Source organism: Mytilus californianus, unplaced genomic scaffold (genome assembly GCF_021869535.1).
Source record: "Mytilus californianus isolate M0D057914Y unplaced genomic scaffold, xbMytCali1.0.p SCAF_5, whole genome shotgun sequence".
NCBI lineage: Eukaryota > Metazoa > Mollusca > Bivalvia > Mytilida > Mytilidae > Mytilus > Mytilus californianus.
In genome coordinates this window covers 1,009,982-1,154,160 of record NW_026262701.1, presented here as the reverse complement: position 1 = coordinate 1,154,160, position 144,179 = coordinate 1,009,982, and the positions used below count along the sequence as shown (strand labels likewise).

The 144,179-nt window shown below is 31.8% G+C and overlaps 2 protein-coding genes and 1 long non-coding RNA gene across 20 annotated transcripts; 1 reads left to right on the top strand and 2 right to left on the bottom strand.

Moving 5' to 3' along the window:
* Positions 1-39,156: 39,156 nt before the first annotated feature.
* On the bottom strand, positions 39,157-44,427 carry LOC127702035 (uncharacterized). Of its 2 annotated transcripts, none has more exons than XM_052206030.1 (2): positions 44,363-44,427; positions 39,157-42,036 (listed from the first exon to the last, which is right to left on the bottom strand). In XM_052206030.1, the coding sequence occupies exon 2, from the start codon at positions 42,024-42,026 to the stop codon at positions 40,329-40,331; it is 1,698 nt and encodes a 565-aa protein (XP_052061990.1). In that variant the 5' UTR covers positions 42,027-42,036; positions 44,363-44,427; the 3' UTR covers positions 39,157-40,328. The 2 variants fall into 2 exon arrangements, with proteins under 2 accessions (XP_052061990.1, XP_052061989.1); XM_052206029.1 differs by lacking the exon at positions 44,363-44,427 and adding an exon at positions 44,112-44,248.
* Positions 44,428-48,172: 3,745 nt separating this feature from the next.
* Positions 48,173-137,279, bottom strand: LOC127702032 (kinesin-like protein KIF28P). Of its 17 annotated transcripts, XM_052206008.1 has the most exons (33): positions 137,115-137,279; positions 131,315-131,353; positions 130,744-130,820; positions 129,565-129,581; positions 128,781-128,803; positions 115,845-115,969; positions 87,365-87,443; positions 79,843-79,909; positions 78,787-78,973; positions 77,779-77,934; positions 77,068-77,165; positions 76,371-76,471; positions 75,932-76,082; positions 75,469-75,544; positions 74,994-75,094; positions 73,996-74,192; positions 73,140-73,285; positions 72,286-72,432; positions 71,829-71,988; positions 71,418-71,438; positions 69,533-69,620; positions 68,036-68,329; positions 67,182-67,457; positions 66,620-66,667; positions 66,102-66,116; positions 64,004-64,171; positions 63,467-63,595; positions 62,797-62,847; positions 59,161-59,241; positions 57,374-57,415; positions 55,468-55,644; positions 54,870-55,004; positions 48,173-50,519 (listed from the first exon to the last, which is right to left on the bottom strand). In XM_052206008.1, exons 1-33 carry the CDS (start codon positions 137,126-137,128, stop codon positions 50,427-50,429), a joined length of 3,579 nt encoding a protein of 1,192 aa, XP_052061968.1. In that variant the 5' UTR covers positions 137,129-137,279; the 3' UTR covers positions 48,173-50,426. The 17 variants fall into 17 exon arrangements, with proteins under 17 accessions (XP_052061968.1, XP_052061978.1, XP_052061974.1 ...); XM_052206018.1 differs by lacking the exon at positions 54,870-55,004; XM_052206014.1 differs by lacking the exon at positions 59,161-59,241.
* LOC127702040 (uncharacterized) lies at positions 95,670-96,720 on the top strand. Its single transcript, XR_007982269.1, has 2 exons — positions 95,670-95,862; positions 96,582-96,720. It is a non-coding gene; the product is annotated as an uncharacterized LOC127702040 (long non-coding RNA).
* Positions 137,280-144,179: the final 6,900 nt, after the last annotated feature.

Sequence of the window (144,179 nt, the reverse complement as noted above, 5' to 3'; positions counted from 1 at the left end):
ATCAGCTCTTACTAACAATATCGACAATTTTATGTTAAAAGAGTCTATAATTCAGGTTGACAGCTTCAGACATATCGATTATTTACCTTTTTTCAACTGGACCAAATCACTACTTTTCTTTTAAATTCATGCCCCAAATATTTTAACACGTAATTTCATCCCCCTACTATTTTATACAAAAAATTTATAGAAATAAATTTGGAAGGTGTATGGAAAAAATTTGTCAGTTATACACTGTCCACACAAAGGACTATATTTAAAGACAGCGAAAATCAAAGGTTATAACTGTGGTCCCTAACCATGGATAGAAGGAGACGCTTACCCTAGCAATATACCGGTCTCGCTCCTTGTTGAGTTCATGAGATTCCCTCTATTTCTGTTTATTACCTTAATTTGTCTCTACTTGATCAATTTACGAGATTTTAACATCTAAAAAACTTAACTACGGTAGCCTTAATTTATGAATGAATATAGTGTGCGCTATTGTTTTGAGTGGAAAAAAGAAAATCTTGACATGTTCTTCTTTTACCATCTGAAATTGAAGACGGCAATATCAATTTTGATGTAGAATGAAAAATTTAATAGACAGCTTCTGTTCAATGTACTCTTCATTATACAGTATTGATATTACTACGCAGTTTATGAGTCTGATTATTTAAATTAACTGTTATGATATTAAATTGTTAAACAAACGCTTGTCCACTTGTGTTGTGAAGAAAAATAGCAGATTACATATCTTGTGATGTTCGTTTACTATTTAGACCTGTTTGATTCAATAAGAATGTACTGTCTTTCCGCCATAGTCGTCTTACACTAAAAACGTTCTGATCACCGGAAAAGGAAAAAACTGTGTCATTGACACAAAGCTCGATCATTATCATGTAATAAATCCCCTATTTGTTATACCACAACATCAAGGAAAACGAGATGTATTAGAAAATGACGTCCTGATCAGTAAAGGGCATATTTCTAGTCTACGGAAGGATATTCTTCCAGCATCTATAAAACATTATACAGAAACACATATCCATTTACTTGGTTACACACTAACAATAGTTTCTTTTTTTGGTTGTAGTGCAGAGGGACTGGATTGTTCAGACCGTCTGAGTCAGTAAGTAAGGTCTTACTGACTTTTCCATCATGTCGTATCATCATTAGATTGTTAGAATCTCTCCCTACAACAAACACGTTTTGACCACGATCAACTGATATTCCTCTTGTGTAGACAAGAGATTCATCAGTGTATGTCCAAATATATTCACTTTGCATACTGCAGCAGTATACTATGCCTTTGTCAGACGATGCACAATAAATTCTGTCTCTAACAGTTGTTATATAAAGAACATAAGGTTCCTTATGTTTTATCAAAAAGCAAACGTTTGCATTTCATTGATATATCAAATTCCTGAATTCCTTTAGTTAAGACTACGATATAAATTTTCTTATTATGATATGAAATTCCCCAACAATTCCATTGGAATGTTTCTTTGGTTGAAACTTCGTTGTTTTTAGATTCAATATTTCCATACAGTTTCCATATAAAACTGCTATACTATCATTGTCTATAACTGTCAGATCGTACGGTCTGCTAGATACTGGCATGTCACGGATTTGTATTCCACCTTCACTATACTTCATAATAACCTTTTCTCCATTGTAATCGGCAATCAATAAATGACTGTTTGGTAAAATTGCACTTCCACAGACATTCATTTTATCAGTTTTCGCTTTGATTTGGAATTTTTGTCGGAACTGCAGCCTGGTACGTTCAAAAAATTGATCGTCTGACGAATGAACCATTTGAGCTTGATCGGCTTTTGCATGTTTAAATAGTAAACTGGTTGTGTTTTCTTCAACTTTAATCTTTACAAAGTTATCTAACATCTTTCAATAATGCAAACATATCTTGATGCATCTTAATCCGGCATTGTACTCATCACCAATTCTACTGTGTGTACCTCTTCGTGGATCAACTTGTTGCTTTCACGAGTTCTAAGAAACACTTGTAAATCGGTTCCAAACCGCTTTAATTGTGATGTTTGTTTTTTTAATGTTATGATATCTTTTTTTGTTTTATTTCAAATGTTTCCTGATCTCTCTGTATTGTAATCTACAATCTATATATCGTTTTAACAACTCATCTAACTATTCTACCCCAAGTTCATCCAAACGATTGTTTATGTTTGCTCGCATTGCTCTGATTGAATCCTTAACACTTTGTTTCTGATTTTTGATATTTACCTTAGGAATATCGCAAGTTTTCATAAAATGTTTAATATTCCCTTAAGTGCCTTTTATTGAACTCATCAAGTCATTAAGGGCTGTTGCATTCTCTGCATGTGTTGCTGCTTCTTCAAGTGAAATAATGACTCCATAACAACGTTTGTGCTGTGACGGAATGCAATCCATGCAAATAGCTTCATCATGTGTTTTACAGTACTGATCAAACTTCTTGCTATGCTTATCACATTTCAAGTTTATCGGTATATTTTCAATTTTACCACAATTTTCTGTTGATCACTAGTTCCAATCATTGATCTGTGAATCTGTTTGCAATCAACACAAAACCCTTCACCGCACTTTTACACACCAATTCTGTGCATTTATATGTGTGTTAATACGCTTACAGGGTCCACAGAGTATAGATGACATATTTTGCTTGATCTAAAACAAATGTAATGAGTACCAAATTTACTCCTTGTTACAATGCACACTTTTGAAAAGGATTGTAAAATTTTAAACACAGATTAAATCAACGAAATTGGAGCCTATTTCATTGAATCCATCATGGATTTTCCCAAAATGCACCAAGTTCTTCAAATAACAAAAACTTTCAAATATAACAAGTACAATGAAGGAAAAAATAGATAACAGAATATAAAGGCATGACCATTATTCGTGTTTTGATTAATAGGAAAATAGTTTTCAATTCGTGAAATAAATCAACTTCAATTCATTTATCTATAAGTCTTATATTTCTTGAATTCAATTGTATTGGTCTTTGAATTAATACAGCGCATTTTAATATTTCGTAGTTTATCCGATCCCACTGTTTTGTATACATGTATTTGTTTACCGACGATCTATAGATTCATGATAGTGTTAGTTATTGGTTGGTTTGTATTCATTTTAATGTCATTTACTATAGATAATCTATACGCATAGTTTAAATGTTTTTTATTGTCTAAGATGCATGGCTTGAGCATGGATTATACAACTCATTATTGCCTTCTCTTAAAGCTACGAGATGTAGAAAAAAATAAAATATGATTTTTTTTTTGTTCATTCATTAATGAAAGTGAAATAGTGACATAATAATTCGCCTTAAGAAGCCAGTTTGGTTCAGTTTGGTCAAAATAAGCAAAGGAACATCGCTAATCTCATTAAATCCGTATTCATGTGAATTCAATTGAACCCCATAGCTAGAGATGGGTTACGCATGAACTAGGCGTGTTCTGCTATTAAAAAGAAAAGAATGTCAACATTGGAAGTGAAACAAGGGAAAACCATTTGTTTGACTGATTCGATCTACAAAAACCCATTCTCAGGTAAAAATGATTATTAACATATGTTTTAAACCTATAATTTGAAATCAAACAGACCTAGATACATATTATCGAGTCCGTGCATCGTAAATTGTTTATTTTAGACTATTTATAAGATGGATATACGTTTAAGTATGTTATAAATCAAATATGAGAATTTGAGTCAAATCGGTGAACATGAATTTGACAGCAAATGCCCCTTTAAATAGTTTAGACATAATAATGTTTATAAACAAATCACAATGAATTGTGTTAATGCCATTTAAACTTAACAGATATTATAGACATAATAGTAGTAAACTTTTATGTCATTTGGTCTCTGGTAGAAAGTTGTCTCATTGGCAATTATACCACATCTTCTTATTTTTATATAAGTATCAATGCTGATAATACTTTTAAACATATAAGAAGCAATGTACAGTAAACACATTCCTTCTTACATGTTAGCATTCAAATGCATGTATGAATACTTAAAATAGGGAGTAATATAATACTAATTTACAAAAGCAAACATTCATTCATTACATACTGGTCTCTTTGGAGTATTTTGGGAATATGGAAGGTTCATAAATGAAAAAATTATATTCAACAATATCGGAATATGTTACACAAGTTATCGGTCATATCATTGTCCCAGCTTTCACCTACTGCAAGCGTTCTTTAATACAATCAAATATGGTTATTTTGAGTTTAAGTGCGTTTCATGAATTTTTTTTTGTTTTTGTTAATCAACTAATCAATAATAAAATAAATGAGTATTGAGATCTCAAAAAATAATTTAGCCCGCCACATGCTCATGTACCTGTCCCAAGTCAGATGCCTCGTTTGTATTCAATAGACTTGGGGCGATTAAGAGCTTGACATATTGTGTAGTCAATGTCTATTGTTGAAACCTATATGTTGTCCTATACATTTCTTTTAGTTATTTTTGTCTTAAGTTGCTGTTTTAATAACGGATACACCACATCTAATTTAATTGATATGCTTTAAGTAAATATGCTGAATTGAACCTTTTTTAAAGAAAGCAAAGAAAGAAATTACCAAACTTTTCATTAGAAAAAATTAAAACTATATTTGCTATGCTTTTATTTATGAAATATTATACCTTGCTAATCACTTCTGGTATATGTTTAATGTAAGAAGATTTCCTGTTAACCCTTATCCATTGGAAATAGGTATTATTAGGAAGATTGCTCTGATGAGTAGTTTAAAACGCTATTAATGTTCAGCCGATGATATTATATGAATTCGAAGATGTTGTATGATTGGCAATGAGACCGATATGCACCAGAGACCAAATGGTGTGGAAGTTAGCAAATAGAGGTCACCGTACATTATTCAACAATGAGCAAGACTTATACCGCTAAGCAAGCTATACAAATCATCAACATAACAAATGAAAGACAATTCAAACGAAAAACTAACGACCTTTGTATGTGCAAAATAATAAGCGAATAAGTGAATTTCAATTTTCAACGAAGTACATATTTTATTTAGGCTTGTAAACAGACTTTTCTAAAACCACAAAATCAAATATCCATGAAAATAGATATAGGAAGGTGTGGTATGAGTGCCAATGAGACAACTCTCCTTCCAAGTTACAATTTATAAAAGTAAACCATTATAGGTCAAGGTACGGCCTTCAACACGGAGCATTGGCTCACACCGAACAGCAAGCTATAAAGGGCCCCAAAACATTACTAGTGTAAAACCATACAAACGGAAAAACCAACGGTCTAATCTATATAAAAACGAGAAACGAGAAACACGTATGAACTACATAAACAGACAACAACTACTGTAATCAGATTCCTGACTCAGGACAGGTGCAAACATTTGTAGCGGGATTAAACGTTTTAATGGTACCAAACCTTCTCCCTTTTCTGAAACAATAGCATACAACATAGAAAAACACACTATAAAATATCAATTAGAAGGCTTAACTCAATCAAAAAACGTAAATTAACACACAATGAACGAATAAATTTGACCTGTGACACCTGAATGCAAATACACAGTTAATAAAAAATTACAAGGGATAAGTAATTAAAGTCAAAAGTAAATAAATAGGTTTAAACAAAGTTAAAGTATGATATTACTGTGAAATTTCAAACAATTTATAGATTATACACAGGTAAATGAAAATAATTTTGTTTTTAAGTATACTTCTTCTTCTGTGTGTATAAAATCGTTCGTTAGGGAATACCAAGAAATTTCTTTAATATCAATAAAACTAATCTAACATGTTTCCTTAATCCACGAAAATAAGTACCAACGAAAAAACATTAATCCTCAGTATTACCGTTTTGATATATTTTTGTCCCTCAGCCTTAAAAGACTCATAAGAAGACACAGAAGATAATAAATGGAACTCAAAATGCATTATTCAAAGAGAAATATACGTAACCGTTGCAAAAATAAAAACGGAAAAAAGACGAAACGCAATAGTCTTCAATGCATTACACAGAAAACTAAAGACTGAGCAAAATGAACCCACAACAAAACTAGGAATGAACTCATGTAATCGAAAGGGTAAGCAGATCTTGTACGTCATTCGGTGGCAAGGGTCGTGATTTAAGTTTTATAGTGAATATCGAAACAGGGATAACATTAATCATAATGCTAATTGGATTATCATAGATGTATAGGAAAATAGATATTTAACCATTGTGCTAATCGACCAAGAGTTAAAACACTGAGCTTACAGACGTATTATTTAAGTACATATTAGGAAGCAGATTGTGTAATATTACTGTGATTATAGCTTAGGGTTTAGCTCGTTCATTTGTAGCATGTACATATTCATTAGAGATAGACACGAGGGTTTTACCCACGAAAGTTAATTTATACTGAAACCTATTTAGTTGTTGAGTATAATCAGGTGTATTATAAACACATATGATTAACATATAAATTATGCTTACAAGACATTTGGTATCTGGTGGAGAGTTGTCTCATTGACAACCATACCACATCTTCTTATTTTTATATTGATTTATATTAAGAAATATATCTCCTTCCTGCTTGGTATTTGTTAGGCTTTGGCTATACGATGTCCTTTGGGATTTATTTTTGGATCTTTAATTGTTTAATAAGTTTTTTTGATTTTTAATTATTTCGACCTTGAGAATCACTGAAGAAATTTTTATTTTGAACCGCGCATCCAGTGCAGAAACATTTGTACCGTTAATTGCTATTAATAGAAATGCTGAGAGGGTAAATAAAAGCAACAGTAGTATACCGCTATTCGAAAACATCTGCATGTAAATTGTAAATTAGACAAGCAAGTAAAAGAGGGACGAAAGATATCAGAGGGACAGTCAAACTCATAGATCGAAAACAAACTGACAACACCAAAACACTCTTACATTTCAGTTTAACATTAGGAAATAAATTTTAAAAAATACATACCACCTGACAACTACATCCATAGATATAAGTACAGTATGATAATTCCTGGCCATACGCCAGTCAGTTTAATATTATGTTTTAAATTAAGATACTTTGTCATGATTAACGACAATAAATTTATTTCTATTTATGTACATACAGAAGACATAAGTAAATATATGACGCAAATAAAGAATTGAACTGATACAAATTGTTACTATAGATATTAAAACGTATAAACATTTATACTTACTTTTCGAATTCCCGTTTATGTAATAGAAAAGAAAGGAAATGTATCATCTTGAAGAAGCTCTAAGTGTTTACTCCGTGTTGAAGGCTTCACTGTAACTCTGAGATGAAGAGCAGCAATAAATTAAGGTAACGGTAGTTACTCGATGTTAAATTCTCATACTTCGATTAAGTACAAAAATAAATCAAGGTAGACCGTACTTTGACCTATAATGGTTTACTTTTATAAATTTTGACTTGGATGGAGAGTTGTCTCATTGGCACTCCTACCACATCTTCTTATATCAATATACAACTACTGAAGGAATCGCTTGAACTACAAAAGAAACGAGACTTGGTGCGTCGACAGGGTTAGTTTATCCCACAATGCGTCCATCACCCATCATGCAAATCTACACTCAGTCAAAATGTCGCAATCGGGAATATGACACAATCGGTAGAATAACAGATGAGATGACTATTCTGGTATCTTAAAACATGTCACTGGTGAGTTAAGACACAGACATATTGTATCGATCAACCAATTCGTAATGGTGACTTATGTTGTGACGATTTTCTCTTCTTGGAGCAGTTCTGTTGTGTATGGAGCACATCCCTGCTAAAATAACAGCAAAAGTCCTTTTTTTTTTGGTTTGTCCATTTTGTGTATGGATGTTGTGTCATGAATTGATTTGTGATTTCCATCTTCCCCATATCTGAATTATTAATAATTTATAGGAATCAAATCAAGTTCCATGCTGATTCACCCAGTCAAAATGTTTTTTTTTTCAAATCAGAATTCACTGGGAATATGATTGTTTGTCAAAATGTAGAACAATTGCTGCGTTGTGCAATCTTAAGATATATAGAGTTGCAAGTTAATTTAAAACATCAATATGTGTAATGCCCTTGGTGAAACTAATACCGAAGTTAATAGATAAGTGTGGCTGGAGTTGGGCTGTATGACAGTCGTCTGCCATTATGGAATCGTGTATAAAACTCACGGGTTACTCACAAAACACAGTAATATATTCTCAGATAATAAGGTTTTAGCAAATATATCTACGGATTCTAGAAAAAAAAATCAATACAAATTTTAGTTTAGTGGGGACAATGGAGATTTCAACCCCAAAAATAAAAAAAAAGTCTTTGAATAAGTCAATTAAAATTGGTCATAAGACACAAAATTGATTAAGAAACAAAAGTTTAAAGTCACTTTCGTTGTTTTAAGGTGAAATTTCAGGTGAAAAGATACACACGACCTCATTTCCACATGGCAACATACTTAGATTTTATGGGGTTAAAAATGTGTTTTTTGAGATGTCACAAGTTAAAGCTTTTTATACTTTGGTGTTTAAGGAAACCATGGTAGGAAACGTACTCTCTAGAATATCGTTTCATCTGAGAGATATGTATTCATGTGCAGGCGCCGCAGGTATGGTGCTACACAGAAATCAAAAGTTCAAATTGGGGAAATCGAAATCATCTCTTTTGTAGTAAAGTTCAGTTCACAACCGACCATCATTACCCATTTCTACAGTAAGTCAGTATATGAAGTAGACTAAACTGTATCTATGGTATCCTTCAAGTTCATAAATTGCTCTTGCGAATTTTCGCTAGTTTTGTCTTGTGTACCAAAAAAACACATTACTAAATGACATCACCGTTTTAATGCAGCAGTTTACTAAGGGTTTCTTTCGAGAACATTATGGTCATAGGTTAGGTTTAATACAAAATGTTCTTGATGTATTATACGGTATCGCAGGTATTTTGATTAAGTGTGGATTAATATGGCGGGTGATGCATGAATAGCAGTTGACGCTTATCCTGTCGACGCATATGAGCTCGCTCCTTTTGTTATTGAATAGTGTCTCCTCTTGAAATCAGACGTGTAGTTTCAGAGAAGTAATGATAACAGTGAAATTCGTACATGCTGACAGCCACAAATTGTAATAGCAATTATATAAAAACAATTGTTTTTTTTTTTATTTGAAGGTCTTTCCTCCTTTCCCAAATAATTGGGGAAAAACCTTACACCGGGCATTGTTTTGCTTTAAAATTTGCTGATTTCTAAAACAAAAAATTAGATTTTATTGATCATTTCGTCTTGTTTAACTTTTCCGAGGAGACGGGGGACAGACAATGCATTTACAACTTTTGAGATCGAATTTAATGCTCTTGTTCTGTGTAACAGAGAAGTAAATGGGGAATAGGAAAGTAAACTAATTTAAAGTGTCATGTTAATACATATCACATTGTACAATTATTGGATATAATTTAATTTTTTAACTAATAACCTTTACGAAATTTCTAAATATAAATAATTTAAGGGTTGACGACGCAATTCAACAATGACGTCTATGTGGCAAGTGACCAAATCATAGCATGAATAGACTAATTTGAGTCAAGTAGAAAACCACAAAAAAAAACAGTTCCTGTGTGAATATCTTTTTAGATAGGCTTGTGCTCTGTATTATGTTAATCATTTTCAAGAATTAGAGCATATTCACCTGTTTTCAATTTACTCTTTAAATGTGACTGTATTACCCATGAACAGCATAATTTTCAATTAAATAATAATGTTCATTTTTTATTACGGCATCTAGTATACATTTTATGTTCAAACCTATTCAGCATATACGTTGTCAAAACAATTAATATACATCAAACTATAATATTTCAAAACGATGAACAACTATGTCTAAAGCACTGAACATGAATACAGAAGAGGAAAATATGATTGATAATAATGAACAAAAAAGAAAAAAAACAGCATAACGGATAATTGAAGTCCCTGTTCTGATATTCTGCCAGTATCTATATAACATTATATAGAAAGGCATCTCTATCAGAATCATTACAAACCAACAGTATTTGTGCATCCTTGTTGTAGCATACAGGCTTTGGATGTTTGAGACCATCGGATTCAGTAAGTAAAATCTTACTGACTTTCCCATCGTGTTGTATCATCATCAGGTTGTTAGAATTTGTTCCTACAACAAACACGTTCTGATCGCCATCAACTGATATTCCCCTGGCATAGCAAAGATTATCATCTCTGAATGTCCAGATATCTTCTCCTGAAATACTACAGCAGCATACTACATGCCCATCGTCGTCACATGTGGTGCAATAGATTCTTTCTTTAGTTGTAGTTATATGGCCAATACTGTCATTAGCATATTTCCCACCTATTGTACGTAATCGTTTCCCCGACATATTCATCTCCACTATTCCCTCATGAAAGATTAATATATAAATTTTTCCATTTTGATATGAAATCCCACAACAAATCCATTTGAAATTTACTTGAGCGTGAACTATGTTGTCGCTAATGTTCAATATTTCCATAAACATATCATATGACACTGCTATGCGATCTCTGTCTATAACTGTCAAATCGAAAGGAACGTCCGAGACTGGTATATTACGGATATGTATTCCATCTGCACTATACTCCATAATTACTTTACCCCCACCAAAATTGACAATCAATAAATGACCATTTGATAAAATTGCACACCTAGTGATACTCATTTCTTTTCGTCAATTATTTCAAACTTCTGTCTTAATTGTAGCCTTGTACGATCAAAGGAATGATATGGTATTTCCTGGTATTTGTTCATAACGAATGTTAGATGACATACCTTTTTACCTAAAAAAAAAACAGTACTTTACTGTATTAATACAAGTTTACGCTTAATATGACAGCTATTTTCAATTTGTTTCACTGGTTAATATAGTAGAGTATTTGATTTCGTCAGATTTTATGGACTTCTCCTTTTTTGAATTTACCTTAGAGTCATTATTAATGATACTTTTTTCAAATTCCCATAAAGACACAACTTCAAATAATGACTAGCTATAACCCTCAACCTAGCCCTTATCCTTTGTATAACCATTACTCTAACTTTTATCCTGGTATCTATGATGAGTGAATTTAATCCTAACCCTACCATAACCCTTGACCTAAAACAAAACCTGATGGCTGATCATCTGTAGTCTTTGTTCACACTATTGTAGACTCGGGTTAATTTCGCGTTTTGCGTATTGCAAATTCACTAGTCACTGTATGTTGACCTGCAGATGTCGATTGTATTTATTGTGATATTTTGTACTGTCAGAAATTTACGTAATTGTCAATAAAGTTACAGTTGCAAATTATATATTATTAATGATTCTAAAAACGATGGCATTTATTGTACGATCGATTTAATTGGTCAATCAAAAATTAAAGTATATGATTCTTGGCACTACCAAGAGTTTTACTTGTTTCCCTTAGACATTGCTGCTTTTAAAAGACTACAAGCTTATTCGATTAAGTACTAAAGTACAGCTCTTTAGAAGAACCAGGCAGAGTGCGATATATGAGGGTGTCAAATTTTTTCTATAAATTGCCTGGTAGAAGCAGTAATTGAATACTGCTCAAAAACTAAATTTTAGTGGGAAAATATGAATGGTTGCCATGATAACGGACACTTACGGATGGTAGTTAAGCGTGGTAAAATCTTTCAAAAATCAGCAAAATCACTACAATTCAGAACCTGACTATGAATAGAGTCAACCTTTTTCAGAAATTTTCAAACATAACATTCATATAACTTGGTTTAAGCTTTACTTTAGTTAAAATTGCAATTCAACCAAATTTGCAGATTTGTTTTGAAAATGTACTAAAAAATGCATATGCAAGGTTTTTTTTTAAATCTTTCAGAGGTCCTTGTAAGGAAAATTGCTGCAACCCAACGTTTGGTCAGGTTTTGTTGAGAGTTTTCAATCTGATAATCAATTCATGAAAAGTTAACAGATGCTGGACTCATGGGGATTGCAATAGCCCATCCTGGCTTTTGGAAAGGTCCATATAATTATTGAAAGTATTGCTTTGGCCATATAATGTCCTTTACCAGTTGTAAGAAATTAAGAAATTTTGGCATAATTCTCAATTTCCTAGGGCAATAACTCTCAAAAATTTAATCCCATCAGCCAGAAACTCAAACTTGATCTATAACTTATAATTATAAGCTTACATACCAAAAATAGAATCATTTGGTCAAAGCATTTCCAAACTGAAACTGAAGTGACATGGACGGACGGATGGACGGACAGACCAAGTGAAAACCTATAAAGTCGGAATAAGATGAAGTCAATTGGGCATGGTAGATATCAGATGCCTAATTGACTATTCATTTTTAACATTTTAGTCAGTCAGATATTACTCGTCAGAAACTTTTTTTCTATGAATCGTCCATTAGAATAAAGATTTTGTTTTGTTTCGTTGTGCTTCTTTTCTCACTATACATATTGCGTTTCGTTTCGCTATGTTTCATTTCTGTTCCGTTTCTCACTTTACAGGGACGCAAAAATCTTTTATAAAGGTTACAGAGGCAGATCCAGGGGCCTAGGAAAGAGGGGTCATAATTCACGAAAAGGTAAAAATACTGTTGCGCGTAGCGATACGACCCTTTTTTGACGATTTAACCTACAAAACAATGACACTTTTTTACGATCAAAAGGGTGGAGGAGGGGTAGGGGCAACACTGGATTATATCGGATTTAAGAATCTTGCTGTGTACATTTTTCTTTCACCACGCAAACAACAGGTAAGTGAAAATTTCAGAGGGATTAAATTTAAGCTTCAGCTAAATCCCCTCCTCCCCTAAACAAAAATCTAATGCTGCAGGAATCATGAAATCATAAGATATATGTAGTACGGTGCATAGTTAAGAATAATGCATACTCAATGCAATTTATTTGTTTGATATAATTTTGCCGGTAACAGCGTAATTATTTTTCCGGAATAAGCGCGATTTCATTTTAGCAGATTTATCTCTTCGTCAATCTCGGAGTTCCGGAATTCCAATCGCGGAATAGTAGTACAACACACGAGTTGTTTATGATATGTTAAGAGATATCAACAGACGTTCATTACTGGACTTCTGATATCAACCATGCCCTAATAACTATTCATTTTTTTTTTAGTCCCCAACGACTTAAAAGGTGGTCACTTGGTCTGTTCGTCCGTGTCACTTCAGTTTCAGTTTTGAAATGCTTTAACCAAATGATTCTATTTTTGGTATGTAAGCTTAAAATTATAAGTTACAGATCAAGTTTGAGTTTCTTGCTGATGGGATTAAATTTGTGTGAGAGTTATTGCCCTAGGAAATTGAGAATTTTGCCAAAATTTCTTAATGTCTTACAACTGGTAAAGGACAATATTTGTTGTAGTTCAGTGTTTCTGTTGTTCCGTTGTTTTCCTCTTATAGTTGGTGTGTTTTCCTCGGGTTTAGTTTGTTTCCTGGATTTGTTTTTGCTTAATCGAATTATGACTATTGAACAGCGGTATACTATTGTTGCCTTTGTTTATTAACCTCTCGTGATTTTTCCCGCGATGAATATAACGTTTTATCAAGGAGGTTCCCCTTTTTTAGCAAATGAGAAAAGAAAATTTTTATAGTCATATGTTAATGATAATTAATGACCGCTACGTATCAATTTAAATGTTATATTCTACAGATTTATTTTTTTCATTGAATATATTTTATTGTATAGGACTAATGGATTGGTCACATTTTACAATTAAGAAGTGCCCTTACTGATAAGTTGGAAATAATATATGCTTAGAACTTAATAACAATAGTTGTTTCAATCAAGATTAGAACTCCACAGAGGTGAGGTGTCAATGATGATGATATTTTTACAAGGTGAATTTCTGTTTAAACTCAATGGAGATTAATTAAAGGTGGCAGGACTCTATTTGTACTTTTAAAAATGTATACAATACAAAATGAAAAAAAGAACAAACCGAGTTGAAACCCGATAAATACTAGTATTACATAAATCGACCAGATTCGTAAAATAATATGTATACATACTTAAAAATAACAGTTGGTTTCAGTATTTATGATGCAGGGAACATTAAGCAAAATTAATGTATTAAGGTTTCTTATAGATTTTTGGTTATGGGAGATTTTTACTGACGCAGTCAGTAATAATTTTGGTTTGTGACCTATTTATAAAGGACGTTTCGCTATGGTAACGGCATGCATGATGTCACAAATCTTTACTTTGATTGGACGAAAAAACGGAATTGAACAAAAACCAACAAAAACATATATATGCTACAATAAAAGTTACTTATTGTGGACATAAAATCAAACTTAGAAATGAAATTATCCAGATACAATAAAATAAATTCATGTAAAATAGGTGTCATTCTCACCGCTGTCAAATTGTTTAGATTTTGTAGGCTTAGATATAAGAAGATGTGGTATGAGTGCCAATGAGACAACTCCCCATCCAAGTCAAAATTTATAAAAGTAAACCAATATAGGTCAAAGTACGGTCTTCAACACGGAGCCTTGGCTCACACCGAACAGCTAGCTATAAAGGGCCCAAAAATTACAAGTGTAAAACCATTCAAACGGGAAAACCAACGATCTAATCTATATAAAAAACGAGAAACACTTATGAACCACATCAACAAACGACAACTACTGAACTTGCCTTTAATACAGGAGTAGGTAAATATCACCGACAGGTTCATTAGATCTACAAGGTCAATCAGGCTATCAATAGCTCGAGTGCTATAAAAATATCTTATCGACTAAAACTTTCAAGGCGTAATAATAATCTCAAGGAGTACAAAATATTATACTTGAAGTAAAGAATGTCAAAATACATACATCGCAAATTTAATTACTGGTCAAAAGCTGTATAGATCATCTCCCTTTGGTGTTTGTCCGTCCCCGATGGTAAAAAAAATCTGATAAAGCTTCATGGTTTGTTTTATACTCTATGCTTACGTCTGAATGCGTCAGATATCTTTTTTAAAGATAGTACTTGTTTAATGTAAGAAAGTATTTTCAACAGTCTCGGAATATGCACCACATATTCAATATTGGCAATTTAAGCAGATTCACTAAACGAGAACAGCTTTAAACAAGCTACAACACGGTCATAGCCTCGAGGGTAAATAAAGGCAACAGTAGTATACCGCTGTTCAAAAGTCATAAATCGATTGAAAGAAAACAAATCCGGGTTCCAAACTAAAACCGAGTAAATCTTCAAATATCTTTTTTCGAAAAAAAATAAGCTGGTGGCTTGTGCTTCTGTGAAGACTTTTTCAAGATATGCATTCCTTGTAGCTATGCCGTAATTTTTACAGAATGTTAGAATAGCGTGGGAAAAGACAAAAATAATGTAGATTAACTCGAGATATTCATTATATTAGAACTGTATAATTTTGGCTACTACGCATACAAGAGCTGGAAGATACAATAGGTGACATAACATCTGTCAAATATATTTTATGCATTGATTATAAGCTATTTCTATAAAATATAATAAGTAAACGTTGTTCTGCAAGAGTTTCCAAACCTGTGTTTGTGTATAAAGAATCTCTTCTTGCAAACACTGATAATTTATTAACAACTCGGGTTGCCTCGAGGTTTGTTTTCTTCTAAACGATCTGACTACATTATTTCCCAATTTCACAAGAATATTCTAAAGGAGTTGGTTTACTTACTCATAATTTTTGCCTAAAAAAAATTAAAAAATGTTAACCAGATTGATGACAAAATATGTTAAAATTTCAAATTATTTTGATAAAAAAAGATTTTCACCAATTGCGTCATTTATAATGCATTTGTGAGGTCATAAATGTAAGTTATTTCGTTCAGACCTGCTTTATTGCATAATTTTGCAAAATGTAAGACAGTTTTTTCTGAAATACTAACAGTGGAGCCTACCCTTGCCCACAAATATTTTTGCTGAAAGAATCTTCATATACCATATTCTTTACTTTTCAACCAAATTTCTAATGGGCGAGGGGTGGCGCCACATATGAAATCATGTAAAAAACGTCAAAAAGGTGACACTTTTCTAGAATAATTGACTCAAATTAAACCTATTCCTATTTCAGGCATATATATTTACATCATGAAGCAGACATACAATTTGTCTTATTATACTTTAAAACTTTAAAAAATAATTCATTTATCTTGACATACAAATTAAATGTACTCATTCTATTGAAGTTTAAAATATACACTCATACAGTGCCGTTTTTTGGTTCCTGGCTCTACTCTTCTTCCAAAAAAAAAACCCTTTCAAGGTCTAGCTTTAATTAAATTGCCGTCAAACAATTGTTTGTTTTGATGCGTGTGCTATTATAAAATTAATATTTGGAGTCTACGTATAGTCAACACCTATGTAAAAGCCAGTTTGAGACAACCTGATCAATTTGATTATTATTGAACATAAATGCATGTCGAAAAAGAGATTTATTGCCTTAAAACTATGGTATCGTTTTAGTAGCTTTAAATTCACCAAACCACATTAGTTCGTTGTTGAACGAGTCAATAGTTGAAAGATTGACATGAGTATCTTCAGCCAATTAACTATTCAAGCCCATCCATTTTTCTGCAAAATCATTAATATAGCTTTTTGTACCTGCGAGCAATCTTTCTTACGGTATAATTTGGTATCTATTCAATTTTTTATCTATTCTACCATTATGTTAGAGGTTAGTATTTTTCCTGTTTTGATTCTGATTTTGTGTTCTTTTTATTTAGTTCACTGATCGGAAAGGGGGAAGGGGGGGGGGGGGGAGTTAGATCTAGAAAAATTGTTAAATTATCTTTTTCTGTACATGAAGTGTTTAAAGAATGTTGAATCATTCGAATCATTCAGGCATATATAGCCTTAGCTGTATTTGGCAGAACTTTTCGAAATTTAAGGTTTTCAATGCTCTTCAACTTCGTATTTGATTTTGATTTCTAATTGTTTCGATTTTAGCGCCAATGATCAGTTTTATGTAGACGAAACGACACGCCTGGAGTACCAAATTATGTGTCTGGTATCGAAGAGTCATTTCTTACCCTCGTTACATTTTCATGTGCCAGTCCTTAATATATTTCGGGTTTTTTTAGCATTAAGTGTAAAGGACAGATCTTTATTGTTTCTGTTAAATATATTCCCAAGTTTTATAAACTGTGACGATTTAGAGCTTTACCTTTTGAAAAGACACTTGTCTACTGATAAGACTGTATACTGCCCTCTTATTGTCTTTTGATTACTTTTGTTGTTAGGTTGCTGACTCATTGACGTATACCAAACATCTCGTTGAATCCCTATAAACATTTCTAATATATTTCTGTTTAACAAAGATTTTTCCTCTATTGCAATCTTTTTAAACGATATGCTCATAAACCAAAAGCTTAAAGCAGGGGTCTTATATACCTATAGTTATGGAGTATTCTAATATGACGTTCGTCTTTGGCTTTTGATACAAAGCCATGTTCTAATTCCAATAAAACATGGGCTGCACCTGATTGACGTCACAATTGAAATTGCAATGTCAGTCGAATTTTGAACAACACCGGAGATCAAAACGGATATTTGTGTTGGTGTTGCTCGCTAGGAAATCAAATAAAATCATTTTAAAAGTAAGTTTCTATCATTAAACAGTTGATTTTCTATAACGTTTTTGGTTCATTAAATCAAAGTGGCTGCCTTTTGGGCGTGTACTATAGGTCCGCTTCGAAGTACAAAAGTTCAAAATTTTCCTATTAGAATCGAAATAATTCTATCATGCCATGCTCTATGCTCATTTTAACATGGGTAGGCATTATATTTGTCAATATTTAACACCTCGCTTACGCTCGGTATTAAGATATTGACAAATATAATGCCTACCCATGTTGAAATGAGCATAGAGCATGGCATGAAAGAATTATTTCTTAAATATATATAATCACAACACAAATACCCTTAAAAGAGGGACGAAAGATACCAGAGGGACAGTCAAACTCATAGATCGAAAACAAACTGACAACGCCATGGCCAAAAATAAAAAGACAAACAGACAAATAATATTACAGATGACACAACATAGAAAACAAAAGACTAAGCAACACGAACCCCACCAAAAACTGGGGGTGATCTCAGGTGCTCCGGAAGGGTAAGCAGATCCTGCTCCACATGTGGCACCCGTCGTGTTGCTTATGTTATTACAAATCCGGTAAATATTCTAATTCGGTAAGTCACATTCGTGAAAAGGGAGGGTATTGTAGTTACGACATAAGGAACATATCCGATATCATCTGTGAAACGGTTATTCCATAACGGTCAACCAACTCGTGATGGCGTCCGTAAAATTTACGAAGGGATGACTTCAACTTCACCATTTGGAACTCTTGGTTTAATAGCTTCCTTGTGAGCAGTAATCCTCTATCAAGGAAATCATGATAGGAAACACAAGCCCGGGAATATCGTATCAATTGGGAGATATATACTCCGTATGCAGGCGCTGCTGGAATGTTGCTACATAGAAATGGAAAGTTCACTATTGGGAAGCTGAAATCATCTCTTTTGTCGTAAAGTTTTGTTTTCAACCGACCCTCATTGTCAATTTCTAGATGTAAGTCAAGATATGAGGCAGACTTAACTGTATCTGTAGTATCCTTTATCTCCAGTTCGATGGGATAGATTCGTTCAACATAGTCACCAAATTTTGTATTATTTAGTGAGAGAACATCATCTATATAGCGGAACGTAGAGTTAAAGGATATTGCTAACTTCTTATCTTTCTTCCTAAGAAGTTCCTGTATGAAGTCAGCCTCATAATAATAAAGAAACAAGTCGGCAAGAAGAGGGGCACAATTGGTTCCCATTGGAATTCCGACAGTTTGTTGAAAAACACGTCCTCCAAACGTTACAAATATGTTGTCAATCAAGAAATCAAGCATCTTGATAATGTCAGTTTCAGAGAATTTTTTGTTTGAATCAGAGTGATTCTTTACAAAGTAGGATTTATCCCTCCCCAAGACAAGATACTTGTATCTACGTTCGCCATTCTTTTTAATGAAACAAAGTAATACCAACTCTTTCAATTTGTCTTTTAGTTTGGAATGGGGAATACTTGTGTAAAGTGTAGAAAAGTCAAATGTTTTAATACTATTGCAAGATGAGAGAGTCTTAGATTGTATGTACTCTAAAAGATCTTTGGAATTTTTTAGTATCCACATCTGATTCAAGCCACCTCTAAAATATGAAGTTTCACAATAACTTTGGAGCCCGGCTTTGATTGCTGATAAAATAGATGTTAATAATTAAGAAAGAGGTTTCGTGGAGCACTTGATAGACCCAGCAATATACCGTTGTTTGTAAGGACACTTATGTAGTTTAGGTATCCAATACAGTGATCGAAGATCCAGTTCTTCATCTTTGGTTGAAATTCCAAAGGAACACAGAACAGACCTATGATTATCCAGGATTTCCTCTTTGGTAAGTGTCGTGAAGGTATATGTTGAGGTTCCAAGTGAATTGTCAATACCTAATTCATTTATCAAGCAGTTTATGTAATGATATTTACACACAAAAACGATGTTGTTTGGGGATTTATCTGCGGGGACAACAACATATTTGTCATGGAGGTAGGACAAGTGTTTTGCAACATTTGGGTCTTTAAAAATTGACGTAGCGTGGGTATTGATATGCCCATATAGTTTCTTAATTCGGATTTGTATCAACGACCTCACAGCCTTAATCCATTCGGAAAGAGTATCTACGTCTTCTTTCTCGCGTTTAGCCCATTGCCTGGCATAATCCTCGACTGAATCCATCAGTATTTTGAAGTTGTATTTCCAATTGATGGATTTAGGCTCACGATATTTCGGACATTAGTTTCATAAATTCTTTGTTTTTTTTAGGTCAATTGATTTCCCCAGGTTTTTTTTGTTACCTAGTTTATCTCATCTAAATCGATTTACAAGATTAGAACATGTGTACACTACTGTCGCCTTAGTATGCAATAGAAATTTTCACCCAAAGAGAGTTATGGATCTGGTGCGTTTCTTTTGTTGTTGCGTGTAGGTAGATTCAGTAATACTGATATGTTTACAGCTTTAAGTTGTAGCATTGTATATCTAAGTATAATAGTTACACAAATCTTTGATCAACGTATTAAATAAGAACATAAGGGCGAGGCTTTTTATAGATGACTATACGGTATGCGTTTTGCTTATTGTTGAAGGCCACATGGTGACCTTTAATTGCTTACATCCACGTTTACATATTTTATCGAATCCTGTCTATGCGTAAGACCATGAGTTAACCTGTAATTGTTTTTTTTGATAAAAAAAAAATAAAGTGTTTGGTATCCGTTGAAAGGATTGTTCTCAATCTTTATTTCAAAAACAGGTTTTAGATTTCAATCCGTAATATTCGCTATGCAAAATAAGTGTTGTCTCAATAAATGAATTAAGCTTTAGTAAATAATAATTATATAATTTAAAAGCAATTCAATAAATAACAGTCACAATGAGTATGTTTTTAAATGTTTCTGTTGAATGTTTGCGTGTGTGAAGGTAAATAAAAGCAACAGTAGTAAATCGATTGAGAAAATAACAAATCCGGGTTACAAACTAAGACTGAGGGAAACACATCAAATATAAGAGGAGAACTACGACACAACAGAAACACAACATTAAAATGTAACACACACAGAAACGAACTATAATATAACAATGGCCATTTTCCTGACTTGGTACAGCCCATTTTAAGAAAAAAATGGTGGGTTGAACCTGGTTTTGTGGCTAGCCAAACCTCCCGATTTTATGGCAATATTAAATATAACACTAAAATGACAACATTACATGACAGGACTACAATACAAATAAATGGGAGAACATATAGGACAGAGAAACATACAAATAATAGCTAACAAAAGGCTTACGCAAGACGCGCGTTTCGTCCACACAAGACTAACCAGTGACGCTCAGATAAAAAAAATTCGAAAGCCAAAACAAGTACAAAGTTGAAGAGCATTGAGGACCAAAAGTTCCACAAAGTTGTGCCTAATACGGCTAAGGTTTTCTGTCTGGGATAAGAACATCCTTGTTATTTAGAATTATTCATACTTTTGCAAACAGTAAGTTTATAAAAAATGACTATATAATAGATATACATGATAACACCGAAGTGGTGACTAACTTCAGAATAAAAACGGATACATAAAACAACATAAACCAGCACATAAAAATGCACAGTCGAGTTAGCCAAAGAGATCAACGCACAAAGTGACGTCACATTTGAATTTCAAAAAATTTCCCCAAAATAGGATAGAATTAGAATAGAATTCAAGATTAGGTTTGTAATACTCATATAAAATTACTTCAATCAAGTGATAATTTTAAAAAGCCTTTATAAATGCGGTGAATCAATTTTTTCATATATGCTGTGAACACAATAACGACGCGTATAAAAATAAGTCGCTAACATTCAAGGTCGATCACATAGTAATAGCGAAATTTTTATCAATTGATTAATTGATTACTGGTGTTTAACGCCCCTTTCAGCACTATTGGCTATATCAAGGCAGTCAGAGTGCAAAGAGAGAACCATCGTTGGTCGGCAGGAAAACTGACATCCCTAGTCAATCAAGACTGGAGTCGGACGCACCTGCCACGTGCGGGAATTTAACTCTTAACCTAAATGTTGACAGGCTAGAAATACAGTAGGTTAATTACATCGACCACTCGATCTCTCCGAAGCCGCCTTAAATTTAGATGTAAGCACGAATTCATTAGTCCTGACATCGATTTAGCAATATATGGCAGGAAATTAATAGTTACATATAAAATGTAGGATGAACAACAAGTTTAATAATGTACTAAATATGTCATACGTTTGCCACATGTGTTTAATATGCTGGGAACAAAATTCTCGATCAAAAAAAGCTATCAACGTATAATGTAATAATCATAACATCCATAAAGCCGATAAATCAAGGATGTAAATAATACTGCATGTAATTATGAGCATAACCATAGCATATTCTAAACTATAAAAGGCAACTTGATGACAAAATGTGAAACTATTTAAAAGAGAAAACCAAAAGCCTGATTTATTTTAAAACAATATACGAAAAACAATAATGACAGACAGTTATTAACGACAACCGCTGATTTACAGGCTATAAACATGAGGAAGACACATAAAGAATGTAGCGGTGTAAAACATGGTTGAGAGCGCCAAATTGTGAAAAGTGTCGTTTAGTTTTTACCTCATTAATTCATACCCTTTAAATGATTTGTTTTTAAACTAGAGCGTCCTAGGCGATTTTCTGGGTTGATCTCCACCAGGAACCATCAAATCCAAACATTTGAAAGCTAAGTTCCTTTAATTCTTATGATATATTCTTCAGAGACCGGTTATTTAACAATGGCAGCTTTACGCTCCTATTCGGCTAATATGATAAACGTTATAAATATTATCTCAAAAGTTAAGATATACCAATAGGGTAAAAACATAGATAAGATTCTAATAAATTAGACAACAAAAAGACAAAATGAGCAAACAACATTGAAATTTTGTCAAAACAAAATGAAATAAATAAAATATACCAGCCTTAAGTCGGAGAAACGGCATGCATTTAATTAATTCTTTGGCATGCGTCAGTAAGTTCTTTATAACCTAAAAGTTTAAATAACAATGTTAAGAATAGTGAGCATAAAATACATTTATTTATGTGGAAATATAAAGTACATTTAGAAATATTCAAATCTGAAGAAAATAATAAATTCAATAGATGAACAACTTTACAAGACGACAAGACTCAACATATAAGCATTAAGGAAATTTGTTGTCTAAAATAGTAGAATTGAATGTACAAAGGTGTGTTTTCAAGCAAAAATAGCAATGTTTTGCTATTACATTTCTCAACTCATACGATAATCAAGAGCTCGAAGTACTTCTCAGAATTTGTAAAACATCATCGGTGTTTGAGAAAAAAATTAATGAGCCAGGGTCTCGTCCGTTTTCTCAAAACGTACATCGGAAAATACTAAGACCGGATAGATAAATATTCAGTGTCTATTATACGCGATTGTCTTGAATTTAAGATTCTAGCTACTGAAGTTGTGTATCTTTTACAGTCTTTCCAAGAAATTGTTTAAGTGTTGTTTTCATTTTGTTTCTCTTGTATTTTAATTTTACTTAATTTGTACTTTATCAAGAAAATGTATACTATATACTGTATATAATATCAACAACAATAACGTTTTTGTTGGCGTCTTTGTCAAATTTGCTATTTACTACAACATTTTGTTTTTTGTTGGCACCTTTTTCATTTATTTATCTTTTTCTTTTTTTTTGTATGTTGTTTCAACTATTAAGTCAGTTGTTTTGTATGTCTGTGATGTATTTTTACATAGTTTTGGCTGCTGGATTCCAATAATTGTCACTTGAACCTAATATGTCTGTTTGAGTTGCTCATCCAATTTAAAACATCTTTTATATAAGTGGAAGGTTGAGCGAGCTATAAAACCAGGTTTAACCCACCATTATTTCAGAAAATGCCTGTACCAAGTCAGGAATATGACGGTTGTTTTCCATTCGTTCCGTTGGTTGATAAAGTCTAACGTTTGATTTTGTCAGGTTTTATGGGTTCCCTTTTTTTAATTTACCTTAGAGTTAGGTTTTGTTGTTAATACTTTTTTTGTGATGTCCAGACACTTCCTAGGTTGAGCATGACAAAAGAAAATTTTAAAGCTTGCCAAATTTCGATTTCAAGTAGTTTAAAAAATTGGAAATAAATAAAGGCAACAGTAGTATACCGCTGTTCGAAACTCATAAATCGATAGAGATAAAAACAAATCCGGGTTACAAACTAAAACTGAGGGAAACGCATCAAATATAAGAGGAGAACAACGACAAAACAAAACACAACATTAAAATGTAACACACACAGAAACGAACTATAATATAACAATGGCCATTTTCCTGACTTGGTACAGGACATTTTAAGAAAAAAATGGTGGGTTGAACCTAGTTTTGTGGCATGCCAAACCTCCCGCTTTTATGGCAACGTCAAACACAACACCAAAACGACAACATCACATGACAGGACCACAATTCAAATAAATGGGGGAACATATAGGACAAAGAAACACACGAATAATAGCTAGCAGAAGGTACTAGGCTTAAAATTCAATACGCCAGACGTGCAGCTTCCAGCGAATAATGTCAAATTCATAGTTTTAGCTGTCATATTTATTAATATCTATTTAAATCTTTTTTTTCATATATACATCAGTTTTGCACAGATAATCAACAACACACTTGTTTTTTATATTTTTTAAAATGATTAAAAGCTATTTTACATATATAATTCAAACATAATAGAAATGATATGAAATGCGTACACTTAGATCATGAATTGTAAAACAAAATTGTATCACACTCCTTTTAAATATTACGTAATGTATTGATTGGTATTTATCCAAGTTTGCATAATAATCGATGTTTACCATCTTTTTAAATATAGGTAAGGGATCAACAAGTAGTGTTAAATTTGTACGATGTTTAATCCGTTGATTGCGGTTGATACGTTGAGTTGAGAAAATATTTGACATGCTTAAACCTATCTGTTCACACACTATTACATTTGTTTAAACACGCCATTAAACCAATAACCCTTTATGGCAGTGATAATTGGAGAATACTCAATCTTACTGAAAAGAAAAAAAGGCCAGGAAATATATGACCTTTATAAGGATTGGGATTGTGAACATCTTCTTATAAAGTTCTGTTAATATGGTCTTGGTGTCAACAAAAAACAAAATACTATTCTAGCTGTGCTAGCTAAGTTGGGGCAGATTCCAATTTATTTACCACTTGTAACATCTATTTCTATGTATTGGCATAGAGTGAATCAAAACCAAGCAATTTGATTGAGTCAGCATATACAGAATATAAAATTTTACATGATAAAAATATATTATCATGGTATACTAGTGTACAAGTGCTTGCAGATAAGTTAAAGATAAATTTGGCAGTTGTTAAAAATTGGGGCAAGGAAAAGTTCAGAATATATATTAAAAAATACATGAGAGAAAATTTTCTAAAATTTTAGGAACACCAAAAAAAGTCCGGCTTGGACTCTGGTAAACTTACCACATTTTATAGATTAAAAACTAGCTTCCGACGAGAAGCCTTTTTAAGTATCTTGGATTTTAAACCCCGTATACATTTAGATTAAGTGCCCACCAACTTGGTATAGAAACGGGACGATACGAAAAAAAAAAGACAATGAATGAATAATTAGTGCCGCTGAAAAGAGAAGATCGTTTATTCAATCATTGTACATTATCTGAAGTTGAGAATGAACAACATATTATGCTCAAATGTCCACTCTATACCAATGAACGTCAACAAATGACTAATACAATTGTTCAATCATGTCAAAACTATTTATTGTTAAACAATTGGCAAAATGTTTATTGGTTTTGCAATATTGAAGACAAAACCATTTTATTTATACTTTCAAATTTCATGCACACTTACTATGGCATAAGAAACAAGGACATTCTTTAAATATATGTTTACATATTATTTCTGTAAACATTTTGTATTATGACATGATACAAAGAATTTAAACTGTACTTTAACCTTTTAATATAATTACTCAAATAATTTCATGTGTCAGAACATAGTTTATATTATTGCTATCTCCATTTGGATAATTCTATTCTTATGGGCTCCGAATTGGAAATAAAATGTGTTTCATGTTTAATGTTTAATGTGTAATGTTTAATGATAAGTTTGCAATAGGACCCTTTACGATGTATTTTATTATTATTATTCATGATATCACTAGAGAACGTTTTATAGGTATTTCCTTGTACCCTAGTTCTTTATAATGTCATTTAGATCGAGGTAATATGCTGTTTGTAGTTGTTTAATACACGACAATTCGCAAATTTACAGGAATCTTCAAATTTTAACCTTTGCCTGATTCCTTGTCCATGTTTGGCTTAATTGTGGCCTTTTTTTGATTTAACAGATCCTCTATTTTGTGTTAGGATTTGGATTTTAAAATATTTTGGCTTCGAGCATCTCTGAAGGAACATTAATTGTCTAAATACCAACCTGGTGCAGAAAAAATTGTAATGTTAATGCTCACACCTGGTACAGTGTTGTATTTGCACACATAAGAACAAACTGTTAAATTGAAATTTTACTTCTTTACATATTAAGTAGACCACCATGAGATATGGCATTAAAGCGAGTTTTTCGGAGAAAATCCCTCTTTATATAAAATTAAAATGCCATATGGCACCAGTTTTCTGAATATAAGGTTAAATTTTTGAACCTTCAGCCTTTGAAGGATTGGTAATTTTAAAACAATCACAACTTGTCTTTTGGTTTCAAGAGAGGGCTTAATAAATTAATAAAAAAACAGACGACATAAGCCCAATGAAATGTTAATATGGTTATTGTCTTCGCTTTTTTCTTTTTTTCTTATCTAAATCACAAATTATCAAAAATGTAATCACTTCATCTAATTGCGATTTATGTCTGCTAAACAGGAGTTCACCTTTCATGGAATTTTTATGCACAAAAGCGTTCTTCCGTGATTTGCATATTATTTTTTTTTATGTTAATAAGTTATATTTCTAACATTCGAATTAAATTGATGCTCTTGCTTACATATCCAACTAAGTAAGACATCACGTAACTTTGGTGACGTAACAAACCGCCATTTTGTGTCATTTTGTCCCATATAAAATGCATAGGTGCTTCAATAGAGTTCAATTTTCTCATTAATCTAACCCGTTTTCTAACTTTTGCAACTATATCCATGGTATTCGAACATAACTCTACCTAAAAATGTTGGTTCTGACAGTTTAATTTTTTTTTTATTAAATTACGTTCCTTGAGATTCGTAAAAATTGTACTGTTTCTCGTCATAAATACAGTCTTCAACAATAGACATATGTCTATACAAAACGTCAACATATTATTGATTCCAAATTAAAACAGCTGTGAAGACATTTGAACAAAACCAATCAAAGACATGCATTCAGCAACTCATTCTTTGAAAAATAATTTAAGACAAAAATAATTTGACTAAACTATAGAATTCACGAATATATATTGAAAGGAATTTCACAGCCTTTTACCCGTTGATATGAAATCGTGCAATTCACACTTTAAATGCCACAGCTAATAATTTTCATATGTTTAGTTGTACATTATTGGGCGAAAGACTCCATTTTTGAAGATATAGATAGCACAAATGTTTCCGCATTTGTAAATATGATTTATCCAAATGCCTTACTCTTTCAGTGATGATACATGATAATATGGCGGCAGGTGTAGACGGGTTTTAACAGCTCTTACAATATTTACTATTCTCTCCCGTCTACTGACAATATTAACTGTGCCAGTAAACACCAACATCGAATATATTAAATAGAGGATCTGGGTTGTTATGCAACAAGGTCGATTCAAACAAACCTTCATAGAGAACTTTTAATAAATCTGTTGCACTCCAGAGTACAAATCAAACAGACCTGTCAAACGTATTACCAAAATAAAGAACAGATTACGAACTGTAAATATACAACAACTATTTGTATTAGATTAATCCTAATATCAGGAGATGTGTTATTAAATCCTGGACCAGTAAAATTTCCTTGTGGAATTTGCGAAAGGGAACTAAGAAAAAACCAACGGGCAATCCAGTGTGATGATTGTTACTTGTGGTTTCAATTAAAATGTATAGACCTACCCCTAAATGAATATGAACTACTTGGAAACTCAACTGATGGCTGGTTCTGCAAAAAAATGTTATTTACCAGATTTTAGTGATTCGTATATTATTGATATAAACAAGGAATCAAACACACCAAATGACAGTCTATCGTCGAACTCTACTTCCGGTGTAAACAAAGTTTTGTTCCAAGATTTGAGAGAGACCAGACGTCTGCATCCAAAGAACTTTATCGCGGCATATGTAAACATAAACAGTCTCAGGTACAAATTTGATGAGGTAAAAGAACTACTAACAGATAACATAGCTGACTTATTGATGATCGCCGAGTCGGAATTGGACAATACCTTCCAGGACAACTTATTTCAAGTCGATGGTTATAAATAACAAAGGCGTGACAGAGATCAGCACGGTGGTGGTTTACTTACCCTGATTAAAATCGGACTTTCCCTCTAGAAGAAAACAATGTCTTGAATCTGATAAACTTGAAAATATTTGCTATGAAATTTATGTAAATGATGACAAATGGCTTATTATAGAGCATACAAACCTCCGTCCGTGAAAAATGATGTCTTTCTGGTAAACTTTATTAAATCACTAGATAAATGTTTTGTTTCATATGAAAATATTATCATTCTTGTGACCTAAATTTTGATTTGTTGTCTGCTGAAAACTCTCAGACTTTACATGATATATGTGATATATTCAATTTGTCACAACTGGTTAAAGGACCAACATGTTTTAAAAAGGGTTGTAACCCATCCCTTGTGGATGTTATTATCACAAGTAAAAAGAATATGTTTTTTTAAAACAACAAATAGTCCAAATGGTGTTAGTGACTGTCACAACATTATTTCTACAGTTGTGAAAGGGAATTTAACTGCACAAAAACGCAGGGACGAAACATATAGAAGTTTCAAAACTTTTGATATTGATCAATTTACAAATGATTTACAGAAAATACAGATTCCAGAAAATTGTACTGAGAAAGATCTAAATAGTATATATGATTAATATGAAAAAGATTTCAAAAATATATTAGATAAGTATGCACCTTTAAAATCTAGGTGTCAAAGAAGAAAACCACTTCCATGTATGAATAAAGAACTGAGAGGAGCCATATATCGAAAACAAATGCTTTATTCACAATATACTAAAAACCGGAGTGACAAAAATTGGGAGAAATTTAGAAAACAAAGAAGTTGGAAACTAAGATAAAAAGAAAATCAATAAAAGTATATTTTTAGAACGTTGCTCTGGTGGGTCAAAATCATGCGAGTTTTGGAAAACAGTCAAACCATTTTCTCAAAAAAGGGAAACTGTGGAGAACAAAAAATTTTATTGTTTGAAAATGACAAAATTGTAAATAGTCCAAATGAAGTTTCAAATCTTTTTAATAATTTTTTCTCCACAGTAGCAGACAAAATTGGAACAGATGTGGTATATAAATAAAGGCAACAGTAGTATATCGGTGTTCAAAAGTCATAAATCGATTGAGAGAAAAAAAATCCGGGTTACAAACTAAAACCGAGGGAAATGAGCCCTCAAACCATCCAAGTATAAAAGAGATTTTGAGTAATAGAGAGCATGTTTCTAATTTTGAATTCAAGAAAGTATCAAACGATAATGTCGATAGAATCTTGAATAAAATAAACATCAAGAAGGCTACAAGAGCTGATGGTATTCCAGCAAAAGTAAAAAATTGTAAATCTTATATTGCACCACAGCTGACTACTCTTGTAAAATTGTCAATTGAAAATAACTGTTTCCCTGATAAACTAGAAGAAGCCCAAGTGAACCCCCTTCATAAAAAGAGTGACCCATTATTGAAAACAAACTATAGACCAGTTAGTGTCTTACCCATATTTTCTAAAATCTAAAAAATATATGAAAATTGAACTTACTGAATACTTTGATAAAATATTTAATTTTTTTGTGTGTGCATTTAGACGTGGACATGAATGTCAAACCACACTACTCAGAGTGTTAGAAGATTGGCGTGAAGCTCTTGATAAAAACCAGTACATTGCAGCGATATTAATGGATCTTTCTAAGGTTTTTTACCTCCTGCCCCACAATATCTTGCTAGATAAATTATCAGCATATGGTGTATCCCCCCCCCCCCCATTCAGTTGCTCTTTTAAAGTCCTATTTATCTAATCGTAAACAACAAATAAAAGTCAATATTGTTCTGAGTGGTTGGACTAACATCCATAAAGGCGTACCACAGGGTTCTATACTAGGGCCTTTGTTGTTAAACGTATTTATAAATGATATTTTTCTTTTTGTTAAAAATGGTAGTTAATATAATATGCAGATGACAATACTCTGTCTTTCTGCACTCCAGATTTTGATTTATTAATTTAAACTTTGAAATCTGAGTCAAAAAAATTATTGAGTGGTTTCGGGTGAATAAAATGCAAGCAAATCCTAACAAGTTTCAAGTTTTGGCTGTTGGCAAAAACACCTTTGAAAAAGATCCTTCGTTATATATTTAAAATTCGAATGTGAAAAAGCAGTTTAATAATAGGCATTGAAGGTTTGGTACCATTAAAACGTTTAAACCCGCTGCATTTGTTTGCACCTGTCCTAAGTCAGAAATCTGATGTTCAGTAGTTGTCGTTTGTTGATGTGGTTCATAAGTGTTTCTCGTTTCTCGTTTTTTATATAGATTAGACCGTTGGTTTTTCCCGTTTGAATCGTTTTACACTAGTAAATTTTGGGGCCCTTTATAGCTTACTGTTCGGAGTGAGCCAAGGCTCCGTGTTGAAGACCGTACTGTGACCTATAATGGTTTACTTTTATAAATTTTGACTTGGATGGAGAGTTGTCTCATTGGCACTCAAACCACATCTTCTTATATCTATTGAAATTTATTATCAGTTCAATTTTGATGTTCATATCAGCTCGATCTGCAGGAGGGCTTCACAGCAACTTAATGTTTTAAAACGTTTTGCTCTGTTTTGGATAGACTTAGTCTAGAAATGGAATACTTTTATTCCTATTAATTCTAATTATTTTTGCCCTTTGACATGGCACTTTTGCACTGAGAAAAATTCAAAAAAGCAAGAAAAGGTGTAGTAAAGAGCACTCCATTTTGTATACGAGGATTATAGCAGTTCCTACGAGGGCCTCTTACATAAAGCTATGGTGCCCTCCTTGCAGATCAGGCGGGAAAGAACAATGGCTCTAGAAACTTTCAAGATTATGAACAATATAGCTCCTGTGTGCTTACAAAATTTGGTCAGTGTTAAAAAAATCTGTTAAAATATATTCTTTCAGGTATGTTAATATTCTGGATGTGCCACAGGTAAAGTCGACCCGTTACGGTAAAAAAATCTTTCAAATTTCCTGTCGCAACTTTATGGATCGGCCTTCCAAACCATTTCAGGACTGAAATAGTTTTCACATTTTGAAAGTCTTGTTCAGTCCTGGAACGGTTTGGAATGTCGCTGTTCTGCTTGCAGATAACTCTTGAGCTGTTTATTGTTTATGTTGCTTTTTGTTGCTTTGGACTAGTATTGATGTATTTCTTTATGAATTTTTATATAATTAAATTTTTAGTGTCTGACATATATTTCCAGAAATTGGATAATCAATGCATGTTGAAAATATTTTGTTCTTTCAAATTTCTATATCTCGAAGCAAATACTATAGTTCCAAACTTTTTATTTGATTTTTATAAAAGTAATCTATTTATTTAAATAGTTAACATATTTTTAATTGTAAATTTTTAAACTTTTAAATAGGTAAAACATATAGATAAATGCTTTACTTCGTTCTAAATTCGCTGCTAAATTTTACGTGAGATTCACATTTGTATTGCAGGTTGTTTATATCTTAGACTGTTTTTATGTTATGTATATGTTTTATATTAGGTCAAAAGCTCATTAGAGCTTGTGTTTTATATTTGACTTATGCCGAATCAAAAAAAAATTTTCTTATCTTATCTTATAAGGGATTATCTTAATTAAATTCAATTTGGTCTTAAAGTTATTAAGTTTAATTTTTCCATAGACATGACATAGTTAAGTTTATTTAAAGTAGATTTGGCTTGAATCACAATTCATAAAAGCTCCCTCCGATAGGTTAGACATAATACATGTTAAAACATAATCAACAATGAATTGTTTATATATCATTTAGAACTCAACAGAGTTTGAAAACATAGGTAGGAATAATAGTGCAACCAGTATCAGTAGAAATATAGAATCTCTTTACTTACTTTACCAAACATGGCATGCCGGTTGATTCATGCGTTGAATGATTGTTGTCTCATATGTTAGAACATACAATGCATGTAATTCAGTGGTTGTCATTGGTTTATGTCTGTTATATTTGTTTTTCGTTAATTGCTTTATTATGAATTAGGCTGTTAGTTTTGTCATTTGAATTGTTTCTCGTGTTTCAAGTCGTTGCCTTTTATAGCCGACTATACGGTAAGGGTTTTTCTCATCATTGAAGGTCGTACGGTTGCCTATAATTGCTTGAATCCACTTCATTTGAATTCTGTTGGATAATTGTTTCATTGGCAAGCATACCACATCTCCTTTTTTATATATGTGTCGGTAAAAGTCATAGTTCTAAAGACCATGAAATCTGTTTAGGATTGTTTAACAAGTTTGTCATAAGAACTGTCTCCAACATAGGTAGCAGCATCTCACACTTTCGAACAGTGGTATACTACTGTTGCCTTTATTTACAAGCCCATCAAATTATTGGCAATATTATTGACAATGTGAAGGCAAACGAGGACCCATGGCCGAACCTTGAGGGATACAGACATGTTGGTTCATGATTTCAAATATATTAACCTTTTATACAACTCTATATATGTGGGCTTTATTCCCCATTAGTTGAGATAAATCATTCACATGTAATAAAGTACTGGAATACTGTCTGTTTGGCGTTTGACTGAGCTAATGAATATACATTGTATAGAAGGGTGCGTCTTTCATATTTTATAACAGAATAAAGGTATGCTTATATTCAGTTTTGCATTTTCTTAATGATTACATAAATGTTATTGCATATTTTACAGAGAAATTTTATATTTCAGTTATATTTCTTTAAACCTCTCTTACACTTTATGATAGTCATAAAATGTCATCAAGAAACATTACACAACCAGTCAATTGTGTTTGGGTAATGCCTTCTCCGTTTGGGGCTCATGTAGTTGGCTGTATATTCAAGTAGCGGTTCAATCGTATTCCTCCACAGGTATTGTCAAACAAATTATTAATAAAGATTTAATCATGTTCCATTTCTAAAAAATTAAAATGAACAGTTAATACAATTGGAATCACTAATATATAGATTTCGCACTAATGTATCGTTATGTTTGCAGCTATCATATTGATAAAACAATTTTGGTCTGATTGATTCTATGTCAGCCATTGAAATAAAGCTTTATACTCTATCAATAATTTTTACGATCTTATTTGTACTAACGTTATTGGTGGTGTGACATTAACCATCAAATTTCATTTGTATTGCACCCACCTTACATACGGCTAAACTACATACCATTCGAAAGCGTGTCATCTGTACTATCTTTTTCTTGCTCTGTCGTCAAATAATCGAACAATGCAATTTCCGTCAAATCAAGATCAAAGATCAAGGACGGACAATGTCTTATTGTTTACGATGTCTGCATTGTTTGATATTCTGTCTTCTAAATAATAAAATAATGCACGAAAACAAGGAAAACCTTTAATAGCCCTTTAACATATTAGTGATGTATTAACATAAACAGCGACTTTTTAATGAAGTTTCGGTGAACATGATAAAAATGACTGAAAACTAAATATTTGTTAGTGAGTCAACTGTTTTTCATCTAAAACGGAATACAATACTTTATTTAGCGCTAAGAAAGTTTTTGACATCATGAATTTACTTCAACCGCGCGTATTGTTTTTCATATTCACTCATACAGTTGCCCAAAATACAGCAATCAGATTTTTAGCTGCTCTATGTAAACTTTGATATTTCAGTATGTATGTCAAAAACATCCAATCGATGTTTATCTTTCTTTGATTCGTAATATGAAAATAAACATTTAAGCACTAAAGGACTTTTTATAGATGATTGATTGTTGGTTGCTTAACGTCCAGTGGCAAATATTTCATGCATATTCAGGACGATTTTTTATAGATGTAAAGTCATCTTAATTTAAAGACATAATAAAACGATATACAATTAGAAGAAAATAAGAGGGACATATACGGAATACAATAAGATAGTCATATAAATATAGGGAAATAAGGATATAATCATTGTACTAATGAACCAAGAGCTTAAAATTCTGAACTTACAGACGTATTATTTTAGTACATCTTAAGAAGCAGATTGAGTACTGTTAATGTGATTACAGCTTAGTATTTAGCTCGTTTAAATACAGCATGTACAAAGTCATGAGTGATAGGTTAGAGGGTTTTACTAAAACTAAAACCCCATCAGTTGTTGAGTATAATATGTTGCAGTATACACGCCTATTCATATATCATTAGCATATAAATTATACTAACCAGACAAAATAAGGCAAAAAAAAACCTTTCGCAATTTTAGGTTCTCAATGCTCTTCAACTTCGTACTTTATTTGTCCTTTTTTACTTTTTTGATTCATGCGTCACTGATGAGTCTTTAGAAGACGAAACGCGCGTCGTATGGTGTACAAAATTTTAATCCTGTTATCTTTTATGAGTTTATTAATGATTTAGATTAATGAATATATCACTTGGTTGCATAGCTGTGATTCCTTGTCAGGCTTTGGCTATAGTTTTGTTCATTTTTGGTTTTTGGATGTTCCAATATTGTGGTCTTGAGCATCACCGAAGAGTATTTTTTGTCGTAATGCGCATCTGATGCAGTACAATGTGTATCTTTAATGTTATTAACAGAATTCAGGAGAGGATAAATCATCTCCATGTTAAATGTTAATTAGACAAGCAAGTAAACTATGCCAAAAGTCTCTTACATTTCAGTTATAAACATTAAGAAATAAATTTAAAAACATACATACCGCTTGACATAAACATCCATAGACGTAAGAACAGTATGATAATTCCTGGCCATGCGCCAGTCAGTTTAATATTGTGTTTTAAATTAAAATACTTTTTCATGAATAACGAAAATAAATGTATTTCTACTTATGTACATACAGAAGACATAGGTAAATATATGACGCAAATAAAGAATTGAACTGATACAAATTGTTACAAGATCTTTATGTTTATACAATAATCACCAAAAAAAATTTTGATAGGTGATTCAACAATATTTTTCAATCAATATATATAAGTGCAGTGTATTGTTAGGACGTCTTCCATAATTGATATTATCAAAAAAGAAATCATGAAGTTTGACAAAACTTGATTGGTTTAGTTTTCTCAAAGGAATTTTAATTAAGAGCTACCAGTGAACAAATAAAGAAATGCATGCTGCATCTCGAAACTTGGCAAAAGACATAACTATTGTTGAAGAAATGATATTGCTTCTAAATGTCACTTGGTAACTCTATCGTTTTGTGGTACTTAATATGGGTACATCTAAGAGACAAACTCATCAAAGTAACAGTTTTTGGTACTTAATATGGGTACATCTAAGAGACAAACTCATCAAAGTAACAGTTTGTGGTACTTAATATGGGTACATCTAAGAGAAAAACTCATCAAAGTAACAGCTTGATAAAAGAAAATGACCAAAAGACAAACAATAGTATACAAAACACACCATAGAAAACTAAAGACTGTTCAACACGAACCCCACCAAAAACCGGGAGTGATCGTCGGTGCTCCGGAAGTGTAGCAGTTCCTGCCCATCATGTGGCATTCGTCATGTTGCTCATGTATGTACAAATCCGATGATAAGTCTTATTCGTAGGGTCACATTCGAGACAATTGGAAAAGAGGGACGAAAGATACCAGAGGGACAGTCAAACTCAAAGATTGAAAATAAACTGACAACGCCATGGCTAAAGATGAAAAGACAAACAGACAAATAATAGTACAGAAGACACAACATAGAAAAATAAAGACTATGCAACACGAACCCCACCAAAAACTGGGGGTGGAACATATCCGTCGCCATCTGTTTAACAAATATTCCATAACGGTCAATCAACTCGTGATGGCGCCCGTAAATTGAATCTCTGGGTTTACGGTAAGTAAGTACGGTTGGATATTGTGGTATGTCTTATCGTTTGTGGTTTGAATTCTGCATTTTCGGTACATTTCACATATGTCTTATTTGTCAGTATAGTCGAGTTAATTTCTGTTTTCTATGGATAAAGTATTGTGTTAGTCCATATAATTATGACGTCGTCACAGCTTTAATTTAAAATAGCCTTTCAAGACCGTCATAATCATGATAATTATTTGTACTAGTATTGTGAAAATAATTGTGAATTTTTGGATCTCGTTCCATATAATTGTATGAATTTCAAGATTACATATACGTCACAAAAATATGTCACTATTTGTGGCGTTGATCCATTCATGTGACGTGCAGTTTGTGCAGTCGTTTATGGGAGATTCCGTTGTTATTCTGCGGATTACATGTTGTAATGTACTATCATATTATTAATTTATGCATTTCTCTGTGCCATGTGTTCTTGCGTTTGTTTGTACTGTATTCCTGTCACGTAGTGTTGTCATGTTAGCGATATTTTGTAACATTGCCATATAGCGGGAGGTTTGGCCTGCCATAAATAAAGGCGACAGCAGTATACCGCTATTCGAAGTTCATAAATCGATTGAGAAAAAACAAATCCGAGTTACAAACTAAGACTGAGGGAAACACGTCAAATATAAGAGGAGAACAACGACACAACAGAAACACAACACTAAAATGCAACACACACAGAAACGAACTATAATATAACAATGGCCATCTTCCTGACTTGGTACAGGACATTTTAAGAAAAAATGGTGGGTTGAACCAAGTTTATTGTTTTCTGTTTAGAATTAAATTAATAAATAAGACCCATTTTGTTACATCTGGTGATCCGTTTATTTGGCAATTGCCATGGCAGTCAGCAGGGTTTAAGAACATCCGTTGTTCGACCTGCTAGTCAAATGCGTTTTGTAAAAATATACTTTTTCACTTTTTTGGTCTTTTGGAAAATGTTGTTTGTGCTGTATTTAGACCCCTCTACCAAGACATTTGTTTTGCATGCACACGTATAAAAATTGCGGTTTTTATCCAACGCAATCATAGGTTTGAACGTTATTTTCGATTTAGACTTGTTTATATAAAGTCTTAGATATTAGTCATCGATTAATTTTCGTATGAGGGCGCTGGATCGTTACGAGTAACGATACCTTGAAACATTACACAAATAATATATTTACGACTAAAAAGTGTACAAAACAACACCAAATATATATAAAAAAGGAAACATTAAATATAAGTATCTATAAATATTTCGGATAACAGCTATCCTTCATAAGTATGAAAATGATGATATTAAATGTTTTTATATCAATCTATTCTGATTTAATTACAACAATCTTTAAAGTCATATACATATTAAAAACCGAACGACGCTTGTATGATTCTAAAATTTCGAAGTTGACGCAGGTTAAGTATTTACAACAGAACTGCATAGATAGGCATCCCAAAAGAATAGTAATATGCGATATGAGCTGGCATAATTCTAAAATTTCACAGGTGACGAAGGTTAAGATATTGAGTGATAGATATACGTCCCCAATGAACAGTACTGTCCTATTTTAACTGATATCTATCTAAAATTTCATAGTTGACCGAGGTTGAGTAATTACAACAGAGGCTGCGTATTTATATATCCCAAATGAATAGCAATGTTTGATTTAAACTAGTATAATCTTAAATTTCAAAGTTGACGAAGTTTAAGAAATTACAACAGAGGCTGTGTATTTATACATCCCAAATGGATAGCACTGTTCGGTTTGAACTGGTATAAATCTAGAATTTCAGAGTTGACGATGTTAAAGGAATTACAACAGAGACTGTCACCATTTTCTACATAAGGAAATGCCTATACCAAGTCAGGAATATGACAGTTGTTTTCCATTCGTTTCGTGTATTTGAGCTTTTGGTTTTGCCATTTGTCAAGGGACTTTCCGTTTTGAATTTTCCTTGGAGTTCGGTATTTTGGTTATTTTACTTCTTACTTATACAACCCAAATTAACAGAACTTCGCGATTAGAACTACACATTTTCATTGATCCCATTTTGTGCCAACGTTTTTAATTTTCTTATTCAAAATCGTTTCAAAGTGATTCTCTCCTCCCTAGACCAAGCAGTGCTGTGGTCTATGTTGGTTATAGTCAGTCGATTGAGATCTGCCTTCATATGGCCAGGGGATTTCAAATGTCGACTGAGAGGAAAGTCTACTTTGCATTCATAGTCACTACGATGGCCGTTCATACGTTTGTGAAATGGCTGTTCTGACTCACCAACATACGTTTTACCACATTTACACTGTAGAAGATATGTAGCATTTGTAGTCTTGGAATTACCATTGCAAAATATGGTGTATTCAATACCAGTGTAGTGACTGTTAAAAGTCTGGGTATTCAGTTTTTGCTTGCAGATTAGACACCGTTAGTTACCACAACCCTTGCAAGAGCCCACAGACAAATATCATGATTTAGAGGATACATCAGCTTTCAACAGCAAGTCTTTAAGGCTTTTGGGCATACGAAAATCCAGTACAGGTGGCTCGGGAAAGATCTTGGATTTTTTTCGATATCTTTCCATTTTGCGCGGATAAGGTGTGATAACTTGTCAAATTTAGGATGGTAATTCAGCATAAACGGGACTCTTTTGTTGACTTTTGTTCTCTTTATATTGTAAAAGTTCATCTCGACTGATATTGTTAGCATGAGAGAAACCTTCATCAATGTTTTTATTTTCTGTAACCCCCATTTTTAGGTGACCGCGACCAGTGTCAAGAAATGTAATCTTAGAGGCAGAGATTTCAAAAGAGAATTGTATTGAGGGATGTGCATCGTTGGCATGTTGAATGAACACATTGAGTTCGTGTTCAGTATTACCCCATTTTATGTCAATATCGTCGATGAATCGGAACCAAATTCGACACATCGACGATATTGACCATTTACTGATATGCTGAGAATTTTTGTAAAGGCTTGAATACTATTTGACGACAAAATATTGTTTAAAAGTTGAAACATTAATTTCATTTTTGACATTTTTACCTATTATGTCTGTTTGTTTTGCTCACCTTGTTGTCAATATAATGGAATTATTTGCGACTGTCATACAAGTAAGAGGTTTCGCTAGCTCTATAACCAGGTTTAATCCATCATTTTCTACACAAGGAAATGTTTGTACCAAGTCATGAATGAGACAGTTGCTTTCCATTCGATTGATGTGTTTGAGCTTTTGATTTCGCTATTTGATAAAAGACTTTCCGTTTTGAAGATCTTGGAGTTCGGTATTTTCGTTATTTTACTTTTTATTTCATAATGTGGTTGTTATAAAAATATGTTATAAAACAAACTGTCAATGATTTTGTAAAGTTCCTAGTTAACTGTATACATTGACGCCATTTTGTTCAGTCAAGTTCCATACTAACGAAATTTGAAAATACAGACAAATATGTAATGTGTAATGAAATACCTCTTACAAATTTGATTCTGTCATTTGCAGTTTTTAACACCTTTTATCTATTTATTTTTTTAGACGATTTTAAACAATTACATTATTTGGAAGTACAATTTACGTCACAGCGTTTCCGCAAATAATCATAATTTCAGTATAACTAGACATTGTTCCTAGACCCGACATATGCATATTATAGAAAATGTACCACAGATAAATACGCATTTCAATAGCAACAATGTCCTGTAATTGATATACATCTTAACATATACCGGACAAATGAATTAATCAATACAGTTGTTGATAATAACACCTGTGTTAATAGTCTTCTTACCTGAAATACAAGACCTGTCCATGAACATTTTCATTTAAACTGATTTACTGACATTTCTACGCCAATCATTTGCCATGGCATAAATTAAGAAAAAACTTGAAGTTGAGAATCATCCCACTTTTTTTAATTCAGAATAGTCTTTTTAAGTAGTTTTATGTATTTTAATACCTACTCAGATTCAACCGAATGTTTAGTTCATCATAACTACCCTAATACCAGCAGGTTGATTGTTGAAATATTGAATACCTTCGCACAATTAACAATCTGGAGGATAAATATAAAAACGCTTATTCTTAAATGTATGTTGTTGAATTCGCAACTGGTTTCTTAGTATTTTAGAATCTTTTTCTCGTTTACATTCTTTCACCTCGTATTCTCTTGGCAGTGAATAAAGAAAATAAACTAGATGTTGCAGACTGGCACCAAACACACAAAAGTATCACATATAGAGAAAAAATCAAATAACGCGGAAAAATAACTCGTGTCAGATATCAAAATCGACTAACTGTTCTCAAATCACCAATTAAATGGTAGGAGCTACGATATATGATTTAAACATCGCCCAAGACAGAGATGCATAATAAAATCTTGTTTAAAGTCGACCCATCGCCCAAGACAGAGATGCATAATAAAATCTTGTTTAAAGTCGACCATGTTTTCATTACACTTAGATGTACGATTCCTTTGTAACACTATATAGAAATACCTCTCCAGTATATTGATTACATATCAACAGTAATTGTTTATCTTTGTTGTAGTGCACCCCTACTGGATCATTGAGACAATCAGATTCAGTAAGTAACGTTTTAACGACTTTTCCATCATGCTGTATCATCATCAAACTATTAGATTCCCTCCCCACAACAAACACGTTCTCGTCACCGTCAGCTGATATTCCCCTGGCATTGGAAAGAGATTCATCAGTAAATGTCCAGATATCTTCTCCTGTCATACAACAGCAGTAAACTGCATCTTTCTCGAAGTCGGTACAATATATTCTGTCTTTTGTTGTAGTTATGTGGAAAATCCAGCCGGCTTCAGCAAACTTCCCGCCTATTGTACGCAATCTGTTCCCTAACAAATCCAGCTCCACTATTCCTTCCTCGTCGACCTTGATATAAATTTTTCGATTTTGATATGAAATGCCCCAACATGGCGATCCAAAATTTACCTTTGCCTGAGCGTTGTTGTCTATTATGTTCATTATTTCCATAAAATCATCATATGAAACTGCAATAAGATAACTGTCTATAACTGCCAAATCGTACGGTTTGTCAGAGACTGATATGTCACGAATATGTCTTCCATCGTCGCTATACTCCATTATGACTTTGTCTTCGGAGTAAATGGCAACTAATATATGGCTGTTCGGTAAAATAACACATCCGTAGACTTTCGTTTCATCTTTTGTCTCCTTTATTTTAAACTTCTTTCGCAATCGTATCCCGGTACTATCAAACAATAGACGGACTGGTGTATGAACTATTTGAGCTTGAACGATTTTTGCCTCTTTGAAAGGTAAACTGAAGTTTTTTTCCTCAACTTTAATCTTTCCAAAGTTATCGATACCCTCAAGTAATGAAGTAATTACTGGATGCATTTCTATCCCTATCGTGTAATCCTGCATTGCACTCGTCCCCGATTTAACGGATTGTACCTCAACATTGATTAATTTGGTGATCTGACGAGTTCCAAGAAATACCTGTAAGTCGGATCCGACACATTTCAGTTGTGATGCTTGTTCTTGAAGTAACTTGATTTCGTTCGCTGTTTTATTAAAAGTTTTGAGGACTTTTCCATACTTTGATTTACAGTTTGTATATAGTTCTGACAACTCATCCAACAACTTTTTCTCAATATCGTCCAAATGTTTGTTTAAATTTGCTCTCATTTCACCGATGGATTTTCGGATGGTCTGTTCTTGTACTGCAATATTTTGCATAGCAACATTGCGATTGTTGATGATATTTTTCATGCTATCTAGAGCGACATTGATTGAATCAACCATATCATCCAGGGCTGTTGATGTCTTTGAATTTTTTGCTGCTTCATCAAGTGAAATAACGGCATCAGAACAATGTTTGTGTTTTGACTGAATGCAGGCTACGCAAATAGCTACGTCATGTGTCTTGCAGTAGAGATCAAATTTCTTACCATGAATGTCACAATTCATAATGACAGCAACATTTTCAGTTTCATGTACTACATTGGTTGATACCAATGTGTGGTCTGTAGTAAGCATCATTGACCTGTGAATCTGTTCGCAGTCAGCACAGAAACCTTCCTCACAATCTGTACACCATTTCTGTGCATGTTTACGTCTGTTGGCATGACTACAGGGTCCGCAAAGACTACTTGATGACATTTTGTAGTACCTTAAACAAATGTATTGGTATCAAAACAAGTACAAGTTCAATTTCATATAAATACTGCGTTATAATAACATTAACAGTGCCAATTTTACTGCATCAGATGCGTACTTCGAAAATTGATGTTTTTTTTTGTGATGCCCGAAGACAAAATATTAAACAATACAACACACAATGCAAGCGTTAAAGAGTGGAAAAATCACATTTTTTTTCATGTTGGGTTTCAAAATGAAATGTGACATAACATCATCGAATACTAGTATATATATATTTATAATAACTGTGGTTTATTAAGAACAAAGTCAAGGTGTCTTGAGAATCCTATAGACGGAGACAAATTATTTGACAACGAACGACAATGGCCAACCCGAAGGTAAGATCAAATCATAGCTAGGACTTTGACATGCTTATATTGCATGATGTTTAATATTTACCACTTAAAGCACATCGTCGGTCATCATTTTTCATCGTCAAGTATAACCAACTCTACATTTTTACAGGCATCATTTCAAGCAGGAACAGAATACCTTTTGGAAGCCCCTGGATATACCCTCGATTTTTCTGTGTTCGTGTTCAAAGACTCCCTTTCCACGCATATTATATATATGCGGACTTTTTCTATTTCTATTCTATGTCTTTATATTTTTGTTTATTTTCGATTGACCTCTTGGTATCTTTTACTTGTACATTTTAGTTCATATCTATACATATTAAAAGGATAGGAACTTGTCATTCAATTATTAATTCCAACTGGTCGCTTGTTTTTAACAAATTATTTTGAAACTCAAAAAAGGTTATTTCAATGCTCCCTTTGATACCAAATACCAAATAGCTGTATTTGGAAAAACCTTTTGGAATTTTGGGGTCCTCAATGCTCTTCAACTTCGTACTTTATCGAGCCTTTTTAATGGTTCTGATCCAGCGTCGTCACTGATGAGGCTTTTGTACACGAAACGCGCGTCTGGCGTACAAAGTTTTAAGCCTGGTATCTATGATGAGTTTATTTGAATTAAGTTAACAGGGTAAGCGTCTACTGCTATTCGTGTATCACCCGTAAATCAAATCCAAATCAGTCAAAATGGCACTACCGGGAATAGGACACAATCGTTGTATTCCGGATGAAACGACTATTCTGGTATCTAAAGATAAAAGAATGCGAAAACATGTCGATAGTGAGTTGGTAGATCAATTCGTATGTAGTTTCGATTTTGTCCTTCTACCACATTACTCTATTTGATCAGATTTTATGTAAGGGGCGTACCCTTTGCAAATTTAGTCCGTATAGTGTGAACATGCACGTGCGTAACCTATCAATTGAGAAATGTAAACGCCATACGACGGTATGATACAGCAATGTATAATATATGATGTCGTTGCTTCTTTTTAAAAATGTAAAATACATTGCATTTTAAGAAATTAACAGTAAACAATACTGCTATAGTACAAAACAAATAACTGGGTTCTAGAAGGCATCAACTATTAGTGTTCAGGGACGATTACAGTGATTTTGTTCTTAGCTGCCTTATTCCTGTCACACTTCCTTAATCTTCATCTTTTTCTTTTTGCCCCTTTTTCGTGTATTTTTATTCTTTTAACTTTATCTAGGTTGTATCATTAAGCATAAGGGGCAAATTTGGTTGTTTTTTTTATTCTGTTTTTTACGTCCATTTCTTCAATAATTGTTGAAATCAGAGTTCACGTTCTTTGTCTGATTTTAAAACGCCACAATCACAACAAAGTATTAACAACCCTCCTGATCGATAATCTTGTCAGGGGGGCTCTTGTCATTACTTACGATTTATAATAAAAGACCCCAAGGACCATATATTTTAGAATGAGGCTACAGATAATAACAAAAATAATATGCTACTAGTAACTGCATACGCATTTAAATTATTTATACTTTGCGGAAAATTAGGAATTGACAATTATAATATAACCTAATCAAGAGAACGAAGTAAACAGTTGTAAATAGAAACAGTTGTGAGGTACACATTTGCATATTTGTAATGACAGTAACAAAGTTAAATGATCAGAAAACCTGGAATACAGTTAGACAAAATGAATTCAAAAATAAATACCTGCTATGTCATAGATATATATACACTACCGTGTTCGGTTGAATAACCCCCGAATTGTAATTGTGCATCCAATAATAATAATGTCAGGTGATTTTAAAAATAAACTGTAACTCGGTCGATACCTTTGAAAATAAAAATATAGGAAACATAATGATTTTCGTTAGACATGTTGATCGTTGCAGATACATTGGATGTTAGACATGGAACATTGAGTTTAGACAATATGAAATCAACAATAATTTTATAAATACCTGCTGTTTACGATACAGTACTCAAATGATTAACCCCCGTGATTGGTTATTTAAAGTTGAAGTATAAATAGGTGAATACTTTTCAAAATGGAAATGTATAAAAAGTAAATAACATTGTGTACATCAGACAAGGGTTTTGTCTACAAAGTGACGCTCGAATAAAAAGAAAAAAAAAGTATAAAAGAGCATTTAGGACCCAAATTTCCCAAAAGCTTTGCCATATACATCTAAGGTAATTTGTTCCTTTTGTAAACAGTTAATTTATAATAATAATGTGTAAAACATGCTGGCCGTTGCAGATCCATTGAATGCTGGACATGGAGAAAATGACAGAAGTTTGCTTGCGGACAGGAACCTATGGTTTATTTTTATTTTTGCTACATTGTTCCTATACTATATAATATTAAAGTGGCAGAATTTCTCAGTGTCGCCCTATATTTTTATTTCCCGTAGGTAGTTTATAGTAGAGGAGAGAATTTTATTTCTTAGTGCTACACTGATATTGTATTGTTATGGATAGGAATACATTATACATTAAATTGAAAATCAATATTCTTAGAAGATAATGATAATTGAAATGTGTGAAGAACAAAAACAAAAATAAAGGGTTCTATGTCCAAAGCGCCTGTGTTTCCTTTAGTCGAGCTCAAACGGTATGTGCGCCATTATTGTTATTCTCCAAAACTGTACAATGAAAAATATGAACAAGCCGAAATGGAAATCGAATGGCTATGAGACAGTAATTCATCCAACTACCCAATTAAAAAAAAACAGAATATTGAATTCAAAACAAAGTCTTCAGTAATTGAGTGTATACGTCATATGTCGAAGTCTATGTCCGGAGGCAAATATTCATAGATATTCGTCCTTACCCGAGTCTTTATATGTTGGCAATGCATTTAATGTGTCTTTTACCACTATTTTTGTCCTTTCAAGATCTAGTCTTTATTGAAGACATACATACGAAAGTTCTACGGACGACATCATGATTTGTTAGATCGTTAATGAATATCTAATATGACCACATATATGTTTTTCTTATCGTTATCACTCGTATGTGACCTACAGAATTAGATTTACCAACGGGTTTGTATTTATATGAGCAACACGACGGGTGCCACATGTGAAGCAGGATCTGCTTACCCTTCCGGAGCACCTGAGATCTTCCACAATTTTTTGGTGTGGTTCATGCTGCTCAGTCTTTATGGAGTGTTTTGTGAGCTACATGTTGTTTGTCTCTTCTTTGATTTGTTACCATAGCGTTGTCTGGTTTGTTTTTTTTTACATCTATGGTTTATGTTTACTAATTTGTATTTATCGTCTTCCCTTTTTACCAACAATTATATATAAGTTCCTTTTGACCTTTTTCCAAATTATTTATACATCCTTCTTTACATACTAGTATAAAATAAGCTTTTGCTGCAAGTAGACTGAAAGATAAATATTGAGCTACAAATCAACCTTTCTATGACGACAAATCAGAATTGGATATATTTTTTCCATTTCCTTTAGTTATTTAGTTATGTTCAGTGTGTGTAGTGTATTCATATTCATTTGGTTTTAATGCATACTTGTCTGCAGCAGTTTTCAGACCTAAAGTAAATGTAAAACACCTGAATTACTAGAACAAACATATATCTAAGACTCAAACACACTAGGATCGGTATTTGTATTACCTAGCATCCTCATCGCATCAAAAGTTATTGTTGCTACACTAAAGCTGTTCCTCGGCATTTGTTGTTGATTAGACCTTAATCTAAATGCAAAATTAGCCAAAATAAGACAACGAAAACATGTCTCTTGTGAGTTTAGACTCAAGACACTTTGTATCGGTCAACCAATTCGTGACGTTGATGTCTTGTCTTAGGGTTAGAAAAAAGAGTGGCTAAAGATACCAAATGAATATTCAAACTCATAAGTTAAAACAAACTGACAATAAACTAATCATAGATACCAGGATAAAAATTGTGAACGCCACCCGAGATCACCCTGATTTTTAGTGGGGTTTGTAATGCTGTCTTTTGTTTTCTATGTTGTGTTTTGTAGACTAGTGATTGTCTTTTAGTAGTATTTAGGTTATTGCCATGGCATTGTCAGTTCATTTTCGACTTATGAGTCAAAGTATCTCTTTCGTATCTTCCACCTCTTTTTTAATAGCCATGTACATTTAGCTGGGTTGGGTGTATCTGATGGAGCATGTCGACGATGTATATTTAATTAATAATAGCCATGTACATTTAGCTGGGTTTGGTGTATCTGATGGGGCACGTTGACGATGTATATTTAATAGCCATGTACATTTAGCTGGGTTGGGTGTATCTGATGGGGCATGTTGACGATGTATATTTAATAGCCATGTACATTTAGTTTGGTTGGGTGTATCTGATTGGGCACGTTGACGATGTATATTTAATAGCCATGTTCATTTAGCTGGGTTTGGTGTATCTGATTGGGCACGTTGGCGATGTATATTTAATAGCCATGTACATTAGCTGGGTTGGGTGTATCTGATGGGGCACGTTGGCGATGTATATTTAATAGCCATGTACATTTAGCTGGGTTGGGTGTATAGGAGAGGGACGAAAGATACCAGAGGGACAGTCAAACTCATAGATCGAAAACAAACTGACAACGCCATGGCCAAAAATAAAAAGACAAACAGACAAATAATATTACAGATGACACAACATAGAAAACCAAAGACTAAGCAACACGAACCCCACCAAAAACTGGGGGTGATCTCAGGTGCTCCGGAAGGGTAAGCAGATCCTGCTCCACATGTGGCACCCGTCGTGTTGCTTATGTTATTACAAATCCGATAAATAGTCTAATTCGGCAAGTCACATTCGTGAAAAGGGAGGGTATTGTAGTTACGACATAAGGAACATATCCGATATCATCTGTGAAACGGTTATTCCATAACGGTCAACCAACTCGTGATGGCGTCCGTAAAATTTACGAAGGGATGACTTCAACTTCACCATTTGGAACTCTTGGTTTAATAGCTTCCTTGTGAGCAGCAATCCTCTATCAAGGAAATCATGATAGGAAACACAAGCCCGGGAATATCGTATTAATTGGGAGATATATACTCCGTATGCAGGCGCTGCTGGAATGTTGCTACATAGAAATGGAAAGTTTACAATTGGGAAGCTGAAATCATCTATTTTGTCGTAAAGTTTTGTTTTCAACCGACCATCATTGTCAATTTCTAGATGTAAGTCAAGATATGAGGCAGACTTAACTGTATCTGTAGTATCCTTTATCTCTAGTTCGATGGGATAGATTCGTTCAATATAGTCACCAAATTTTCTTTCTTCCTAAGAAGTTCCTCATGTTGACGATGTATATTTATTAGCCATGTACATTTAGCTGGGTTGGGTGTATCTGATGGGGCACGTTGGCGATGTATATTTAATAGCCATGGTCATTTGGTTGTGCTGGATGATTGGGCACATCGGTCTCTTTTTTTCTTCTTTATATTACAATTTCTTTTACTTTTTTAACACTCAAGAGTTTATTGAACTTTTTGATGTATATCAAAATTGTTGTGATATATAATCAATATTAAGCATTTTTAAAACCCATTCAACACTACCAAGTCAAAATGATAATTTGAAATTATTTCCCTCTGAATCTTGTGTGTTTATATGTAGATATATGGATATTGATTTTCAAAATATACCTGAAAGATCAGTGCATTTTTATTCGAACTCAGTTTACATCCTATCAAGACATCCAATTCAGGCACATCCAACACAGAAATACATCCCACATATTTCTTTCTCCATTTACATACAAGACTGACCGTAAGAATTGTAACATTTTATTGTATGAAAATAGTATACAAGAAAATAATAGTCTGAATAAACATCATTTATAATATCACAGATCTTTATATCACCAAATTGGTTTCATACATTAATACATGGCTTTCCAAATTCTGTGGACGGATCAGGTAACTATATCTATTTAACAAACAGTAACAAAATACAAAATATGTTAACATGCTGGATGGAATATCTAGTTATTTTTATTCGACTGCAAATATTATTTCTGTTTTTACAAGAAACTAGGGAGGAATTTATGTTTTTAATATAAAGTTCCCATTTATTTTCAATACCTTTCTCGAGACAAATAATTTGATCTTGATCGTAAAACAGTAAATACAGTTATTAAAATATGTATAAAACATTTTCAAAAAATATATTTGAAATATCAAATATCCAATGAATACATCAAATTTTTCCTAGTGTGTTACTTTGTGGTGTGGCTACAACTATACCTTCTAACTGTTTTAATATTTTTTTACCATTTTTTTTTTCTCAATGGTTGTAAAAAAAGTGCATATAATTTTCATGCACTTTTTTACAATAACAAAATAAGTGAAACAAAGCTACAACAAATATTTCAAGTGTGTGATTTGTGTGTGTACATTTATGAGATCTAATACAAATTTAAACAAGCAAGAAACAATAACAAATACAAATTGCAAAAAAGGAGGTAAATATTAGTAAACAATATCTGATTTAAATGGGCAAAAAGCACCACATAGAAAAACAAAAAACATTGCACACATTATACAATGGCACATATTTATGCTTTTGCAGTTACTTGACTTTCTAACACTCTTCATTGACTAACATAATTTTTTTATCTGTTTCTTACAAAACTATTTTGTTTAGTTTCAAGTTTTGGTAGTCCATTGACGTTTTGTCATTGGTATCTCTGCTTCATTTAATAAAAAATCAAATAACTAAATGACAAATAGATTGTTTTTCATTTTTTTTTTGAAATAATGGCTAAGACAAGATTTTATTCTCAAAATATGTTTTAAATATAATAATGTCACAAAAAACTAGCTTTGATACAGAGATTTTTATTTAAGTTACTGTTCTAAAATGACAATATATTTACATAGAAAGTAAGAATTGGTGGAAATTTGACTTCATTTTTTTTTTTAATTTAAAAAGTAACTTTTTATTGATTTTGAAACAAAAGACTACAAAAGCATAAACAAGCCTTAAGAGATTATTTTTGATTACAAAATAAGTATATTGCAAACTGAATATAATGCTTGATTTGTTGTTTATACAACTAAAATCCTATTAAATTTGCAGCATTGTGTTATTTTGAAAACTCAGTAATTTTCAAGACATATAAATATTATTTTTGTAATTGAAAGTCCTGTTTTATCTGAATCTTCCTACAAATGAAATTTTGTATAGTTATGTTGATTCATAAACTGAACATTCAAGATATATTATGAATGAGGAGAAATATCTATAAAGCCTCAAATCAAAAGATCATTAGTTAGGATTAATATTTGAAGAATACTAGAGGTTAGTTTCCAGGAAAACTTGAACAATAGAATTACATATAGGTAGTTGGTCTTTCACATTACAGAATATTTTTACTCAGAATTACATATTTAATCAACATTTGAGCTGTGTCAGATAGAAATCACATATACATGTGTAAGACTTTGACTGATTTTGGAACTTTCAAATACGAAATATAAGATGAATTTTGGTCTGTTTTGTTGGGTTCTTATATCAACTCAATTTTCAAACAGTTACAGACTTTGCAAAGAGATTTTTCAACACGAAAAATGGTTAACAGATGTATTGATATTCATTTGCATAAGGATGATTTCTATCCAACACAGCTCATTTGTTGTCTGTTTGTTGAAGACTGTAGGCTTACCTCTAAAGTCTTTTGTTTTTTAGTGTCATTAGGTATAACCTCATCTCTTTTTATTCAGAATTGGAATTTGTTGAAATTGTGTACAAATGGCCATATTTTGTAAGAATTAAGATAATTGGAGGAACAGTTATAAAGCTTCCCTCTACCACAGAAAATTAAAAAAAAAATTTAAAAAAATAATAAATAAAATATATAAAATTTAAATCATTATCTGGTCTATAAGTATGAATTGTAATACATGCATGCAACTATTTATAACTCAACATCATATAAAGTCTTTTTCAGCAAATAGTTTTTTTCTAATCAGAAAATGAGAATTATTTTCTTGATCTTAAGTTGCCATTGTAAAGATCAACAGTTATTGTAAAGTACATGCAGAACTTCCGTCCTTTGGTTTTCCATCTGCAGAATTGATCCTTCTTTTCTGTTTTCCCTTATTTCCATTGGTGCTCTATAATAAGAAAACATTTTTTTATTAGTATTTACATATATACATAAGCCGTTACCATTTTAACCATTGAATAAATTTAAATTTAATAGAAGAAAATCAACTGAGCAATTTGGTAAACATTTTAAAAAAAATGTTAAGTTTTGATATTTTTTGTTTAATCTGGTGTATTGTTTTAAAGTATGAAATTACTATAATTGATTTAATCTAATGAAAGTAGTCATTTAATATTACCAATAAAGTTCACAATTATTACATTAAAACATCACATTTCATGTCACTTTTATTAATAGAAAAAAACAAATTGAATCCTCATATTAAAAGCTCCTAAGACATTCTACTACTGCATGTAAATAATTGATTTATAATAAATGATTGTTGTTTCTGACCTAGACATAAAATACATGCAAAACAAGAAGAAAAATACACTAAAGCATGCATTAGTAAACTAGGAAGAACAAAAAGTGCAGAAATTGTATAAAAATGACAATTGTTAGATCAGTAATATCATACAACTAACTTCTTCATGTACCTGTACCTGTGGATAACATTGTTTCTCTTTTAATGTGAAGCAATGTAAGGGTATAATCACAGGAGCTAAACTCAAAATGATGTAGCAACTTTATTTTAAGGCTATTTGGTTAATCTTATGCATTTTCCATTTGAATAAATTTCATTAAAAAACAAAAAATGATTGTAACAGGATGCTGTTACGAAGTCTCCCAAACGAAGCTCCCATAATTCGTAATTCCCAGGGTCGCATGACATTGGGCAAAGTCCAGTGAAAACTGGTTTGGTCCAGTAAAGTTATATGCATAAGTGATGCCTAGGGACTAACCCTGTATATCATTCAAAACATCTTGGCATGACAAACCAGAATATATATGGTTTAGGGGTTGGGATCTCAACCATTTACAAGATACTAGAACTTTCTCAAATGGCAGGGGGTCAGGATGACCCCTGGGGACTAACCCTGTATATCATTCAAACCATCTTAGCATGACAAACCAGAATATATATGGCTTGGGGATGGGGATCTTGACCACTTACAAGATATTAGAACTTTCTTAAATGGCAGGGGTTGGGGTGACCCCTGGGGACTAACCCTGTATTTCATTTGATGTGCTTTATCATGACAAACCAGAATATATATGGTTTAGGGATGGGGATCTCGACCATTTACAAGATATTAGAACTTTCTCAAATGGCAAAGGGTCAGGATGACCCCAGGGGACTAACCCTGTATATCATTCAAACCATCTTAGCATGACAAACCAGAATATATATGGTTTAGGGGTGGGGATCTCGACCATTTACAAGATATTAGAACTTTCTCAAATGGCAGGGGGTGGGGGTGACCCCTGGGACTAACCCTGTATTACATTTGATGTGCTTTATCATGACAAACCAGAATATATATGGTTTAGGGGTTGGGATCTCTACCATTTACAAGATATTAGAACTTTCTCAAATGGCAGGGGGTCGGGATGACCCCTGGGGACTAACCCTGTATATCATTCAAACCATCTTAGCATGACAAACCAAAATATATATGGTTTAGGGGTGGGGATCTTGACCACTTACAAGGTATTAGAACTTTCTTAAATGGCAGGGGGTGGGGGGTGACCCCTGGGGACTAACCCTGTATTTCATTTAATGGGCTTTATCATTTAGAACATTTTCAATTAAAAAGAATATGTCTATCACAAATGGTTTTCAATTCATAATCATTTGAAAATTTAAAAAAATAAAATCCCATAGGGTTCTATAGTAAAACCCTCTTTTCTTTTTGCCCCTCTTAGTACCCCTTTATAAACCCCATTACACAAACAAAACCCTGATTGCACCACTAGACATGTTAGTCTAACATATTGTGAAACCCTAAGTTAATCTGACAAGTGGTTTCGGAGAACGGGTGCGGACAAGTTCAAATTTAAAAGCGGCGGAAGAAGAAGAAGAAGAAGAAGAAGAAGAATAATAATAAGAACTGAGCAAAAACAATAAGTCTTCCCAAACTTCGTTTGGGAGACTTAAAAATACCACTACTACAAAAAGGAAAGTATTTCAATCCCAGTTTCACACTTGAATTGGCTTGTCGCCGTCTTTCCACCATTATGGTGTATTACCCTGCTGGCTGGTAAAACTGAGAGCCCTGTAATTCCACCAGTGTGTAGAATTTATGTCTTCAAGGCTGAATAACAAATACAATTTTGTAGGTTTACTGGAGTTGAAAAAATGTGTAAGTCTTCCAAGCAAGATTTGCATCTCCTGCCATCTCAAAACAAAATACACAGAAATTGCCAAATCAATGTTTTGGCATGTGAAACACCAAAAATCACTGGGGAAAAAGACTGAAATAGCAGGTGCACAGTTGCATTATCACATGTCCTGTACAGTAGAAATGTTTTTGATGGATTGGTAACATTCTGTTTTCATCAGTTACTGGTGAAGAAACTGATTTAAGCAGAAAAGCATGGAAAAAGATATGGAAAAAAATCTATGGACAGAGTTATACCAGTACCCCACCCTACACCCCTACATTATAACCTAGCCTAAATTAAGATGCATTTAGTGCTAGGAATAAAACTAGCTACAGCAAACGTTAACACCATCTTATATTTCAAAGCACTGTTTAGCTTTACCTTGTTCAATTGTTTTATGAATACTTTTAAATCATATATGTATAAAGCCATAGATAAATTACTCAGCCCTAGTCACACTGACCACTATGTTATTTTCCCTTTGAAATATATAAAGTATGGCACTGGATATGATGACTGGTAGTGTTTCCTGACATTACCAAAACAGGAAACTCACTTATCATCAATAATGTAAATTATAATATTGGGTAGCTTATTTGTTCAAATTATCTCAATATTTTTCTGAAAACTTTGAACTTTTTTTCAGTTGCAAGGTAAGATCAGATAAAAACATAGCAGACAATATTATTAATAGAACCTGCTAGATAGAAACTTCTGACACATTTCATTGATAATGGCTCCAACAATTCCATCAGTCTGTGATTTTCTATGATATCAAGAAAAATATAATGTAACATGTAATAGTTTATATGCATGTAGAAAAGCATGGAAACTATACCACATATTACATGAATATTGCTGGAGAGCAACAAATGTTGTGTAGTTTTAGAATTCACATAGAAACCGAGACCACAAATTTACAACTGAAAAACCTTGAAAGGAATGTCAAGGCCAGGATTTCGCAGTTCATTCACAACAATGCAGGTCAATTGTGGTTATTTGGAATGTAATTTTATTGATGCAATTATAGAAAGAATAAATATTAATAAATATGGTTGGTAGTTTCCAAGCATTTAACACAAAAAATTACACTGACATTAACTACTGAAGCTTAAAATATGTTAAAAGAATTTGCTAAACATTACTTAAGGTGACTGATAAAACAAACTGATATGGGCTTAGACCTTTATCTATGATATTATACAACTATGCCTTTAACACCTAATCTTAAGATTCCCATATCTGTTTTACATTCTTTATATATCAGAGGATTATACACATGTATATGCTTTCAGATATTTTCATTTAATTACATAAAATTAACGTATCTTTATTATTTGTATTTTTTGTCATCTGAAATCTTAATTTGCTCTTTTGTTCAACTGAAACTAGGTTACTGTGAGTTGAAATGTGCTTTGGTTCATCTCAGTATGTACAGTTTATAACACTTGATTGATTACTTTTTATTACTGTACCTATTACTTGGCTGGAAGCTGTCTATATGCGGACCATTCACCTGTCCATCTTTGGTGATAAAATTAAATAGTTACTCAAATTACTGAGTCAATTATACAGATCAATTTAGGGGCATTTATCTCCCAAAATCTTACACAATTGTATCCACAAGTCATTAAAATTTTGACAAAATTTTGAAATAATCTAATCTAAATTTCAGTGCATTTTAGGCAATTTTCTACCATGTCAGCAAAATAATACTAAACAAGTTCATCCTCTAACATAATATACATAATATCGAAAATTAAGGGACTTGTGAAAAAGCAATATACCATTTTGCCTTTCCACATAAATGAAATAACAATCTGTATTGAAATAAAATGGAGGAAAAACAAAACTGGAAATACAAATAACTTACTAAAACAAAATGTTTTGTAAGAAAAAAAAATACACAAATTTCAAAATCATGGAATGTGCAGACAAAAGGTGTAACTATTCTTATTACCAAAATGGAGGGACACTGAACAAGCTACATGAAAAAACTACTTAATTAAAATATTCTGTGTGGAAAACAAAATCTGACATAAGGGAGTGCAGACAAAATGAATAGCTACCATTTTGGAAAGTAAGAACTCACAACACTCTCTGAGGATTTGTATCGTCTGTGATTATCATTTCTTCCTTTGTTTAGAGCAGATTTATTTAACCCCATGAATGGTGCAAGGTCAACAGAGGCCAAGGAATCAGCATCACCGTACGGATCAGAATCCGGCTGCATCCAAAAATAAAATGAATCACTTATGATTGTACAACTCATCACGGAAATGGGGGACAAAATAAGGAAATGCAATTTAGAATCTTTTCATTCTGTGCTTCTTTAGCAAATTCATGTATTGTAAAAATATAAGACAGATAAAACAAAACAAAAATGAAACAAAATTGAAACAAAAATGAAACAAAAAAAAGAAAAAAAGAAACAAAACTGTATTACAATGACATATGTGTCTATCTTTTATGTACCTTTGTAGGCAACAATTTAATTATTTCCATTTTACAAAATTACAACAAACTACATGTGATATTATACATCACATTTGTTTACAAACTTTCATGCAACTTCACTACATGTGGCCAAACAAACATTCAAAAGAATCAGAAGAGGAAGAAACTTAAGTTTAAAACAACCAATCAAAATCAAGATAACAAACAAAGCAGACACAACCTAATTGCCTTACTTGATGATTCTGATGTCCATTAGAAAGGGGTAAATCCTTGTAGTGGTGATTAGCAACCATATGATAAGAAACAACGCCATTATTTTTATCAGCCTCAGCTGCTAAAACTGGCTCATCCTCGCCAAATATATACAAGCTGACTAGATCATCTTCATTGTGAGAGTTATGTTTCTTTCCCTGGAATAAAATGATGTGTAGGATGATGGTTTTAGTGGGTGACATGATGCTATATCGGGTCACATGATGTTATATAAGGTCACATGCTATAAGTCATTGTTATGTTGTGGGATATACTAGTTCTAATAATATGGTTATGAGTATATATGATATTTTTTTATATTTGAAATGATGGAAAGTACATATATCAAACTCCTAGTTGGAACATAAAACCATTAATAATCTCCAGAAATCTTTTAATTTTAGTGAAGATCAATCTATTTCTCAGTTTTTCTAACCATATTTGGTGTAGTAAATTGTCCTCAAAACTTGGCAGCTCAATTATTAAATAAGAATAAAAGAAGATGTGTATATGTTAATAAGACAGCAACACAACAACACTAACAACCAACATGACATCAAGGTCAACATACTGTCTTCACTTAATACAAAAGATGTCTAATATGTTAGACTCTAAATTGCCAAAAGTATAGAGAAGTATATATAAAAACATTTTTTGTAATTTCTTTCAAGCAAAATGTTTCTTTTAAAATTATTATTTTATTAAATCAAACACAAACATTATTAATTATGAGCAGATAAAAAAACATTAAACTACTTTCTTCTATACACAAAACATTCTAGAGACAACAATTCTGTTAAATTTGTCTATGGGATTAAGAATTGACTAAGAAGTGAGAAATTTAAAAGACACTTTCAGTTGGAGTTATACTAAATAAATAATCTTCTATAAGATATCATGTATAATAAACATTTTTAATTATAATTTTTTTTTCAAATCAGCTTCTTAATTTTTTTAATTTTTTTTTGCTTTAGGTTTCTTTTTGCACATTTAACTGTGAAAGAGACTTTTTCTGTTTCCACATCATTTCAATTTATATATGCACTTTCAATCATTACAAAATAAATGACATGCCATTAACCAGCCTTATCTAATGTTTCTTACCACTTTTTCCCCTTTTTCCTAGCCCAAAAATTCCTCCGGATAATTATATCTTTTCCCCCCATTTTCCTATCCCAAGAATTCATCAAGATATCCTTATCAGTTCTTCCCCTTTTTCTACCCCAAGAATCAACCAGGATATTCTTACTACTGTGGATTCATTTATTTTCGTGGCTATCAATTTTCGTGAATTGATGAAATCTTGCAATTCAGGGAAATTTAATTTTGTCATTTTGCTAAAATCTGTGTGAAACCCAATAGATTATTTGGAATTCGTTGAACATCTTAATTTGTGCTTCACCTGTCCCCACGAAATCCACGAAAATTGGTATCCCAATAATTATTATGAATCCACAGTATTCTATCTTGACATCTTCAGGAAATATTTAAACTTGAAAAACTGAAATTGATTACTGTGATGGGGGGCAACAATATGCTAATCTGCACCAGGTTCAGGATGCATCATTCAGAGTGATTTGGTTTTTTGACTTAAATGACTGTACAATCTTTAATTGTGTCTAAGTAGAGAGAAAAGGGCACAATAGATTTGATTATAGAATTTACAACACTGGGATAATGAATCAGAGAGAGTTGTCAGTTCTTAAAAAAATACTCAAATAATAAAAAATCAAAGGGGTATGAAAGTCTAACATGAACTAACGTGCAAAAGTCATACAAAAGTTATCAAATATGTAAAGATAAAACAAATAAATGATAAGACTGATTAATTCAAGGCTGAGAAAGATGAAATATGTTAATAAAGGCATTAGTAATATTGTTTCTTACTCCATTTTGCACATCTCGCACAAATTTTTGACCCTGCAAAACCTGTAAATTGGAAAGTTAGATTGAGAGATTAATAGAAAGACAAAAATTGTGATATATAATATAATAAAGCAATATATGATTAAAACCAATTCTGTTGAGAAAGTGTACTTACTATTATATTAAAAGCATTTCAATTCATTAAAAAGGTAAAGCAATATTTGATAAAGATACATCACACTGAGTAAAAAATGTCCCAAATAAATTGAGAAAATTTTTAAAGGACCCTATCTAATAATTAAGCATATCCAAAATCTGTTATAGCATAAGCTATATTTGCTTATAGAAAACCCTCTATTATACCAAGGGACAATTTGAAACTCATAAGTCAAAAATAAACTGACAATGCCATGGTAATAAAAAGAAAAAGACCAAAAGACAAACAACAGTATACAAAACACAATGTAGAAAACTAAAGACTGAGCAACACAACCTGGTCACCAAAAACCTGGGGTGATCTCAGGTGCTCCCAAAAGGTAACTGATTAAGCCTTCCAACTGTTTGATTTACCAGTAAGCCCCTCTAAAATGCATGTTTGGCATACTAAATTATAAACCTGGTATCTCTGATCAGGTTTCTTTTTTAACAGAATATGACACATTTATTCTAATTAACACATACAAATGTACTAAATTCATTTAACATTAAATAATAATTTCATTAATACAAAAAGAGATATGTTGTATTATGTTCATTAGACTACCAAATAACATAAATATTCACAAAAGGCATATGAGCATTGGCTAAATTAAATCATAGTGACCCCTACACCCAAACCTTCAGACATAACATGAAGTCAAGTATCAAGGTGACCCCTACACCCAAACCTTCATCCATAACATGAAGTCAAGTCTAAAGGTACCTTATAGGCACAGAAGACTTTGTTTACTGAAACATCACAACAAATAGATATAAGAAGATGTGGTATGAGTGCCAATGAGACAACTCTCCATCCAAGTCAAAATTCATAAAAGTAAACCATTATAGGTCAAAGTAGCATACAACACATTTTGTGGACACAGTTTACCAAGTGTGATTAAAGGAATTAATTTTACAACATTAAAAAAAAAACATTAGTGTTAAATAATATAATCTGTTTCTTCTGTATATCAGGCAAAATGTTTTTTTATAATATTTAATTTAAATGTTAAAGTACAACTTTCTCAAACAGAGGCTAATATAGAAACTGTGTAAAAGTCATCTGTATATATCATTACCCAATCACAGCAACTACAAATACACTGTTATTAGTTCTGATCACAAACCATTGAAATGAAAGCATTCAGATAGAAATTAGATCTTTGGTCTAAGCTAAACCAGGACAAATAAATCAGTCTGTAGACTTAGTTAAACCAGGACAAATAAATCAGTCTGTAGATTGGTTAAACCAGGACAAACAAATCAGTCTGTGGACTTAGTTAAACCAGGACAAAAAATATAATCTGTGTCCACGCTGAACCAGGATAAGTAAGACTATAAAAACTCATACCTTTATCAAAGGGAGATAATCATTGAAAATTTATAAAAAAAAATTCTTATCAGTATCTAAAAATCATTCTTAGGAGCTTGGTGGTGAAGCAAGCAAAAGAAACTAATGGTTTGTGATATAGATTCAGCTGCCGTTAGTACGCACAGGAGAACAGTTGTATAAACACACTAAGACATACTAAATGTGATGGTTTATGATATAGATTTAGCTGCCGTTAGTATGCACAGGAGAACAGTTGTATAAACACACTAAGACATACTAAATGTGATAAATCAGTAGTCTGTCTCGATAATTTCTCCAGTTGTTGCAGCTGTGGACTAGTTTTTGATGAATGTAACATCTATAAATCAAACAATAACAGAAATTTATACTGCACAAAGTACTGTGTACTCATCATTTTTTAAGTTTCTAATTTTCTTGGATTTTGTGTGTAAACTTAATTAACAACAAATTTCAGTAAAAAAAAAAAAAAATAAAAATTTACATATTCATGTAATTTACATTTCCATGTTAAATTAGTACCCTTTAAAAAATAAATGAATACACAGTATTATATGCATGGACTACACAATGCATAAATTTTTCCTGAAAATAATTTCAACAAAAAATGTATCAGAAATGAAAAGTCTCAATTGACATTCAAGGAAAAACAAGATATAAATATACTTAGTACTAATAGACTATTAAAAAAACTGTCATAAAATGTATATATCTTGCAACTTTACAAAATTATACTACATTAGTTTTAAGGATATCATTGTTGAAAAATAACTTGAACTATCTAATAACATAATTTTAAAATCTCATTCATAACACAAAAAAAGTTAGCAAAATCAGAAAATAGATTTCTGCTGAATTAGCTAAAAAAGGGTTAAAAAGTATCCATAAAAATAAGTTGGTTAACAGTATCAGATATGGTGCAAAAATCAGTTATTTAATGAGCCAACCAATTAGTACTTTAGAAATCAAGATGAAGAATACCAAGATGGCATTGTGATATTTGAAATAGTGTCCGGGACCCTCCTAAAACGATTTAGACAACAGTAAGCTGTCATTACAATCAGTAAGAAATCCAATTGGATATGAAAGTGATAATTCAAGAGACACAGATAAAAATTTCACAATATTTTTCTCATTTTCCAATAACCAATCTCATAAAAAAATTGTGATTATAACCTTCAATTAAATGTAATTTGGATATAACTGGCAATGAAGGCACTTTTAAGGCAACAACAAATATTGACAGGCCCATTAACATATGGATCAAAACCCTTAATCCCCAGGATAATAAATATTTTTGCACAAGGAATATGACAAATTAACAAAATAACACTGTGATCTTCCATAAACTACCCTCTATAGGCCTATATAAGTACAGTCGAACCTCGTTGTGTCGAAGTCGAAGGGACCAGACCAAAGTATTCGACTTATCTGAGGTTCGACTCATCCGAGGTCGAGTGTGTCATCATTAATACGGAATGCATGAAATACGGTATGAATTTGCGTAAACTAGATACTTTGAACAGTGTGCCTTTTTTCGATATGACACTTTTTGATTGTGTATTCAATCTCCATTTTTGGTCCTTCATAATAATTGAACACACAAGTACAAATACAAATCATGCACAAATAAAATCAAAAGTCTACACAAATATTGACAAAGGTCAGTCAGTATAAATTATGAAATCACTCTCGGAACGAAATAAGTTCTGAAAAAACGGTCTCTGATGAGCTCGTCTGCTTAACATTAAATAATCATGAATTTATCATAATTGTCTTACGCCTTTTATTTATTGTAATAAATGAGTTTTAATTCTAACGATTCATTTAATCTCGGCTTGGGTCATTTAAATTCGTTTCGTTTTTATCTCATGTGAAATATGTTCAACACACTAAGGTTCCGCTTGAACGATCAACAAAGGTGTTAATTACCGGCCACCATAAACATGTCATTTTAACTGTTATACAAACAAGTATGTTTACTTAGCTTTAATCTCTTTGAAAATGTTAAGGTTACATAAGAAATAAATTCGATTTTAATTTTAATCATTAGGTCTGCATCTTTTTAAAATTCTTACTTTCGAACTTCGAGTCGTCGGGGTCAATTTACATGAATTTTACATTGACGGGACTATAAAATTTACTCGACTTAACCGAGTATTCAAATCAACCAAGTTTGACTCATCAGAGGTAATTATGCATTGATCAAATGGGAATTTTACCGGGACCGAGAAATACTTCGACTCATTCGAGTTTTTGACACAACAGAGTTCGACACAACGAGGTTCTACTGTATTTTCTAACTACATCATGCATTTATATTAAATATGTAAGAATAAATATTTTCCGTGAAATTCAATTTTATTTTAGGATACCAGTATATTAGTGTGCATGTCAAAACAATTAATCAGTAGTGTTAGATTACAAATAAATGGGGAATGTGTCCATTGGACACAGATGATGCCCCCGCTTGCATATTACGTTATAAAGAGACATAACTCAAGAAATGTAAAAGTGACGCTACCCAAATTTGTACTTGATCTGTGTTTTGTGGTAATAAGCATTGTGTATAAGTTTCATAACATTTAGTTCAGGCAAACTTAAGTGAGAGAACGGAAACAAATATTTTAGCAATTTTTCCATTTGTAAAGGAGCATTACTCTAGAACGGTATAAGTGACACTACCAAAATTCAAACTTAATCTTTGTTTAGTGGTAATAAGCATTGTGTATTAGTTTCATAACATTTGGTTGATGCAAACTAAAGTAAGAGAACAGAAACGAATATTTTAGCAATTTTTCCATTTGTAAAGGGGCATAACTCTAGAACAGTATAAGTGACGCCACCAAAATTCAAACTTGATCTGTGTTTAGTGGTAATAAGCATTGTGTATAAGTTTCATAACATTTGGTTGAGGCAAACTAAAGTTATAGAATGGAAACGAAAAATTCAGCATTTTTTTCCTTTTGTAAAGGGGCATAACTCTGGAACGGTACAAGTGACACCACCAAAATTCAAACTTGAACTGTGTTTTGTGGTAATAAGCATTGTGTATAAGTTTTAGAACATTTGGTTGAGGCAAATTAAAGTTAGAGAACAGAAACCAATTTTGGGACGTACGGCGTACGTTGTACGTACAGACGGACAAGGGTAAAACTTAATGACCCATCGCTACGGCGGGGGCATAACAAAAAACCTCACAGATTAATGACCACAAAGATATCGAGGGTCTATCAGGGATAGTTCAAATAAAGAAGGCTTCAAAACAATGTTCTGTCAGAATAAACAAAGATGGAAACATTACAATTTGTCAACAAGCAGCAAAAGGGTGATGGAATGCATGGGGGAAATATGCTCTATCATAAGGCAGTACTATAGTATATAAGAAATACAAAGGAAAAATTGTTGAAAATCTTATATTTATTAACTGCCTTCTTTATAATGTATTACAAACTATGCTCTATTTACTGACATAATAAATGTACGTATGGGAAAAAAGGTCATTATGTATGGGAAAATCCGTGCTTGTTCTTAGTAGCATTAAAACTTATGGAATAATCTGCTCTTTTGGTTAACAGCGTAATAATGGATTCGGAAAATATGATAATTTTACAAGAGGTTGAAAACTATAATAATTAAATTATGAAATGAAAATAAAATTCAAAACAAACATCACAAAACTGTCTTCTTTCTCTTACTTCTTCAAAATAAAAAAATACTATGAAATTATATAATATTGAGCAAATAAATATATCCAACTGATGTTGTATGGGTAATAGATAGATCCCTGACAAACCCTCTTAGTGTTAAACTGATGTTGTATGGGTAATAGATAGATCCCTGACAAACCCTCTTCGTGTTAAACTGATGCCATAAAGCCTAAAACCAATCTTACATTTGGATGATTAGATATTTTGTCTTTCGATGATTGTTGTAAGCGTAGAACCTGTAAAACAACTTGACTGATGTCTACATGGACACATTTTAAATACTATACATCCTTTTTTCCCTTGTTTTATCATTAGGAATTATATTTGTTTCAAACATGTTACACCTATGCAACATGCATTGAATTTCATATTTTTCAATTTTTTCTCTCCCCTGCAAATCATTGATTTCTAAGACAATGAAAAAAAAAGGTGGATACAGATTTTCCTGGATTTAAGAAAATTGTATTATCATGGTTTTGCCAAAGTCACTACACAAGCCTGTTAAAAATTTGTACTTTGTTGAACATTTAAATTTGAGGTTAACCTACACCTATGAAATCCAGGAAAATTGTAAGAATATCTAAACAAAGAGAGATAACTCTTTCAACAGAAAAATTACAAAAAAGACCATGTATACCTTAGATTGATGAATTCATGTAAAACATCAAGCAGAAAATTGCAGGAGGTAACATAAGTAAGAACTCTTTTTATACTAGACTGACAATTTGAGCCAGATTTAGAACACAGTAGTTCTTAACAACATAATTTTTAAGTTAATGGTGTAGAAAGGGGAGATAATTTTTCTAATCAAAATTTTGCACTCCTCTTTGATGGGCAAACAGATTTTATAATTACCGAGTTCAGAAGCTGTACTCTGGTTCTAAGTCTGGTACCAGTACTATATGCTACTGCTGATACAGATCGGTAAAATGGCTCAAATTGTTTCTCTTCCTCTGGCTTGTTTTTCCAGTCTTCACATATTTGCTAAGAACATACAATATTTGCTGTATATAATTTATGCAATATTCAAACAGTTGGTGCATTGTTTATCAACTGATTATCTATATGATAGCTTACACTTAATTTTTTTATATTCTCAAATTTTCTCTCATAGAAAAGCTTTCAAAATAAACAAATCTTCATTAAGAAATTTAATGGTTTTTTGGGGTCAAGATATATTTCTGTTACTTACCTTTTTCATATCTTACTTCATTAGCTTTAATATGAATATTCATGAGAACAAAATTTAAAAGATACTTGAATAACATATGCCCCACACCTCCTTTTATTCATTGTGTTAGTAAGACTATACACAATACAAAATGTGAGAAAAACTTTTTTGTACTGAAACAAAAACATTTAGGTCTATCTCTCGACCTTTTTTATTAATACCTGCATTCTTCTTTCTTTCTGTTGAAGTCGCTCATATTTCCGTTGTAGAAGTACCACTTCCGTTTTCAGATGAGACTGATCAGACATGGTCTCCGCACTAAATATAGTATTCCTACGTACAGAGTTCTGTGGATTACCATGCTCCATCGAGTCCATCTGTCGTAATTCCTGAAGACAAAAATAATTCTCATTACTAGTTTCTGTAGTGATGTAAGAAATGTTCACCATTTTGAACAGATAATTTTGAATTTTAACTAGAATAACAATACTTAGAAGATAGCAAGCAATCCAAGTAAAATAATTTTTCTACTGCTTGCATTGCTAGGGCCCAGTCCGTGAATGGATTTTGTATGTGTAATTTGTGTAAAAAGTATATATTATGAAAAGCAATAAAAGCAAACTTGAGGTATTTATGATGCAGCTAGAATTGTCATTTCTTGATAATTCTAGAAGGATACATTAAAATATCTGCAATATCAAAAAGGAGTTTCAAATTCCCTACATTTTGTGTAATAATTTTTCAAACTCCCTGCTCTGAGTGCAATCATTATTAAAATTTCTACATTGTGTGCAATAATTATTCAAATTTCTACATTGTGTGTAATATAACACCAACAAAAAAATAACTCCCTACAATGTTTGAAAAAAAAATCCAAACTCCCTATATTGTGTGCAAAAAAAAAAATTACTCTTTCCTTTGTATGCAATAATTTTTCATACTCCAAACATTGTTTGCCATAATTATGAAAATTAATCAAATCAGACTTCATTTAGTTTATAAATATTCTATTACTTTTTTTAACATGATGGTTAATGTCAAAATGATGGTTAACATGCAATAAAACTGGATGTCAAATCAGCAATTACAAGTTTAAATTATAAGTAATATATGCATTTTGTTCATCTTTATATGAATACAATACACACAGTCTCAATACACACACAGGATTATTTTTACAAATCCACTCATTAAATGCAGCGGTTTTGGTAAGTTATTGGTATTTGCTGTTAGTTATTCACAACTGGTATCGACCAAGGATGATTTTAAAGGAAAAGATGGGGTGAAAACATCTTTATTTTGTTGTTGGGTTACTGTCTAATTGACATACATGAATATATAAACTATATCTATTTAAATAGTTGTAAATTGATTATTCCATAACATGAAGCCAAGAGAGCCTCTTTTAACAGTATCATGTTATAATTCAGACATTTCAAAGTTTGAATATTTTCTAAAATACATTATATTAATCTTGTGTGATGTAGAAATGTTTCATAAAATATTGATTCAATTAGACATTAAACATCAAATTGTTGTATTGTACAGGAATAAAACATTTTGGAAATATTTTATGTGAAACACAGAAAGGAGTTATCTAACAAAAAGATTACATACACTGGTGATGCAATATAATGTCTGTGAATTAAGAAAAAAGAAATTAAAGTGCAAAATCTAAAAACAATAGAATGATCAAGCCAACTTTTATATAAAACAATAATATAATGGGCTCTTGTCAATTTTATTTCAGGGAAAACTTGGTGTCACAGATGAAACAGATATTGTAAAACCTGAGTATCAATCCCATCCATAACAGAGATCTCTCTTCCAAAATAAGAAGATGTGGTATGACTGCCAAAGAGACAACTATCCCCCAGAGTTCAATTGATGTGCATGTAAGCAAATATAGGTCACTATACAACTTTCAACAAAGAGCAAGCCCATACCATATAGTCAGGTTTTTTCAGATTCTTATACTTTCAATAAGATCAAGGAAATAAGGGAGATAATCTAGGATCTGTGTCAGTTAATTCCAAAACAAGCAAGACAGATATCATACAATTCCTATTTGAAATATGACAACCCTAAGTTGTTCACTCATTCAGAGAAGTAATATTATTTACTCTTTTTTATGTATAGGGAGAAGAAAATGGCAGAGGAAAATAATGTTTGTGACTTCTATCAAAGCAGACAGACAATTATACTGAAATCCTTCCTGATCAAAAAGCTGTAAACTTTGGTTAAAGCATTCAGTGAAGCAATATATAGATAAATGTTTAATGCACAACAGTGTGTACACACAAACTAAAAAAAGCTTGCCAATTGTCTCATTTCCTGAAAACATACACAAGTGCAAAAGTTATAGATTTTATCACTCATTCATGATTCAAAAGATTTGTATACCTATATTATTATCACAATGTCCTTTGTTTTGATATCTAGTTTTTAGTTTCATATCTATCATGTAAATTCACTGTTTGTTCACTTTTTCAAATAAATTTTCTCTATAAAAAACAAGATTTTTAATCTTAAAGAAAATATTTTTTTAACTTTTTCGGAAACTGAAATCCTAATTTGTTTTCAATGGTTTTTTTTTTCCTTTAAATTTCAAATTTATTTTCAAATGCACCACTCAATTGTTATATAACCACACACACTATATAAACCAGCAGCCAGCGATTTACAATTTTAAAGAAATCACATTTCATTTAGACTTATGAAATAGAAATCCAAATTATTAATTTTTCCACCCTCAAAATTTCCTATATTTATATTTGTATGCCACCACTCTATTGTTATATAACCACACATCAGCACCCAGTGACCAAACATTTTACCTCATATTTTAACTGGGAAGGATTTTCCTTATGTATATGATTCAGGTCCTGTAAATTCATGTCAGAATTTCTTGTAAATTATCTCCCTTTGATTTCAATATCGGGTGGTACATTCATTTCACAGATAATCTATTTCAAAGTTTTATCTCTGATTTCTGTCAATCTCTGAACAAATACCTGGTTTTATCTATCTTCTGTCATGTATTTCTTGGTTTGTAGGGGTAGAACAAATAGAAGATTTATGTCACACAGAGACAGTATAAATTGTTTCCATCAGCTACAGTTGTCCATTATCAGAATATCAAAAATAAAATCTATCTGTTCCCTTGACCATTTGATGAGGCTTACCTCCTTCCCTTATTTTTTTTAAGTAAGACAAAAAATAAAAAAACAAGTAACTGAGTAATAGTGGCCTTATAACATTAGAATTATTTTTTGTACTTTCAAAAAAAAAACTATTGCTTTGTTTGTGATATACATTGTATATATCAGTATACAATGTTTAATTCTGTCAATGTAAAAAAAAATATTTTAATTTCACAATCTACTATACTACACTTACCCTGGTGGTGAGCTTGAGAAGTTTGGGGTCAGGAACTGTGTCCTCTTGTGTCCCATAAACATGAAAACATATTGATTTACTCTCAAAAAATTCTAAATGTTTCTTCTTTAACTTAGATATCTGAATGACTTTGAAATGTTTGAACTCTGGTGTTAATGTATTTTTAATTGTTGGTGTCTCTACACTGTCTCCCTTGCTTTCCACTTTGACAGAATATTTTACATTGATTCCTTTAGAAAACCGAACTTTATTGATCTCTGCTTTGTTAACTGTCACCTACAAACATAAAAACATGTACATTTTTACACATTGTAAACTTAATTGTGATAATGTACACATTGTAAACTTAATTATGATAATGTACACATTGTAAACTTAATTGTGAAAGTTTTATACCATCATTTGTCTATACTTATTGTGTCTTAGGCTTTCAAAAATTTTGGTGTTAAGCATAACAGATGAAGATTATCAAGTATTAATATACTGGGTCTGCACCTGGCATTCCTAGTGGACTGTTAGTCCCTGAATGTTTCATCTGTCGAGCAGTCAGTGCCTTGGTACAATCATAATTATAATGTTGAAATTTTATCATGTAAATATACCATCAACAAATTTATCAACTGTACTATAACTAAGGTGGTGAATTGACGCGTAGGCAAATTTCACCTAAGAGCAACAGAACTAGGTTTCATCTGCACTGCAATGGTGTTGATGGAAAACCTTTGTTTCTATCTAAATTTATTTTGACATAGATATCTCTCTATAGTTGAAAATTGTATGTATCCCTCAAGACGTATTGATAGAGTTGCTGTCTCATTGATGTGTACTCGGAATGTCCTTTCATTTATAATTACCTTAAAATTGTACGGTTTACTGAGGAGATCTTTTGGATCTTCTACAAATGATTCTTCATCTAACGGCTTCCCATTGGCTGCACAGGGGGTCACATGAACATATAAATAACCTTCTTCTTGACCTTTATAGTCTGTTATCAACACTTTATCGTCAAAATCTAAAGCATAACAAAGTGATTGTAAGAATACATTAGCGGTTCCTATCAGTACGTCTTCTGTTGGCTCCCAGAATGGATCCTCTTCTTTGGGTACTTTAGATACATCTTCTCCATCTAAGAAACGCTGATATAATTCCTGTTAAAACATACAAATAACCAGGTATACATTTCTTTAATAGATACTAAGATTTGGCTTGGAAGTTTGACTGAACTTGTAGAAAACTTATTACTAACAGGATAGCACATACTTATTTTGATGGTGATGTTGTTTTTAGAGCCCATGTAAGCTTATCAATCCTTGGATTGTATTAATTCTAAAAGGATCTCAATTTAACACAAAGTAAGATCTTTGAATATTGATATTATCGGTACTAACATTGATTTTGTTGTCAGTAAATTAAAACCTAACTAAATATGTTTTGCTATACAGTCATTAACACTTACTGTTCTACATCCTGTCAATACTTATATTTTGGCATTGTATACAGTCATGTTTTCCTAGACTGTTAGTTATGTCTTTACACTAAATCCATTGGATGTGTACTGATTGATATGTTATCATGGATACATGATTTTTTTATCACTTGTTATTGGCTAGTTTTGAACTAGCTTTCAGAAACTACAAATGGTCTCATACTAGTACTTTGTGGCTTTAGTGTTTTTATTAGTTGTTTTTGTGCTTTGTGGCAATCTGATGAGTCAAGTCCTTTTCAACTGATGTTTTTGTTCATATGTTGTGCTGTTACACCACTGTCCCTGGTAAGGGAAGGATTAGGCGCCTGAAAAAATGTTTTTAACCCCACCACATTCTGTAAGTCAGGAGCCTGTAATTCAGGGGTTGTCGCTTGTTGCTGTAAATCATATTTGGTTGTTGTTTTGTTCATAAATCAGTTTTTCTAGTTTGAATTGTTTAACATTTTGCCATGTTGAATCCTTTTATAGCTTGCTGTGTAGCATTGATTTTGCTCATTACTGAAGGTCATATGGTGACTTACTGTTGTTAACATCTACATCATTTGGTCTCTGTAGGATAGTTGTATCATTGGGAATCAATCCTCATCTTCTTACTTTTATATACATCTTGTTTTGTTGGGTTATTGGTGGGAAGAGAAACACTTGACATTCTGAGCATTAACACATTCAATTGTTCAGGTTTTTACTCAAGTTTCTATAGCAAACAACATCTATTACTGGCCTTTTTCACATGACAATTCTTAAGTTTTATTTCACAGAAGACTCTTAACATCCACAACACCTATCTGGCCTCAAAACTCGTTGGGATCAGCATTGTAGGCAGACAGGTATAATTGTTGCATTCCCTTACATATATGGTTCTCACCTGTATTAAATATCTTCTGTTCATAAATTTACCACGTTCCCATAACCATGTGTTACCATTCAATAAATTCTTCATTTTCACCATCACTCTGAATAACAAAAAACATTAATCTTAAATAACTACATTGTATTAAATCATGAAAATAAAGACATACATGGAATCTGTACATAAATGCAGAAAGACTTTTTTTTCGAATGTTTGAAGATGCCAAAAAGACAAAATTTTAGAATTTTAGAATTGGGTGATTTATATAGATTATCATATAGTGTTGACACTTGTCTATTATGATGATCTCTATAAATGTTTTTATGTTACTTCTATTGTTAGTTTCAATTTGCTGTCTCATGATCATCACCAAAATCTCCATTCATTCATATTCAAACAAAAAAATAAATATTGCAGCACCACATTCACACAAATACAGATATAATGTCTCACTTCTGGTCATCCCTGTTATTGTATTTCTGTTTACAATGCACACTTCTACCTGATGTACATTGTGAAATATGTTAAATATCAAACTTTTTAAACTTTTTTCATTTAAAAGTCTTGTTCCAGTTCAGAAATGAAATTTCTTTCATCAGATCAATATACTTAAGATTGATTTGAACAAAAATTAAGGTAAAGCATGGTGCATTTCTTGAGTTGCTATGTATATATATCATATTTTTATGGAAGTTATATATTCAAGCATTTTAAACATTCCTGTACTAAATATATATTCCTAACAATAAGATTGTTAAATATATCTTATACCTATTTTTCAACTGAAAATGTTTATAATATATACACTAGGGGCCTAGATGGCCTAGTGGTCTAAGTAGTAGAACTACTGTATCACTAGCCTGTTAACACTGATGTCGTGAGTTTGAATCCGGCACGTGCCAGGTATGCCCGACTCCAATCTTAATTGACCAGAATTGTCAGTTTTCCTACCAAAGGTCGGTGATTCTCTCCGGCCTCTCTAGCTTCCTTCAACAATAAAAACTGACTGCCACCAAATAGCACAATAGTGCTGAAAGTGGCCTTTAACACCAATCAATCAATCAGTCATAATACATTAAAATATGAAACAGAGTGTGTATAAAAACAATCAATATTTCTTGCATGAACATGCTCAAAATCCAACCATTCAAATAACACTGTGAACTTAATAGAAAGAGCATGCAATAACATAATCAGATTCACACAGTCAACAAATATTTATGGGTCATTTTTCATTCAGAAATTATTTCAATCCTTTTATAAAAGTATACATGATATAGTGACCATTCTTGTGTGTTTATTTTCCATATTTTAACCATAAAAAAGATTTCAAATTATTTTTGTATATCATTATAGTTTTTAAGGAATAAAGAGATATTGTTGCACATAATGACATAATTTTAAATTCTTTTGTGTGAGATTAAGAAAAGGGAAGCACATCTTCACAGTTGGTTGTGCACTTTCCTTTTCCAAAAACAATTTTGATGCAACTCTAAGAAAAACAATAATTACAAGACACAAACAACACAACAGAAATGACAAAATCAAATAAACATTAAATAAAACACTAATTCTAAATGTATATAATGTACTTATTCTAATTACTAGTAATAGATTTAAGCACTTCCATAGAAATACTATATACACATGTAAACACACAAAAAAATATTTTACAGCACAGCATATATGAACTCTGAGAATATAGCTGTGTTTTCTCCAATGAAAGATTTATCTTTACCACTATATACTAGATAATAGGCTAACATGTCAATTGGACACATCTCAGCATGGGTCTTTACTGCTTCCTGACATATTTAACTAATACTTTGACAATTTAATCATTTCAAAACACTTCTATGATATAAAAAGCTAAAAACATTTTCTATACAGTGTTATATACCTGACATTTTGATCTGCATTCCTTTTGGTTTAATAATAGAAAAAAAGTAAATAAACAGTTTTGATATAGAATAGTGGTATAACTAGATAATAAAAAGTACATAAATGACCAATTTAGGTATTTTCTAAAAAATTTGGCATATGACTTTTGAGAATATGCTCTTTCAATTCAGACCATTAAATATTTTATTGTTTGGAATTTTATATTGTTGTGGAAGAAATAAGAAATTTGATTATATATAAAGGGAGAGAATTTCAAAACAACAATAAATTTGTGGGTTCATACAGTGGTTATGAAAAAAATAATACTAAAAAGGAAAAGTTTAAATTTGATTGAATAATGAAAGATAAGATGATTTGATTTGTTCAGTAAAAAGTTTCATATTACATGACTGTCTGATGATGTACTTACTTTGTGCCTTGGTTGTTAGATAGATCTGATCCATCAGTCGCTGCTGTGGCGATCAACACCACTTCAAATGATTTATGTTTATCTAATTCCTCTGACACAGCATTTACTTCTGATACCATAGGTAGAATTTCTAATACTTGTTCTTGGGCAATTTGCTGATCTGTAGAAAAAAATCAAAGCACTCTAAGTGCTAATAGACAGTTGATATTAAACTCAACAACTATGAATCATTTTACATGCAATTTCTTTATTAGTACAGACAATAAAACATTATAAGAAAAAAAATGACACTTATTGATATTACATGACAGCTCTGCACAAAATTTTTCTGAGTATATTTCAATAGATTTCGTATACAAACTTTGGACAGTATCACTGACCAAGTGCAAAGCTTAAAACCTACGAAGCGATTTTAGAATTTTGAGCAAATTCCTAAGTGATATATATATATACCAACCTTTGGTCAGTCCAGCTGAACCAGTAGCAAAACCTTTAACCTGAGCAATTTCCTTCTGAGCGAATTCCCAAGTGATTTCTGCTGGCAGATCATCTCCAGCTTCACTCTTCTTCATTGGATTGATGAACACATACATATGATTAGAACCTGTGGTAAAATATTAATTTTTGATTCATTGATATACTGTAAATTTAGAATTTTTGTAATGTTTTTGTTGAAGTAGAAACTCAGGATATTCATAAGAATTCATGCAATAACAACATCCTGTAATTTTATGCTATATACTATTTTCAGTTTTATTTTCCTGTGACCAGATTCTGTTATCTTTACCAACACTGGTTTATTGGCATGCCAACCATTATCTCCACATAGACTATAAACTCCCCTAAATCTGGAGCACTCATACTAACGAGGATCACATTTTAGTGTTATGTGAAGATACCCAGCTTTTTACAAGACCAAAATGCACAGTTGAAATTTTCATATTAGAATACCTCACAAGGAATTTGTCAACAAGAAAAACAGTCATCCATCTGGAACGTTCTTACTCTGAGTCAAACAACCTGCTCCTACTCATATATTCTTGTTTAACAGAGAATCAGAAAAACCAGTTTAAAGTCTTTGGTTTGAAGCAATCAAGGATTAAACACATTCAATGCTTACACGAATCAGGTAATTTGCCTAATGAAAATGTAGTTGAACATACTTCATAAACTGTTAGCTTCACAGCAAAACTTTATTTATCACGGAAGTCATATCAGTACCAAAGCACTAGCAACCAGATGGATGTCTTTACAACATAGATTTTCTTGTCTCTTTGTGGCTGACCTCAATTTAAGATGATGTGTACTTACCAAACAGAACTCTGTCTTTATGACATAAAACCTTTTTGCCCTGTAGTGGTATACCATTGACCTTTGTTTTTGAGCCTGTACCAGCCACCGATTCTACTTCTACAGTTCCGTTACTGTTATATATCACAGAATGCTGCTTTTGAATACTGGAATAAAAATCAATTATTTTGTTGGTAAAGGTATCAACTGATTTCTATCTTTAAAAAGTTATTAAACTCATATATGCAGTAACATTGACCAGAGAGATGTTTGTGATATAAGTTCAATTCATAGTAAGAAACTGTACACTGTGTTTTATTTGTAAACAAAATAATCATAGATATTAAGTCATAGGAAAAATAAGCTGTAAAATAAATAAAAACAATTTTACGCTAGTAAATATATAGAAAAACTTCTCATGGTATATGACAATCCAGAATATGGATGAAATATTTGCCACTGGACATTAGGCAAACAAAAACAAAAAGAAAATACAGAAAAATAATAATCTTCACTCTTAATCGTTATGATTTCCTGAGGTATGTGCCAAACTCTGACTAATTAATGCCCTGCAACTAATAGATAATAAGAATCCTTTGTTTACACAACACACATGATACAACTTCAGGAGCTTTTTTTCTAATCTTTAGCCTTGAAATATTAGGAAATAACCAAGACATATGTTGGGAAAAGTCAGTGCGACAGAAAGTAACCTATGATCTTTGACACTTACCTTAATCCACCAAGACATATACTGGGAACAGGCTTAATAAAGGGAAAATAACCTATAGCCTTTGACACTTACCTTAATCCACTGAGACATATACTGGGAACAGGCTTAATAAAGGGAAAATAACCTATAGCCTTTGACACTTACCTTAATCCACTGAGACATATACTAGGTACAGGTTTAGCATCTTTTCTTCCGACTGTAGTCTCTTTCTGAGACAGAAAATGACATATGACTCCAGATAACATAGGATCCTCGTTTAGATTGATCAGATGAGGTTCCTTAGCCTTCCTAGCAGCTGTATTGTCTGTGATATTCTCTGTCTCTGTTCTTGCAGCTGCTAACTGTAATTATAGCAATAATAATTTGTAGTAGTTCTAATTTTTTGTTTTGCCATCATAAGGATTATAATTGTGAAACATTAGAGAATGCCAGAACTAAGACTATGACAGTCAATTGTTAACTGTTCCCTAGCTGCCCAACCACGGTTCCATAGCTTACTGTCCCATGAAGAAAATTTGTACATATTTTCCAAAAGCTAGGCTGTATATAAGGACAAAAGGACACATATTTATAGTGAATGTGAATTATCATTAAATGTTAAATTTCCCTGAGCAATGCCACAGTTGCCACTTGAGGAGTAGGAACTGCCTACTCTACTGGAGTATCAGTTTTATATGTTGGGGTTTGTATTACTCAATCTTTAGTTTTCTGTGTAGTGTTTTGTGATTTGTTGTCTTTTAAATGATTTCTTTTTGGTTTTTCCTTAACTTATGGTTTTTGAATGTCACCTTGGTATTTTCTCCCCCTTTTTAGTGAATATGTTCTGTACTAACCTGTTCTTCCCAGCTCTGTGTATTCTGTGCCAACATTTCCTGGTTAGCAAATAACTGTGCCCGGATTTCTCCCCCCTTTTTAGTGAATATGTGCTGTACTAACCTGTTCTTCCCAGCTCTGTGTATTCTGTGCCAACATTTCCTGATTAGCAAATAACTGTGCCCGGATTTCTCCCCCCTTTTTAGTGAATATGTGCTGTACTAACCTGTTCTTCCCAGCTCTGTGTATTCTGTGCCAACATTTCCTGATTAGCAAATAACTGTGCCCGGATTTCTCCCCCCTTTTTAGTGAATATGTGCTGTACTAACCTGTTCTTCCCAGCTCTGTGTATTCTGTGCCAACATTTCCTGGTTAGCAAATAACTGTGCCCGGATTTCTTCTTCCATTTGTTTTCTCATTTTTTCAACTTCTGTTAAATAAAGATTCTAATATGATGTTGTTTTTTTCTCCATGTATACAGAACCATGTTTTAATTTCAACAAAACATAATGTACACACATTTGACATAATTTGCAATACTAGTTGTACATAAAAAGGTGCTTGAGATCAATGAATATTTCTCTGGGAGTTGGTTTCAATTAAAAATCTCTAATAAAAATGTAAGGCTATAAGTATATATTTGTACACCTTAAAAATTGTGTCACATTAGGAATTTAAAATTCAAATTAAATTGCTACCTTTTCCACACAAAGTTCACTTTGAATGTGTAATATTCATCATCAAGACAGTATTTAATCTAAGAACACAAAGAATTAAATTAATATGTCATGTTGCTTTTCTTACCCTCAGGTGTCATTCCCATATCATGTCCAATAAGTCCACCACCATCCATAGACTTTTTCAATCTCTCATTTTCTTCCTGGAAATAATTTGTCGATTTATTTATTGTATGCTGACAACACCCTTTGTTTTACTATAAAATGGTGCTAATCATAGTACATACCAATAGATACAAAGAGCTTAAAAGGTTTGAACATGAACCATAACAATGTTCTTATCTAAAAAAGATTGAAAATTATTTATTACCAGCTTTCTATATATATATGTGTATGCAATTACTCACAAATTAAGGCCCCCATGTTCTGTTTTGAAATTATATGAACATGCAGACGCAAATTTATCTTAATACCAAACCCATGCAATAGAATTAAGACTCTGCCACAGAAAATACATAATTGCTCTGAATATTCATACCACAACATTACTCATCAGCCCTCTACTGGACCTCAGGGTATATAAACTTTACCTTAAGTTCCCTGATGAGTTTATCCATTGGATTTTCATTTATAACAGCTTTGTTTTTAATCTTTTTGGCTCTGTCAGCATATCGTAACGTAGAAAGTGTTTCATCATAATTAATATCAGCAGGTGATAATGCAGCAATCATTATGGTTTTACTGAAATATAAAAATAATAAACATATCGACCTATATTGCTATCAAGTTATCATCGCTTATGGTCCTGCATACTAGTTATACTTATATTTTGACATTGCAAGAGATCATGCATTCTGAAACTGTTTGTTAGGACTTATACTAGATCCATAGGTGTACCAACTGATATTTCTAGTCTGAGAAAACATTGTCTATTTAATTTTTAACATTTTATTACTTTTACAAGTTAACAAAAGTGAAAATTATCTCCCTTTTACTAAGGAATTATGATTAAGGATTATCTTCCCTTACCTATTACCACCTAAGGCATTCTGTAAAAGTTTGGTTAATACTGAGTCTCTATAAGGAACTACTATTTTCTTCTTTGTCCCCATTGATAAGTCTGCTAAAGCCTGAAATAAATTCATCAAATAATTGATAAATATCCAATAGATATAGCATATAACTGATTGAATCTCACTTGATTGAGAACAACTTATGAAGTTTTGTGAATAAAATGCATTAATATTATTTTACACCACTTTAAGTTTACAGAGCATTTTAACATGTAACAGTCAAAATATGGGCATCATATTAGAATTCTGATTCTATCACAATGATTTATTTTTGAAGTGTGTAGGCTTTTTATGACATCATGTAACTGTACTTTAATCATATAAGCCAACTGTGCGAGACCCTCATGGGTAGCCAAGGTTGTTAAACACCCCCCTAGTTAACTGAGAACAATTAAATAAGTTTTGTGAACAAAATGTATTAATATTATTCTATGCCACTTTAAGTTTACAGTGTTTTTTAACATGTACAGTCAAAATGTAACTGTACTTTAATTTAACCCCATTGAAAATTTACATAGTATACCCTAACCCTAACCTTTCCCTTATATTACATTTATATGATGTACATTTTGGTATTATTTAGGTTGTTGGGTGCTGTCTCATTTACTATTATTTAGTAATTTTTACAAATGATATTGGAAACTATTACATACAGAAATAACATTTCCCAGTGCTGAAAGTGATTTGTTGATATTAGCACCCTCCTTCAGTCTGTCTCCCACAGCACCAGTACTGTCAGCTCTCTCAGATCCTAAAGTATAATACGACACTTTTAATGTTTCTGTTACAGATGATTTGTACATAAATGAAGCAAAACAATATTGTTTCACTTGAAGCAATTTGTATTACTGTCATGAAAAAAACTTTAGTTTTCATTGCTATTCATCACAACTAGTTTCATAACATCTTTAGTTATTTCAAACTGGAAGATTTAGTTTTATAGTTATTGTTATTAAAACAGGAAAACAAAACAAGATCCTTCTATAACAACCAACAATAAAAAGATAAGATGTTTCTTTACATTTCTGTTAACATGAGGGTTCTTACAGCATAATCTACAAAGATGTTTTCTTCTATATATGTATGTTTGTTTGGTACAAACCTGTAATCAGTCTTAAGTTAGACTTATCAATGGTTTACAATGTTAGACCAAATGTTTACCACAAACAAGGTGATGTAAACATGCTGACCTGATTATTGTTCAAAATCATGTGACATATTGAAAAATGTCACTGGCGGTCTTTCACTTTTACATCTTAAAAACTTTGGTGCAAGTAGAAGATAAGTGTGGCTCTTTGTTTTTTTGTATTGTTTAGTTGATATTTCGCTGATGTCTACACAATATTTCTTGTTATAGGCCGTACCTGCTAAATCAACGAGGTTCATCACACTGCTTTTCTTTGTTTCTGATCCTGAATCTGAATCTTTGATGATCTGGTCAAAGGTTATTGTTACTACAGTGTGGGCTCTACTGCTGGTGGCATTCATATTGGTTGATGCCACAGTCCTACTGGCAGTGCCTAGAAAACAATAAATATAATACATGTTACCTCAATACAGTCATAACTACTGATGAAATTCATAAATGTTGATGCGACATTCTTAGTGGCAGTTTTTTTAATAAATATACTATAACCTTAGTGTGGGTGTCGATGATTTCTAGACAGTTTAATTTACGTCAAACGTTAATGCTACTTTTAATGTCGTTTTCATTTCACCATTGTTAACGCCCCTATATCTTTAGTTAACATTGTGCTATCAATATGTAATACGTTATTATATTGAGTTGAGATTACACAGTCAAACGAAATAGACGTAGTTTACTGCCTGTCTATACATCGTGTTTACCCATCCCTCACAGTGGGCACTACAGTTAATGGCATTCATATTTGTCGATACCACATTCTAACTATAGTCCCTAAAAATAATTGTAACCACAGTGGCAACTTTAGTAGTATTTATTCATATTTTCACCCACTCAGCACTGTCAGACTGGCATTAACTAGTTAATAAATATATCGTATTACTAGATTGAGACTTTCACATTTGTTGATGCCAAAGTCTAATTTTGTCCTTAAGTAGGACTATAAACTTTGTTACAGATCTCTATATTTTAATGCGTTTCTGTCTCACTATAGTGATTTGTGGTTAAGAGTATAAACTATACTGTATGGGTTTTGTTCATATTAAAGGCTGAACTGTGACCTATAATTGTTTGAATTCAACATCATTTTGACTCTGTTTTATAGTTGACTTATTGACTATCATACCACATCTCCTTATTTTGTATTCATAATAAACTAAGAATGCTAAAAATCATAATAACATTAACTGTTCCAACTTGACTCCACCAGCAAAATTTAACCAATTACCTTGTTCCATTCTTTTTTCAATTTCCTTGTAACTCCCCACAGGGACTTTTTTTAAATTTTCTACATAAAAATATCCGAGTTTGGGATTCTGTCTGACTTGGAGGCCACCTTTGGGGTTATCCTTTGACAGGAGATCTCTAACTTGTTCATTATATATTTCTAACATAGAAAATGTTACTTCAAATCTCTAAAAAAAGAAAATTAGTTTAAGATTAGTTAACATGCCCTTTCTTCAGATTATAACAAAATTTTATTTATGGACAAGTTATTCTTACTCAGGTCTGACTAATCTTTGCTCTTATTATCAAATGTTGCATTCTTATGTCTTATTCCCTATTTTTCTTGACTTTAGGGCAGTTTAGAGCTAAAAATATGGACAAACTGCTGTCTTTTCAAGACTTTATGCTCATCTATGAAGGTCTTATTTATTTTGATTTGTGTGTGTGTTTGTGTTGTTGTTGGGTCCTGCATCATTGACTGTTTCTATAGTGTGGATGATATTAAGTAACTACTTACAGAAAGACCATTTTTAATTCAACAACTTCCAGTTATGTATCTTCAGAAAAAAGTAAATTAACTAAAATACCAAAATCCGCAGAAAGTCCTTTATCAAATAGAAAAATCAAAAGCTCAAACACATCAAACGAATGGAAATCAACTGTCATATTCCTGACTTGGTACAGACATTTTAGGTTTGGGTCATCAAGGACTACAAGTGAAATCCTAGGGATTGTTCATTTTTATTTTTTACATTTTCTTGTGTAAGGTTTACTCATTGTTGTACACCTTCCAGTAACAGTCAAGATATTGAAGCACAACAACAAAAGCACTGTTATGATAAATTTGTTATTTCCCAATAATGAATAATTAATTTTTTCTTTATTGTCTCGGGCAAATCTCTGCTAATTCCCATATTCTCCAAAGGAATGTGTTTTTTGGCAACTATTGTCTCATGACATGTACATTTATTATTTATTTCCTTTTTTGAACAACATATTTAAAAGAATATTGATTTTTGTTAAATTTTTACTTCTTCAGAATATAAATTATACAAACCCTATTAGTATCACTGTTGTTTTCTACTGTTTGAAATAATTCATCACAAGTGATTGGTACAATTCCTCTGAAATATAAAACATTAATGAATTGTAATTGTTTTTACTTTAAGCATCATATTTATGTTGCAGCAATCAATTAGGAAATCAAACAGAATATTTACTGGCTTTTATAAGATAAGATTTACTATTTAAGGAAGTTTTCCTATTTAGCAAGTCTTGTTTTAAGCTAATCATCACTCTTAGTGTACAAGGGTTGGATAACCCAACAGTCCTGTAGATAAACAGATCAATAATATTAAAGGAAAAGAAGGTTTTGCCAATGAAACATAAACCATGAAACATAAACTGAAATTCAAGTAATTTTGCTACAGCTCATCAAAGAGAATGTTTGCACTAGTTTTTAAGCACACCATTTTCGAACTGAGTTTTTATTAGCTTTTTTTTGGTAATGGACAAAATTTTGTTTAAACCAAGTAAATATTTGCCTTTTATAGCTATATTTTTTTTTTAAATCTTGTGAAATATCTGTGATATTACTGGATATGTGTTTCAAAACTAAACTGATTCATGTTTCAGAGAAAATATACAAAAAGCTTCTTTATTTAGGCAGTTTGAAAAGTAAACAGATTTAATTGAAATTCAATATAAGACAATATAAATATTTAATTAAACATTAGATTTGTTTAAATTCACTTACTCGAAATTTAAATTATGTGATCTGATTCAAACAAAAAAGACTTTGCTAGAAATAAAATACAGCATCTGGTTGTTCATGGTGTGTTGAGTGCCTCATGTTGCTTGTTGGCTTGCTATCCCTATTTCATTAAAATTTCCAAATATGACCTTTAATTCATATGTCTAAATGCCAACACACCATTTCTCTGACTGAGACTCGCGTCTTTTTCGATAAAAAATATTGAAATCTCCCCATTTGGATCTGTCACTTAGGATGCAGGTTAAAATCTCCCTCTTTCACAAATAATCAACAGACTTTAACCCCTTTTCATTATTTGAGTTGTTTTTTTGTGACTTAGTTTCTCTGTATTGCAAAAACAATTCACATAGTAAAAACAAACCCCATCTGAACAAGAATGTTATCACCCCGGTATTTGGTGGGGTTTGTGTTCCTCAGTCTTTAGTTTTCTATGTTGTGTTTTGTGTACTGTTGTTTGTCTCTAGGTGTTTTTTTTTGCCAAGGCGTTGTCAGTTTGTTTTTAATTTACGAGTTTGAATGTCCCTTTGGTATCATCTGTCTCCCATTTGTTATATTACTAAATAAATTCATGTATAGATAAGTACATTTTATCTATTGTGCTTTTAAATATTAAAATACGTAAATATATCCTGTAACATAATTTTGATTGAAAAAGGTCGTTATGCATAATCTCACCCACTCAATGGAGATGAAAGATTTTTTCAGCTCCAAAATTTAGGCAGGTATAAGATGGGAATATTTTCTTTATGAGAAAAATCAACAGAAATATAGATCATTCAAAGGTAGATTTTATAAAGATAAGAAGATGTGGTATGATTACCAATGAGACAACTATCTACCAGAGACCAAATGACATAGAAGTTTACAACTGTAGGTAACCATTTTTGTCTTAGTTTTCAGCGTTTTTACTTTGTGTTTTTAATATTTTTCAATGTCTGTGTTGTGTTTATCAGTAACAGTCTCATCTATCCTTTGTCCTGAAAAACTTTGTTTCAGTTTCAAATTTCACATTTGGTCCAAGTTTCAGGGTAAGAAAATTTAGATAACTGATGGTTTATTGCTTTGGTAATATCCGAAGGTTAGATAAGAGTGATTAACCATTCTTCTATTGTGCGATGCCTAATCACTTGATATAACTTATCAGCTTATTCTTATAGGTAACACAACAGGTGTCGCATGCAGTGTAGGATCTGCAAACCTTTCCCGTGCTGAGTCCCAAGATCATCCCTGATTTTGGTGGGGTTAAGTGTTGCCCAATGTTTACTTTTTTCATGTACTGTTTTGTAGACTTGTTTGTCTTTTATTCTAATTATGAGTTTTTATTCTTTGGCATATTCCATATCTTTCTTTTTTAAATATAGATTTTGAGACATTTCAAACAATCCATTAATGTAACCTTGTGGTATTGAACATTATACTTTATGACATCAAAATTTGATGGGAGTTTTTTTAATATTCTCTAATGGAAGACATGATGTAATATATATATCTATGATAGTTTACTAGGATCTTAGTAGACGGCACAGGTATAGATAATAGATGTTTTAATCAACATGGTTTTAACATCAATGTAATTATTGATAAATGTACACAAATATTACATGACGTCAGCATTTTAAACCAACATTTCCCTAATGTAAGATCATAAGTTACTCTTGAATAGAGTAAATACTATGTAACAATGTCTCTACAGACAATTATAATCCTCGGTTAGTTTAACATTAATTATTCAGTCAATATTTAACATGAACAATAGCTATATATATAGCTAAAATTACAAAAAGTTTGCAGTAGAAGCATTTTAAATGGATTTTATAATCTATAGAATATCTCTTAGGGCAACTTTTTCTTGATATTTTCTCAATTTATATAAATCTCTCCAAAATGGTAATAGTTTTATAAATTGGCTGTTGAAAACTTGATGGAATTATTGACATTTACTGTTATATTTCCTCACTTGTAATGATCACATATATAATGAGACTTATCACCCTACTTGTATTTATTATGATTAAAACAAAGGGTGTCACATGTGGAGCAGGACCTGCTTACCTTTCCTTGAGAACTTGAGACCACCCCTGGTTTTCAGTTGGATTTGTGTTGCTTATAGTCGTTAGTTTTCTATTTATAGTGTTTTATAGACTGATGTTTGTAGTTTTGTCGTTTGTTTTTTCTATTTGTAAACACGCATAACTCTAGAACGGTTGTGTATAAGTTTTATAACATTTGGTTGAGACAAACTAAAGTTATAGAACGGAAACGAAAAATTCAACAATTTTTATGTTTATAAAGGAACATAACTCAAGAATGGTAAAAGTGTCACCACCAAATTTCATACTTAATCTGTATTATGTAGTAATAAGCATTGAGTATAAGTTTCATAACATTTGGTTGAGGCAAACTAAAGTTACAGAATGGAAACTAAAAATTTTGCAATCTTTCGATTTATAAATGGGCATAACTCAATAATGGTTAAAGTGACATTACCCAAATTCAACTCCATCTGCGTTTTGTCAGTGGAAGTCAAAATTAAACATTGCATTGTATAAAGCATTGATTGTAGTTGATTCAACTATAATCATGGACAAAGGAAGATAACTCCAATTTTAAATATTACCTGATATTTAGAAGAAAATAAAAATTTTGCAATTTTTCCATTTATAAAGGATCATAACTCTAGAACGGTTGTAGTGACACCACCAAAATTGAAACTTGACCTGTGTTTTGTGGTAATAAGCATTGTGTATAAGTTTCATAACATTTGGTTTAAGGCAAACTAAAGTAAGAGAAAGGAAACTAAAAATTTTGCAATTTTTTCATTTATAAAGTGTCATAACTCTAGAACGGTTAAAGTGACGCCACCAAAATTCAAACTTGATCTGTGTTTTGTGGTAATAAGCATTGTGTATAAGTTTCATAACATTTGGTTGAGGCAAACTTAAGTAAAAGTTAGAGAACTAAAAATTTTGCAATTTTTCCATTTATAAAGGGGCATAACTCTAGAACAGTTAAAGTGACGCCACCAAAATTCAAACTTGATCTGTGTTTTGTGGTAATAAGCATTGTGTATAAGTTTCATAACATTTGGTTGAGGCAAACTTAAGTAAAAGAACAGAAACTAAAAATTTTGCAATTTTTCCATTTATAAAGGGGCATTACTCTAGAACGGGTGAAGTCAGGCCACCAAAATTCAAACTTGATCTGTGTTTTGTGGTAATAAGCATTGTGAATAAGTTTCATAACATTTGGTTGAGGCACACTTAAAGTTAGAGAACGGAAACTCCCATTTATAAAGGTGCATAACTCTAGAACGGTTAAAGTGACGCCACCAAAATTCAAACTTGATCTGTGTTTTGTGGAAATAAGCATTGCGTATAAGTTTCATAACATTTGGTTGAGGCAAACTCAAGTTAGAGAACAGAAAACAATTTTGGGACGTACGTACGTACGTACAGACGGACAAGGGTAAAACTTAATGCCCCCTCCGCTACAGCGGGGGCATAAAAATCATTCCTCAAGATATAGTCATAATCTCAATTCAAATTTTAATAAAATTTGCAACCATAATTACCCTTTTAAATACATCATACAAGCCTTAAAATATAAAATGACATACATAGTCATGGCTAAAATTAATATTAATTAATAGTAACTTTTAAAAATAAATTGACAGCTAATTACCTCAAGACAATCATCATTTCTTAATACATAATTTACAAGCAGTGTAAGGGAGGTAATCAAACATTGTTGTTTTAAATTGGGATTGGATTACCTCCCTTAGACTGCTTTAAATTGTCTTAATTGTCCTTAAACCAGAAAAAAACTTGTTTTTCCCCCTTTTTTGCCTCTAATTCATAAATGGTTTGAGCCATAACCCCCCATAGTCAATCCTAACCATCCCTTTGTTGTATGGAAACTTGTGGTATAATTTCAGAGAGATTCATACACTTTAACACAAGTTATTGTCTGGAAACTACAAAAATGCTTATTTGGGCCCCTTTTTTGGCCCCTAATTCCTAAACAGTTGGGACCATAACCCCCAAAATCATTCACAACCTTCCTTTAGTGGTTATAAACCTTGTGTTAAAATTTGATTGATTTCTATTTACTTATACTAAAGTTGTTATCCGGAAACCATCTGTCTTAGGACGACGCTGACAACGATGACGAGATCTACAACGTGATACCAATATACGACCAAAAAATTGTAATTTTTGCGGTCGTATAAAAATAACAACCTGATTTAAATACAAATCAATAAACGAACAGCAAATATGAAATATACAAACAAACGACTACCACTAAATTCCAGATATACAAACTATTACACTTTTTGTACAACTATTGTACTATTAATAAAAATAAGATTTGGTATGAACTATCCATCTAACCCTAAATGTCGTTGATGTATGCAACTAATAATCATACGGCCTTCAGCGTAAAGCCTGTGCCCATGACGCATAACAAGTTTTATCTAAACTCTTATTCATTTTCTAGGAATATGATAGTTTAAAAGCAACCACATGGAGACCGTGTATATTTCATACTACGTTAGTGGGCAGGCTTATTTCAATACATGGCTATTAGTGGTGTAACGTCCCTATAACAACATGGTGTTGAAGATAAATTTGAAAGGTTTCAACAGACGAAGAAATTGCTGATGAACGATTAAATGATGAAATTAATTCATAAAACACATTTAAAGCTTTCGAGTAATGTTATTGTTGGCGTTTGTTTTTTGTTTAGACAAATGGAACTAGGTTCTTAATACTAAGTATTGAAGACTTAATCACTTTGATAGGCCACTAGCCTAAAACCACACGTTAAAATAGGTGGTAAGATAAATTCGTTACACCGTATGCTAGTGACCTAATATGATATATATGGGGTGGATAAATTTTATCGTGTTATACCATCACACTTAAGCGTGTTATATACCATCACACTTTAGCGTGTCATACCATCGCACTTTAGCGTGTTATCTGATTGCACTTAAAAAACAAACAACTATCTCACTTTGGCGTAGACCATCACACTTTGGCTTAGACCATCGCACTTTAGAGTACCATCGCACTTCAGAGTCCTACATATATATATCATTATAAACATTTGCAATATTCAAAATGTTTCTTTTTATAATTCTATTCTCTTACATTTTTAATCAGTAGGCTGTTCCTATGGAAATTGCCACAGGTTATTGTACACTTCATTAGTGTAGTTATTAAGAGTTCACTTTCATAATTAATATGCAATGAAAATTCCTTCATGTATAGGGATGGGGTTGATTACTTTAAAATGTAATCGATTAAATTACAATTACATTGCTAATCATATGTAATTGATTACATTACAATTACACCTAAAATCAAATGTAATCAATTACATTAGATTACTTTTCTTTAAAGTAGTCAGGATTTCTTTGGATTACTTATGATTACATTGTATATTGTAATATTTAAGAATTTCTTATAAACTTTTTTTCCTCACGAAAAAGCTAATTTTTGTGAAAATTTGTGTTTTTTATATCTTTTTATTATTCATCTTATCAATAATTTAGACTAGGAACTGTGTAACATGTGTAAATTTTAATAACAATAAGACAAGTGCCCTTTCTCTGTAAAAGAAATAACACTGTTTATATACAAATTTTAGCAAACTGCAAATTTCCAATTAACAAAAAAACTGAACAAATAATGAAAATTTAATTAAGTACTTTTATTGTCTCTGGGGATATAATTGACACAGACATATGTTTTTACAGGTGTTAATCACTACTTCAATATTTTAGAAAAAACAATAGGTGAGCTTTGGTATTAAAAATTTATTGTTTTAATAGCAATATCAATAAAGTTATAAGTACTTTATACTCATAATGTATATAATTGTTTGAAATAACTATAGTCAGAAAGCACATATTGAATTATTTATGGAATACAAAATTTATACAAATTGTAAAAGGAATAAAATGTCCATGAATAATTAAGTGGGCTCATTTATGTTGATAATCAAAATCAAATTTGGAACTGAATTCCCTTAATGGTCTATGCTATTGAATTTTCCTGTAGTTTTAACAAAACATTGTGTAAACTAAAATTGGAGTTAATATTAGAAGCATTACATCAGGGAACATATAATGCTTTCAAAGCATATTCTTTTATCACAAGGACTCAATCTCACAATGAAACTTTGGAAAGGTAAATTCCTTTAGAGAACTGTTTACAAAATAAATCACACATTACCACTCTACATGCCCAACTTGGTTATACTAAACTTGTTATATGAAAGATATGATCAATCATAGTGAACTATGATTAATCATAGTGAATACTAGTTTGATAATTTTTTCATTCATACTTAAAACATCTTCTTATTTCTATATTGTATGTCAATAACTATTTTCATATACAAAATTTGTATTCAGCAAGTAATCATATGAATGTAATCTTAAGTAATCAAAAAGTAATGATGATTAAACCTGATTTTTACATTGTAATCCATTAAATTATGATTACTTGTAATCAGAAATTGCATGATTACTGATTACATGTGATTACATTGCAAAATGTAATTGATTACAGCTGATTACGATTACTGATAAAGATTTCCATGCCTGTTCATGTATAGCATTTTATAGTGCATGGGAAGCCATGTACTATGAAAATCAGAAGGGAAAATTGATTTTCCATTGGACGAGAAGGGGTGAGTATGTTCTAATATGGAAATGTTAGGTCTTTAAGCTACTATGTTAAAATTCCATGTCAAATTTACCTGTCAGGTCCATACCCCACCATTGAGTAAGACTTACCTGTTAGGTCCATATCCCACCATGGAGTAAGACTTCCCTGAACCAGTCTGTCCATAGGCAAACAATGAACAGTTGTAACCTACAAAATAAACAAATAAATCTTTAACTTATGTATCAAATGAATAAACAAAAATGCTGATTACTTTTAGACTTCATTTCTAGTACCCATGGGAGAGTATATTGAACCGACATACTATATAATAGTTTTGATCAGGAAAACTGAAATTATTCTTCATGTAAAAAAATGTAGGTCAAAGTGACCACCTTTTGGTTGGAGTCTGTGATACTACCCCAGATGATTTATTACTACAAATTGTATGTTTTTGATCATTCAAAATGTACTTAATTGAACTCTGACAAGCATCTTAAACTAAACAATTGTATACAGCAGACACTGTAGGTCTTCCTGGCCTTTTTTATAGGATGGGGGGAGCCTGTTAAATTCTCCCAAACACATTCTTATTAAGTAACACAAAGTTACATGACAGCAGATTTTTAAGATTCAAGAAAATTAACAGAATGAATTAATTGCCATTGCTTAACAAGTCTGGGCAAAAAGGCTATATTGCAACATCTCATTCTACAGACATTCATTTATGACTCTGGGCAGTTGAAGGATATTATCAATAATTGAAGACTGAAATTGTCTCAATTAGATATAAGAAGATGTGGTATGAGTGCCAATGAGACAACTCTCCATCCAAGTCAAAATTTATAAAAGTAAACCATTATAGGTCACAGTACGGTCTTCAACAAAGAGCCTTGGCTCACACCGAACAGTAAGCTATAAAGGGCCCCAAAAAATTACTAGTGTAAAACCATTCAAACGGGAAAACCAACGGTCTAATCTATATAAAAAACGAGAAACGAGAAACACTTATGAACCACATCAACAAACAAAAACTACTGAACATCAGATTCCTGACTTAGGACAGGTGCAAACAAATGCAGCGGGTTTAAACGTTTTAATGGTACCAAACCTTCACCCTTTTTCCTGAAACAATAGTGTAACATCACAACATAGAAAGACACACTATAAAATATCAACTGAAATAGCTTAACTCAATCAAAGGACATATTAACACCATTGAAAATACACTGAACAAATAAATTTGACCTATGACACAATGTAAATACAAAATAAATAAACTAAGGGAAGAATAATAAAAGTAACATATTATATCGGTAAGAAATGTTAAACAATTAAAGAAAAACAATATGCTCGAACAAAAATACCATCCATTTGCAATAACTTTAAACACAGGTAAATGAAAATAATTTTGTTGTTAGGTATACGTGTACAGTACCAATAGAGAAAGGAAATATTTTTACAAAATAAATAATTTAGAATACAAAATAAATAAACTAAGGGAAGAATAATAAAAGTAACAAGTTATATAGGTAAGAAATGTTAAACAATAAAAGAAAAACAATATGCTCGAACAAAAATACCATCCATTTGCAATAACTTTAAACACAGGTTAATGAAAATAATTTTGTTGTTAGGTATACGTGTACAGTTCCAATAGAGAAAGGAAATACTTTTACAAAATAAATAATTTTGATGTTCATAGTACGAAGTAAAAATTTATAGTTATACCAAACACTTATCAAAGCTGGTATATAGACCAGATATAACCCTGAATAACATTAAATAACAAAAAAGCAATACAATTAGTATCAACAGGTCAAATAAACAAGAAAGTACGATTTGAGAGTACTCGCAGTTACTGACAGCTAGTTAAAAGCCAAAACAATTAATAATAAAAAATCATGCATCAGAGACTAAAATCAACTAAAACACATCCCAGGGATTTAGTATTTTAACGTCATGGACAGTCAAAGAAGACATGACTAGTGCAATGCCAAAAATAAATGTATCGACAGACAGTAGGATAGTTAGGAGTTTAACCTCTTTATAGATCTAAACGAACGTGGGTGTGTCTTTATACATCCCACTTGAAAAAAATACAAATTTAGTTATGTTTTAATTTGCTGATGACAAAATCGATATTAGTGCCAATGTAAACTATATTCAAAGATCTAATTACAACATTGGTAAGATAACCTTTACTAATGAGCCTGTTTAAAGGTTCGTGTTTATTTATTACAATGGAAAGGTTATTCCTTTGTTCCAATTTGTTTTATTCTTTCTCACAAATAACTTTATGTTAAATGAAAATAAATTATTATATTAGATTTTTTTTGTGGATAAAAGTAAAATCACAAAAATACTGAACTCCAAGGAAAATTCAAAAAGGAAACTCCCTAATCAAATGGCAAAATCAAAAGCTCATACACATCAAACAAATGGAAAATATTGCTACTATTGATAGCATCCAACCCTTTAGTAGCCAATTCTACTTTAAAAAAAAATACATTTATCTTTATCTTTGGAGGTATACTTGGTTTTGAAAACCCTTTTTTTTGGAAATGTTCATAATTGCAATCAGTCTGTACTTTATACCAATAACAGGAGTGTTTACTGCATTGAGGTTTGATACTCAGTAAAATCAGCCAGAAGAAAAAAATATTGTGTAAAAACACTACTGAATAAAATACAACTCCTGACAAGGTTCTTAAACTGAGACAGATACGGTTAAACATCATTTAGATAAATATTATCCTATCTGTACAACTTTATATTAGTCATGTAAGGCCATATCATCATAATTTTAGAATTTGAAAGAGAGGCAAGATTTAGGACCCTGGTATCATGTGTATCAGGTTTTTTCAGGAGAATGCAAAAGAATATTTTGCATTTCATCTCAAGATGCTAGAATTTCAATAATTACAAATAGGACAAAATGGCAGTGAAAAAGTCAAAGAACAAAAAACATAAAACTAGTATTGCCTTATATTATCTATATCAAAAAAATATATATTATCAACAATGTTTCTATTCGACTACAAAAGTATATAATCAACATCAACTAAAACACTCATCTTCATATCATGGCCAACGTATCTGCAGAAAAAGCACAGACTATTTCTGCATGTCTATTTTGTAAAGAATCTTCTGATATCAAATGGAAGTGTATTAACTGTGATTTGTTTCTGTGTAAACTTTGTAATTCTCGAATTCATTCAAATATTGCACTATCAAATGACCATATAGCTATTAAACTGGAAGACTGTGGCAGTAAAGATGCGGTAGAAAATAAACTCATCATAGATACCAGGATTGAAATTTTTTATTTGCGCCAGATACTCGTTTTGTCTACAAAAGACTCATCAGTGACGCTCAAATCAAAAGAGACCACCCGTAAAGTAGACTTAACCAAACAGCCTTGTACAATACACAGTGATCAGAAATTTGTATTGTATTACAAGGATTGTAAAAGGCCAGTGTGTTCTGATTGTTTAGTTCTAGATAATAAATTTCATAATTTTTTGTAAACTGGATCAAATTTATGATAATTAAGAAACTGAAAATTATAAGGAACATGAAACACACAATTCAAACCGAAATCCCTCACTTCCAGGAGAAAGAAGACAACTTGCAATGATCCTGTCTGAAGGAAATAAACAATTATAATATAGAAAACAGAGGGCAAATTATAGAAAAAACATTAGAAACTAAAGATAACATTATAAAATATGCTGATGGCCTTTTATCAGATCTGGATAAACAATGGAAACCAACAGAGGAGGAAATTAGGAAGGAAATTACTTCTGTGAGACAAAGAAGAGATGGACTGGAAAAGAGGAAAAGTCAGTTGGACAAATCACTGTGTTCCCCATCTGCTTCTGAAATATTTGCTACTAGCAATTCTATAGACAAATCAATGGCAGATAAAAGTGTTAGACATGTAGACCTTAAACAAAGAAAATTCATACCAGGAAAACCTTCAAATCAACCAATCAGTTTTCACTTTGGATCTGTTTATCATATTCCAGATTTCCAACTTCTTCAAATTTATGAAATTAAGATGTCAGTAATATTCATAAAGTGTGATGAAAAATCAGCATTCACAGGAACCTTTTTGGAATAAAGTCTTACAGAAGGTAACATTAGAGAAATACAGATGAAGTGTGAAAGAAAAGTAGAACTTTCAGTGTATGACATTGCAATGATGGGCAATGGAGATTTACTGATATAATCAATGCAGCAAGAATAAAACTTTATACTATAAAAGATGGACAAATAAAGACACCTTAGGACAGTGTCTCCTTCATTTACAATTGGTGTTCATGGAAATAAACAAAATGAAATTTTTGTAGGATTAAGTGAATCAGAAGTTATATCGAGTCCAACAGAAGACAGTGTAAGAATAGTTGTACAAATGAGCCAGAAGGGAATCATACTACGTACCTATGGGTATGATACAGACAATCAGAGACTCTTCACATGGCCAGCCAGAATCTGTACTAAAGATAACTGTATATATGTTGTAGATAGCTTAGATAATACTTTGTATGAAAAAGGGAGGGTGGTGGTGATAGATAAAGGGAGACAACTCCGATGGACTTATAATGGTAGTTCTGATAATTCCAATCCTGGAGGCATAGTAGTAACTTCTACTGATATGGTTATAGTTTCTGACTGGAACAATCATACCATTCATATTAAGTCCTACTGGGGAGGTTATTGTATGTAAGGTTGTCAAAGGTATACAGGCCTCAGACCACAATTATTCTTCCCATTGGTTACAACGCATTTCTTTGTAAAAGTCAAATTGAATTAAAAAATTTGCACCACATCAAACATGAAATAACTTTAACTGCTTATAGACCATTATTATTCTAATAAAATGTGCTTGTCCCAGGACAATCCATCAGTGCTTTTTCTTTTGAGATCCATATTAACATGCCAATGGTAGGATTTGAATCTTGAATAAATGCTTAGGGCTAATTTCTACCCTACTTTCATTTTGGCCAAATCACTACTTTCACTTTCAATCATAAGTTTTTCCCACATGTTTTACTTTTTCTTATTTCAATATATATGCAACTGATAGGACCACTGAATTAATAGATATTTCAAAGAAAACAGTAGTCAGAATACTCTGGAAGAAATACCCCAAATAATAATTGAGAACTATATTCCTAGACCACCTACACTGTCCTTACAGTCTTTGTGTAAATAAAGATCACAAATTCTGGATTACGAGACCAAGTGACTCTAAGATTCAAACTTTAAAAATGACTTTATGTTAGTCCGGTAAATATTAAAGATTTTATCAATAAAAATATACAAAATAAAACTTAATGTCCTGTTTTATTTGCATTTTGAAAACACAGACTTAACAACTCTGAATCAACACCCCCCCCCCCCCCCCCTCACAAAAATTGTAAAATTGCTTTAAAGTTTGTTTTCTAGTCTAGAAGTGGATAATCAGATGAGTAGTATATTTAAATTTATCTTTTTGACAAGACAAAATATAGCAATTGATACAGCAGCACCAAGGCAAAAAAAAATACCAAAAGACAAACAACAGTCTTCTAAACACAACATAGATAATCTAACAGACTGAGCAACACCAACTCCACATAAAAACCAGGTTGATCACAGGTGCCTCGAAAGGGTTAGCTGACCCTGCTCCACATGTTACACTGTGTTACTTAAAATTCACAAAATAGATATTTATATAGAAAACAGATAAGTGCATCTTTTCTAACATTAGGACAATACCAAATTCATAAACCATCAGGGAACTGAATATGAAAGTTTAAAATGAAAACCTTTTCTACAAATAGGGCAAATAAAGTGAATGCCAACAGAAGCAAACAGACATGGACAATTAAAATACACACATAGCACAGAGAGATCAATTAAAAGCAAATAAACCTATTTTTAAAGTTAAAGCTAATTCCTATTGGGAACTTGTGCAAACACATAAGAATGTATGCTTCTATTATTTTAACTGAATTTCAGGGAAACCCTTAACTTTTATATATTATATTAAATATTCAGCATACCATAAACATAAAATGGTACAGTGAATTTTAAAAAGACTTTGGAAGATTATGTAACATGGTGTAAATACAAGAATATTAGAGGAGATACATTTTGGTGCTACCAAGTCCTATACTCTTTTTAAGTCAGGAATATGACAGTTGTTTTCCATTCGTTTGATTTGTTAGAGCTTTTGATTTTGCCATTTGTTAAAGGACTTTCTGTTTTGAATTTTCCTTGGAGTTTGATGTTTTTCCTATTTTTATTTTTTTATATTGTCTTATAGGTTATATATTATACCATGCTTATAATTTACTTTACCTAATATTCATTGAATACAAAATGGCAATAACAAGCATGTTTCATATGATGAAGACATAATCTTTCAATCAGTTTAATTGAAGTCTGGAGCTGGCATGTCAGTTAACTGCTAGTAGTCTGTTGTTATTTATGTATTATTGTCATTTTGTTTATTTTCTTTGGTTACATCTTCTGACATCAGACTCGGACTTCTCTTGAACTGAATTTTAATGTGCGTATTGTTATGCGTTTACTTTTCTACATTGGCTAGAGGTATAGGGGGAGGGTTGAGATCTCATAAACATGTTTAACCCCGCCGCATTTTTGCGCCTGTCCCAAGTCAGGAGCCTCTAGCCTTTGTTAGTCTTGTATTATTTTTAATTTTAGTTTCTTGTGTACAATTTGGAGTTTAGTATGGCGTTCATTATCACTGAACTAGTATATATATTTGTTTAGGGGCCAGCTGAAGGACGCCTCCGGGTGCGGGAATTTCTCGCTGCATTGAAGACCTGTTGGTGGCCTTCTGCTGTTGTCTGTTCTGTGGTCGGGTTGTTGTCTCTTTGACACATTCCCCATTTCCATTCTCAATTTTATGTTAAAATAAACCATCCTCTGTAATGAATTAAGGTCTAGTCAATGTAATCTAGGGCTCCTTTAATATATATATACCATAAATGAAAGAAATGCCAAGTTTTTTTTCAAAATCACATTCTCCTTACACTTTTTCATATATAATTCAGGAATGAATATAATAAAATCAGTCCACCAGAATTCAACATATTGTTCTGACAATGTCAGCATTACCAATTAGACTGCAGATTGTCATACATTTATTCAACATTTTTTTTTTTGTCATACATTTATTCAACATTTTTTTTTTAACTTTTCATTTACGATACAAAATCAAATTTTTCTTCTTTATTTCAATTTTTTTATTAAACAAAATGAAATGGTAGAGACAATTTATAATATTTATTGTCTTTTTTGCAGATTGATTATCTGAGTATTACTGCAAATTTAATGATATCAACTTGAAGCTTACGGGTGTCATTAAATAGTTTTCCAATGAAACAGAAGTAACATTTGCATGTATACATCTATTTAGATTAATCAGTTTGATCTGACTACATATTAATTTTTATACATTGGATGAAAATATGAAATCCAAAGTGCTGTTCTTGATTTACCATCAACAGAAAAAAGGATAATATTAGTTCTTAAAACTACAATGGGTACACAAAACATTAAGATAGGAAATCATCTAATGACAATTACTAGACTTTGACAAGCAAGTTAATCTGAGTAAAAGGATATAAATAAATATATCTTTGGACTTTATTATATCATATGTCGTTCAGTTTCAGTTCACATTGCACAACTTATTATCAGTCTGATTAGGCCATACCAATTCAAATGTAAAGAAATGTGGAAAGTCAAATTAACAGGTGTTACCAAGCTCGTCTGTAAATATTTCTTAGAAATAAAAAGAATCAAATACAAATATATTGAGATTATGTTTAAACAAGAGGCTGTCAGAGAGACAGCAAACCGGATTTTCCTGCAGAGGTCGAACCCTGAACAGTTGAGCAAGTATGGACACAACATTTAAGCTTAAAACAGCTCTGAATTTGGATTGTGATTGAATATTTAAAATAGGTTATTATTTAATTAATGATATTTGCAAATCTGAACCCCAAACAGGATCATGTAAAAATTAAACATTAACACACACAACAAAAATAAAATACCACAAATAGCAACTGTGACATCTACCTTCATAACACACACAACAAAAATAAAATACCACAAATAACAACTGTGACATCTACCTACATAACACACATGACTTAAAAAAATTGTTATCATGTGTTCATGGAATAAATTTGAGTTATTTCCCTTTGAACAGAAATATGGTTTAACATAGTACATGATTAATAGTTCTCTGAAATTAGATATGACGTAACACAATGTATATCTATTTTCAAATTATATTCAAATATAATTAATAGTTCCAAATGTTTTTTCTTTCATTTGTCACAAACTAATACAGATCTGCAACTTATCTATGATCAATGTCAACAACTTTAAATGTAATGAAATATATCTGAGACTACTATAACACAGAGATTGGTCACTTCCCGTACTGACCAGTCAAATAGTAATTAATTGTAAGTCTTCGATCACGTGACTCGGCACGTGACTCGCAATGATTGACAAGAAGGATTCGACCGCCATTTTTGACAGCGAAAGAGAAAATAATAATTAACAAATGTGGATTTATATAGAGTGTTATGTTCCGGTAAGTGTGAATATAAGATTTGACATGTTCATAAATGTTGGTTTATAAGCACTTTAAATAAAATAAGTGCAGTTATAGACTTGAATTTACCGACCAAACCGGAAAGTAACCTCGAGTTATTACCAGTCCGTGGGACAGGGTCAATGAGCAACTCACCCATAACTTACATTCAGATGAACAATCTGTTTTCCGGATAATGTATGTGCAAGCCTTAGTAATTAACCGATGTAATGCTGTAAAATTTGTAATTATATGAAATTCCAATTTTTCTGTATCAGTAAGTTCCCGCTGCAGAACTGAGAAACACACGACACAAGTTGCACACACACAACATAGGTATGATAGGTGAATTTGTAATGTTAGTGAAAGAAATTTAGATTTATATTTGGTTCCCTTGATAATATATATGCAGTCTATACATGCTAGTATAATAATATTATGCAATGAAAATGTGTCACCATGTGAAATACCAGTACATCATGAGTTCCTAAATAGACGTATTTTTTTTAAATAATTGACCCAAACATGATGTAAAAAGTACATGCACCTTTGGTCTGCATCCTTTATCAGTTTAACTATTTTGATCCATATTGACATGATTGGTCAATTACTGCTGAGTCTCAAGTCTCAGATTACTGTCTTAAAAATTAATGAATTGCCTATGCTATAAACTTGACAAACATTATTTCTTTTTATTTATAATATATTCTTTATTGTAGGAATACCCCCAGAAAGAAATCACGCATTAGAAGAAGGGAGAAGTACTACAGGAGAAAATGACTTCTTTTAGTATTTTTTTTTTTCATTGAATTTGTCATGCTTGTCTTACATGGAGAAATAAATATTTAAGTCTTTGAATATACATTTTTATTATTATATACATTAAAACTAAGACAGGAATGCAGAAATTCACTACATTGTGTAACACGCTCAGTTTGGATAACAGTTCAATGAAAGAAAAAAAACAAGTAACCACACATCTTTATATATTAAAGGAATAGCCACTTGAAGCAAACTTTAAGGAGATTTTTATATATTTTTGCTAATGATCATCAGACAACTCCTTTAGTCCAAATGAAGTTCAATGAAGTGGATGTAAGTTATTGGAATGCACCGTAATTACCTTCAACAATGAGAAAACCTATAACGTGCAGTCAGCTTCAAAAGTCCCCGACATGGAAAATATATAACAATTCACTAGAGAAAACGAAGTGTCTACAATAACAAAGCAATTTACGAAAATTCAAATATGACGGACATGAACCAACAGCAACCACTGAATTACAGGCTCCTAACTTGAGACAGGCACATAAAGAATGACAATTTTAAATATTTTTAGGCGCTCATCACCACCACTAGCATGGGACATTGGTGTAACGACATAACATAAAAACAAACTTTAAACATAATTTGAAATTAGTTCATTTCGGTTTAATCAGGCTGACTGTACTAGAAATATTTGCCACTGACAAGCAGTTGTGAATCGAAGTTGAATTTACAAAAAGGTGATATCAATATATGCTATCATATTTAACATTCTTGTTTAGATCTGACATTGCTACTTATTTATACATTTCGCATTATTTTTCGCTTCTCAGAATTTTCACATGGTAAACTGTCAGCAGTTACCCAACAAAAAAATGTTATAGGAAACCTTTTTACAAAGCATCATGCAGACAACAATTAACATGGTATGTCACCAAACATTGAACTACAAACCTACACTTTAATAGACAATATTCAAATTTTCAAAAACTTTACGGCTCTGTATTGAAGCACAAAATTTCTTGTCTGGGATTTTGAAAGAGGGCACATATTTCTGGTGTTGAAAAAATGTCATCGTAAATTACCCTAATGTGGTTCTATTTATGTTAACATAGAGATAATTTGATTATTCAGTCACATAATTTTGAAGCTTCTTCGTTCTGATTTACATGTACTTGCGGTTGATGCTTCTTTTGGAGTTTTTGTAGTTTTTGCAGTCTTTGCAGCAGGGACGTATAGTCATCCTCAGATTCAAAATCTGATGCAGTATATTCACCACGTAAAAGATCAAGATTGAGATCACTATCATCCCAAGATAAAAAATCAATGTTACTGGACATTGTGAATTGAAGAATGAAAATGCCAGCGATATTTTGGGAACATATATATAATTTGTAGGGCTTATGTTTGCTTTATGTATCCATTGCAGTTATAACCTCTTTGCTGATCTGTTACGTAAGGAAATTACTCATTTACCTTTAATGAAATTTTTTCTCTCTTCTGTGATCGCCGCTAATTACATTGTTTGCAAAAACTTGACCTAATTATCCGACGAAAATTTAAAAAAAGTGGGTGGGGGGTTGAAACTTGTTTGAAAAAAAAATTTACGTTGGATAATCTGAATGAGGGTCTGGATGGGGGTTCTTTATTTCCTATAATTTCTATGCCATTTTTCTCTATTCTTTAAATCTTAATAACTTATTATTTTCTCTTCTCTATTCTTTATTTGTCGGTCCATTTTTCTCCATTCTATACCTTTTTTGCCCCTATTTCTCCATTCTATAAAACCCCATCCACACCCTCCTGAATCCTACCACAAGTGCACCGACGATATTTGACAAGGTTTACTACAATAAACATGTATATTGGGCACTCAGCAGTGAAATACCTTACAAGTATAGAATAAAAGTTTACTGCAATAAACGGAGCCTCGTGTACCTTGGGCACCCAGCTGTGAAACAAAATTCATCTCCCATGCTTTTGAGACTACCTGTCTTTACAGGTAAAATATTTGTATATTAGATACAATTAACGGACGTGTAGCAAAACCATGTAACTGTAAGATTGATAAGATTAATCACATTCACATTTTCAAGAGTGGCCGCATAATAAAAAACTATTAACAAATTATTAATGATTAAAAACAAAAATTTAAATATGAATAGAGATAACTGCATTTGAAAGATAAAAACTATATTCTTTTTTTTTTTTGATTAATTCAATTTTGTTTTTAAATTATTTTTAAAAGAAAAATAATAATATCCGATACTGTTATAGTATTCTCAGTGATAGGTGATATATGTCGTCTGCTACGGTCGAATACGAAACTACGTTAAAATAACGTAGCTAACTACCGGAGACTCAGATAATCCGATAAATATATAGTGACCAATCTCTGTGTTATAGTAGTCTCAGAATATATTCTTTAATAAAAATAGATCATTATCTAATTAAAGGAGTTCATAAAAAAATAAATGTGGATAGTGTCCACATGTGGACACAGATGATGCCCCCGCTTGCATAGCATATAGTTATAAAGGGACATAACTGAAGAACGGTAAAAGTGACACTTCCCAAATTTGAACTTGATCTGAGTTTTGTGGTAATAAGCCTTGTGTGTAAGTCTCATAACATTTGGTTCAGCCTAACTTAAGTAGAGAACAGAAACTATAAAAATTCAGCAATATTTCTATTTGTAAACACGCATAACTCTAGAACGGTTGTGTATAAGTTTTACTACATTTGGTTGAGACAAACTAAAGTTAGAGAACGTAAACGAAAAATTCAGCAATTTTTATGTTTATAAAGGGACGTAACTCAAGAATGGTAAAAGTGTTCTCAACAAATTTCGTACTTAATCTGTAATATGTAGTAATAAGCATTGTGTATAAGTTTCATAACATTTGGTTAGGCAAACTAAAGTTAGAAAACGGAAACAAAAAACTTGTAATTGATCTTAGTTTTGTGGTAATGAATATTGTGTATAGGTTTCATAATGTTTGGTTGGGGCAAACTTAAGTTACAGAATGGAAACTAAAAATTTTGCAATCTTTCAATTCTTAAAGGGGCATAACTCAATAATGGTTAAAGTGACACTACCCATTTTCAACTTGATCTGTGTTTTATCAGTGGAAGTCAAAATTAAGCATTGCATTTTATAAAGCATTGATTGTAGTTGATTCAACTATAATCATGGACAAAGGAAGATAACTCCAATTTTAATAAACTACTTCGCTGAGCGCAGCTGGATACGCCCGCAGAGGTCCAACCCTGAACAGTTGGGGCAAAAATGGACACAATATTCAAGCTTGATACAGGTCTGAATTTGGATTGTAATTAAATATTTGACATATTATAGGTTTCTGAATAAATGTAGTCAAAGAACTTGAAATTGGTTATATGAATTGAATTTATATTCAATTAAAGATTTCTTGCTGTTGTGCAATACACTGTGCTGTTGTGCAATACTTAGTAATAGTTATCAAAGGTACCAGGATTTTAATTTAATACGCCAGACACACCTTTCTTCTTCCTAAGACTCATCAGTGAAGCTCAGATCTAAATAGTAAATCTGTTGTCAGACTTTAAACAAATAAAGTTCAATTTCTTCTCAATGTCATATTTGAAATTTAAGAAAATCAATAGGGAGATTACATCAATAGCTATAAATAATTCACCAAAGTTTCATGAGAACTGCTGAAAGCAATTTTGAGTTATTGTCCAAAAACTGGAAAAATCCCCCCTTTTTTAATGAATAAAACCCCATAACTCAGAAATGTAAAATCTAAAATTTATAAAATTCTAAAGGGAGCTTACATCAACAGAAATAAACAATTCACCAAAATTTCTTGCAATTTGGTGAAAGCATTCTTGAGTTATTGTCAGAAAACTGGAAAATCCCCCCTTTTTTAATGAATAAAACCCCAAAACTCGGAAACTATAAATCTGAAATTTATAAAAAACAAAAGGGAGCTCACGTCAATAGATATAAACAATTCATCAAAGTTTCATGCATATTGGTTAAAGCTTTTTTGAGTTAATGTCCGACATGTTGATGACGGACGGACGGACAGACGGTCAATGGTATACCATAATATGTCCGTAAACGGGCGTATAAAAATTACTTGATATTTAGAAAATAAAAATTTTGCAATTTTTCCATTTATAAAGGAGCATAACTCTAGAACAGTTAAAATGACGCCACCAAAATTCAAACTTGATCTGTGTTTTGTAATAATAAGCATTTTGTATAAGTTTCATAACATTTAGTTGAGGCGAACTTAAGTTAGAGAACGGAAACTAAAAATTTTGCAATTTTTTCCATTTATAAAGGAGCATAACTCTAGAACGGTTAAAGTGACGCCACCAAAATTAAAATTTGATCTGTGTTTTGTGGTTATAAGCATTGTGTATAAGTTTCATAACATTTGGTTGAGGCAAACTCAAGTTAGAGAACGGAAACCAATTTTGGGACGTATGTACGTATGTACGTACTGACGGACAAGGGTAAAGCAATGAATGCTAAATATATATATTTTTATGCCCACAACTACGGCTGGGGCATAAAAATATATATATATAACATTCAGAAAATTAGTTTATACAGAATAACAAACAAACCTACCACAACCTAACCGCCCATCCGCCCACTGTGCATCCCCAAATCAATAACCGAATTTTACTTTGAAAATCAGGTAAATAAAATGCTTCGCCGGGCACAGCCTGATACAACCGCATAGGTCAAACCTTGAACAGTTGGGGCAAATTGGATACAATATTCAAGCTTGATACTGTCTGAATTTGGATTGTGATCAAATTTTTTGACATAATATAGGTTTTTGAAACAAAATAAATGTGGTCAAAGATCTTAAAAATTTGAAATGGGACATTTAATTTACCTAGTATGGTCTTACACCAAAATCTAAAACCATGGTTAGATTCAGCATAAAAAAACACAAAAAATTTAGTTTTAGTTGAAATCAAACAAAGTTTAATTTTGGACCCTTCAAACCTTAATATGGACTAATTTGAAAACAGGGCCCAAAATAAAAAATCTAAATATACAATAAGAGAGGGACGAAAGATACCAGAGGGACAGTCAAACTCACAGATAAAAAAAAAACTGACAACGCCATGGCCAAAAATAAAAAGACAAACAGACAAATAATAGTACAGATGACACAACATAGAAAACTAAAGACTAAGAAACATGAACCCCACCAAAAACTGGGGGTGATCTCCAGAAGGGTAAGCAGATCCTGCTCCACATGTGGCACCCGTCGTGTTACTTATATTATTACAAATCCTGTAAATAGTCTAATTGAATAGGTCACATTCATGAAAAGGGAAGGGTATTGTAGTTACAACATAAGGAACATATCAGATATCATCTGTGAAATGGTTATTCCATAACGGTCAACCAACTTGTGATGGCGTCAATAAAATTTACGAAGGGATGATTTCAACTTCACCATTTGGAACTCTTGGTTTAATAGCTTCCCTGTGAGCAGCAATCCTCTATCAAGGAAATCATGATAGGAAATACAAACCGGGGAATATCGTATCAATTGGGAGATATATACTCTGTATGCAGGCGCTGCTGGAATGTTGCTACATAAAAATGGAAAGTTCATAATTGGGAAGCTGAAATCATCTCTTTTGTCGTAAAGTTTTGTTTTCAACCGACCCTCATTGTTAATTTATAGATGTAAGTCAAGATATGAGGCAGACTTAACTGTATTTGTAGTATCCTTTATCTCTAGTTCGATGGGATAGATTCGTTCAATATAGTCACCAAATTTTGTATTATTTAGTGAGAGAACATCATCTATATAGCTGAACGTAAAGTTAAAGGATATTGCTAACTTCTTATCTTTCTTCCTAAGAAGTTCCTGTATGAAGTCAGCCTCATAATAATAAAGAAACAAGACGGAAAGAAGAGGGGCACAATTGGTTCCCATTGGAATTCCGACAGTCTGTTGAAAAACACGTCCTCCAAACGTAACAAATATGTTGTCAATCAAGAAATCAAGCATCTTGATAAGATTCAGCATATCATAGAGCCACAATAATTCTGTTTTTTGATGAAATCAAACAAAGTTTAATTTTGGACCTTTTGGACCTCAATGTAGACCAATTTAAAAATTGGGCCCAATATCCACAATAGTTATTAATACAAGGTTAGAACCCCCCAAAATTAAAGATTTTAAATTTATCCCATTGAAATTGGTTAAAAGATTTGTATTTATTTACAATCGAAGATTTCTTGCTATTGTGCAATACTGTGATAACGCATAATACTGTGCTATTGTGCAATACTGTGCTTTTGTGCAATACTGTGCTGTTGCACAATACTTAGTTAATCTGTTATATATAATAATTTACACACCCTGTTTGGTGTGTATCTCCTGCCATATCAGAAATAATCAATGTAAAAATGGAAAATTTAAGGGAAAAAAAACAAAAAAAATATTAAAAATCTTAAAGAAAAAAGTATGAACCCGTAAAACAAAATGGAAAAAAAATCCCTCCCCCCCCCTACAAAAAAAAAATTATAACAAATTTTGAAAATTTCAATAATTTTGAAGAAAAAAATATGAACCCTAAAAAAATTATGAAAAAAGAATCCCCCCTCCCAAACTTCTTGAAAAAAACCCCTTCAAATTTTTTTTTTGAAATTTTGAAAATTATTTTCTTTTCAGGAAAAATGTACAATTTCAGAGCGTTCCATAAACTTTGACACAGGTTATTGTCTGGTAACTAGAAAAATGCTTGTTTTTGGCCCCTAATTCCTACACTGTTGGTACCATAACCCCCAAAATCAGTCCTAACCTCCCTTTTGTGGTATTCAACCTTTTCGTAAAATTTCATAGATATCCATTTGCTTAAACTAAAGTTATTGTCTGGAAACCAAATTTGTCTTCTGATGACAACACCAACGCAAAAGGTCTCTTTCTCATACTAAAAAACATACTTTTCACAGAATGGAAGAGACTTGTACTACAATGTTTTTGTTGGGGTTTAATATGAAATGAGAAATGTTGCCATCACATACAAGGCTGTATGCATAATAAGTAGAAGTTTGAGATCAAATATTTGGCATTTCATCTAATGTTACAAGAATTTGTATTAGTACAAATGATACAAACTGAAAAGTTAAAAGAAAACAAAAAAATTAAATTTGCATGGCCTTAAATAATCTACATCTATATCATAATGTTATTAATCAAATAAATGTAGCAAATTAAAATCAAATAAGCCACCTATGAATCAATCATGGCCAGCTTTTCTAATTTCATACAAAAAGCACAGACTATTTCAGTTTGTCAATTTTGTGAGAAATCTTCTATTAAATGGAAGTGTTTCAACTGTAAATTGCTTTTGTGTCAACTGTGTAATCGACGAATTCATTCAAAAATAGCACTATCAAATGAACATTATGTTACTAATTTGGAAGACTGTGGCAATAAAGGTGCTGTAGAAACCAGTCGTAAATAGGACTTAAACAAACTACCTTGTACAACACACAGTGACCAGAAGTGTGTATTGTATTGTAAGGACTGTGATAGGCCAGTGTGTTCTGATTGCTTGATTGAAGGTCATCAAAGACATAAATACTGTAAACTGGATCAAATTTATGACAAGAAACTGAAAATCATAGAGGACACTAAAGACAGGATTGAATCAGATATTCCTCACTTCAAGGAGAAAGAAGAGAATTTGCAAAAGTTGCTGTCTGAAGGAACTATACAATATACAGGAAATAAAGATAAAATTGCAGAATTTAAAGATAACATTATAAAATATGCTGATGGACTTTTATCAGACCTAGAGGACCTCATAACAAAAGAACTTCTCTCTGTGAGACAAAGAAAAGATGAACTGGAGAAGAAGGAAAGTCAGCTGGACCAAACATTACGTTCCCCATTTGCTTCTGGTGTTTTTGTTACCAGTTCTTCTCTAGTGAAACCAATGCCAGATAAAACTGTGAAACATATAGAACTTAAAGGAAGAAAATTCCTCCCAGGAAAACTTTCTAATCAACCAATCCAAGATTATTTTGGAATGGTTTATGATGTTCCAGATTTTCAACTTATGAATTGAATCTTGTTTAAGTTTCATTTGTAAATTAATAAAGTTTGATGATAATTACGCTTTCATGGCAAGAACTTTAAGTAATATTTTACAAAAAGTAACATTAGGGAAGGACATAATGATGAGTGAAGTAGTCAAACAATATGGCATATCCAAGCCTCACAGTCTAAGTGTTGCTTAAGATGACACACTATCGATTGGAACTTGGAACTCAAATAAATGAGGGACAAAAGATACCAGAGGGACAGTCAAAAGTTAATAAACAATAATGTTAGACATGTCTATACTAAACATTTAAGAATAAAAATGAACAACATAATACTGTTACCTTGTTTTATTTTGGTTTTTTAGAACACCAACTAAGGAAATCTGAGGCTCCCAAAAATATCAGGTTGCGTTAAAAATTTATTTTCTGGTCATTTAGTAGCTTTATAACCTGCAGATAATCCAATAAGGCTATTCAAATTTGTTAACTTGACAAGACATATGATATTGATACAGAGCTCCAGATAAGCTGCGTATTTGCGTGATTACACATTAAAAACAATTGAAAACCCAATTCAATTGACAATTGCAGTTTTCAAAAACCCAATTCATGCAAAGGAAAACCAAATTATATGTCAAAACTATACGTTCTAAACCCTACTTGTGGTTATCGTGTGTATTGTTTACCCTGATTGATAAATTATTGTTACGTAAATCTATTTTTGTAATATAAGGAAGTCAGAGTTAGGAGGTCTACTTTAGTTCTAAAAATAGTGTTACATCAAATATCTAATCTGGGTCCCTGTATGAAGGAATCATCTGTAACTCAAAGCTGTATACCTGATTAACATAAGGGACCAGTTTATAAAATTTTCTTATGCAGACCACTAGTTGGAGAGGCAGAAAAAAGCACAGCTAGTAACAGTTGTATATTCTGTTAAACTATTGACAACAGATGGCTGTGCAGAAGCACAAAAGTAAGCTTCACATTGTCAATTCCTTAATGGAGAAGGCGACAACCCAGAAAGAACCCATGGCTAAATAAAATTGATTAAACAGCTCTAATATATATATTGCTCTGAAAGTAAATCAATCTACCACAAGCCACTGAGACAACAAAATTACGACATGTACAAGTGTTTGGGGCCACAAAGGCACCCCAACTATTCCACTGTCAGCAGTGACAAAACAAAATGAGAGCAATGAACATATGGATATTATCAATAAAAATTTACACATTGCCAAACTTGCCCCTGATATTGAATATGTTGATAATGAAGTAGAGTCTGACCAGGGTTGATTGTATGTGCTCTAGAAATATGGTAATCAGTTATTGCCCCACTAGTAACACCAGTTTATATAAATTGATGGAAAATGCAAAACTGGAGGAAGTTGAAACAAACCAGACACAAATTAAATGATCTGGAATTAATAATGCAATTGAAAAAACTATTTCACTCAATTCACTGTAACATCAAAATTGGTGGGTAAAAAACCCAAATTGTGAATTTTTATCTGGATCTCTGTGATAAACAAGGTCAATGCGACTAAAAAAAACCACACATAGTACAGATATATAGAGTAGAAGCAAACTAGAGGTAACCAATTCAACACTGTAATTAAATCTTTGAATATTATTTTTATTGGTATAGATATTGATTTTGTTATCAATAATTAAAACTAAACTAAACATCATTGTATAATACACATATGTTATTTCACTTTACTACAATCTGTTGATACCTGTATTTTGGCATGGCACAAGGTCATGTTTTCTCGGACTGTTAAAGATATCTTTACACTAAATCCATTGGATAATGGATGTGTATGGATTGTTATTTAAGTCTTAGATATATGATTTTTTTATAAATTGTTATTGGTTTTGAACTAGCTGTAAGTAACTGCAAGTATTCTCAGATCTGTACATAGTGTTTTTTGCTGTTGTTAGAGATGAGGGATGGGTAAATACCCTGCCACGTCTGGTTTTGTGTTTTTGTTTGCTGTTTTTCTGCTTTGTATCAATCTGATGAGTTAAGCCTTTTTCAATTGATTTTTAAAGTTTGTTTTTATGTTCTGCTGTTACACAATGGTCCCAGGCTAGGGGAGGGTTGAGCTCACACAAAAATGTGTGATCCTGCCGCATTCTTTATGTGCCTGGCTTATAATTGCATACATAATACATCCACTCCATTTGAACTTTGGTGGATAGTTGTCTCAATGGCGATCATACCACTCCTTATTTTTTTAAGCAGGGTCTATTGTACTTGTAAAATAGTGTTATAATCATTGGAAATTATTCAATGATTTAGGTTTATTTAAGATTCAATTATTATTAATTTGCTGGAAACAATTAATTAATATGCATAAGCATAACTCAAACCTGGTCATTTTTTTTTTTTGCAATCAAATCCTATGAAAAAATTCAGAAAAAGGTTTTAAATAATTTGTGGTAACGAATTCCCTAACTTAATAATTTACTAGTATTACATAGATTACACTCATTAAAATCCAAAACACCACTACAGACACCAGCATAGCGAACGAGTTCGGATATATAAACACCGTAAGAACAAAAGAACATCACTGTCCAAGAAGGGAAAATTAACAATAGGGAAAGTAAAATCATCCCTTTTGTCGTTACGTTTTGTGTACAGTTTTTGGTGTAATACTGAAATATGTAAATCTAGGAAAGGACAGTTATTGCTGTTGATATTAGATTTATTTTAAGTCAGTTCCTTTGGGCAAATTTCAGTAGTATAGTAAGAGAATTTTTTATTCTCTAACGAAAAATATCATCAAAATAACAGTAAGTGTTGTTGAATTTATCAATTAAATGGAATTTAGATGGTTCTTTACTTAGTTTTGCCATAAACTGTGATTCATAACAGTAAAGGAACAAGTCTACTATTAAAGGGGAATATTGGTGCCCATAGGAATACCTACAATCTGTCGATAAACATTATTGCTGAAACGTACATATCTGTTGTCAAGGAGAAAATTAAATGCTTTAATCATCTCATCACCACTCCAGTAAGTTTCTAGCATATTTACATTTCTCATTAGAGAAAAAGTCTATATGAGTTGCAGCAAATAATTTGTAACCAGATTTATCAAATGACCATTTAATTAGATAGGAAAAATTTTGGAATAATTTTTGCATTGTATATTTTTACAGAAGTGCAACCTAAAGAGTCAATAATTAACAATTAATTTTGTATCAAGGTATAAATTGAGCTGTAAAATAAAGTGCCTATTCAATTAAGTTATACAAGAGATATCTACTATGGTCAATTAAGATTGGCTTTAAAGTGGAGGCGATTCCAATTAATATTCCCACCTTTGAGTATAACTGTATGTAAATAATGACAGTTGTCAATCATACTGTATTGTATCAGTCCTCTTACTTGACTAAGGAAAGAATTAGAATAATAGCATTAAAAAAAGTGTGGGAATCAACTTTGATATCAATAGATATAAGAATATACACATCTTATAAAGCTTTGTGAGTCTTTTTCTTTGATAAATATTTATTTTGAACTATTCTTTTATTTCTAGTCCATTGTTTGTCCTTTAAATATTCACATTAAACATTATGGTCCCTCATCCAAACTTCAATGATGTGATGGGTAATGGGACATTATTTGAATAAGCTGTAAGGCTTAAAAGGATTTAATTTCCCTTCCATAACCCACCAACATCTGTACCCACAAATCATTTACTACATTAAATTTCTTTTTAAAAAGGATGGGGAGATATATGTATTGGCTTATCTACCACCTTAGCAATCACCCGTGCATCAAAATTTTCTTTAAATGCTGAGCAAAGACACATTGATAATTTGTTGACAAATGTTCACATTAAATCCAAAAAACCTCATGGCTAATTTAAATAATGACCCACATCCATCACATCCTCGATGTTTGGATGAGGGTCCATTACAAAAATGAAAATAACACTTGATAAATTTCATGCTTTTTCTTGATCAGGAATGGACAACTGTAGTTCTTAAGTGAAAATGGGTAGAAAAAATCATTTAACAAGATATGACATCATCAACTGACAAAAAATTACTGGTAGGGAAATACAGTAGGTTTCATATACATGTATATAAATAAATACTATCTTTGGACTTTCATATGAGTTAAATAGCATTTCACACTGCACAACTTAATACTAGTCTGATTAGGCCATATCAATGTAAATATTAAGTTTTAAAATGTGGAAAGGCAAATTAACAGGTGTTACAATGAAATTTTTGAAAATATTTCTTTGAAATCAAATTATAATCATATACTAATTTGTTTGGAATCTCTTTCTCATACTAACAAATAAAATTTTCACAGAATGGAAGAGATTTGTACTATGTTTTTCTGGGGTTTAATGAGAGAAATGTTGCCATTTTATTAGAGGCTTAATGTCAAATGTGTTTAGAAGTTTGAGATAGAATTTTTGACAACTCATCTCGCATTACAAGAATTTGTACAAATGATACAAATCTGAAATAGTCAAAAAACAAAATACTTCAAACTAGCATGGCCTTTATCTATCTTCATCTATATCATAAGATTATTAATCAAATATATAATATTGACAAAAATGTATCAAATTAACATTTGAATCAAACATGGCCTGCCCCAGCTCTTCTAAGTTATGTCAATTTTGTGATGAATCTTCTATTAAATGGAAGTGTAGCACCTGTGAATTGCTTTTGTGTCAACTGTGTAATCAACAAATTCATTCAAAAATAGCACTATCAAATGAACATTATGTTACTAATCTGGAAGACTGTGGCAGTGAAGATGCTGTAGAAACCACCCATGAATCTTACTTAAACAAACTACCTTGTTCAACACACAGGGACCAGAAGTGTGTATTGTATTGTAAGGACTGTGATAGGCCAGTGTGTTCTGATTGCTTGATTGAAGGTCATCAAGAGCATATCTATTGTAAACTGGATCATATTTATGACAAGAAACTGAAAATCATACAAGACATGAAAGACATGATTGAATCAGATATTCCTCATTTCAAGGAGAAAGAAGAGAATTTGCAAAAATTGCTGTCTGAAGGAACTATACAATATACAGGGAATAAAGATAAAATTACAGAATTTAAAGATAACATTGTAAAATATGCTGATGGACTTTTATCAGACCTAGATAAACAATGGAAACCAACTGAGGACCTCATAACAAAAGAAATACACTCTGTAAGACAAAGAAAAGATGAACTGGAGAAGAGGAAAATTCAGCTGGACCAAACAATGCGCTCCCCATTTGCTGGTGGTATTTTGGTAACCAGTTTTACTCTAGACAAACCAATGCCAGATAAAACTGTTAGACACATGGAACTAAAAGAAAGAAAATTCGTTCCAGGAAAACTTCCAACTAGTGTTCTTTTTGGAATGTTTTATAATGTTCCAGATTTTCAACTTCTTCAAACTTATCAAAATGTGAATTGTACTATTAGTAAATTTATCAAGTGTGATGATAATTCAGCTTTCATAGGAAGTGATTTAAGTATGGTCTTACAGAAAGTATCATTACAGACTGACAGAATGAAGAGTGAAAGAGAAGTAAGACTGTATGTGTATGACATGGCAATGATGGACAATGGAGATTTACTGATATCATTAAAACAACAGAATTTAAAACTTTATACCAAAGATGGCAAAATAAAGACATTTAAGTCGTTTGCCCCTTTGTGTACATTAGGTGTTCATGTGAATAATCAAAATGAAATATTTGTAGGATTTAGTGAATCAAGAGTTGTATCAATACCTAAGGTAGGCAGTGTCAGAAGAGTTGTACAGATAAATCAGAAAGGTATCATACTACATACTTATGAGCATGATATAGACAATCAGAGACTGTTCATATGGCCAGCCAAACTCTGTACTAAAAATAATTTTATATTTGTTGTAGATTATTCAGACCATATTTGGCATGGAAAAGGGAGGGTGGTGGTGATAGATAAAGGGGGACAACTCCAATGGACTTATAATGGAACATTTGATGAGTTTTATCCTGAAGATATAGCAGTAACCTCTACAAATATGGTTATAGTTATTGATAGGTACAATTATGTCCTACATGTATTAAGTCCTACTGGGGAGGTTATTGTATGTAAAGAAGTCAGAGATTTAGGTATACAATATCCTTTCAGTCTAAGTATTGATAAAAATGACAAACTGTGGATTGGGACTAGGCAACCTAAAAAGATCCATGCCATAACGTTGATATAATGATAGTCATGTAGATATTAAACATTTTATAAGTAAAAATGTACAATATAATACTGTTACCCTATTTTATTTATATTTTGAAAACACCCACTTAGCATATCTATTTCCAAAAAACAATCACATGAATCATAAAAGTAGATTATCTAAATTTGATAATATATAATATTACAAAATCTGATATTACATATTTATAAAAGAGAGGCAAAAGATACCAAAGGGACATTCAAACTCATAAGTCCAAAAAAAAAAACTGACAACGGCATGGCTAAAAAAGAAATAGATCAAAAGACGAAAAACAGTATACAAAACACAACATAGAAAAACAAAGACAGATAATATAATATATCAATTGTGGCAATCAAAACAGGAATCTATTTCTAAGGTTTAGATAAAAGGAATAAAATATCAAAACAGTATGATAAAGACAGACAACACAATGTAGAAAAAACTCCAGTGCTCCAGGGTTTATAGTCATTAAACTTTCAACAGCTGACATTCAATCACAAACACCTGTAAACATGTAAACAGCAGATATTCAATTACAAACAACTGTCAACAATAAAGGCAATACAAGTATACCGCTGTTCAATAGTCATAAATGGATTTAACTGAAAAAAATCGGGGTCACAAACAAAAACCGAGGAAAACACATCAACTATAAGAGAAAAACAATGGAACAACAGAAACACTGAACTGCTACAAAAACAAATGCCAACATACATAGAAACAGACTATTTGATAACAACTGCCATATTCCTGACTTGGTACAGGACATTTTAAGAAAAAATGGTGGGTTGAAGTGGTTTTAATGCTAGCCAAATCTCCTGCTTATATGGCAATGTTAAAAATACCGCTAAAATGAAAACATTACATGACAGGAATACAGTACAAATAAACACAAGAACAGAGAAATACATAAATAAATAATATAATAGTACATTACAACATGTAAACCACAGAATAACAACAAACACCTCAAATTAATTTACGACAGTACACAAGTACAGCACAATAGAATTATGAACTGTGTGTCATGATGTATCAATGCCACAAAAAATGACGTCACAGGTAAATTTCTTAAAATAAAATATAAAATTGGGATTAAGTTTATAATGGTGTTATTTTATGTATTTTCTAACCATTACAAGAATATAAATATAGAATTTTGATTAATGGTGCAATTATTTGTATTTTCTAACCATGTTGGATGTATAAATAACAAGACACGTCTAATAGCAATGCAAATTCACACTCCCAAAAACAGTCATATTCAGGAATAAGTCACTTTTGGTACTTAGTAGATCAGACGATGTAGATGGTCAACAACCAACACTCAATCACTAACAACTGTTAATTAACAGCCTACATTCAATCACAAACAACAGTCAACACGTCATCAGTAAATATTCAATCATAAACGATTGCCAACATGTCAACAGCAGATATTCAATCATAAACAACTGTCAATGTGTCAACAGCAGATATTCAATTATAAACATCAGTCAACAGCAAACATTCAATAACAAAAAACTGTAAACATGGCAACAGCAGACATTCAATTCCAAACAACTGTCAATGTTTCAACAGCAGATTTTCAATCACAAACAACTGTCAACGTGTCAACAGCAAATATTCAATCCCAAACAACTGTCAACAGCAGATATTCAATCCCAAACAACTGTCAACAACCACCATTTAATCACAAACAACTGTCAACAGCTCACATTCAATCACAAACAACAGTCAACATGTCAACAGCAAATATTCAATCATTAATAACTGTCAACATGTCAACAGCAAATATTCAATCATAAACAATTGTCAACATGTCAACAGCAAATATTCAATCATAGACAACTGTCAACTTGTCAATAGCAGATATTCAATTACAAACAACTGTCAATCTTTCACCAGCAGTTTTTCAATCACAAACAAATGTCAATATGTCAACATCAGATTTTCAATCACAAACAACTGTCAACATGCCAAAAGCAAATATTCAATAACAAACAACTGTCAATGTGTCATCAGCAAATATTCAATCAGAAACAACGGTCAACATGTCAACAGAAGAAATGCAATTACAATGTAACTATCAACATGTCAACAACAGACATTCAATCACAAACAACTGTCAACGGGTCAACAGCCGAAATTCAATCACAAACAACTGTCAACATGTCAACAGCTGACATGTCAACAGCTGACATGTAAACAGCAGATATTCAATCAAAACAACTGTCTACTTGTAAACAGCAGATATTCAATCACAAACACCTGTCTACTGGTAAACAGCAGATATTCAATCACAAACACCTGTCTACATGTAAACAGCAGACATTCAATCACAAACACCTGTCTACATGTAAACAACAGACATTCAATCACAAACACCTGTCTACATGTAAACAGCAGACATTCAATCACAAACACCTGTCTACATGTAAACAACAGACATTCAATCACAAACACCTGTCTACATGTAAAAGGCAGACATTCAATCACAAACACCTGTCTACATGTAAATGGCAGACATTCAATCACAAACACCTGTCTACATGTAAACAACAGACATTCAATCACAAACATCTGTCTACATGTAAACAACAGACATTCAATTACAAACACCTGTCTACATGTAAACAACAGACATTCAATTATAAACACCTGTCTACATGTAAACAACAGACATTCAATCACAAACACCTGTCTACATGTAAACGGCAGACATTCAATCACAAACACCTGTCTACATGTAAACAACAGACATTTAATCACAAACATCTGTCTACATGTAAACAACAGACATTCAATTACAAACACCTGTCTACATGTAAACGGCAGACATTCAATCACAAACACCTGTCTACATGTAAACAACAGACATTCAATCACAAACACCTGTCTACATGTAAACGGCAGACATTCAATCACAAACACCTGTCTACATGTAAACAACAGATATTCAATTACAAACACCTGTCTACATGTAAACAACAGACATTCAATTACAAACACCTGTCTACATGTAAACAACAGACATTCAATTACAAACACCTGTCTACATGTAAACATCAGACATTCAATTACAAACACCTGTCAATATAACAACCATAGACATTTAATAACAAAAGCAAATGCCAACAGCAGACATTCTATTTTTAAATAACTGTCCACATGTCAATTGCTAACATCCAAAGGAAATATCCCACTAAATGTAATCAGTCAGTAATATCTAGTACTCAAGTAATGAGCTTCTACAACAATGGCATTGATATATATGAAGCTCCTCACTGAAGCTCAGAACATTCATGTAAACTAAATCAAAAAGGTAAAAACATCTTGCTTGTATACATATCTTGTATTTTATTGTTGTGTAGTTAAAAACAGTCCTTATATAAACTTATTTAGTTTATGAAACAGAAGTAACATTACAGATCCCGGTCTAATTTGCTACCTATAGCATCTATACTATTTCTAAATAAAATAAAGAAATGTGAACAGATTTGATTGATAACAGAATTTCTTTGTTTTGTATCATTAAAAGTTTCAAATTTGATATTCAATACTACTAACATTTCAAGTGAGATAAAACTGCCATCGTAACAACAACAATATACAACTTGGCTTGAAAAGATATTGAAAGAGCTTTCTCTTACAAACTTTCTATTGTCTAACTAAGCTGTTCAGTTTAAAAATCAATGCTGTTTCAGACAACAAAAATATATTTCAATATAATAAAATCAATGAGAAATGAATTCCAGGACTATTTAAAGCCAATATTTAAACGTGAAAAACCTGTGACGCTGTAATATCAGCTGAGGTCGCAGTTATAGATTTTTATGAAGGATATGAATATTGATTGGTTTTTCACACCAATAAATGAGAATAAATTAATAATTAACAATGTTTATTAGTATTACTAAGGAAGATATAATTCTTTTGAATCAAAATACTATTAAACATTTCCATATAACAGTAAATCACTACCTTACAATGACAATAAAGCAAGGCGGGGAGTAAACCTGAAGGAAATATCATCAGGAGTAGAAAAGTTGGAAAATATGAAACCACTATAGACACATTGTATCAAAGCACTTTAAAATTAATCTTCCTTATGATGACAATAAAAGTGTGGAGTAAAATTGAGTAGAAAAGTTTGCAGATAAGAGTTATAAGTTATGTTAGACTCTGAATTATCCCAAGTCTAAAATTATCAAAATAGAAAATATATATATATCTTATAAACAAGTCTAAATTGAAAACCTATGATTGCGTTGTATAAAAACCACAATTTTTATACGTGTGCATGCAAAACAAATTTCTTGGTAGAGGAGTCTAAATACAGCACAAACAACATTTTCCAAAAGACCAAAAAGTGAAAAAGTATATTTCAACAAAACACATTTGACCAACAGGTCGAGCAACTGATGTTCTTAAACCCTGCTGACTGCCATGGCAATTGCCAAATAAACGTATCACAAGATGTAACAAAATGGATCTAATTATCAATTTAATACCAAACAGAAAAACAATAAACTTGTGGAAAAGATGGTATACCGCAAACATGAGGTGCAAAAATATATCTTATAATCTATATTCAACTACAGAATATAAAAAAATGTTATAGAGAATAACACATACACACAGAGACAAATTACAAATCTATGATGTATTATGAAAATGTCCCCCACATATATGAAAAGAAGCTGATAAACTTTTTCAATAGTTGGTCAACTAAAGCAGCCTCAGTAATGCTTTGTTTTATGTATCTTTGTATAATCTATGAATTTAAGTAATCAGTCAGTGGAACAATATATAGCAATACTTCATGCCCAGTGTAAATAATAAGCTTCAGTTTTTGGTCATGCTAATATAGATCTTTATCTCTCACCTTCAAAAGCATTGTCTAATACTCCTTGTCCCAGATCTTCAAACACACGACGTTGACTAGCATACTTAGAACCAGGTTTATCAACAAGTATACCATCAGAATCTTCTGTAAAGCCATCGTGGGACCTAAAATTTATAACAGAATAACATAGTCAAATAAAGTGATAAACATTAACTAAAGAACTATTACCAAGAATATAGCTACCAATATAATAAAATGCTCCACTGGGCGCAGCTTGATACGACCGAAGAGGTCGAACCCTGAACAGTTGGGGCAAGTATGGACACAACATTCAAGCTTGATACAGCTCTGAATTTGGATTGTGATTAAATATTTGACACAGCATAGGTTTCTGACACAGAATGAATGTGGTCTAAGAACTTAAAAAATTTTAATTTACCTATTCAAACCATATCATCATTATTTGCTTTTATATATAAATCAGAAATAACCAGTTTAAAATGGAAAATTTTAAAGAAAAAAAAGGAAAAAAAAATCCCCCCCCCCCAAATTTTTTGAACCCCCTTATGATTCATCACCCCCAAACTCAATCCCAGCTTTCCCTTTGTGATATGGAACCTTGTAGTACAATTTCAGAGAGATCCATACACTTGAACAAAAGTTATTGTCTGGAAACTAGAAAAATGCTTATTGTTGGCCCCTTTTTGGCCCCTTATTCCTTAACGTTTAGGGCAATTACCCCCAAACTCAAACCCAGCTTTCCCTTTATGATATGGAACCTTGTAGTACAATTTCATAAAGAACCATACACTTACACACAAGTTATTGTCCTGAAACTAGAAAAATGCTTGTTTTTTGCCCCTTTTTGGTCCCTAATTCCTAAAATTTTGAGGCAATTACCCCTAAAATCAATCCCAGCTTTCCCTTTGTGATATGGAACCTTGTAGTACAATTTCAAAAAGATCCATGCACTTACACACAATTTATTGTCATGAAACAAGAAAAAATGCTTGTTTTTTGCCCCTTTTTTGGCCCCCAATTCCTAATAGTTGGAGGCAATTACCCCCAAAATCAATCCCAGCATTCCCTTTGTGATATGGAAACTTGTGGTACAATGTCAGAGAGATCCATACACTAACACATAAGTTATGTCTGGAAGTTATGCTTATTTTTGGCCCCTTTTTGGCCCCAAATTCCTTAACTGTTGGTACCATAACCCCCAAAATCAATCCCAACCTTCCTTTTGTGGTATTGAACCTTATGGTAAAATTTCATAGAGAACCATTCACTTAAACTAAAGTTAGAGTGCGAAAACCAATGTGTCTTCGGACGACGTCGACAACGACGCCAACGTCATACCTATATACGACCACAAAATTTTTTGCGGTCGTATAAAAATAAGAAGATATAATTGCCAATGAAACAACTCTCCAAAAGTCATTTGTAAAGCAGGATACACTAGCCTTTTCTATTTCCCCTAGATGACCACTGGTCAATAACAATCCAATGTGTAATGGAAGCAATATGTGAATACCTTTCCAGAGCATTTAATAGTGATTTATTTTTTGTTGTGATTTGTAGACTGTAGTTTGTCTCTTGATCATTTTTTCGTTTTTTGCCACTGTGTCGTCAGTCTTGGACTACTGAGTTTGAATATCACTTTGGTATCTTAAATTTCTCCTTTGTTTTAAGTTGAAATGGATGTGTTTTTGATTTTAGTCTTCACTATAAGTATATGTCTTGTCTTGTGTTGTATGTACACCTGTCTATAAGTATATATGTCTTGTCTTGTGTTGTATGTACACCTGTCTATAAGTATGTATGTCTTGTCTTGTGTTGTATGTACACCTGTCTATAAGTATGTGTCTTGTCTTGTGTTGTATGTACACCTGTCTATAAGTATATGTCTTGTCTTGTGTTGTATGTACACCTGTCTTATAAGTATGTGCCTTGTCTTGGGTTGTATGTACACCTGTCTATAAGTATATGTCTTGTCTTGTGTTGTATGTACACCTGTCTATAAGTATATATGTCTTGTCTTGTGTTGTATGTACACCTGTCTATAAGTATATATGTCTTGTCTTGTGTTGTATGTACACCTGTCTATAAATATATGTCTTGTCTTGTGTTGTATGTACACCTGTCCATAAGTATGTGTCTTGTCTTGTGTTGTATGTACACCTGTCTATAAGTATGTGTCTTGTCTTGTGTTGTATGTAAAACTGTCTAAAGTATATGTCTTGTCTTGTGTTGTATGTACACCTGTCTATAAGTATATATGTCTTGTCTTGTGTTGTATGTACACCTGTCTATAAGTATATATGTCTTGTCTTGTGTTGTATGTACACCTGTCTATAAGTATATATGTCTTGTCTTGTGTTGTATGTACACCTGTCTATAAGTATATATGTCTTGTCTTGTGTTGTATGTACACCTGTCTATAAGTATATGTCTTGTCTTGTGTTGTATGTACACCTGTCTCCTACTTATGTGTGTCATGGTTGTGTATTCTGATGTGTTGTATGTACACCTGTCTCCTACTTATGTGTGTCATGTTTGTGTATTCTGATGTGTTGTATGTACACCTGTCTCCTACTTATGTGTGTCATGTTTGTGTGTTCTGATGTGTTGTATGTACACCTGTCTCCTACTTATGTGTGTCATGTTTGTGTATTCTGACTATATTAATTCTTGTTCAATCTTTAATTACCTGTGTAGTGATTTGCAGACTTGTTATTTGTTGTTTTTGTTTTTGATTGTTTACCTTTAAATGTGGTTATCATTTCATAATCTTTTTATTTCTGAAATTTTTAACAGCATGTAGTTTAGATGTTATGCAGCCTTCAGTCTTTCATTACATATAATATATTGCTTTGTCCTTAGACAGTGAACTAAAATTATTAAGTGGTGAAATAATATAACCCAATACCTAATATTGCCTTTAAGGCACTGAATGAAAATATGTGTTGTAATACTTTCACCAATTGGCTCATATTTATTACTTTGGCCTAAAACAGTGAATAAGTATTTAGTGATTTATATAATAATATCAGATCACTTTTGTAATAGTTCATAGTGATTACTTAAATACTTTAAATACAACATAGCACAAAATATTTCTTTGGCCTTAGAGAGTGAATTAAAATGTGTCCATGTTGTAATGCAACTTGATATATATATTGCTTTGGCCTTACAGATAAGCAATTAGTTAAGACTGGGGGATGTTTTCATAATAATCAAAGTTTAAGCTACTTTTTTGCTTTCTAAATTAAAAAAAAAAGTGATTTTTAATGTTAACCTAATATATCATTGCCTTTGCCTTATCTAAGATTTAGTGAAGCAAACAGTGTTAGATTACAAATAGAAACAGACATCACAACTAACCAAAACAACTTTTGTCAGTGGTTGATAACTTGTAATTTATAACATTGATTTTTGTATTTCTCTGTCATAGTGCACTTCAAACTTCAGCAAATAGCTACAATTATTTCATTTATTTCTCAATATATCAATCTTATTGAGGAGAATCAAAAAGAAAAGATATGTTTTATCAATTCACGAGACAAAATCACTACAGGTGCATAAAAAAACAAAAGCAAATGAATAGGGCTTTTATTTCAGACATCCATGTCGAGATAGATGGACCAAACTGTATGACTGGTTAAAAGACCTGATTTCAAAGAATTATGTATGGTATTATTAAGAGTCGGATAACCGAGACATTATTTGATAGCTAAACTATGCGTTTTGTGAAAAAGTTTGAGCGTATGTCGATGTGTGCTAGTATATTATACTGAGTGGGGGTGAGTATGCACAAGAAGAGCAAGTATATATCACATGAAAAGTTTTAAAGCATTTAGTTTAAACCATCAAGAAACATAAATAGTATTGGTTACTAGAACTCAGCTCCTATGATAATTACTGTACAGATGGAGGAGAATCTAGCAACATTATATTGTTTGTGGACATGGCAATGTTGCATCTTATTCTTCTCAACATCATAGCATTAAAATGTGTTTTTATTAAGACTTTTTTCCTTGAACTAAAATGATCAAGCAATTAATCCATTTTCTAATGCATGATATAAAGGCATATGTTCATGTATAACTTATCTCACCTCAACTCTAGGTGAAAACTTTATTAGGTGTTTACATGTAATTGTAGAAATTTCAAAATAAAATGATTATCTGAGTGAAAGTTTTATATCACTTTACTACATGTTTAACCTGACACAACAATGCTTAAAAGTCTTCAATAAATATATACAGCATCATGCCATGTTCAAAAGTCTGTAATCAATAGAGTCTGTTTAATAATATGGCCTGTTTAAACATTAAGTAAACATCTTATGTGGATTATATTGACACAAATTACACAAAATTACTTATACTATAATAAATGAAGACATGAGAAAGCCCTAAAGCATTAAAGTAAACACTCAAAAGTCATTTAAAATTTCAAACAAATGAAAATCTTTTTGAAACTTTATTAAAGTTTAAATAAAGAGTCACATTCAGCTCTTTATAGAGGGTCTGTTCCTACAAAAAAAGTCCTATGTTATAATTTATTCCTAATTATTTTAATTGCCCTCTGGTGAAATTTTCATGAGGAATGATAAATTTCATAATGATTGCAACAGGCTATTATTTGAACTTGGAATTATTTTTAATTATGGAATTTGCATAATTTCATGTGTTTGAAATTTTTGATAAATTCGATGTTTATTAAGTATTATTATGTTTTGAGCGGTGCATAACACTTTCCACACAATGTATTTTGTATAGATAGTGTTGTGCGCGGCACAGTACATTCTATTGAAAATGTGCTATCACCTTTGTAATAGAAAGTGTTGTGCTCAGCACAGAACATTATAATACAGAATAAACATGGAATTCATTAAAAATTTCAAGCACAAGAAATAATGCAAATTCCATAATTCAAAATAATTCCAAGTTCAAATAATAGCCTGTTTTGCATATGATATAATTTCATTCAATTATAATTTTTAATTTTCACGGTATCAAATAGCAATATTCTAATAACATGCCAATTATATATATACATAACCCAATTGCCAATATAAATTATCATATTTTGGTTAAGTATACATGTACCATAGATGAACATGCCACCTCCTATAGCAAATTACTTAAAAAGTCTTGTAAATGGTTGAATCATAACTAAAGACAGACATGAGGAGCCTGTACATCTGGTACCCACAGACCCTTGTTCCCTGACCGGAAATATAAAAAAAACAATAATCTACAATGTAAGGTCTAACATTATGAGATAAACTATAGATACCTTTGTGACTATTCAGATTTACTTTTAACAAATTGGCTTGTGTTGTTTCTGAGAATATTATTTTTAAGACCTATGTAAACATATGATCACCAGTGGAACCATATAGGTTTTTACAACCCATGACCTCCCAGGACACTCTAGGGGAGCAAGCTCCCATGATACCACCAAGGAGAGTTTGCTATGCCATAATGTTATCAATTAAATAAGGTATATCATTATAAAGAGCTCCAGAGAGTCATCATTTGTATATCATTATAAAGAGCTCCAGGGAGTCATCATTTGTATATCATAAATAGATAAAGATGGTAGCTATCCCACAATACACCCCACAATATTGGGATCATTTCTGTAAATCTTCTGTTTGTAGTTGAAAAAAAAATTGACAAATTCATCAAATTATTACATGAAGCCAGACATATCAAATTTCATGTGTTTTGAGCAAATACCTAATTTAAACAAGCATTGTTTAAATGTTAACAAAATATACAGACTATATATAGCTGTAGATCAATACTTAATTATTTGTTTAAATAAATAATATTTCAGGGTACTAGTGTTATGTTTCCTTGAAATATAAAGTTTTGAATTGTATGCTCTCTTCCTTGTTAGACTATTGCTTTGTTTCTGTTCACGGTTAAATCATATATCCACTGTCAGTGAGTATTTGTTTTCTAGCAACAATTACGGTATACAATATGAGTACAAAAATAAATCTAAACAGCAACTTGTGGTATAGACCTCTATCATTATAAACCATATGTTCACCTCTACATTTCTATTTCTTTATTTTTTAACTTTTTTGGGGGAGGGGGAGGGGGGGAAGGGAGGGGATTTACGTATGTTGCTAGGTTGATGCGTCAATTGAACATGTACTTTTCTTCCATACATATGTAGGACTCTGAACCGTGATGGGACTCTGAACCGCGATGGTCATGCTGATGTGCGATGGTTTAACGCTGAAGTGGGTTTTTGATCATGTCGAAGTGCGATGGTGGGATTATGATGCTATCTTCTTGATAGCTACACCGAAGTGCGGTGTTTTGTTTTTTTCATGTCAATGTAAAAGTTAATTTGTTTGCTGGAAGTAGCTTTTAAGTTTTTTTTAAAAGTACAACATCGAGAGTATAACCTGTTTAATATCAAAAAAGGTCATGGTTCGGGGCCTATTATAGCCAACTATACGGTATGGATTTTTCTCATTGTTGAATGCTGTATGGATGCCTATGATTGCTTACATCCACTTCATTTGAACTTTGGTAGATAGTTGTCTCATTCGCAATCATACCACATCTCCTTATTTTTATATGATAAATAGTCATTTACACTAGTAATTTTTTGGGGCCCTTTATAGCTTGCTGTTCGGTGTGAGCCAATGCTCCGTGTTGAAGGCCGTACCTTGACCTATAATGGTTTACTTTTATAAATTGTAACTTGGATGGAGAGTTGTCTCATTGGCACTCATACCACATCTTCCTATATCTATTGTATTTCCAGTCCTAAATGTAATGTTGTAGTGTATTTTGTAAATAACTTAAGATAAAAAATTAAATGCTTCGCTGAGCTCAGCCTGATACAACCGCAGAGGTCGAACCCTGAACAGTTGGAGCAAATTCAGACACAACATTCAAGCTTGATACTGTCTGAATTTGGATTGTGATCAAATTTTTGACATTATATAGGTTTCTGACACAAAATAAATGCGATCAAAGATCTTAAAAATCTATTGCGCAATACTGTGCATTTGAAGATTTCTTCTTGAAACTTTTCAAAAAATTTATAATTTGAAAATTTTTAAAAACAAAATATGAACCCCTAAAAAAATTGGAAAAATAAATCCCCCCCAAACATTTTGAACCCCCCCGGACAATTATCCCCAAACTCAATCACAGCTTTCCCTTTGTGATATGGAACCTTGTAGTACAATTTCAGAGAGATCCATATACTTACACTTAAGTTATTGTCCGAAAAACTACAAAATGCTTCTTTTTGGCCCCTTTTTGGCCCCTTATTCCTAAACTGTTGGTACCATAACCCCCAAAATCAATCCCAACCTTCCATTTGTGGTATTGAACCTTCTTGTAAAATTTCATTGAGATCCATCCACTTAAACTAAAGTTATTGTCAGGAAACCAAATGTGTCTTCATACGACGACAACGCAGATGACGACGACGACAACGCCGACAACAACATCAAAGCATTATACGAATCCAAAAAAATTTTTGCTGTCGTAAAAAAAATGCAATAGTTCGTACAATTGTTTGGATATTTACCACTATAGAGGCTAAATAAAAGCGTATTTTCCTTTAAAACCATACTTATTGCAATGACTGGACAAGGTGGTAGTTGTTTGAAATACAAATACTACTTGGTTGGTAAAAACGGAACAAAATACGCGAAAATTGTATACGACTGTTGTGATGAGACCAGGGAGCAAGATGGGTTTTACTGCAACTGGAGAAAATATTGAATGTTCGGTATATATATATACATGTACTAACTAATAAAAAAATCAAACTCTCATAATAATCAAACATCTGTAGATTTTAAACTAGCCGTCATTGATCACATGTCTTATAAACAATCGCACGTCAGCGAAAAGACCATCACACTTCAGCATGACCATCGCACTTCAGCGTCCCAATCGCACCTCCGACTCCTACACATTTATAAAAAAAAAGTAGCAAAGAAAGGAGGAATTAACACCATTTGCAGGTTAGGAATTGACACACCTGGGGAAAATATTATCTTCCACTACCCCTTATATTATATTCTACAATCAGATTTTACTATCACAAGGGAAATCACTACTAACAGGCTATTATTTGAACTTGGAATTATTTTTAATTATGGAATTTGCATAATTTCATGTGTTTGAAATTTTTGATAAATTCGATGTTTATTAAGTATTATTATGTTTTGAGCGGTGCATAACACTTTCCACACAATGTATTTTGTATAGATAGTGTTGTGCGCGGCACAGTACATTCTATTGAAAATGTGCTATCTTCTTTGTAATAGAAAGTGTTGTGCACCACACAGAACATTATAATACAGAATAAACATGGAATTCATTAAAAATTTCAAGCACAAGAAATAATGCAAATTCCATAATTAAAAATAATTCCAAGTTCAAATAATAGCCTGTTTACTGCAAAATGATAAATTTTCATGAGGGGTTTATTTCCACTTATTAAGATGAAATTGTGAAAATATCCCCTTTTGTCAATATGATCTTGTTAGGGTCTTGTTAAGGGAGACCAGAATCAGGTGCTCTTTCAGGGAGATCCGTCTCAGTCAGGGTCTCTTTAAGGGAGATTAGTCAGAGGCTCTTCTAGGGAGAACAGAATCAGCCTGGCTCGTTGAGGGAGACCAGAATCGTGGGGAAGAGAAATGTGAAAATTATACCTCCAAACAGGTTTGAACCTAGAAATTTAAAAATCAGTTTACTCTGCAAAAAATTAAACACTTTACAGTATGAAAATTTTTTTCTACCTGTAATCAAGAAAAGTTGTATGAAAACTTTAACTGTAGTTAATATACCAAACATTAAAATGTATATCTGCTTCCATAAATTACCAAATACTTTCCAGCCTTTTGTACAAATACTGAATATCAAACATTGTGTATAAGTTTCATATCATTTGGTTTAGGCAAAATAGTGCAGAAACAGCAAATTTAGCAATTTTTCCATTTATAAAGGGACATAACTGGAGAACAGCAACAGTGATGCCACCTGTATTCAAACTTGATCTGTGTTTTGTGGTAATAAGCATTGTGTATAAGTTTCATAACATTTTGGTTTTGGGAAACTAAAGTTAGAGAATGGAAACTAATTTTGGGACAAGCAGATACTGTGCATGTACTGATTTTGTGTCATGGATGGGGAACCCCATAGCCTTTGTTTTTCTGATAAAGCCCCCTCTTCTACACCGGAGGCATAAAAAAGGAGATGTGGTATGATTACCAACAGAATCCAAATGAAGCCGGTGTAAATAACTATATTAGGACACAGGAACAATTAAATCTAATGCTGTTAAATGTTATACTACAACAATAACTCCAGTTATTTTAACTAAAAAAAGTAGTATGAGTTGTATTAATCTTACAATAAACAGTAACATTATCCTACAGCACATAATGTGAAAACCTAATCACAATATTCAATCGTATTTTACAATGAAATTCAACATTGAAGTATAGCTATCAATATACAAACAAGCAACTAATATAATCTCAGGCGGACAATAAAGTCTATTTTCTCTGTGGACAATATCTTAATTTTAATCTTTATTGTTTACATAAAATTCTAATTATATCTGTAAACTTCCGTAATATTACAGATTTGCATAACCACTGTTTGATTACAGAGAATTATAGTCACGTAAGCGTGTCCTGACCTAACGTCAATATGTTTAGGCAAACAGTTACAAGTGTTTTCTTATGGAAAACTGAAACAGATTTTTATTTAAATCTTAATTCACATTTATAAACCTTTTAAAAGTATAACATTTTATAATTTAAATTCCTGTTATCTGTAAATATAATCAAAAGGATTTGAATATTTTTTTTTTATGTACAAAACTTTAAGTTATCTCACAATTCTAACTCATTTAGTTATTATCAACAGTATGATGCCTGAAGCTGTTGAAATATAGGGATAGTCTGAGATGTCTAGGAAGTGTCAATTAAAAGAATCACAAAATATTTCAACACAAATGTAGGAATGGCTGAGGTCCTGAAAATTGACCTCCTTTTTGTCTGTAACATACAAAAAATAAACAGAACACTTTTCCAAAAAAGAACTTTCTTTCCTGTATCTCCCAAAATATTTATTGAATCAAATCTGTTTTTTACAGTTAACTGCTTAATATACTTGGGATTTTTTGTGTTGCTGGTTTACTGTCACTTTATAAATAACACATAGCTGAGAGGGTGATAGAGCAGATTGTTACCCTGAGAAAACATTGTTAACCATGGCAAAGCTATGTGTTATTTAATTTATTATACTGAATGTTCTGTTATTACTGTCTGTTAAATTTCAAATTCAAAGTAATACTGTGACGTCTTGTACCTATTTGGTATGCCACAAATGATCAAGCGTCTCCGTGAAGGGTAATAGAGTATTTGCCATGGGATAGAGTAAATTGTCTCCCTCGTATTATCCAATCAGAATCACGCATTTTGACATGAAGTATAATTAATTGACTTATACCCAAAATTTCTTTATATTCAAGTTGAATACTTCTATCCACATCAAAATTTCCTGCCATACTTAAATATACAAGTTTCAAGTTAAATATATATATTACTTTTAAGTTTCTGGACCACAATAAAAGATTGTCAAAGCTGCTGTATCATAGATCATCATAGTTTTGAGGACATCTCATGACAAAACAATTTTCACATTAATCCTAACTTATCTTGTTCAAACCCTTGACGGTCTTATGGTTTTGAGTAAAAGAGGATGTGCTTTTTATCCAGGCAGAGTCAAACCAAAGGGTTTAAGATTGGTATTTGATGCTTTTCTGCTGAGTAGGTGAAATATAGGTGGAAAACCAAAGCCTAATCGGCTAGGAGTCAGAAGAATGTGTCTGAGAAAGGTAATGTGTCTTCCTGTGGCATATTACCTTACAAGGTACTATATTACAAATCTGACTCAGAGTGTCCATAATATGTATGTAATATTTGTCACTGGACATTAAACAGCCATCAATTATTTACTATCAAAAATTGTCAACAGATAGATCAATATGATCTCCACAGACTCTATGTCATGTATGTAGGCTACAAATATTGACACACTATTGATAGAGATATTATCTAATCAAACATTAAAGGCCTCTGAGTCAATTATAACTACAAACACTTTATGTAATTGATCAGTGTTATAATAAAATAAAACTTCAAAAGAAGAGAGAAAGTCTGGACTGAGCACCTTGCATGTTTATAGAAACCAAATAATTTTTATAACCCTTAAATATTGGAAGTGTTCTGTAATTATTTTGTAATTTTTTTGTTTCAAAATGAGTAACTGCACTTATTGCAACAATTTCCCAAAGAGCTTATACATGTTCATGCTTCAGACTTTGAAAAATATTATGATATAATGCATTAAATAAGATACTGTATATATCTCATCAAATGCTCAAAAATTGTTACAATTCTTAATGATGTTAATGGATTCAAACTAATCTACAACTCCATGAACTTAATGAATATAACAATGTAGGATTAGATATATTTCTTTTGAAATTGAAGAATATCAATTTCTTTGTAATCATAACAGTCAGCATGAAATTGATTCTCTGATCGTGACACTAAGTCTTATATCGACATAATATAAATGATGTCTTATATTGTTAAAGAAGAAGTTTTTGAAAGAGTAAAGCCAGGAATTGAGCTTTCAAAACACTCAAAATAGCCTTCATATGTGTATTGAGATATTAATTGTGGCCAAAAGGGCCAAGTTCAGTTTTACACTGACTCTTCAGATGTAGCCTGAGCAGGTTCATTTAGTTTAAATGATTTAAGACCATGAGTTGCTGGTCAACTTGATCATAACATTAACATATCAATTATACACTACATTCTGTGGAGGGATTAATGAGAAATGTCAATTTAAAGCAAAACATTCTCATTTTTCTTTTCTTTTTATATATATTCATAGATCTGTTTCATAAATTCTTAACTTACTTTATATAATCTCTGGAAGTATAAATGCTCCTCGTATCATTTTTTTGATTTTCAGATGAAGTTCAACAGGTTCTACATGCATAAAAAATTTCATATCCAAGAGTTTTTTCCTTAGCCTAAGATGGAAGTCAGGTGAGAATCATTTCAATTTACAGAAGCTAGGGTACTGAAATATAACATGTCAGCCAGTATATGGATTTATCAGGGGGAGATATTACTGAATAAATGTGGAATGTGTCCATGGGACACAGATGATGCCCCAGCTTGCATATCATATAAAGATATAAAGGGACATAACTGAAGAACAGTAAAAGTGACGCTACCCAAATTTGTACTTGATCTGAGTTTTGTGGTAACAAGCATTGTGTATAAGTTTCATAACATTTGTTTGAGGCAAACTAAAGTAAGAGAACGGAAACAAAATATTCAGCAATTTTTATGTTTACAAAGAGGCATAACTAAAGAACAGTAAAAGTGACCCCACCAAATTTCGACCTTGATCTGTATTATGTGGTAATAAGCATTGTGTATAAGTTTCATAACATTTGGTTGAGGCAAACTAAAGTTAGAGAACAGAAACCAACTTTAGGACGTACGGATGTACGGACGGACGTACATATGTACAGACCGACAAGGGTAAAACTTAATGCCCCCTCCGCTACGGCGGGGGCATAAAAAGACCAATAAAAGATGATCTGGACTGGGTTTTACAGAATAAAGACTAATGGGCCAAAAAAAAAATAATGAAAAATAGACCAAAAGAATAAAGAAGAGAATAACTGGGCAAAAACTAAAGACCACAAGAAAGAAAACTCCCTGATAAAATCTGAAACTGTTTATTTATAGTCTTGGAAGCCCCAGTGTATTTTCATCAAATGAAAGCTTGGACATTTCAAACATAACTTTTGCCCTTGTCATCTTATTGTTTTGTTTAACTTTACACTCAGGTTTCAAAAAAAGAAAATGTCTGTACTTACCAGTATGAGTAATCAAAGGAAAACTGAAATGGACAAAGTAAAAAAGTCATGAAAAATTACAACCTCAGAATAAACATGACACACTTCCCATTGTTGAATAAAATTACATTTTATCCCATAATATTGTACATGGAAAACCTTCTTAATTTTTCTCATAACAAACTGAGAAATAGCCATTAAAAGAAAAGTTATATTAATGTGTTCTTCATCTTGAAAGTTGCTGACATGTCTTAAGGATATACTAAGGTGAAATTAAAAAAATCTAGAATTTAAAATTGATACTTTCTAAAATGGAGGATCCAATCAAAATCTGATGAGTTGACACCCAGGATAAAAATACAAATAAAACTTTATAAATTTGTTGTGTCTGAAGCCCTTTTTATGATAAGTATTTACTAAAACAGGCTATTATTTGAACTTGGAATTATTTTTAATTATGGAATTTGCATAATTTCATGTGTTTGAAATTTTTGATAAATTCGATGTTTATTAAGTATTATTATGTTTTGAGCGGTGCATAACACTTTCCACACAATGTATTTTGTATAGATAGTGTTGTGCGCGGCACAGTACATTCTATTGAAAATGTGCTATCTTCTTTGTAATAGAAAGTGTTGTGCTCAGCACAGAACATTATAATACAGAATAAACATGGAATTCATTAAAAATTTCAAGCACAAGAAATAATGCAAATTCCATAATTAAAAATAATTCCAAGTTCAAATAATAGCCTGTTCTAAGTAAAATAACACTGCAACAGTCATCATTTAATATGAGATCATACCTTTTTTGGTTCTTCATCTGAAAAAGAAATAAAACAATTATTAGAAGTGTAAATCTAATATGAATCTTTCATTAAACTTTATTCTACATTTGTCCCCCAAATGATTGATAATTAAACATCTTAGGAATTTGACAGAATTTTTGGGCTTGGCAAAGTTGCTTGAGCCAGGTCTCCAGCAAATCCCCCAAAAATAAATCAGCTGTCTGAGTAATCTTGGACTAATGGCAACAATAATAATTCACTAATTTATATAAAAAATGCAATATTGAGTGAAAAATGTAATTTACAAAAATGTGTCCTCAAAATCTTTAGTAAATCTGATAGTTACCCATAAAATTTCTGGAGAAGTGTACATTTAAAAAAATTTCAAAATATTAAAATCCGGTTTGTTATCTTTTGCAAAAATAATCTACAAAGAAGACTTAAAGGAAATGTACAGTACATAAGTCAGCTGAATGATGGCTACTTAATAAATGTCAAGTGGCAAACATTACATGGATATTCAGGACAATAACATGTTTCATAATATGACTACACCTTGATACACTAGACAGACACACTGAGTTAGACTTTTTTTCCTGCTAAACAAACAGTCAACATGATAACATGTCACTCTACTAACATGATAACATGTCACTCTACTAACATGATAACATGTCACTCTACTAACATGATAACATGTCACTCTACTAAGATACATTATTCTGAATCTTAGTGAACCAGTCTTTGCTTTAACTAACTCCTAAATATTGTTTGCCTGGTCTAGAGAAGCAATAAATAGCCATTTTAAAGTCTCTGGTTTGTCCTAGTAAGGGGTAGAACCTGTAACATATGGGTAAGTGTACTACAACAACAAATTGATTCTGTATCTCAATGAAACAGCAACAAAATGACACAAAAACAATTAGCATGTAGATGTCTTTAATCTACTTGTAATACTAAAGCCATAAAATAACGAACAAAGCCTAAACTTTATCAGTAAACTTTGCCAGACAGTAAAAGAAACTGTATCCTTAGTTTTTACACAAATTAATAAACTAAGAATTTATTGACAAAAAGTGGTATGGCATGTTGGAGCATGGACAACTGCAATTTAATTGATCAACTTCAGAAATTTATTTTGCAAATTGCTCCTTCTGAGAAACTATAAATAGATCTAACGTAAATATTACAACTTACTTGGAGTTTCAGGGTTGGCTATTGTTGTCATCTGGTCCTGCATCTTAATGATAAGCTTCGACGTCCGGTCCTTCTCCCTTAAAGAAAATTAACAGGGTCATCAATTATATTTATCATTAATACAGATAATATTTTACAATGTGTCACTGTAGGAACTTGCTTGCTAACTTTGATTAGGTTCTTCTTTTTATATATTCATGATAAAATATAAAATATAAAATGTAATATTCTGCATGAAGAAGTAAAATGCTATAAAATCTGGCATCATCCAATTGCTGTTACTAGAAAATGTTTTTAAGCCATTTATGTTTAGAGATTTTGAACAAAATATGGCATCTTTCTTGAGGTTTTGACTGTGTGTGGATTCACATTGCGGGTGATACATACATAGTAGGAGATACTTATCCTGTCAATGCATTACTCTGGCTCATTTTGGAGTTCTTGTGTGTTATCTTAATTTAATGATATATGATATTTGAACATTGGTTATTTCTGTTTCCTTTATATAGCAATTTGAAAAAAAACTGACAAGAGTTCTTTAAATAAAATATTCATTTGCTAGTAAACTTACCTTTGATTAAAGGGACGGACCCTGACGGCCACTTTGACACTGAAAAATAAAACACACATAAATGTATGAAAATGACAGAGTATTTGATGAACTGTAATAATGAAGTTTGAAGCATTTGAATGTATGAATGTAATCCATCAAGTCTATATTATATAAATAGAATTGAGAATGGAAATGGGGAATGTGTCAAAGAGACAACAACCCGACCATAGAACAGACAAAATGTCTAGAAAAAATGTCTAGAAAACTAAACTTGCAGAATTCTTATTTATTACTTAATCAACATGATCAATAAGACAGAGACAAGTATTTTCAAAAAAGCACCATGGGATTTTCAAAAGCACTGCTTCCCCTAAAATTACAGCACAACATTAATTATACATTCTATTATAAAATCTATTCAGATATAGAGCTACAAAATGTATGGTAAACAATATTATATAGCACCATGGTACCATACACCAAATCTTCACATACAAAGACAAAAACAATTGTCATAGGAATAAAAGGAGATTAGGAATATATATCATGGAATGAGACAGCAACTCATATATCCAAATTCTGAACTGAAAAAAAAAATAAAGGAACAAACACTGAAAGCATGTGGATACATTCTATCTATGATTTTCATAATTTTTTTATAATATGCATGAAACAAAACGAACGCAATGATTATAACAATACAAACCTTTCTTTCCAATTCCAATAAGATTCTTCTCTAAATATCATAATGATCCAAAAAACTAAATATTTCTAAATTGTGAAAATATCTTTGTCTAGCAGGGGAGATAACTCATAATTTTATTGTTACATGGGGTCTGACAAGGATTAAATATATAACAGTATACAAATCATCCATAGAATATGTCATCTTTCAGAATCTTTAAAATTATTGTTTCATTTAAATGAATATTTTTAATTTGTCTCCCCAAAAAAATTCCTTGTCCTTTATTTAGAAATCAAATATAATCAATATCTTAGTGTCCTAAACAATGACCCTCTTCATCATTTTCCATTCTCAAATGACAGACCAATCAGAGATGTTTTAACTTTTGTTGTCACAGAAATGAAATTGTTTACATAAGTCCTGTTAGTTACCAAATCCCAAAAGATTTTTTTGTTAAATTTTAACCAACCAATATGATAAAATCTCCTTTTGGCAATATTAATCCATCATCCCTTGCCAAATATGTCACTCAGTAGTATCATACAATCTAAGGAGAGAGTAGCACCACATGGTATAAGCATGTTGCTTTAGATTCCACTGTGGTTTATATTAATATAAATGTTAATTTCTAGTACTATTTCAAAAGATTTTATTTTTTTTACAGAATAATTATGGTCAGCTGAGGACTTATCAGAATTGACTGACTGATGGAGACAGATGGAAATCGAGAGTATTTGATAATGTACTTAAGTGAGAAAATATCAACCACAAAGTCTGGCAAACATGGATTTTAATAGCTCCGGCTTGCATGCATTTTGTTCGTTAATTAGGAATAAAAAAACAGAATTAATTTTTAAATATGTGTTTTATATCTAGAGTGTTTTCAAGATTTGTCAGTGGCGCAAAATTTCTTCCAAGAAAGTACATGAAGTATAGAGATGGAGAAATTATATAAAAAGGATTGACTTCATTGATGGTATGGCACCAACTACACCAGTAAATCATAGCAAGAATAAAACGATGTTACAAAATATAGCCAGGAGCTAAGGCAAATAAGTGGAATATGTTTGAGAAACTTTGTGGATACATAGAACAGACTTCTGATACCAAGAACAGACTTCTGATACCACTAACAGACTTCTGAAATACTAAGAACAGACTTCTGATACCAAGAACAGACTTCTGATACCACTAACAGACTTCTGAAATACTAAGAACAGACTTCTGATACCAAGAACAGACTTCTGATACCACTAACAGACTTCTGAAATACTAAGAACAGACTTCTGATACCAAGAACAGACTTCTGATACCAAGAACAGATACCAAGAACAGACTTCTGACATTGAATGGTAAGATTAATGTCTTTTTTTTAAACAGTAACTGTTTATTTCAGATTTTTTCAATCCCAAAAAAGCTTGTTCCCTTTACAATTTGTTTTCAATATTTTATAGAAAGGCAAGTTTCGATCATGTCCAAATAAATATAATACAGAAAATGGTAGGGGGTACATGTATATTGTATACATCATCATGTATTTTCATAAATTCTGTATTTGGGCTGAGATTTTATAATTTAAGTACAAATATAGAATTAGCACGGTAATAGTTTAATGCCATTATGAAATAGATAGATAATTACCTATGCATTTCCAAAGGTATAACATTTAAGGGGAGATAATAACTAGCGCTATGCATTTTTGCCATTTTCCTGGGGTATGACAATAAAATGTTCTGTCCCAGTGTATTAACAGTTCTTAGAGTCAAATATCATATAAAAAATGTTAGACAGTGTCACACTATTTGCTGTACCTTTCTAGGATTAAGTACATGGTATAAGATAATATCTATATTCAGAATATCAGCTATTTTCTAAAACAAAGTTAGTAACCTCAATTTTTGATGTTTCACAAAGTTTTGTTCATTTGTTTCATATGTCAACGAATGTCACGGTGATTCATTGTATGATGATATTTATATCAAAGTTTGAAATATTAACACTGAGAGAAATATCGAAAATTCAAAATTTATAAAAAAAAAGTTGCTGCTCTTAAAACAATATTTTTTCTCTATCTAGGGTATGAACACATCTTTTCATTTACATGAGTGCACATACAGAAATATCTCGCTGCTTAAATTTACATTTGATTGAATTTATGTTGAAAGTTGGTAATATGGAGGTTTTACTACAAGTATCATATAAACTCAACATCATCAATGTTGTATGAAGATGAGGTCATACCAGACAGACATGTACACCTTACAATCATTCCATACACCAAATATAGTGGTCCTATTGCTTATAGTACCTGAGAAACAGATCAAACCACAAAATCTTAACATTGACCAATTAACCATGAAAATGAGGTCAAGGTAATATGAACCCTGCCAGACAGACATGTACACCTTACAATCATTCCAAAAACCAAATATAATTGCTTGTAGTATCCGAGAAATAGACAAACCACAAAAACTTAACATTATCCAATGAACCATGAAAGTGATATTAGGCTGTCATGAAACCTGCCAGTCCAACATGCACACCTTACAATCATTCCATGCACCAAATATAGTGGCCTTATTGCTTATAGCATCTGATAAAATGACAAAACCACTAAAACTTATCCAAGGTCAAGGTCATATGAAACCTGCCAGACAGACATGTACTCCTTACAATCATTTCATACACCAAATATATTTGACCTATTGCTTATAGTATCTGAGAAAAAAACCATACCAAAAAACTAAACATTGTCCAATGAACCATGAAATTGAGTTCAAGGTCAGGGTCAGATGAAACCTGACAGTTGGACATGTTCACCTTACAACATTCCATACACCAAATATAGTTGACCTATTGCTCAAAGAATCTGAAATACAGACTTAACCACATAACTTTAACCCTGATAACTGATCCTTGAAACGAGGTCGAGGTCAGATGAACTCTCCCTGACTGACATACAAATGTTGCAAAAAACCCATATACCAAATATAGTTATCCTATTGCTCATAATAAGTGAGTATTTCACTTGACAAAAAACTGTTTTTTTTTTTTTTTCAAGCAGTCACTGAACCATGAAAATGAGGTCAAGGATAATGGACATATGACAGATGGAAAGTTCATAACATAAGTTATCTGCATAAAAGGTATGAAGTACTGTGGATTCATTTATTTTCGTGGGTACCAATTTTCGTGGATTGCGGAAACCTTGCATTTTCGTGGATATGTGATTTCGTGGTTCTGCCAAAGTCTTGGTACAACTTTTATAGAATTTTGTATTTCGTTGAACATTTAAATTCGTCGTTCACCTGTTCCCACGAAACCCACGAAAATTGGTATCCAACGAATAATGATGAATCCACAGTATCCAGGTCTTCTTCCTTCTGAAATATAAGGCTTTACACAAATAGTTAAATCCATCGCCACCTTCGCTGTATTGTTATCCCTATGTCTCACATTCTTTGACTTTCATCGCAGACAAGACAATAAAAACCATGACTATAAAAAGTTACATGATAAGGGAAACAGCATAAAAAATTGTCATCTATGGATCATACATTAACTTTTTACTGTTTATAAGATACCAAGAGTGTAATAAGAGACAAATAAAACCTCCACCACACATTACAGAAAATAAAGATTTAACACCTCAATCTCACAAAAAATCTGCAGATCAATTCAGGTAGATTGGAAAATTGGAGTTCAAATATTGAAATCATGGTATAGATTTTTCATAAAATTATGAAGTTTCCTGAATTTTATCACACAATCTATCAGTGTCATCCTATTGTATTACTGAGGTGGGGAATTATCTTTAAGATCATGAATAACACCTCATATAAAGGACTATACCTTTTAAGAGGGCTAAACGCTTTCTTTTTCTTAAATTAATTTCAATCAAAAATTGATCAAATTCAAGAAATTTGTTCCAAAATTTTATCAATTCTAACATGACTAATGAAGACAAAACATTTAAAAATGAGGCGATTTCTAATGCGTCTTTCTATCTTTGATAAAATGTCCTACACCTTCTTTGAGTGGACGTAGTGGACATTCAGGTTACAACAATATCATGTTGTATTTTTTTTAAATAAAACCAAATTATTGAAGCTAAAAGATGACTCAACACTGCAAAGAAAATTTAAGCAAAATTTGAGCAGTTACATGTAACTTAAAAAACAATAACGCACCATAATACCAATTACCTTTATCATTTATTATTTAATATGTTTAATGTTTACCAGAATACAGTGTGTTTCTTCACCTATATTGTATATATATAAATTAATTAAAACTTTGCTGAACCATGAAATTGATGATGATCTTTTGATAGCATGATTCTTGACATTTGTCAAGGATAGTTATAAATAACAACTCATATTCATAATTTCAGTGGTGATCTTTTTTTAAGATTTTTAAATGCATGTAAATGAGACAGCAACCCACAAACAAAAGACAAGACATCAATAGACGAGTGTGCCTTGAAGCTTGACATGTTGTTTATCATATATACATTTCCACATATTTATTAAGAAGATATGTTGAACTTGACCTGAAGATGTCTTTTGGCATTTTGTGTCATCGGGTTGCTGTCTCATTGACATCTTACCTGCATCCACAGGTACAAGACCAGATATCTGTATATCATGTATATAGTGTATCCAGAACATATATATGCATGTATATATATATTTTTTTAAATGTTGCCTTGTTTCTGTGCCTGTATCCCCCTTTAATTTAATCTCTTGTAATGTGCATTGGGGTAAAATAAATGACAATGAAAACGAGTTAAAAGCTTTCAAAACGAGGACAAATGTGTATCTTTCCTTGTTCAACTGAAACACAATTAATCAGACTTAAGTGCTATCTGCTATTTCAAGGAAAGATAACTTGTGTTAATCTGAAGCAACTTTTTGTAGGGAAAACCGAGGCTGCTCATTGACAGAGTTACTCCTCTTTGAATTTTTCGAAGTCTCTGAGGATTTAATTCCCATTTTCAATACAAAATATCTTCCTCACTTTTGCACAAAAAAAAAACCATTAGAAACAAGCAATTGTCAATTAATACAATAGATTTATAATAGAGTACACCAAAATATTAGGTATCTGGAAAATCACCAAAACTTTACTTACGCTTCATCTGGCATTTCTTTCCGCCTTTATAATACTAAATATTTATTTCCATTTTGAATTCAGGAATTTAATTCATTTTTTAAGAACACATGTAAATCCACTAACAGTTAAATGTTTACGGGACTGCTAACTGGATATTGAATTCCCACACACAGGTAAAATGTTATAGTCCGTTTCTAAGTACCCAGAATCCGATTAAATCTGTTCATTGAACCGAAGACAATCAGCATTGTTAACGATCGATTGAAAGTGTCTGTGATGATGGTATTGTTAACTTTGACAATTAAAAAATTAAGATGATTAATCAGTAACATATTCAATTACAAATGAAAATCACACTTTTTACATTTCATGCGTCCGAGGTGCTTTTTTCGATTTACCTAAAAAAAAAACACTCACCCCCCTCCCCCCCATTTGAAAACATGAGATGATAAATATTTATTAATGACGTCAGGAGTTTTAAGCCCAAAAGAAACAGTAAAATCCATATAATTCAACTTTGACTGAGGGTGTTGGAATCATAGTTTCTAACTAAATTTTATCAATGGATGTTACATGGTATATATAAGATAAGATAAGAATTTTATTAATCTAATCAAGAACCCATAAAGGGCATCATTTACAACAATATTAAGCACAATATGATTGGAAAAAACAAAACTAGATCCTAATATAATACTATCATGTTATGGACAGGATCAGAGCCTAACACATCATGTGTCTTACATAACTATTACAATAATTTCATAATAATCAAATATTATTTTATATATTTTGTATCCACCTGGATCTTATTTCTAAACACTTAATAATATAATTACCTAGGCACATAAGAGTTGGTAAATGCTCATTTGTGAACAGCCAGAAATATTTTTTATCCTTGGGTAATTCTTTAAAATTAGTACAAAAACTGTTTACTTTTTCCCATAATAATTTTCTCTGTTCGTTATATAAAGGACAACTTACTGTAAAATGGGTCTCATCTTCAATAGAATTTGATCCATGTGATAGGCAGTGATGACATAGACGCTGAGTTCTCTCTATGTATTTTTTACTATATCTATATATATATATATGTGTGTGTTTCGTTTTTTTATTCTTGAAAAAACAGGGGCGGCGGTTGCTTCAAATGGTAAAATTTGATTTGTATACATTTCTAACGTGCACTCTTTAAAAATCTTTAATATCTTTAATGGTATAAAAATAAGAAGTGGTATGATGTCTATTTTTTATATTTTAGGAAAAAGTGTGAACCGTGCTGAATTTGTATGGAAAATCTGTGACATAATCACCCGTTTAAACTGTATCAAATGAAAACAAAACTTTATAAATTCCATACGTCCGAAGCGCTTTTCTGAATTAATTTTCATCAGGAACGGTCAAAGCAGAATATTTGAAAGCCAAGGATGTACTGAATACTAGGCTAATGATAGTCCACCACCAGCGGTACCGACCCAGTGCTGTAAAAATGGAAAAAACACTTTATAAAGCTCATGCGTACGAAGTAACTTATATCTTGACCATAAGTTCGTTGCTTCAGATGTATCTCTCTCTAGATATAGGCATATAGTACATTAAATATCAGGCACATCACTGACTATGTGTGCAGAGGCGGAATTTGAGGGTTTTTCAGGGGGCCCGAGCCCCCCTTTTCTGGGAAAAAATTGGTTGATTATATAGGGAATCACTGAAGCATGACTGGAGCGGGCCCCCTCTTAGGCAGTCAGTGGGCCCCTACTGATGAAAATTTCTGGATCCGCCACTGGTGTGTACTAGACTACACTGGGCAACAAATAACTGACAAGTTACATACTGCGGAGTGGCAATAAGTTAAAGTTATGTCGTATCAATGAGATGGTTATACAAATATTCCAACTGTCATATTATTGAATCTAATAGCAGCTAACGGATGGCAAGACATGTATGCATAACACGGCTTGCCGCGAGTCATACACTCAGTGCAGCATATGGACAGACATACAGTCAAAACAATTTATATAAAGAGTAATAACTCGGACAATACCAAAGTTTAAATATCGACCCAAACAGTATACTTAATGATTGTATTTATATTCAAATGAATTATTGACCACTTCTGTTTCGTTGCCAATACATTTAATAATTTGTTTATATCGCCTTTTAATAGTCAATTTTTTATAGTCTGTTTCATTTTTTGTAATTCTTTTCACCTAATTGATCTACTTACAATTACATACGGAAGCGTATTAGGGACATTGGAAATATAAATTATAATTGAACTGTTTTTTCAAAGTAAAAATTTTTACATTTAATATCTTAAAATTTCAACTTTAAATCAAAATTTTAATTATTCAAATCTTGAAATTTTGACTTTTCAATTTTCCGTGAAATTTTTACTTCTTTAATCTCGAAATTTTGTCATTTTTAATCTCAAAATTTTGGCAATTTTTTTTTTTATTAGTAAAATTTTTAAGTTATTTTAAAAAATTCGAGATTTTAAATGTAAAAATTTCGAGTTTAAGCAGAAATTTTACGATTTTAAATGTCAACATTTTTGCTTTGAAAATGTGAATTTTATTTTTACCCTAATACGATGTTTAGCTTATTATTATAATAAATATTGTTTGTTTGTCCTAAATTGTGCGCCTGATGTTATTTTCTCTTCTTTGGTTTGCTGTTCTGTTCAAAGACCTGAAAAATTCTGGTGACAAAGTTATCTGCGTTCGAAATTGAACTCTTCATTACTCTTATAGCAAATAATTTGAAAATACCATACAATTATGTTGGATAGCCGAAACGATCTACAATAAATTGTTTTAAAAGAAAAAAGTAAATATGAATAAAAGGAGATGTGATATATATACGTCAATGATACACCAAAAAGAAGATGTGATATATACAGATTATAACATGGCATTTTTCATATCAGACCCCTTATCAGCCCTAGGTCATGATATCAGATTAAGAGCCGCAGGTTCGAGGGCTGATATTGACCGAGGGCTGATAAGGGGTCTGACATGAAAAATGACATGTTATGATCTTTTTATCATATATTTCAATATTAGTGTATACAATACAATACAATACAATACAATATTTTTATTTCCAAATTAAAGGGCCCATTAAGAGCATAACATTAATAACAACATGACATAAACATTTCAGAGTGATTAAAGAAACATAAAATAATAGTTCAAATGCATGAGGAAAGGGTCAGTGGTCAAGGGGAGATAATTTTGCTATCTATTAGAGTATTTAACTAATTTTCTGATTTTCTAAGTTGCAGGCCTTTATCAAGGTATGCACATAAAATAGATAAAAAACTGCTATCTTCATTACTCATGATCCATGTAAAAAGATCATTTCTGTTTAAATTAACTAAACTGGGGTATTTTTTGATATAATCAGTCATATCTCTTCTGAGGTTATTGTAAAGAGGGCATTCCAGAAGAAAGTGCATTTCATTTTCAATAGAATTTGAATTACAATATAAACATATCCTCTCATGTCGAGGTAATATTTCATATTTACCACATACATTGATAAAACGTTCATGTCTGCCAGTTTCTATTCTTAAACAGTGATTGCTGAGTCTGTATTTTGTTAACAAATGTTTTTGGGGGTGCTTTAAATCTAAATAATTTTCATAGTCAAATGACCTCTTGAATGAAAAATAAGTGTCCAATTTGCCTTGATTCTGTAAATAAAAATCTCGCATTTTCTCCCAATCATTTTGAAAATTTAATTTGAGCTGTTTTTTCAGTAAATTTTTAAATTTATTTTTGCCTAAATTTTTACATATATTTAGGTCAATACCCAATTTTTCGCTGTAGAAAATGATATTAGAGAGCCATGAGTTATTGGAGATAGTTTGAGCTTTACTCTCAATCATTTTTAACTCAGCATAAGCACTTTTCAACAGATCAGATGGGGAATTCTCTAGTCTATGCCAATACATAAACATATGTGTTAGCAAATTTATATAAAGAGGATATCTACCCAGTTCAGACAGAACTGCTACGTTTGTGCACATCTTTGTAACACCAATAATATACTTGCAAAATTTCAAATTTAGCTTCTCAAACTCCCAATCTTTAAATATGTCATAAAGGGATAATTTTTTCCTTTTAGGAGTAATGTTAATAACACCCCAATTTTCACAACCATACGTTACAATTGGCTGTATACAATGATCAAATAAATGCAAAAGAGTTTTAATAGGAGGATTTGATGATTTCAAATCTTTATACAGTTTAAAACTGGCCTTTTGACCTTTTTGAAATAATTGTTTCCTGGCTTCATTAAAGTTTCCAGTATTTTGGATGACTATGCCAAGATATTTGTATTGTTTAACACATTCGATAGAATTATTTCCTATCTTGAAATCTTCATTAAGGAGTCTACCACTCCTATTGAATATAATAATCTTTGTTTTCTTCACATTTATTTCCATACACCAATCTTTGCAGAATGTGCACAAAGTATCAAGTCTCTTCTGAACCCTTCTTTTGAGTCAGATATTAATACAAGATCATCAGCGTATAGTAGACATGGTATCTTTTCATTATCTAAATTGACATTATCATAATTGTTTGACAATATATTTGGCAAATCATTAATAAATAGTTTAAACAATGTGGGACTCAAGACGTCACCTTGTCGTACACCAACATTATATCTAAAAAAAATCAGTTATTTTGTCTTCTACTTTGACACACACTTTGTCATTACTATACATAGATTTCAATATGTTATAAAAAATACCATTATTTGTATGTTGTAATAATTTGTATAATATACCAATATGAATAACCTTATCAAAGGCCTTGCGAAAATCTACAAAGCATACATATAATTTACCTTTGCCTCTTTTAACATATTTTTCTATGAAACATTTTAGTACAAAAATGTGATCCGAAGTGCGAGCTTTCTTAGAAAAGCCAATTTGAGTTTTATTTATGATATTATTATCAGATAGAAATTTATCAAGTCCGTTATACAGAATGGTATTGAAAAGTTTGCCAAGACTATTATTGATGGCAATACCTCTGTAATTTTCAGGGTTCTGTGGGTTATCAGATTTGAATATAGGAGTAATGTAGCTCTCAGACCATTTACTGGGATAAATGCCAGATAGAAGTATTGCATTAAAAAGTTTTAGTAAGCAATCTTGCATATAGCTCTGTGAAACTTTTAACATTTCATTTGTAATAGTGTCTAGACCTGGACTTTTCCCAGATTTTAATTGCCTCAGGGCTTTTTGGAGTTCACCAGGGGTAATTTTAAAGTCAATCTCACTGAATCCAAAGTTTTTACTTTCTAATAGTTCAAGTTTACTATTTATCTCTTTTATCTTTGACTTTATATGTTCATTTTCAGGAATTGATGACAACTCAGAGAAATATTTGTACCAGATGTCACCATCTATGTTGTTTTTAGTTACTTGATTATTTTCATGACGGAGTTCATTAACAAGGTTCCAATAATCTTTTGGATTTTCTGATTCTAGATTGCTTAAACGGTCCAAAATATTTTCTCTAAATTCTCTTTTTTTTCTCCTCCTTAGTTTGGCAAATTGTTTATTTAGTTTAAAAAAAGAGCCACGCAATATCGGATCTTTCGGAAATTTTGACATTAATACAGTTGTATCATTAACCTGTTTTTTCATAAGTTTTAAATCTTGGTCAAAACATTTTTTATGATTACATGTTTTTACCCTTTTCTTCTTCTTTTTCAGTGATACCTTGCATACTTTCTCATAAGTTGAATGAATACTATATGTGGCATCGTTTACATTCTTTTTGTCTAAGACAATTTCGTTATTCAAAAAAAAATTCAGCTCATTTTGAATGACAGGGTGTGTAAATGATTCCTGGAAATTCTGAATACTTTCTGTGTCCCATTTATATCTCAAAGGGAAGTCTTTCATATGACTTTTATTTTTCTCCAATTGGATAGATGCTAAGATCTTAAAAGTTATTTTGCAGTGGCAATCTGAAAAATTTGCCTTAAAATCTGATACATTAAAATATAAAATCTGCTGGAGTAGGCTTTGAGAACCTATAGCATAATCAACTACACTGCATCCGTTAGGTTTGAAACATGTAAATTTACCGTTGCTATCACCACACATACACCCATTCAAGATACGTAATTGATTACCTATACAAAATTCTAGCAAGTTTTTCCCTCTGGAATCTGTTATTAAATCTTTACTGACCCTTTCCTCTGTAAAACAGTCTATATCTTAATTTTCATCAAATATAGGAACATGGGAGGTGCTGTCACCATCAATATAGTCTTTTTCTGAGCCAGTTCTGGCATTAAGATCCCCTACTAGCAGGATGTCCCCCATAGATCCAAAACTATCAGTTATATCCTTTTCTATAATCTCCAATAGGTCTGTTTGGCTTTTGGGGGCATAGTATATCAAGCACAGATATATATCTTTGTTTAAATTGAAAAATTTTCTCTTCAATTTTAGCCATTGGTATTCTGAGGTCCCATTATTCAAAAAAGTCACACCATTACGAATTTCTTTGCGTATGAGAATACCTAGACCACCAAAATATCTGTTATTTTTAGATTTTGGTCTGCAGAATGGGTAGTACAAATAGTTATCAAATTTCAATTGATGTTCATATCCAACATGGGTCTCAGTTAATAGTACTAGATCAATTTCTGCTAATTCTGATAAAAAAATTCTTATCATTTGACTTATCATAATGTACTGACAGCAACCCCCCCCCCCCCCCCCCACATTCCAACTGCATATATTTAGGCTAGTTTTCATATTGTATCATATAATAATGTATATATGTATTTGTATATTTATTTGTACACACTAGCCTTTTTTTAAATCTCTTATATCTATATTAGGTTGTACAATATATTTGAATATCTGATATATCTATATTTGTTCGTACAATAAATTTGAATATTTCACTCGATATGTTATATAAAAAAAAATAATAATAAAAAAAAAGTGTTTATTGAAATAATCTCTCTACCTGAGGATTATTAACCTGATATAATATTCAAAATAACAACACAGCTCAGTACACTTTGTTTAAAAAGAAGATATTA

What these genes read in the sequence shown, in the direction of transcription:
- LOC127702035 (XM_052206030.1), bottom strand. Translation starts at nt 42,026, where the DNA reads ATGTCATCAAGTAGTCTTTGCGGACCCTGTAGTCATGCCAACAGACGT.
- LOC127702032 (XM_052206008.1), bottom strand. An exon ending in TTCAGCTGGACTGACCAAAG is followed by an intron (nt 71,989 to 72,285) that starts GTTGGTATATAT and finishes TTTTTTCTACAG; the next exon opens with ATCAGCAAATTGCCCAAGAA. An exon ending in TGCGAGATGTGCAAAATGGA is followed by an intron (nt 55,645 to 57,373) that starts GTAAGAAACAAT and finishes ATTTTATTCCAG; the next exon opens with GGAAAGAAACATAACTCTCA.